The 124,163-nt window shown below is 41.6% G+C and overlaps 4 protein-coding genes across 13 annotated transcripts; 2 read left to right on the top strand and 2 right to left on the bottom strand.

Annotated features, from left to right (window-relative positions):
- Positions 1-27,935: 27,935 nt before the first annotated feature.
- On the top strand, positions 27,936-30,161 carry bsk146 (brain specific kinase 146). Of its 4 annotated transcripts, none has more exons than XM_085360370.1 (6): positions 27,936-28,107; positions 28,780-28,982; positions 29,106-29,297; positions 29,379-29,739; positions 29,818-29,941; positions 29,996-30,161. In XM_085360370.1, the coding sequence occupies exons 1-6, from the start codon at positions 27,936-27,938 to the stop codon at positions 30,159-30,161; spliced, it is 1,218 nt and encodes a 405-aa protein (XP_085216496.1). The 4 variants fall into 4 exon arrangements, with proteins under 4 accessions (XP_085216496.1, XP_085216497.1, XP_085216495.1 ...); XM_085360371.1 differs by having other exon boundaries at positions 29,379-29,763; positions 29,881-29,944; XM_085360372.1 differs by having other exon boundaries at positions 27,963-28,107; positions 29,821-29,934; positions 29,992-30,161.
- An 8,886-nt stretch (positions 30,162-39,047) lies between these two features.
- LOC146626187 (uncharacterized) lies at positions 39,048-47,900 on the bottom strand. Its single transcript, XM_085360368.1, has 6 exons — positions 47,745-47,900; positions 43,983-46,654; positions 42,190-42,283; positions 40,943-40,992; positions 40,755-40,818; positions 39,048-39,331 (listed from the first exon to the last, which is right to left on the bottom strand). The coding sequence occupies exons 2-5, from the start codon at positions 46,647-46,649 to the stop codon at positions 40,756-40,758; spliced, it is 2,874 nt and encodes a 957-aa protein (XP_085216494.1). The 5' UTR covers positions 46,650-46,654; positions 47,745-47,900; the 3' UTR covers positions 39,048-39,331; position 40,755.
- Positions 47,901-50,479: 2,579 nt separating this feature from the next.
- Positions 50,480-95,954, bottom strand: mpripb (myosin phosphatase Rho interacting protein b). Of its 6 annotated transcripts, XM_085361192.1 has the most exons (25): positions 95,003-95,954; positions 88,219-88,296; positions 87,967-88,032; positions 78,153-78,304; positions 77,961-78,045; positions 77,694-77,865; positions 76,946-77,390; positions 73,773-73,899; positions 72,567-72,671; positions 66,715-66,771; positions 66,276-66,344; positions 66,103-66,192; positions 64,907-65,016; positions 64,187-64,742; positions 63,108-63,245; positions 59,003-61,579; positions 56,047-56,194; positions 55,806-55,923; positions 54,080-54,239; positions 53,842-53,955; positions 53,599-53,685; positions 53,344-53,506; positions 53,165-53,250; positions 52,748-52,822; positions 51,373-51,434 (listed from the first exon to the last, which is right to left on the bottom strand). In XM_085361192.1, exons 1-24 carry the CDS (start codon positions 95,123-95,125, stop codon positions 52,790-52,792), a joined length of 5,859 nt encoding a protein of 1,952 aa, XP_085217318.1. In that variant the 5' UTR covers positions 95,126-95,954; the 3' UTR covers positions 51,373-51,434; positions 52,748-52,789. The 6 variants fall into 6 exon arrangements, 5 of the variants coding, with proteins under 5 accessions (XP_085217316.1, XP_085217319.1, XP_085217320.1 ...); XM_085361190.1 differs by lacking the exon at positions 52,748-52,822 and having other exon boundaries at positions 50,480-51,434; XM_085361193.1 differs by lacking the exon at positions 52,748-52,822 and having other exon boundaries at positions 50,480-51,434; positions 61,520-61,579.
- A 547-nt stretch (positions 95,955-96,501) lies between these two features.
- Positions 96,502-103,262, top strand: dhrs7cb (dehydrogenase/reductase (SDR family) member 7Cb). Of its 2 annotated transcripts, XM_085361188.1 has the most exons (8): positions 96,502-96,682; positions 98,553-98,609; positions 98,701-98,857; positions 98,942-99,054; positions 99,823-100,033; positions 100,124-100,216; positions 100,545-100,706; positions 100,826-103,262. In XM_085361188.1, the coding sequence occupies exons 3-8, from the start codon at positions 98,704-98,706 to the stop codon at positions 101,032-101,034; spliced, it is 942 nt and encodes a 313-aa protein (XP_085217314.1). In that variant the 5' UTR covers positions 96,502-96,682; positions 98,553-98,609; positions 98,701-98,703; the 3' UTR covers positions 101,035-103,262. The 2 variants fall into 2 exon arrangements, with proteins under 2 accessions (XP_085217314.1, XP_085217315.1); XM_085361189.1 differs by lacking the exon at positions 98,553-98,609.
- Positions 103,263-124,163: the final 20,901 nt, after the last annotated feature.

The following is a 124,163-nucleotide window of genomic DNA, read 5'->3' as shown; positions in this document are numbered from 1 at the left end:
AAGAGTTTCTTTTATTGAATTTCAAGGTACTTTATATGTTTACATGACGAGAAACCCATCATCCAATGTTCCCCTATAAGCAAACACTTGGTGACCATGGGGAGGAAGAACTCCCTTTTAACAAGTGACCTCAAGTGGAAGGTGAAGGACAAGAAAGGAGGATGCAAAGAGGAGCATAGTGAGGCTATGAACACCAAAGAGGATTAAACAGAAACTACAGGAGAGAGAAGACAAACCTTAATGACTCACAGTAGTATATTATATGTTTGAGGAGGGAAAAGAGGCGAGTGAAGGGTAAGTGCATCAGAATAAAACATTAATTTGTACAGCACTTTGCAAAACAGTTACAACGTGCTTAAAATAGTTCAGCCAAAAGACAGTGCTCATTGTGTCAAAATAAAGCTCAAAGATCACAACCAGACTAGGGGCATAATACTTACATAATACTTAATGTTGGACGACAGATTTCCATGTTTTTCCAAGCCACTGGCCACCTTTGGGTCAGACAAATAACTGGAGACTTGATATTTGGAATCACTGAGCTAAAAGATCTTTTGTGACACCCATCACGTAACATCAGGCAAAGTCCCCCAGCAGTCTGACCCTGTGCTAAGGGATGGTTCATGGTCACCTGATCCAGCCCAAACTCTGAGCTTTATCAAAAAGGAAAGTTTGAAGTGTAATCTTGGAAGAAAAGAGGACATCTCTGTTTCCCAAATCCAAACCGGAAGCTGGTTAGAAACTCGGAACCACAAGTAAGCCAACAGTGTGAACTTAACAGGGCGGCAACAAAGAAGCACTAATATGAGGAAAATACAACCTCTCGTTATTTGTTTCTGGTACATGTTAGTAACTGTGATTCGGCATTTTTGGCCAACTGAAGACTTTTCAAGGAACTTTTAGAACAGCCTGAATTACAGTTGGAATTACAGTAGTCCAGCCTTAAAGTAATATGGCTGCCTCTACCTAAGCCAGTTCTGGTTTTGAGCTCACCTCTCAAATTCATTCTGATATAGTTAGAAGTCTGACTAAGCCCTGATATTCTGTCTAGTTCAACCATTACTGCAAAGGGAAGCTAATGAAATCCCCGCCTGCTACGGTGGTCTTTGGACCCCCTCTTTGACAGCCACACCCTGTGTAGCTTCTGTAGGACAGTAATATCTCCAAAGCAGGACACGTATTAGGCATGTGAGGAGTGCTAGTGGAGAGATCAGAAACAGCCTGGGGAAACGGCACCTCATGATGCAACCTTATGGTAACCAGAGGGCTGTTTCCTGCAAAGAATCAGTCACGGGGAGCACTGAGGCACAAAATGTACAAAATAAATCAATAGCAGGGGGTTATTCCTGTAAAGGAGCAAAGGGGTCCTGAAATGATTTGTCTACAATCCTTTGCAGCATTTTACATTCTGTTGGAGGGCCAATAAAGTATTTTGAGTGTTGTCATTATATCGTGCAGCACAGAGCTGAATATTGTGCTGATGTTTTGTGATATGAGGCCACAGGCATGAGTCAAAAAGGAGATGACTAGCAGGTGATGTTTGTTTTCGTAAACAACACATTGATATTAGAAGTGGGACTCTTCTTGCACTGCATAGCTGCCCCCCTCTGTACTGGACTCATGCTGCATTCATGTGTAGCTTGTAAACTCAACATTCAGTTGTTTTTATGGTTGCTGTTGTAAGCTAAAGCATGGGGCATACTGCCACTTGGATCTCAGCAAAATACCATTTAGATCTGTATCAGACTCCAGACTTGTTTTTAAAGATAGAATCTGTTAGGTATTTTAGTACCATGGGAGCATTTACTGGATATTGTTTTATAGTGACATTATGCAGGAAAACTCTGTCATTCAATAAGGCCCCTTTGTTTTAGTTATTTTTCTCTTTGACCCAAGAATTGATGTGTGAGAATCACAGGCTGGTACAAGGTTGAAATACCACAGAGATCACTCCCTCAGCTACATTAGTTTCTTAATCTTTTAGGAGACGCCTGTTGAGGCCAAATGGTTTGTTTCAGATTTCACTAATGTAAGAACTCTTTGTTTTGTGCCTTGAAAATATGTCGCTGAGATAATCACAATTGTAGCTGAACTGATACACTACACAAAGGATGCTTCTTCACCCAAGGGCAGGAAGACGCTGCCTTATCTTGGTCTGTACTGGTTTAAACTGATAAATCTGCTGTCTCATGAATTTTACCCTCTATATAAACTGTTGTACTTGTGAATAAAGTTGAGTCACTTTGGGAAGACAATCTAAAGCAGTCTCTGTTTTCTTGTTCTCCCAAGCTGCTCCCGAGCTCGTACTAACACGCTGAATGGCATGCTTGAATATTGCTTGAGAATATATTTGACTGTGTTACAGACTAAGGGACATTCTCTGCTGATAGGTGAAGGTACATTCTCTGCTGATAGACGTCCACGCCTCGGAGGAAGTCGATCCACGGATTAGGCCTTGGAAACCGTTTCCTTCAATTTTGGTGTCAGAAGTGGGATCCTGACGAAGGTAGGCACTCGTCTTTTATTTTATAAGACTGTGTTATGCCTTTCTCAGTGATCCACATAGAAACGGGATACGCTGACGAGGCCTTCTTCAGTGGCCCACATAGTAACAAGTGGGATACGCTGAGGAGCCTTCGTTAGTGGCCCACATAGAAACACAGGAAGTTGCCTGTTGTTTTGTAAATTAAAGCAGAAAGGACACAGGAAGTTGCCTGGGGTCATAAAACGAGAAGTTGCTCGTTAAAAAGTGAGAAGTTGCTCACTAAAAAGATAAAATTGCTAGCAAAAAAAAAAAAAAAATCAAGTAACCTCAGGTGTGCCACAGCAAAATAAAAACTAACTTAAATCCTTCAAAGCGTCTAAACCCCTCTGGAAATCACTGACCATGGGTCAGAATAATTCAAAGACCTTAGACGGGTCCGATAAAAAATCAAAATTAACTGTAAAACCGAAAAAAATAAAATATAAAAATAGCGGCTCAGTACGACTCCCACTTCCGGTTACGTTTAACCCACGCTCGCGAATCAATGAAGACTTCCATGATTACGTATCCAGAACATGCGGAAGTGCTTACGTGACTGATTTCGTCTCGAACTTAGGAAATATCATGTGCCATACCATCCTCAGAGTTCAGGAGTTGTAAAAAGAATGAATAGGACCATAAAAAAATCGCCTGACTAAAGCAATGATAGAAACAGGAATGACCTGGATCAAACTACTTCCTCAAATCCTCTGCGAGATTAGAATGACTCCATCCGCAGCAACCAAATTATCTCCATTTGAAATAATCATGGGAAGACCGTTTCCAACACCATGGTCAGCCTCCAGAGGGGCACCGCTATTGGAAGGGGACATAGACACTGCATTGTCTGACTATGTTCATAACCTGGTAGAAACACTGAATAATAACTATCAGAAAGTTTGTCTCTCTCAGCCTCTCCCTTCCATAGATCCAACCCATCCGTGGAAACCAGGAGATGCGGTGTTGGTAAAGTCGCTAAAACCAAGGGCACTCAGGGAGGCCGCGTGTTCCAGCCCCCAGACTGTACTTGCAGTGACGAGAACCAGCATCCTAACAGACGGACAACCTCAGTGGATTCATGCCAGCAGGGTTAAGACCAGCCCCACCAAACCACCTAAGGCATTGGATCAAGTAGATGACGACTCAGGCGAGCCAACGCCCGGATCCAATACACCTACACACACACAATCACTGATTAACACACAACGCCTGAAAGAGCCAAGACTCAGAAAGCCCTTTGATCCCCCGCCTGAACAACAACAAGGTACTCGAACATCCAGCAGGAACAGAAAGCCTAGAGTACCACACAATGTCTAACCTGATAAAGATAGACTCGTTTCATCCTGATAATGGAGAAAATGAAATACCCATTGTCATCACACGACGCTTATACGGGGTCTCTCGAACCTGGGACCAGGCCAGGAGACGACTGAAGAACTGTGTTTTTTATATATTTAGGTTATTAATCATATCTACTGCATTAACCTTAGGATTTTTATTTACTATTTCGTATTGTAAACTGCAACCCTGTTCACATTTCTGCAAGCCACATTTTGCTGACAATACCTCATGCTCCACTTGGCAAGACACCCACCTAGTACACTCGTCACGTTCTCTAAAATCAGTAGAAAGCAACACAGACACCACCAATAAACCATTTTATGCACCCCCTAACCATTTTATGCACCCCCTAGAATAGGAACTAACGCCTGGTATGAAAATGCCAGAATAGCCGCTCGTGATTTAGGAAACAGTAATTGTTATGTCTGTTCAAAGGGTAATCCAGAACAGGTTATAGTGGGATATCCAATTTCAGGTTTTCCCTTAACAAAGATGCTATTCAAAAATGATAAAAAGGGGCCCTTAACAGTAACCCTGATTGAAGCGGTGCGAGTAGAACTAAGTCCTTTAGATTGTTTATTCATATACACAGGACAAGTCTCTAGTAAGGATGTTAGCATGATTGACAACCCTATCCACCCCTGCAACCCAATGAAGCGCCCCGAAGACCGCACTGAACCTCTTTCGCCCCCAACACAGGTGCGCCATCACCCAAATATCTTGATGACATGCATACACTGACCAAAACTTGAAAACATGAATTATGACGCACAAAACTATACATTCTTTTCTGACTCTCCAGGAGCACGCTGTAACGAAACATGGCTAGCAGCGAGTGTTGACAGGACACAATATAGACATATGTTTTCTTATATATATGCATATATAAGTACGCATTCAGATAACTCAACAATCCTGCATTCGCCCAACACACTAAACGACTCGTACTGGGGAGGCATATTAAAAGGCTTTACAGCTTCGCGCCTGACCAGACCAATCCCACATGCTTATTGGATGTGCAATAATACCCTTAGAGTGGCTTTACCTGTTAAATGGACCGGCACCTGTGGTCTAGTAACTTTAGCTCAAGAACTACTGATACAACAAACCTCGGATCTGCCTGTATCCAGCAGACGGACGAAACGCGCCGCTTATTCACATAACGTTTACATAGATGCTATAGGAGTTCCACGCGGGATACCAAATGAATTAAAGGCACAAGGAGAAATATCAGCAGGGTTCGCCTCAATACTACCGTGGATACAGGTAAACAAAAATGTAGGCTGGATCAATTATGTTTATTACAATCAGCAAAGACACACCAATCTGACCAATACGGCCCTAGGAGAACAGATGTCTGCTACCTCCTTAATGACCATGCAAAATAGAATGGCCTTAGATATGCTGTTAGCTGAGAAAGGAGGTGTTTGTGCTATGTTTGAAGATGTTTGCTGTACTTTCATTCCCAATAATACCGCCCCTGACGGTTCATTCACACAAGCTATGAATAAACTTGAAGCATTGCAGATAGAACTAAGAGCCAATACAGGCCACGGTCAGTGGCTAGACAAGTGGATGCAGGACACGTTTGGAAAATGGAAGGAACTAATTGTAGCCTTTGTAACAGTTGTAGCATGTATTATTTTGTTTTTGATGATTATTGCCTGTTGTGTGATACCCTGTGTACGCTCAATGATAACCCATATAGCTACCAGTACAGCTACTTCAATGTATTTGCAATTGGCACAAATTGATCCTGAGGATGTGCCAGATGTTACCAATGATGTTCCTGATGTGTATATTGAACATTAGGTTGTGAACTATTACATTTTATGATTTGCTTTTTATATTATGTTATTACATTTGTGATTTTTCCTTTCTATTTGAGTTATTATTTAAAAAAAAAAAAATAATAAAAAAAGAGTGGAACTGTTAGGTATTTTAGCACCATGGGAGCATTTACTGGATATTGTTTTATAGTGACATTATACAGGAAAACTCTGTCATTCAATAAGGCCCCTTTGTTTTAGTTATTTTTCTCTTTGACCCAAGAATTGATGTGTGAGAATCACAGGCTGGTACAAGGTTGAAATACCACAGAGATCACTCCCTCAGCTACATTAGTTTCTTAATCTTTTAGGAGACGCCTGTTGAGGCCAAATGGTTTGTTTCAGATTTCACTAATGTAAGAACTCTTTGTTTTGTGCCTTGAAAATATGTCGCTGAGATAATCACAATTGTAGCTGAACTGATACACTACACAAAGGATGCTTCTTCACCCAAGGGCAGGAAGATGCTGCCTTATCTTGGTCTGTACTGGTTTAAACTGATAAATCTGCTGTCTCATGAATTTTACCCTCTATATAAACTGTTGTACTTGTGAATAAAGTTGAGTCACTTTGGGAAGACAACCTGAAGCAGTCTCTGTTTTCTTGTTCTCCCAAGCTGCTCCCGAGCTCGTACTAACACGCTGAATGGCATGCTTGAATATTACTTGAGAATATATTTGACTGTGTTACAGACTAAGGGACATTCTCTGCTGATAGGTGAAGGTACATTCTCTGCTGATAGACGTCCACGCCTCGGAGGAAGTCGATCCACGGATTAGGCCTTGGAAACCGTTTCCTTCAGAATCCATAAGACAAATAATACTGTCACGGTTTAAGTTATATTCTTTGATTTATTGTTTTTCATGGGTTTGGTTTTCTTTATTGTTTTCTGCTTGTGTTACTTTTATAGTTTCTAGTTCACTGTATCTTCCCTCTGTTCCACGTTTACTTACTCTCGTCTCCGTGTTTCATGTTCCCTTTGTTCCCCTTATCAGTCACGTCTCCACTTCACAGTGTCTAGTCTGCGTCTTTGTGAAGGTTTCATGTTTCCTGTTTTATTTTGATAGTTCCTTGTCCTGTGTTCAGTGCATTCAGGTTTGTTTCCTCCCTGTCTTGTTATGTCAGATTAGACCTAGCTGTGTTTCCCTCCTGTTTCCCATTCCCTCGTTACTCCCTTGTGTGTTTAAGCCCTGTGTTGTCCTCTGTCCGTTGTTGCATTGTACCATCCCATGTGCTGTAAGTTTCGCTGTGCTTCTGGTTTCTATCATTCTTAGTTCTGTGCGCCTTATTTTCTAGTGATTCTAGTTTCCATGTTCAGGGTTTTGGTTTGTTTTTTGTAAAGTTACTTTATGGAGGATTTTTCTCAGCGAGTAAAGCTGCTGCTTTAAGTTTACGTTCCGTGTACGAGTCCTGCATTTGGGTCCATCCTGCCTGCCACACATGACAAATACTAAGCGGAGTTTTCTTTTATAATTTGCTGTCCACATGATGAAATTAGTCTTGGAATGAAATGCTACACATGGATAGCCACCACCATAGTAATAGCAACATATGGACCTTGGAAATTGATCACTCGAGAACAAAACAAGTATTTGCAGAATCACTAATATGTGTACAAACAAAGCTGAAGCTGCAATGGCCAGAACTAGATAGCATTATGAATTTGGTAATAAGACTGGCAAACTACAGCAGATATTTAGAAAACCCAAAAGATATAAATCTGGAATTTAAAAACTAATATCAAGCCTTATATGAGACCGACTATGATAGTGACAGTACTGAAATAAAACAATTTCTAAGTGAATTACCTCTGCCAAAGATTAGCACAACAGATAAACACATATTGGAGAAAGAAACATCAGAGGACGAGTTTCTTCTCGCTGTTAAATTGTTACAAAACAAAAAAGCCCCAGGCCCTGATAGATTTCCGACTGAATACTTCAAGACTTAACAAAAATCTACTAACCCCTCTCACAAACACGATCAAGAATACTTTTCAAAAGGCGGCACTCCCTCGGTCTTTAGTGCCTGCAACAATAATATGACTTCCCAAACCTGGGAAGGATTAACAGAGGTAATTTTAGGCCCCTCAACCTCCTCGAGTCAGACTATAAGGTATTGCCTAATTTTTATAGCATTTCAAATAGAAAAAGTTATTTCTAAAATTATTCAAGCAGACCAAACAGATTTTGTTAAAAACAGGCAAGCAGCTGATAATGTTCGGAGGCTGTTTCATATAATTGAAACTTCTAAAATGAGAGCTTCCCTTGGTGATATTATCCATGGATGCTGAGCAGGCGTTCGACAGAACTGAACCTAGCTCTCTTTTTGAGACTAAGGGTCATGAATTTTGGGGACTCCTTTATTAGATCTGTTAAAAAGCTTTTCAATGGTCCCAGATCCTGGATTTTGACTAATGGAGTTCTGTCGGACGCCTTCACATTGTCCCGTGGTTGTAGGCACGGATGTCCAAGCTCGCCTGCCTTGTTTTACATAGTTACAGAGCCATTAAAGGTGGGATTTATTTTCATCTTTAAGGCTAATATCTTATAATTAGCATCACATAACTGTGTTTTATACTTTATTGCACACAGTTAAACATTGTAGAGTAGTATTAGAAGTAGGTGGCTATACTATAGTTTAGTATAGTAGTACAGTAGAGGAGCCCCCTTCTCTAAGGAATTTGAGGAGTGAAGGCACCAGAAGGTAAACATAGTCGTAACTGTCTGCCTTTCTCTTTATGCAGGTCTGACAGGAGGGTAAGAGGTGGTTGCCATGGTGATGGTTAAAGAGGCATCTCCAAATAAGGAGATGCCAAGAAAGTTGCGGAAGAAGAAACGTGAGCCAACATCAGACCTAAGCCCACCCTAAACTGTTTTGACCAATCACCTTAGTATCCTGTTTATCACACAAAATGAAAAGTGTTTACTTCCTAGGCGTGGCAGCCTTTGTCTCTGAGCCAGAGAGAGGAGGTCCATGGTGCCATGTAAAACTAGTTTGAAATTCTAACCGTTTTGTTTATAAATTGGGAAAACTTATAATAGGAGCATATTTGTCTTCTCTCTCATAAAAAACCCTACATTAGTCATTGCTATTTGTTCAAAATTCTCCATTACAGGCTTAAAAATAGGCACGAGGAGCATAAACTGGACTTTATGCATGTTATGTTCTCTTATAACTTAACTGGTAAGTAACGACGCCTTCTTTAGTCGTAGGAATTTACTTTAATAACCAGTCTAAGGAAAACAAGGCGCAGGCATATCAATGCGCGCATACACCACACTTTGTGTTCTACACTCAATAACAGAAAGTAGTGCCACAAACTATAAACTGATTTTACTAAATACATAACAGTTCCTCCCATCCAACCTTGATGAACACAATAGGTACCAAACAATCAAAATATTTCAGATAATGTTGTAAACCAATAATTTAACTTGAACTGAAATATGACACCTACTCAGTGATTTACAACATGTAGGTGGGTTGTTTCCTTTTAAACATTTGAACTGCTTTCCTACAGAATTAACGTGAAACCTATAAGTTCAGTCTCTGAGGTGCTCTGCGATTTCTCTCAGGGTACCGTCTGCCTATTTGGTCAGACTCCATAGTGCTCTGTGTGGTAAGTTCAGGTGTGTGAGCATCGGTAGCTTCACGTAAATCCTGAACCTCAGGTGGTGGAGCGAGGGCAAACTCTTCTGAATCTTGGTGTGTAGATGTGCTCTCAGGTGGCTGTGGAACCATGTGGCTTTCTGCATCTACAATCTGATCAACATGTCTACGCCAGACTAAGTTGGCTCCAACATCTACAGTATATGTCAGTGGTCCGGTCCGTGACAGGATCGTGCCAGGCTGCCATTTCTGACTTGGGTCTCTGTAGTCCCTGGCGAGAACTTTTTGTCCGGCATTGAAGAATCTAGTTTTGTTTCTTGTTGCGTCCACCATGGAAGACTGTTTGTCTTGGACATTCTTGCGAATGTCTGGTTTCAGCAAATCTAGACGTGATCTCAGATTTCGTCCCATGAAGAGCATTGCAGGTGTGTGTCCTGTTGTTGCATGGGTGGCGTTCCTGTAAGCCAGTAAGAAATTGTCTATTTTCTGTTGTAGCGGCTTCCCCTCTGTGCGACTGGCTTTCATTGACCGCTTGAAGGACTGAATGAACCGTTCGGCTTGTCCATTTGTTGCAGGATGATGGGGAGCTGAAGTGATATGTCGTATGCCGTTACTCCGAAGGAAACACTGGAACTCCTCTCCAGTAAACTGACGACCATTGTCACTTACGAGCTGTTGTGGCAGACCTGTGCGTGCAAACAGTGACCGAAGGCTATTGATCGTGCTGGCAGCTGTTGCTTGCTTTACGGGGAAGATTTCTGGCCATTTTGAGTGAGCATCAACCACAACTAGGAACATTTGGTCCATAAATGGGCCAGCATAGTCTATATGGATGCGTTGCCATGGAGCGGATGGCCACTCCCACGCGTGTACAGGTGCTGTTTGAGGTTGACGCAGCGTCTGCTGACAACCAGTGCAGGATTTTGCCATGTTCTCTATTTCACAGTCAAGGCCTGGCCACCAAACATAGCTTCTAGCAAGAGATTTCATCTTAACCACACCTAAATGTCCAATGTGCAGTGAGTCCAGTACCGTTGTACGTAGTTTGGGTGGCAGGATGACACGAGTTCCCCACATAACACATCCTTGGCAAACGGATAGTTGGTCTTTGCGGGTGGAGTACGCAGAGAACTGAGTGTCAGTGCAGGACGGCCAACCATTCACAGTAAAATCGTATACTTTGGACAAGATTGTGTCTCGGCTCGTTTCCCTTTTCACCTGAGCACTTGTGACAGGTAGGGGTTCCATTTGTGTAACGTGAAACACAGTAGCTGGATCAGTCAGTTCTTCAGTGGGTTGCATGTGTGGAAGACGTGAAAGTCCATCTGCATTTCCATGTAACTTTGTCCCTTTGAACTCAATGGTGTAGGTGTGTGCACCTAGGAACAAGGCCCATCGCTGCAAGCGTGCCGCAGCCATGGTTGGAATACCTTTCTGAGGGTTAAAGATGGACACCAGCGGTCGGTGGTCTGTGACCAGGGTGAAGTGTCGTCCATATAAATACTGATTAAACTTCTTCACGCCCCACACTAGACTGAGTGCTTCTCTGTCCATATTTTTCTAGCCTGGCCAGGACTGCTGTTAGGTTAGCCAGATGAGTCTCCTCATCAACACCAGTGACGATTATGTCATCCAGAAAACACTGTGTTCCTGGAATGTCTTGTAGGACCTGATCCATGGCACGTTGCCATACTGCTGGGGCACTGGCAATACCAAATACCAGTCTGTTGTACTGATATAGGCCTTTGTGAGTGTTTATTACCAGATATTTTCTGGATGTCTCTTCTACTTCCATCTGGAGATAAGCCTGGGCAAGGTCAATTTTTGAAAAGTGTTTGCCACCTGCTACTGCTGTGAATATGTCTTCTATCCGTGGAAGTGGGTATTGATCTATGCGGAGAACTGGGTTCACTGAAACCTTAAAATCACCACAGATCCGCACACTGTCACTTGCTTTCTTGCTTACTGATACTATTGGTGTAGCCCAATCTGACCATTCCACCTTGGTGAGTATTCCTTGCTCTTCCAAGCGTTGAAGCTCTGCTTCAACTTTAGGGCGTAGAGCATAAGGTACAGGGCGTGCCTTGTGGAATCTTGGTTTTGCATTGTCCTCTAGTATGATCTGTGCTTTAATATTTTTCAGGGTGCCGATTCCATCTTTGAACACCTGGGCATGGTTATTAAGGATCTGTTTCAGTCTTTCATCCACAGAATTTGCACTCAGGCCTCGTTCCAGTCTCATTGACTTTATTTCTTTCCAGTTGAGGCGGATGTGTTTCAACCAGTCACGCCCAAATAATGGCACACCTCCATTTTTCAGAACATAAAGTTCCAGGTTGCATTTCTTTTTCTCATATTCCACTTTCACTTTTAGTTTTCCCAGAGGAGTTATTCTTTCACCTGTGTACGTTTTCAGTTTCACCGAGGTGTGCTTCAGTTTCAGATTGGGGAATTTGCTTCTATAATCTTCATATGAAATCAGTGAGAGGGCAGACCCGGTGTCCAGTTCCATCTGTAACTCAATCCCTTGTATTTTAGGTGTGAGCCATATTGCATCGTTATCTTTCTCTTGCATTGTGTACAGTTCCAGGCATGCCAAATCCTCCTCAGAATCAGTTGGCTCTGACTCGTTTACTTCATGCAGCTTTCTGTCTCTTTTCCACATTTTGTTTTTCTTTTTATCATACTGCTTTGATTTACACATTTTCTGTATATGCCCCTTTTTGTTACATTGCAGGCATTCTTTCTCTTTAAACCAGCAATTAGCAGCGTCATGTGACTTCTTGCCGCATCTGAAGCACATCGGTAATTTGTTATTGCGCTGCGGATATATTTTGTTTACAGAACACGGCTCCGTGCCTTTTCCCTGAAGCTCTCCGGCATCTTTTGCTGCTGTCTCCATCGATATCGCTATCTCTAATGCACGGTGCAAAGTGAGGTTATCCTCTGTGAGAAGTCGTTTCTGTGTGCCTTCATTGTTCATGCCGCAGACGAAACGGTCTCTCAGCGCATCTGACAGCCCCTCCCCGAACTGACAGTGTTCCGACAGCCGCCGGAGTTCCGCGATGTACTCCGATGTGGACTCATTCTTTAGTTGATTTCGTTTATGAAATCGGAAACGTTCGGCTATAACCAGTGGCTTCGGTTGGAAATGTTTTTGGAGCACTTCTGTGATCTCCTTGAAACTTTTGTCAGCTGGTTTGATCGGTGTGATGAGGCTGCGCAACAAGTTGTATGTTTTCGCTCCCATCACACTCAGTAACACAGCAACTTTCCTCTCGTCCTCTACTTTATTAGCTCGACAATACTGTTCAACTCTCTCTACGTATGTTGTCCAATCCTCTGTGCCATTATCGAAAACGTCCATTTGTCCAACGCCTCCTGACATTTTTCGGTATTTTTATAAGCGTCCTTCACTTAAAATAATTGATGTTACTCACGTCCTCTCTTTAGCCAGGCAGGTGAGCTAGCATCCACACGGAGGGTTAGTTGTTTTGGCCCTAACCGTTTTTCGTGTCTTTTTGGCCACTTTCACAAGGATTTCCCCCTCTCTGTCGTCCAATGCACATCGGGGATCCGTTTTAATCCTCGTCGCCAGTCTGTTATGTTCTCTTATAACTTAACTGGTAAGTAACGACGCCTTCTTTAGTCGTAGGAATTTACTTTAATAACCAGTCTAAGGAAAACAAGGCGCAGGCATATCAATGCGCGCATACACCACACTTTGTGTTCTACACTCAATAACAGAAAGTAGTGCCACAAACTATAAACTGATTTTACTAAATACATAACAATGCAGATGATCTATTAGTATTTATAGCTCAACTGAACAATTCCTTTCCATTTTTTTCTTGCACGCCTCAAATCATACAGTGCAGTTTCAGGCTCTAAAATTAATTACACTAAGAGTGAAGCATTTCCAATTAACATGACAGAACAGATCAGATACTGCCTGGGTAGTTTCAAATACCTCGGTATAACTGCTTGTTCCTCACTTGACAGAATCTACCAAGAGAATTATATGTCATTAATTCATAAATCTAAAGCAGAGCTGCAGAGGTGGCTGGATTTTCTTCTCTCCTTAATTGGTAGAGTTAACACAATTAAAATGAGTCTTTTACCTAAATGTATCCACATGTACTTTCACTGTATTCCCTTAAAGGTACCAGCCTAATTTTTTAAAGAATTAAAAAAGGCAATATTTTTATTCTTATGGCGAAAAAGGTATGTGACCAGACTTCCCCTGTGGTGTGATTATTTACATCTTTGTTTTAGACTGAAAATAATTCCACGGGGAAGCTTTCAGTTAGAAAAATGTAATAAGAAAGCAATGCTTTAAGTCCCTACAAATATTGATCAGAACAGCTCACAACCCGGGGCCCTGATCTAAGAACTGGGTTAAGGGTTTCACTAGTCAGCTGCTAAGTTCCATTCATTTTCTTCCGCTTATGTGGGGCCGGGTCGCGGGGGCAGCAGCCCAAGCAGAGAAGCCCAGACCTCCCTCTCCCCAGCCATCTCCTCCAGCTTGTCCGGGGGAATACCAAAGCGTTCCCAGGATATAATCTCTCCAGCGTTTCCTGGGTCTGTCCCGGGGCCTCCTCCCCGTGGGGCATGCCCGGAAATGTCACCCAGGAGGCGCCCAGGGGGCATCCTTGTCAGGTGCCTGAACCACCTCAGCTGGCTCCTTTCGATGTGGAGGACCAGCTGCTCTACTCTGAGCCCCTCCCGAATGGCTGAACTTCTCACCCTATCTCTAAGAGAGAGGCCAGCCACACTTTTCTGAAGCCCATTTCCGCTGCTTGTATCAGCGATCTCGTTCTTTCGGTCACTACCCACAGCTCGTGGCCATAGTTGAGAACAGGGAGGTAGATCGACCAGTAAACTGAGAGCTTCGCTTTTACACTCAGCTCTCTCTTCACCACAACACTCGCTCCCTTCTCCCGTCACTCGTGAACAAGACCCAGAGATACTTAAACTCCTCCACTCGGGGCAGGAACTCGTCCCCAACCCAGAGTGGGCACTCCACCCTTTTCCAACTGAGGACCATGGCCTCAGATTTGGAGGTGCTAATTCTCATTCCCACCGCTTCACACTAGGCTGCGAAACGTTCCAAGGCGAGCTGGAGGCCATCACCCGAAGAAGCCAACAGAACCACATCATCTGCAAAAAGCAGAGATGAAATCCTGAGACCACCGCTCACCACTAGGTTCGACTAACGGACGAACACTCCTCTCCAGCACCCTGGCATAGACTTTCCTAGGGAGGCTGAGGAGTGTGATTCCCCTGTAGTTGGAAAACACCCTTTCTTAAAGATGGGGAACACCACCCCGGCCTGCCAGTCCAGGGTTACTGCCCCTGATCTCCACGCAACATTGTAGAGACGTGTCAACCAAGACGGCCCTACAACATCCAGAGCCTTCAGGAACTCGGGGTGGACCTCGTCCTCCCCAGGGGCTCTGCCACCAAGGGGTTGTTTAACTGCCTCGGTGACCTCGCCCCCAGAGATTGGTGGGTCATCCCCTTCGTCCCCAGACTCTGCTTCCACCACGGAAGACGTGCCAGTAGCTGCTAAGTTAAATGATAAAAAGTTGTTAACACTTTACTTTTGGACACACAGAAGTCGCCTTTTAAGTCTCACAATGGAAACAAGCCTTTCTGTTTTTCTATCTGGGCAGTATCCTTTGAAGGCATTTCATACATTTTCACTGCTATGCAGATGATGCCCAGCTATATCCATGAAGCCAGATGACACAATTAATTAAACTGCAGGAATGAGACACTAAAGACCTGGATGACCTATAATTTCCTGGATCTACACTACCAGTCAAAAGTTGCACACACCTTCTCATTTAAGTTTTTCTTTATTTTCATGACTATTTACATTGTATATTTTCACTAAAGGCATCAAAACCACGAACGAACACATATGGAATAATGCAGAATTTTATATTTTAGACTCTTGAAAATAGCTGCTCTTTGCTTTGATTACTGCTTTGCACACCTTTGACATTCTCTCAATGAGCTTCATGAGGTCGTCACCTAAAATGGTTTTCCATTAGTCCTGAAGGAGTTCCCAGAGATGCTGAGGACTTGTTGGCCCTTTTGCCTTCTCTCTTCACCCCAAACCATCTCGACTGGGTTTAGGTCAGGTGACTCTGGAGGCCAGGCCATCTTGCACACCACAGTTGTGAATAAATCCCCAACAGCGTCACCACCAAAGCACCCCCACACCATCACACCTCCTCCTCCATGCTTCACAGTGGGAACCATGGATGTAGAGACCACCCGGTCACCTTTTCTGTGTCGCACAAAGACACGGCGAGTGGAACCGATGATCTCAAATTTGGATTCATCAGACCAAAGCACAGATTTCCACTGGTCTAATCTCCATTCCTTATGTTTCTTGGCCCAAACAAATCTGTTCGCTTGTTGCTTTTCCTTAGCAACAAGCAGTAGTGGTTTCTTAGCAGCTATATGACCATAAAGATCTGATTCATGCAGTCTCCTCTGAACAGTTGATGTAAAGATGTGTCTGCTACTGGAACTCTGTGTGGCATTTATCTGGTCGCTGACTTGCAATTTCTGAGGTTGGTGACTCGGATGAGTCGGATCAACAGCAGAGGTGACTCGTGGTCTTCCTTTCCTGGGGATGTCTTTATGTGAGCCAGTTTTTTGTGCACTAAAATCCCCCACAGTCCCGCGATGCATTGTCCTACAAAGCCAAGGCGAATGTTCCTCGTGTTTGAAAACAGCTGAGCAATTTCACTTCAGAGCAGGGACCACGGCAACCTGGTCCCAGGAGGACAAGAAGAAGCCTCCCATCTCCGTCTCGTCCCTCCACCAGGCTCGTCCATTCACAGCTCAGCTTGTGCTCCACCCTCGAGCTGTGCACCTCTGCCCTGCTGTCGATCACATGCGTTATTTCCCACTGTCGCCATTTCTGCTGTCAGGACTGGGTCGGCATCCTCACACGAGCCGTCTCACCTGACAATCGGGCGACAGGTCCTTCCTTCACACGCTTGGCTTCCACGCAGTCCTTCCTTTTCATATCTGGGCCTACCCTCTTCTTTATCATCAGGAAAGCTAAGGCTGCCCATCAGGAAAGCTAAGGCTGCCTATAGGAGGAGGATTGAAGATCACTTTGCTGACAACGACCCCAGAAAAATGTGGCAGGGGATCAATCACATTACCAACTACAGAAGCAATAACCAGGCAACATCTGATGCCTCACTGGCTGAGGATCTAAACCGTTTCTTCGCCCGCTTTGAGACGACCAAGCCCTCAGCTGCCACACCACTTCCACCCGCCCCCAGCACTGGCACACTAACACTTAGGGAGCACCAAGTGAGGTGTGTTCTAAGGTCAGTGAATCCCAGGAAGGCGGCAGGTCCTGATGGAATACATGGAAAGGTTCTCAGAGCATGTGCTGACGAACTGACCGGAGTCTTCACTAAAATCTTCAACCTTTCCTTGTCATCAAACACCGTCCCGCCCTGCCTCAAAACCTCCACCATCATCCCCATCGCCAAGAAGACAGCTGTGGCCAGCCCAAATGACTACAGGCCTGTTGCACTTACGCCTGTAGTGATGAAGTGCTTTGAGAGACTGGTCTGTCAGCACATCAGGGCCGGTCTGCCTCCCACTCTGGACCCCCACCAATTTGCCTACAGGACAAATCGTTCCACCGAGGACGCTATCACCATAGCGCTCCACACTGCGCTGAGTCACCTGGAGCACCGAGGAAGCTATGTGAGAATGCTCTTTCTGGACTTCAGCTCAGCATTCAATCATATCATCCCGGAGATCCTGGTCCAGAAACTGTCTCACCTGGGACTCTCCACCCCCATCTGCCTCTGGATCAAGGACTTCCTGACAAATAGACCACAGTCTGTCAGACTCGGCCCCCACCGGTCCAGCACCATCACACTCAGCACCGGATCTCCACAAGGATGTGTTTTGAGTCCCCTCCTGTTTACGCTCTACACATCCGACTGCTCCCCTACCCATCTCTCAAACACCATCATAAAGTTCGCGGATGACACCACAGTGGTTGGACTCATCTCAAGGGGAGATGAGTCGGACTACAGAGATGAGGTCAACAGACTGACTGAGTGGTGTTCAGTTAACAACCTCCAACTGAACACCACGAAAACTAAAGAACTTATCTTGGACTTCAGGAAGGGCAGAGCAGACCCGGCCCCACTTTACATTCACGGGAGCTGTGTGGAGAGGGTACACTCCATGAGGTTTCTGGGCGTGCAGATATCTGATGACCTCTCCTGGACTGCAAATACTACGGCGGTGGTTAAAAAGGCCCAGCAGCGTCTCCACTTTCTGAGAGTGCTCAGGAGGAACAACCTGGAGGAGAGGCTGCTGGTGACATTTTACAGAGCCACCATAGAGAGCATCCTAACGTACGGCATAACAACATGGTATGCAGGGTGCTCAGCTGCGGACAGGAAAGTACTGCAGAGGGTCATCAACACAGCCCAGAAGATCACTGGCTGCTCTCTGCCCAGCCTGGAGGTCACTGCAAACTCTCAGTACCTCAGCAGAGCTGGCAATATCATCAAGGACCACTCTCACCCCAGCAACCAACTGTTTGAACTATTACCGTCAGGCCGACGGTACAGGTCACATAAAACCAGGACAAACAGATTCAGGGATAGCTTCTTTCCCAGAGCTATCAGCGTAGTAAATAAGCACAAAAACAATTGAACCTATTCCATACCGTCACTGTCATTATATTATGCTGCTATTCATACTGTCATTATATTAATGCTGCTATCCTGTATATATTGTACTTACTATTGTTTGAGTACTTACGATTGTTGTTTTTTTTTTGTACTTTTTATATTTTACATTTATATTTATTATTGAAACTTGCACCAAGGGAGTGGCACTCCAATTTCGTTGTACTCTGTACAATGACAATAAAGGCTATTCTATTCTATTCTATTCTATTCTATTCTATTCTATTCTATTCTATCAAGTCCATTTGACAGCTAGTAGGCCGCAGTGGATTAAAAAAATATCATACAAAACACTAAAAATGTCCAATATAATCCAAAAAAGATCTACGCTCACAAATAATACCAGTTATAAAAGACAAATACAAATTTCCATTGTGTGATACACACTATCTCTAAAATTAGAAACATTCTGTCTCCAAGTGATTTAAATGTAACAATTTTACAATCTTTCTCCTCACATACAAAGTCTTGAATAACCAGGCCCATCTTTACCTCACAGTAACATATCACCCCAGAAGAGCAATTCACTCTCAGACTGCTCCCTTACCTTTGGTTCCTAGGGTATTTAAAAGTAGAATGGGAGGCAGAGCCTTCTGCTCTCAGGCCCCACTTCTATGAAACCAGCTCCCAGTTTGGATTCAGGAGACAGGAACCCTCTCACCCTCGCCCTACTTTTAAGATTAGGCTTAAATTTTCCATTTTGATAAAGCTTACAGTTATGGATGGATCAGGTGACCTTGAATCCTCCCTTAGTTACACATCAATAGCTCTATGCTGCTGGAGGTTTCTCATGACACACTGAATGTTTCTTTTTCACCCTTTTTACACTCGCTATGTGTTTATACATCACGCTATATTTAATTGTTAGTTTTTATTAATCTCTAGCTCTCTTGTGTCTTTTGTCCTTTCTTCTTCCTTCCACCAGAACCAGGCCGTCCCGCCCTGAGCCTGGTTCTGGTGGAGGTTGCTTCCTGTTAAAAGTGAGTTTTTCCTTCCCATTGTCACCAAGTGCTTATTCATAGGGGGTTGTGTGGGGCCACTCTCGGTACACCAGCTTCCGCTCACAGTCCAAAGACACATATGGGTTTGGGATAAAGTGTGAATTGTTGTCTGTCTTTATTTGTGGGTGCACCCTGCCTCTCGGCCGTGATAGCTGGGACAGACCACTCCATTGATTTATGTGTTTATTCTTGGCACAAAAGCCTTAATATATCTTTGTACTAACCAACACTGCCTCAAATGACATTGCCTAAAGACATTTTATAAAAACATACACAGCAAAGTCTGTTTACATAAACGTTTACGAGTCAGAATCAGAATGCTTTATTAATCCCAGAGAAAATTATGTAAAAGCAAATATAATAATAATATAACAATAATGTTTTTTTTTTAGCTATTATTAAAAATAGCCAATATCCAGTTCAAGCTATCTGTTGGTAACATATTTATTTATTTGACTGTATTTGGAAGAAGTTGGATTTCCCATCATCCCTGAATGTACCATAGTCTGTATGGAGACAGCGAGCAGCGGCGGCTCCCAGCGGAGCAGCGCTGCGATTGGCCGGGCCAGCGAGGAGGGGGAGGGCTTTGTCTCTCCTCCCCTGCCTCTGCTCTCCTCCCATCCTAGAGGACAGAGCGATGCGGAGACAATAGGACGCAGAGCCGGAGGAGGCTGCAGGATGCTCGACACCACATCCACCGACGCTGCTCGGAGGCTTCTCGCTGGACACCGATATCAGACGTTTCTCTGGGCTCACCTGGTCTTAGTATGTGCTCACATCTCCCTGTGTGTTTACCAGTAGCAGCCTGGGCCGACAGGGCGGACTTCACAGTCTCCATATGGGTATCAACTGAAAGGTGAGTAGCGAATTAAACCCGGGCTGACCGTTTATCCTCACCTGCACCCTGACCGACCAGGCTCCGTTACTGTGTGTGCCGCTATGATGTGTGCATGCAGTGCATCATTAGGCCAATGCCATACAGCAGCGTTCACACTGAAAACAAAACTGTGATTTCTTCTCTATGTTGTATGTACATTTTCTAATGTCATTGATCTCTAGCAAGCAACAATATAATTGATTGTAAGCATTTTAGGTTGTTTACAGTATCGGATTGTGTAGTGGAATTTGTATTATTGATCACAACACAACATCTAAAAGCCCTCCCTCACCCCCACTATGCATCCCGTGTTTTTGCAGGAGGAGGAAGGGGTGGAGGAGGGGGGTTGGCAGTCAGGTATCTGCAGGAGCTAATGCATGTCTGTTCCTTTCCGCTATCTAAGCTCTGTTACACTAAAGTGACAGTGGTTGTCCCTTCAGTGAGTGCTGTCTGAGCACACACACTGCAGGTGACGATGCAGACCTGCTGAAAGCTGAAGCCTTTAGTGATTGGAGGATGATACAAGACCAGAATGTTTACATTCTGACTGGTCTACCTGCTGTCTATGTTTGCTGGATTATACTGGGCAATTTTGGGGACTTGCTTAGAAAAATGAAGGGTTACGCCCTATAGCCAATCTATACAAGCCGATCTAAGCCATTATTTTGGATAAATCATGTAATCAATGCCTCAATGCTCATCCACAGTGCCTATATATTGTGTTGATGAGATGCCAGCTGAACTTGAACTAGGGGCCGGGTGGAGAGCTGAGTGAGCACATACCTTTAAGTAGACCGAATAACCCAGATGAGGAGGTGATGGGAAGGAGTTTAAATAATGATTCTAAAGAACAGGGACTGGGTTGACTGGCTTGAAGATGCGGGTAGGACGACTGATGGATAAGACTGGTGAATTTGAATTAGTTGAAGATGGAAAATAACCAGTATTACCATAAGGATTTTGAGAGGATAGATCTTCCTTATTCAATTTTGATTAAAAAATCAAATTACCAAGTTAAATTTTGTTTGCTAAATATGAAGATGAAGCCCTGAATATAGCCTAGTTAGCATAAATACTAATTAAGCTAGTTGTTGCTGCCGTCTGTTTTACGCACCAATGATATTGGTGAGGTTTTTCAGTCAAATTCATCGCATCTGCTCTGTTAAGAGTTTTCAGTGATCTCCTGTTTATTGTTGATGCTAGTTAATGCTGTACGTATATTACTGGATCTTACCACTGTGTTTGATACAGTGGACTACAACATCTTGAACACTCATTGTGTTGTTATTTGTGGGATGGCTTTGAACTGTTTTAAGTCTTATTTGAGTTGTAGGTGGTTTTCCATTAGCATTGGCAGTTATTCTTCTAAAACTACCCCCTTAACCAGTGGTGTACCTCAAGGTTCCATTCTTGGTCCACTTCAGTTGTACACACACCTTTTGGGTTTATTTTTTTTTTAAAAACCCATCATGTTCCTTACTACTTTTTTGCAGATGAAACCCAGATTTACCTCCCTCTTAAACCCGTCTCTCAACCCTGTGATGGTAAAACTGAAATTTTAGTGATTCCTGTGGCGAATAAGCAGCCAGTTACATTTTTCACTATCCCTTTAGATCTTGAGACTCATTTCTTAAACCTCAGGTTTAAAGTCTGAGTGTTATCTTTGATTCATCTCCTTAATTAGACAGATCACAGCAGTTGTTATAGCCAGCTTTCTCAAATTAAGATATTAAATATAGTTAAAAACTTCTTTCTTTTCATGATCTAGATTGGATTACTACAAGTTATTATATGTTGGGTTGAGCAAAACACTTAAAACATGTCTGCAGCTGGTTCAGACTGCAGCTGCTAGACTCCTGAAAGATACACGGAAGCTTCACCCATTCTTAAACTATTACACTGGTTTCCTGGGAAGTACAGGATTCATTTTAAAATATTGTTGCTTGCGTGTAAGTGTTTACACGGGCTCGCCTACGTTAACTATCAAATCCTTTAGTTGTCCTATGCCTCTCACTTAGGTCTGTCGATCAGCACCTTCTAGTAATTCAGAATTCCCAACTGGCTCGTACAGGCGACAGAGCTTTCTTGTCCCCCAAACTCCAAAAATAACCAGCAACATATATTTTTTTAAATTTCTCCAAGTGCATCTCTTTTACTTTTAGTATTTCAATTTGTATTATTTACTGTTCTTTTTGATCCCTTTTAAAAATATTATTATTATTTATTTATTTTATTAGTAAAATTTGCTTGATTTTGATTTCAGGCCTTTAAAACGTTCTAAATAAAATCTGTAAAATCAAACTAAGGTGTAAATATCTACTGCTGAGGAGCTGTAATATAAGTAGGTACTAGAGATTTTGGCAACCACATTCTGTTTTTGTTCACTTTCCACACACACACACACACACACACACACACACACACACACACACACACACACACACACACACACACACACACACACACACTGACTGGTGTTTTGCTGCTGGCCTCCCTCTGCTCCCTGCCAGTGCACATTTACACACAGTCACTTTGATTATGTGCGTGTGCAGCAGTCAGCAGCTTTTTTTCAATAAATAGAAGACAAATCAAACGTGTCCAGAACATTTAAAGGCTAAATATTTTTGTTGCTGCAGTTTCTCACGTGGAAGGCAGGAATGTGTTTCTTTGCAGCACATCTATCAGGAGAATAGAAACAGTCACTCAAATGCAAAAAAATTAAGCTGTTATTGTTGGAGGGCAGCGCGGCTGCATCAGTGGGGGTGGACGTGGCTGTGATCGTTGCCTTGGCTCGTCGAATGTGCTCCGGCTCGGCCCGCTGGTTGCATAAGCAGTCTGGGATTTAGTCAGCTGCGGCCCCGGGTCGCTGCTCTGTTTCCACAGAGTGTTAAACCTGGTGGCACAGAGGGTCAGTGTTGAGCGAGTGGGGAGGGCTGGGGGGATGTGGTCAGCTGAAAGGAACATGCTGTATTTTGTGTCTGTTCCCAGAACGTTGAATTTTGCAGGCTGTCGGAGAGAACAGTCTGCAGGAAAGGAGGACTAACACAAGCATCAATCTGTCAACTGACTTTTTAGGTTTAGCATAAAACTGTCCCAAACTAGAGACCAGACAATCTGAATTTACCATGACTCAGGTTAGCATCTTCACATTGTATAAAAAGAACCAGAAATATTCCTTTCATAATAATACACTGGACTCAGCGTGTGGTTCTTATTTGTGCTTGTCGAATAATTTATTAAATATTAAACAATTATAGCAATTGTTGACGATTAATTCGCTTTGAGATGAATAGATCAATGATATGCTTTGGGGAAAATGAACAATGTGTATAATAATGTGTAGTGGAGCGAATGTTGAAGATGATTACAACAAATAATTAATATGTGAAAGGCTTATTTCAACCTTAGATAACTTTGTATAAACTTACAGTATGTGGTATGCAGTTGCCCCTAACTTAATACATCTGTTTATGTATTTATACTCCTAAACACCAAAAAGTACAACAACAGTGGTGTGAGACAGAGGCTGCCATTCTCCTTCACCTCATCCTGAAAAGTTTCCCATCATTATTTGAACGTGAGCTGCAGGGAAAATACCAAATTTGAACCCTTTTGATCATCTCATTTTACCCATCCAGCTGCTCTGCAGTTGTTCCTACCAGCGATGCAAAGCACTTGCGACACGCAGCTGCTTTTGCATCGAGTTGTTTCTATTGTTAAAGGTGAGCCTATGTGATGCACTCACGCAGTGGGACTGCAGACTTCCCCTCCACACGGAGAGCCGACATTTATCCTGGCCTGATGACTCACTGAGCTACACGAGTCTTACTGCTTCTATACAAATACAGATGCAGTTTTAGCTGTGGTAAACGAAAGCACACGCATACAGCAGCAGGCCAAAAAACACACAGGTCTATAGAAGCTGGAAAAGGAAAAAAAGACCTGAAAACAGTGTGTTAGATAAAGGCAGAGTGTGATGAATGCTGGGATTGTCTGGTCTACACACACACGCACACACCATCTTGATGTGAATATTAAATATATAAAGATGCAGAATCTTCTGAACTTTGAGACTGTAGCTTGACCTACATCACAGACTTTTTTTTGCACATACTAGCTGGAAAAACTTAAGCTCTAGATCTGCTAATAAGAGCTGTGGGAACAGTTTGAAGATCACTGCTGCAACTAACCACACAAGCTGCTGTACCTTGTCAAAATTTTCCTTTTACTTTGATTTTATGAAACCAGTTTATTCTCAAAGCTGAAATTCGCTCCGTGCTCTCTCCTGGTTGTGTACACCTAATGAAATCGGGCTGGAAGTTTGGCTCCATTAAACGAATTGGTCGAGCACAGTGGAAGTGCGTTAATCCGGTTATGCTTAAAATGATTAGGGACTCAATCTAGTCAAGATCATCAGACCTAAGGCAGAAATCAATTCAGTATTAATATTGCTTTCCAGGGCGTCCTGAGTAAAGAGGTACGAAATAAGTTAAATCACATTAGCCAGTCGTTAAAGGTCTGCAGACTGTGCTGGACAACTGAACCAGTACAATGGCATTAATAGATACGGGTTCAGGAGATGATTACTGGGCCTTTTTGTCAGCCTGGGTCATATGTGCTATCTTCACAGCCACTGTAATTCCCATTTTTCTGAAGATACACTTGGTGCCAAATAGTGTGCATGTTTCCTCCTTTTTTGCAACATGTTTACTGCGTCCACAACTTTAGTTTTTTATCCATTTAGATAAAAATTTGATTCACCCATTAACTCACCATGCATGTCTGTGGGGGGAAACCAAAAAGCTCCAGAAAAGTCCAAGCTGCCCCGTGGAGTTGAACCCAGAAACGTCTTGCTGTGACGCGATGGTACAAACCACCACAGCACGTCTTTTTGCATGTTTAAATCTAGTTTGGTTTTATTCAAACAGTGGCACTTTATATTATAAAGGATAGAACTACAACAATGTGAGAAATACAATCCCTTTCCATCTTTGTGGTAGCTGTTAGCATCTTTAGGACTCATTAGCGCTTGCTAACTGGTGCTAATTAGCTCTAAGCATTGCAGAGTGTCAATATCTGTGGCTTATCTGGGTTCCTCATCTACAGAGAGATAACACTGTTAGCAACACTTAAATCACTATATCACTATTTACTCATAACTGTAATTCTTGTTGTAAAATAATTAATTAGTTATTGGAAAATCAGTTTAAACTGTTTATTCAGTTATTTAGCGCTTTTTGATGGAGCTAAATGGAAAAAAAATGGAAAAGTTCAAATTTACTGCCCCAGTTTTCACTCAAAACAGCTAGCTTGGTTGAATTTGCAGCTTTAAGTAGTTATTATTGACTGAATATACATTGTACGTTTATGAATGTTATCGTGATAACATACCAGAGCCAAACGCACACTCAGAAAAAGAACGAGGCACAATCCTGCAGTGCTACAGTAAGCACTTCTGATCCCCGGCAGAAACAAACGGTCTCTTCTGTTTACAACTCCCTCCTGTGCATGTGTGTTTTTATCACATGCACCCAAGAGCTTTTATTTAGAGGAGAGAGAGAGATACAGTACATCCTCTCTGCACTGCCATTTATCACCCAAACTGACTCATCTCTCCTCACCTGCTGCCGTCAGCCTCTCTTCCTGTCCGCTTCACACGCAAAAAAGATTACACTCCCACAGAGAACGCAGAGGTCTGTGGAGGGGCGACGGGGTACTTACAGTTTTTTCTGATTGCTTAAGCACATTTATTGTAACTATTGGCTAATTTTGCAAAACTCTTCACACAAATAAGAAAACCTGTCACCCAATAATCAAAACATTGTAGTTCTCTTGCAAAAGCAAACACAGCTAGATTAACTCTTCACACCTTCGTAAAAATGGTGTTTCCGTATCAAACAGTACACACAAGCCATCATCTACTAAGCACACAATGCGCCAACTGCACACTGATGGTATGAATACAAAACACATCTGGCTTTTGCTTCCTCTGTGCACAAGGTAGGCTATGTCAGTTTGAGCTACTTCTGTCATAGATCCATAAGCATAGAGGGATCCAAACTTCAAGTACTGGTGTTTATTCACACACATCAAAACAAACACAAGTGTTTATTTCCAAGTATAGGATTATTTGCAATCGCCATAATGACTATATGGGTTACTTGGTCTGCAGTGAACATGCTTCCTCTGCCCCAGCATCTGGTCATCTAGCAATTCTGTAAAATAACAATTTCCGTATTTTTACATCAATGGTATTGGTGTGTTTCTCATTGGCATATGGCAGTGCTACAAATCTTTGTGCGAAGTGACTGTACTAACCGATTCTCATTTCAAGATGTCCCTATGGTACTTGCTACAGTGTAGCGGCTCGAGTTAGGCTGGACCCGTTGGCCAGCTACCCTCAGGGTCATTCCACGGTTGATTACATGGTCCACTATTGTAGCTCTGATGTCATCAGCAATTCTATTTCTTACTCTTCCTACCCTTCCTCTCCCCCCTCCTCATCTTCCTCTCCCCCCTCCTCGTCAACCTCTTGCTCCTCCTTGTCCTTGTCGTCCTCTTCATCCTACTTCTTCACCTCCACGTCCTCTTCCTCGGCCTCCTCTACTTCTCACTCTTTCTGCTCCCTCCATTGTACTCCGCACACACAGCTTACCTGTATTATAGTGCTTAGGCTGATTGCAAAGTGAACTAATTATCTAAAAAAGTTTTCACATGTGAAAGTGTGCCAGACAGTTGGCAAGTTAGTGTTAATGATAGCCATACATGTGTATACTTTTGCTAGGAGTGTGTTGGAAATTTGGTAATTGAGTGTTGTGCAGTGAATTGTGCCTACAGTTTTGCAAAGTGTGTGTTACAAAATTGCAAACTGAGTGCAAAGCAGTTTTTGTGCTTTTAGTTTTGCAAACTCAGTGAGTGGTTTTGCTATAAGTCTGAATAGTTTTAGAGATTGTGCTACAGGAATCACAGTTAGGGTTTAAGCATTCAGAAAAAACTGTAAAGTAGCACATTGCTGCGTGTGTGTGTGTTTGATCACATAGTTGGCAACTTAACGTTGTGATGCATACAACTGAATGTTACTTTCTGCATCTAAAACCAGACTGTGCAATGAAATGTTATCCATCTGTGGATGTGTGCGGAGAATATGAGATATGTGAAGTACATGGAATGGCAGGCGAGTGTGTTGATGATGAGGAGGCTGCTGTAGATATAAAGCCAATCCAAGTGTCTGCTCATATAGAGTGGCTGCTTTCCAGCACCTCGGGTTGTGTAACGAGTGTGAGTGTGTGTGTGTGTGTGTGTGTGTGTGTGTGTGTGTGTGTGTGTGTGTGTGTGTGTGTGTGTGTGTGTGTGCGCGCTCCTATAGTTCCTCCACATTCGCCTGGATCAGTGAGGGTCAGTGCTTGGCAGGTCCAGCCGCTCAGGAAGAGAAAAAAGGGAAGCAATCACTAAGAATAATCACACTGCAGCAGGAATTGGATTTGCTAGAAAGGACTGTTATTGGCTGCCTGTGTGTGTGTGTGTGTGTGTGTGTGTGTGTGTGTGTGTGTGTGTGTGTGTGTGTGTGTGTGTGTGTGTGTGTGTGACTCAGCTCACAGCTCAGCTCTGGTATCCCCCTTGGCGAGCATTTAGAATTACTTAAGCCTTCACTGCAGATAATTAGCATTTTCAGCGGCTATCACACTGCAGATCAGAGCAGCACGCTGTGAGCTTCGGTGTCGACAGCGTGCTGTGCATTGCCGACCTTGGAATGCAACACAAACATCACATGCTCCTGTTTTGGTCCCACAAGAGGACGAGAGCCTGTTTTTCTCTTCGTGTGCCCGTCCTATCACAGCCAACTTGTTGTACTTGAAATGAGGAAGAGTAGAAGGATGAAGCAGTTTTCAAAATGTTTCTCCTCTCTTCTTTCTGTACAGTGACACCAGCTGTTAGCTGCTATTGCTGCTCCTGTCCTACCCGAGTCAGTTTTTTTTGCACCCTGAAGCAGTCCGCACCATGACCTCCTCTCCGCTGGTTTCTCGAGCCAACATGGACATCCTGGATGAGCTGCAGCTGATTGCTGCCCAAAATTTGGAGAGACTAGAGGTCAACAAGTACTACGAGGTGATCAGAGAGCTGGGCAAGGGAACCTATGGCAAGGTGGATCTGGTCATTCACAAGATCAGAGGTAAGGGACCACCACAGAGTACATGACGTCTTAAGTGATTGCGCTGTCACCTTTTTGTTTTGGTCTCTGCACCTTAAGTGTAATTTTGCTTTTGGCTCCTAATGAGATGTCCCTTTGTTTAGACAGAAGTGTTAATAGTTAGATTAGTGGATGGAATGCTAAATTGCAAGCTTGGTTAAATAACTGCATTCATAAATGTACAGACAGAAACCTCCTTAGTGAAAAGTTACAGACTAATAATTAAAATAGCAGAAATCTCAAGCACGGTCTTCTTGGATAGACGACAACACCCCCAACTGGTCATGGCAGATGGCTGCGCCTCCCTGAGCCTAATTCTGCTGGAGGTTTCTTCCTGTTAAAAGGGAGTTTTTCCTTTCCACTGTCACCAATTGCTTGCTTGAAGGGGGTCATCTGATTTCGGGGGTTTTCTCTGTCTTTACCTAACAATATAAAGCGTCTTAAGGCCCCTGTTGCTGTGATTTAGTGACATAAATAACGCTGAATTGAATTCAAAGAGTTTCAGTTCACTCCAATCAGCACAGGGGTTTAACTTTAAGCCTCAACAAAATCTAAATAAGTAAGTAATTTAAAATAATACCTCAGTAAAGTCGTGATACAAAAACTGGTTTTTTTGTGCATCTGTAAAAAAAACATCTGTATTTTTCCCAAAAGGTACAAAAATGGCACTGAAGTTCCTGAAGAAGAAGACAACCAAGCTGAAGTCTTTTCTACGGGAGTACAGCATCTCCCTGTACCTGTCTCCGTGCCCCTTCATCATCAACATGTTTGGCATCGCCTTCGAGACCGACGAGTACTACGTGTTTGCACAGGAGTACGCCGTGGCGGGAGACCTCTTCGATATAATTCCTCCACAGGTGCTGATTCGCAGATAACGATAGTAATACAGATGATTACTGATCCACAGTCAGAAGAAAGTTGGCTTAAAACTGTAAAATCCCCTGAATAAAATAGTGCTTTTCCTTTCTTTGGCCCTCAAGGTCGGTCTTCCTGAAACAGTAGCAAAGCGCTGTGTACACCAGGTAGCCATCGCTCTGGACTACCTGCACTGTAAGAAGCTGGTCCATCGGGACATTAAGCCTGAAAACATCCTCATCTTTGACCGAGAGTGCCGCAAGGTCAAGCTCTCTGACTTCGGAATGACTCGCCGGGCTGGCTCACCAGTGAAAAGAGTGAGTAGTGTTTGAGTTTTGTACGCTTTTATATTCGCACGTTTCCTCCAGTGACTGTAACCTGTTGGGTTTTCCCTCCAGGTGAGCGGCACCATCCCCTACACAGCTCCGGAGCTCTGCGATGTGTCCCGCCACGAGGGCTTCTGCGTGGACTACAGCACTGACGTCTGGGCCTTCGGTGTGCTGCTGTTCTGCATGCTGACTGGTAACTTCCCTTGGGAGAAGGCTCTGCCCTCTGACTCTTTCTACCAGGAGTTCATCCGTTGGCAGAGGAGGAGGACGAACACGGTGCCGTCGCAGTGGAGGCGCTTCACCGAGCAGGCCCTTCGCATGTTCCGCCGCCTGCTATCGGTGGAGCAGGACCGCCGCTGCTCCGTCAAAGAAGTGTTCGGGTACTTCAGCCACTCCTGGATGTTAGACGCGGAGAACGATAACAACAACGGCAACATGGTTGCTGGAGGTGGCGGCGAAAGAGTTAGTGGCGGAGGCGGCGGAGGCGGCGGAGGCGGCGGCGGCGGAGGAGGTGGAGGAGGAGTCCGTGGGGAGGTGGACGGCACAATCTCGTCATCATCGTCCGGGGAAGAAGACGAGGAGCATCTCGTGGAGAGGATGAAGCAGCAGACTCTGTCACCTCGCTCCCCAGTGTCGCCCCTCTCTCCCATGTTGCCAGTGGCGGTGAAGAGGGGGAGCGGAGGCAGCGGGGCCAAAGGAGGGATGATGGAACCCGGCGGGGGCCACCATTTCGTGTCCGTCTCCACCAACAGCTCCGTGTCATCCACCAACAGCTACGATCGAATGCCCCGAGAAAACGGCTCACCTGGCGGCCGCATGCTAGTGCCGACACCCATAGAAATCTGCGTCTGAGCATGTCAGGGCTCACCGGCACACACTTTTATACCTCTCATCCAACCACGTAGATGTTCATGCATGGGAAAAGAAACAAAGCGATAACAAAGCACTAACACGTCTCCTGTTTTAAACATTGTGGGAAAGGAAGAGCGCAGACACACACGCGCCGGAGGACTTCCGAGGACGTCTTTGTAGAACGCACACATTCCTCATGATTGGTCGAATGTCCTGTTTTAACACTTGGAATTCAAGGACACGTTCAAAATGCAAGTGTAGAAAAATGAAGAAAAAAACGCTACATTAGAGATTTCACCACTAAATCGATCTGACAAGAAGACCAAAATATATTCCTTAAAGCAATACTTGCAGCAAAAAAAATGAATTAAAATAACATAAAAAGATAAAAAAGTCAGCAGGAGTTGGGCAGAACTCCTCGTGATCTCTTCAACACTGATAAGAAGTTTTTTTTTAAGAAGCCAAGGGACAAAAGATTCGTGTTTTTGACCGAAACAGAGCTCAAGCTAACACCTTACAAGATAAAAAGACTGACTGAGCCGTGGTTTCAGTGTTTTACTTGTAACAAGAATATGAAAGTGTGAATGTGTCCGTGTGCGTCGCTGTGCGTTTGAATCTAAAACAAGTAGTTTAATATTTCTTTGAGAATTTTATTATTTATTTGAATCTTTAAAAAAAGAAGAAAAAAAAAAAGACTACACAATCTATTTTTTCTATTTTTTTGTAAGGTAGCTCTCTTTGTTTCCCATTCGACTCAGCATTGTGATATGGTGTTGAGGTATAGCTGTGTAACAGGTGTGGTATGCTGCTGTACATACTGAATACTTGCGCATTATGTGAGATGATCTACAGCTTTCCTTCATCTCAGACTAGATGGAGCGAATGCGTGCGATGTCTCTGCTCTTCACCATGAACATATCTACTTCACAGTTGGAAGACTTTTTTCTACTCACTCCTGAAATTCCGTTTGTATGATGTTCCTTTGAAGCGTTTTTTCCAAAAGAGAACAAGAAAAAGATCTGTCTGCTTTGCTCACGTTTTCATCCAGACCTTCACTTAAAAATGTGTTTTCTTTTAAACTTTGTCTGAAAAAGAAAAATGATCTGTTCCAATTAAGTGCAGGGGGAAAAAAGCAAACACTCAAGAGTCACTTTTTATAAACTGCATGACGAGTAATTCAAACTTCGAATCTGAACTGGCTTTAGGAGGAAAAAAAAGGTAAAATGTTGTGATGTGATTTATTTTTTTGCAGTAGCACAATTTCTTGCATCATGTCCCAGAGTGAATATTGCTGTTATGACCTCTTGTGACATCCTAGGGCTAAAAGAAAAAAAATCTGAATATACTTACTTAGTTTCTATCCAGTGTGATGTATTTGTAATGCTATTAATGTTGTGTGCTCATCTCACCACCTTCAGGAACTAAAAAAAAGCTAAGCATGAAGACAGAGCGAGAGATTTGAATTTGAATCAAATGTAGGGACTTAAATGTTTTGCTTTTGGATTTAAAAAACAACAACAAAACTAATCCATTCCTTTTTGACTTCATGAATATCAATTGAATTATTTTTCTTTGGGGGGGTGGATCATGCGTAGTGTGTGAATGGATGTTCTCTGTGTTGCTTTTCAGACATAAACTGCATGAAACTGTATGTGCTAAAGCCCTCTTGTGAAAAACTGCTCAGTGTTTATCCCGTCACAGGCTGTAGCACTCTATAGTTGTAGTTAGTGTACCGGTGACAAACAACACGTCAGTAGCCTCAGCTCGGATCTGACAGAGGACCAGCTCAGCCCCTCCGCATGATGCGTTGGATCAGCGAGAGAGTAAATAACTGCATCTTGTGACAATCTCTGACCTCATCGGCAGCCTCCTGATTCAGAACAAAGGACGGTCCTGATGCGGACACTGCTCCCCATCTGTCAACTTCAAGCAGCGCTGTGCTGTGCGGAGTAAACCGTGCGAGCCCAAGCACATCCCACACTGGCATGACCGTATGAAGCCACATTACCTCATCGCGTCATTGTTCCTTTGCAGCGTTCACTCCGAAACCATCTTTCAACATTCGCGCTCTTCCCAAATAAACGTGACGTGCTTGAAGCACCCATGGCAACGTGCAACGATAAGCAACGTGAGGATTCTTGTAAATAGAGACACGTGGGAGGTTTTATTGACAATTCTTGTTACGTAAAAAAGAGCCGACACCAAACCAGTCTCCCAGTAGTGTAGACATTATTATTGATTGGTTTGTGAATTTGTGTTTTCAGCGTCACCACTTTGCTCTTGCTTGGAAAGCAGATGTGTCAAGCCAGAGGTGGATCTGACTATGAAGCCATGTTATGCGTTTTGTCAGTCACAAGTCACTGGCCAATGAGCATGGCCTCCATAATTCGCTTTTCTGACAAAAATTTGCAAAGTGAAACGAATGATGTTTTTTTCCATTTACCACACATGGCTGGAATTCCTATTTTAGCCACAGGGATCATCGCCTGGTGGTCAGTATAAACAGTTTGGGTTTAAAGCACCTCTTTAATGGTTTCACTTTTCAGACATGGACACCATGGCCACCTTTAATACTATTTCTGTAAAAGGGCCAGTACGTAGGGCTCGGTGATATTAAATGATAAGACTGCAGATTGCCAGCAGCTCAATACAACTTCTGGTGGCTTTCACCTCATTTCAAACACAAAAAATGGCCCTAATAGAGCCTTTGTTTCTTTGGCACATTCTGGGCTACACAGGCTCTCATGCTGCTCTACAATATTTCATTTTCCTTTAAGCTAAGTTTAGATTTGCTATAACTAAAGGGGACCTATTCTGCTCCTTTCAAAGTAATTGTTATTTATTTTAAACTGAAACGAGCTACTTTAGCTCCTCCCCTCTAAGACAACTTTCTTCTGATTGGCTGCCGATTGTAAACAGAAGGTTTGAATAGCAGACAGGTGGGATGACAGTGTCTGCAGCTAAAGCTATGTTCCTGGGATGACTGTATTGAGTATATCACCTCCCTCTCGTGACATCATATTGATCCAAGGGTAGCTATCAGAACCTGAGTGTTTAAAACAAGTTTTAAGGTAGTTTTCAGCTCACAGGCATTATACATCCAAAGACCTCACTATCTAAGCATCATTAATATGAGTATCTAACACTGTAACAGTATGTTTATGACAAAGACATGAAAATGAATAAAAGGTTCCCTTTACTTTTATGCTATGTAGGCAGTTGAGTTTTGAAAATTGTGTTTAGCAAACAGGATCCGGGATTTTTTTCATCTGTGTCAAACAACCCCTGAATTCAGTGTTTTTAAGCTGTCTTAGTTTGGTGTCATTCAGCTTGATTTTTCTGAATTATTCTCTTGCATTAGTAAAGAGATCAACATTAGCTTATCATACCCCTAATGTAAGAATAGCCTGATGTTGCTTTTTACACAAGTAAATTTTTAATTATGTCGCGTATTTTGAAATTGAAATATTCAATTTTCTTCTTTAGCCTTGCTTCTTTTTTCCAAGCATGGAACCATCCGTAGCTAAATTAGCTAGCTAACATTTTGATAGTGGAGACAGAGCTATTGGTAAAGTCAGATGTTTTAGCATCGTCTTGCCAACATTCTTTAAAACAGAAAATTTGACTTTTTATCACGTTGTCTTATAAAACATTATACCCAAACCTCCAGTCTAACCTAACAATCCAAAGTAACTGCTGTTGTTAGTTATAGACAATTAGCCAACAGGATGTTATTTCTAATGAATGAATGATGATCAGTTGCAGTCCCTGTTTTATGAGTTAGCAAGCAAAACACAGAATATCAAAATACCAAAAAGTAAATCTTTATTTTGAAAGACACGCCCCGTACTGCTGTAGTTTCCTATCAGAATAATTTTAAGATAGTAAATGATTCACTAGAACTTGTGGTACAAGCACTGTGCTCAGATGAAATACCAGTGCAGTATACAGTACGCTGCAGACGAGGACACATCCGTTCACAAGCTGGGAGAGAAGATGAGTGACACAAAACTAGAAAGTGAGATGTGCATTTGTCATACGCCACCTCCCCCTTGATCCCTCCCAGCGTCTGAGTCAGCCACCGCTGCCTCCTCATCCTATTCATATTGTGACGTGCTGTAATGGCGTTCCAGTGTCTTTCTGTCCGGTGACATAGCTGTATTTCAAAGCATCATGGTTTTTGTGGAGTTTTAGTGAGTAGATGACCACAGCACTAGAACTTGTACCCGGTTCTGTCTTTGCAATACAACTGTCTTCCTGTAAGCTGAGATTTAGTCAATAAAATAAGAATTCTTGTTCGAGTGATATTTGCATTTTTCTTGTTTTTCCCCTCCCAAGAGTTCTTTGTTATGCAATTGAATTTCATACAGGTGAAATTATGTAATCGCATTCACACAAGGGAATCTTTAGGGGCACCTAATACCGTAAAGAATGTGGACAAATTTTATAACCAAGAAGAAATAAGTAACTTCAACACTCCATGGTAACCTGTGAATAGGCACTTGGTGATGGTGGGGGAAAAGAACTTCCTTTTAGCAGGAAGAGACCTCTGGCAGGAAAGGTTTAATTTTAAATTTTAATATGGGGGCTCAGGTTAATGATGTTCATATAGTGCACTGAAATTTATAAATGAATAAAACAAGAATAGTAGATAAATTACTTCTAGTATTGTATGAGTTGAAACCACAAAATATTTTGAATAAAGGTATATGCTGCTAGTAAAGTATTTTGGATATATGTTACAATGTTTCCATAGAAACGTAAATGCTGGGTGGCTGAGTACAGTGTCCAAGTATAATTCAGAAGAATAATTTCAGATTTTAGTTAATGCACCAGTTTTAAGGCGAACCCTTTAATTATCAAACGCGAGGCAAAGGTTCAATCATGTTTACCAGGATTTTTCAAAGTAAGTTAAAAAAAAATTATTTGCACCAAAGCAGATAAGAGGAGAATCATGCACAGAATTGTTTCTGCCATTTAATATGACGATCGTTAAGACATGATGGTGAATTATGCCTCTGTATATCAGGAGGAGGACTTTAAATTCAATTCTGGATTCAGGGAGCTGACACAGTAACTAACTTCTAATATTTAAGCCTAACGAGGCCATAGACGCCTGATAGCATGCAGCTAATGATGAATTAGCTTGTGACCTTCAATTTTTTACTAAAAATCACAGTAAAGAGCGTTTGTTTTATAGTTTAACCGTGTACTTTATTTTCATTTTTGATAATTGTTGTTCTTTTCCCGCCCCTCTAGGACATTGTAACTAATCAATTTTCTTGAAAATATCAAATCACTCTGATCCCAGCAAATACTTGGAATCAGACTGATACTGATACACCATTCTTTATTCAGTTATTAGTTGTTATTAATATCTGGCTCTCTTCCACAGCGTGCTTTTGCCCTGTCTTCCTTTCTCCCCCCAGCCGGTCAACCGCAGATGGCCGCCCCTCTCTGAGCCTGGTGCTGCCGGAGGTTTCTTCCTGTTAAAAAGGAGTTTTTCCTTCTCACTGGTGCCAAAGTTCTTGCTCATAGAGGGTCATATGATTGTTGGGGTTTTCTCTGTTTTCTTTGTATTACTGAAGCCTTAAAATATAAAGCACCTTGAGGCGACTGTTGTTGTGATTTGGCACTGTATAAATAAAATTGAATTGAAACTGAATAGAATGGACTTCAAAGGAAAAATGAAATAAAAAGTCAAAAGGCAGTCAAACAAGAAAACAGAGTTAAGAGAATGGCAAACTGCATTGTAGCCCTTCTTTTACACTTTGTTTTATAATAATAATGGATTGCATTTATATAGCGCTTTTCGGGACCCTCAAAGCGCTTTTACAATTCCACTATTCATTCACTCTCACATCCACACACTGGTGGAGGCTACAGTTGTAGTCACAGGGGCAGACTGACAGAAGCGAGGCTGCCATATCGCACCGTCGGCCCCTCTGGCCATCACCAGTAGGTGAAGTGTCTCGCCCAAAGACACAACGACGAGACTGTCCAAGCCGGGGCTCGAACCGGCAACCTTCCGATTACAAGACGAACTGCCAACTCTTGAGCCACGATCGCGCTTTTAAATAGTAGATTTACTCATGCATGAGTTCCACCTGTCTTTGTGTTTTTGCTAAGTGTTTGTGAGCTGTTACATTCTCATAAAGACAAAGCAGGTGAAATATGGTTATGAATTAAACAGCAAATGCATTGCTAACTAGATATTTCACATAACAGCTGTTAATGTCAAACTTAATATCATGAATTAATAAGGGAGCTTTTCTGTTGCATGAACTTTGGCGCCCTCTGCATCCCAGTAAAGTTACTGGTTATTACCAGTAAGGCTTTCAGTAGTTTTGGATCAGTGTGATTTTATAAAATGTCCTTTTGAACAACCAAGACAAAGTGGATTAAGTAAGGGCCCTGTCAAAGCTGGATAATTGTTATTCAGATTACATCTTTTAAACAACTGCGCCCAGAGCAGCATCTACGGTTTTATCCAGTTACTGGAGGTGTCCCAGGTTTAAATGCTTTCATCCCTTCCTTCTCTTTTAGGGGTGTGTGGTTGTTTTATGTATTGCATTCAACAAAAATCTGTAGATGGCTGCAGGTTTATGCTGCTGTCCCTTGTCTGCTTTCTTCCCAACCATATAAATAAAAAGACAAAAATGTCTCAACTTTGGAAAAACTGAGCCAAACTGTGGACATCACCTCAGTATGCAGGATGAAGGGATAAATGCTATAACTATATATCAATTTCACATTTATTTTTAATCATAATATATAATTTCATATTAGTCATTCTGATGCTTTGCAGTATTCTAATATGTCTATATTATGAGATAAAAACTTTACTCAAGATAAAGATAAAAAATTCTTTCAGAAAAACAGTGAACAAAATATTTATTCTTAAACAATTACATGACCTCTGGTGCTCCAACAAATGGACAAGACAATACAAAAAAAGTTACCATAAAAATAAGACGATGACAAAAGTGTGACAGTGAAGCAGTCCATGTCCTAAAACAAAACACCGCATCACTGACGGACACATGGAGGCGGCGTTGGAATGTGACGAGTAGTGTGTAACCAGGACAGAAAAAAGGCGTTACATCTGAGGAGATGAGCACTTCCTGCTACATGTGTCATTGCTCCAGTCAATGTGGGGTTGACACAACAGAAGAAAACAAACATAAAAACCCATTCGAATATCTGAGATTCAGCCCTGAGATTAACACACATACAACATAGTTTTAAAAAAATCCAAGCATTTTGCAAGACTGTAATAATAAAACATTCTCCAAAATCTCTATTTGGTACAAGTGCTTGAAACTGGAAAACGAAAAACAAAGAACTACAGGCTCAGTGACACACCTGCTTACTTAAAAATGGTTGATTAAAACATTTATTATTTCACTGCAACAAAATATAAAAACGGCAAAACAGAAAGATGGCACAAATGGAACAGACATGGTGTTTTCAGGGTAGGGAGATGTGTGTGTTTGTATCCTGCTGCTGCTGGTGAGACACTAAGCAGACGAAGCCTTCAGCTGCCTCTGTGTGGATGTCTGTTGACATCGAGTAATGGCTTAATGGGCCTCACACAGCACAGCGCTGCTCCTAATGGCGCTAAGGAGAAGTACACAGACTTTAACACCAAAACTGATCACAAAGACTTTTTCTTCTAAAACAAAAAACAGAGTCTGACGTCCTCAACAGGTACGCTGGGTTTGAGCCAGTCCCACAGAGTAGGTGAGCACCTGTGCAGTCAGAGGGTTTTACTAGGAGGCGGCCCAGCACGTATCTGGTATTACTAACAACAGAGTCTGCTGCATAAAAGTGCATGCAAGCTGCCCTCAGGAACACCGTGTGCAGTACATCCACGGATTTGTTGTTGGACCACAAGCTAGTGAAGGAACACTGAGTCCATGTAGCGCTGGTAAGTCAGATAAGGCTTCTTCAAAAGCAGCATGTAGGCCCAAGTAAAGACATCAGGAACCTTAATACTAGCGCGGCCATTCCTATTCAATTTAAGACTGATGGAACACCAGAGTAACTGTTGCCCCTCCTTGTTGGGTCTGAAGTCAAGTGAGCAGCTGAGTGGTCCTGTAGTCTAAGGGGGCTGGTTTGTTGAGATGATGAAAGGGAAATCTAACACAGGATTCCCTTTCCTTAAGGAGTGGAAGAAAATTAATTGTTTAATAATTTATAAACCCCTAACACAGCTCCTAACAATTCAGACTGAAGTTTGTAAAGATCCAAACTGATTTAAAGATCGTACAGGCAGAAATTCTCTCAGGCCGAGGTGGGAGGCAGGCAGTTGGATCTGACTATTTTAAGTTGACAAGGTGACCAATGAGCCTCAAAAGCCAGATATAAGAGCCTGAAGCCAACAACGTTTGGAGGCAGTGGTCAGCTGAAGACAGTAATACTGCAGCTGGAGCAGAGGGCCAAAGTGCTTCCTGTGAAAATACATTCAAATACATGCACGCTTTGCGGCTCGCTCAGTAACACCTGCTGGGTGAATCTGCACGGGAAACAGAAACCATAATGATCCAACAAGGTGTTGCATTAAATCTGGAACCCTGTTGTGTTGACGATAATCAGGTACCTTTACTCTGGGAGGGTACTACCTTGAACCACCAGCCCCTTCTTTCTGTCTCCATGACTGGCTGTTTAATTCAACATCAAAACTGCTTTAGCAATAACTTAAAAAACAAACAAACACAACACTCAATCCAACCTCTTTGACAATTGCTAAAGAAACCAATACAAGAATAAATAACCCAAATATAATCAAATACTTAGAAAATCTTTAAAAAAAAATTAAATATCTTTGATTGTTATTCATATTTAATTCAGAAGAAGAAGAAAAAAGAAACCAAAACATCCCATATAAATAACTACACAAATAACAAATTCAGCATGTTACTTCAAGAACGGTTCTCGTCAGTCCGCGGGTGGTGTTGGCTGATAAGTACTGTCAGACTGGACTGAGGGAGGTGACCGGGGTCCTCCAGTCCCAGTGCCTGGTGGGGGTTAACAGTGCAGTTGAAGGACAGAGGGTGAAGTTAAGGTTTGCGGGTGCTAGCTGTCAGTCAGAACAACCCTGGTCCAGTGTCGCCATGGTTACCAGCGAGGTGGTGGGAAGGCCTGCGAAAATGCTACAGGTGAATCTTCTAACAGGAGAAAAACAAAAACAAAAAAACCCCTCTCAATGCATTTCATAGAGAGCAAAAAAAGTAGCAGCAGCTGCCACTACATGAGTCATCACACCAGGGTTCGGGATCCTAACCACCAGTAGCTCGAGTGATAAGAGCAGGTCGATTTGTCTCAATGTTTCTCATTTGTTTCCCATTTCCCTTAGTAAAAACTTAACCATGCTTTGTTAAAGTAAACCCTCCGATCTAATAAAACTAGCTTATATGTTTTTAACAAATACACTATATTGCCTAAAGTAATCACTCATCTGCCTTCACATGCATATAAACTTGAGCGAACACTATTCTTAATCCATAGTGACTAATATGATGCAGGCCCACCCTTTGTAGCTGTAATAGCTTCTGTTCTTCTGGGAAGGCTTTCCACAAGTTTTAGGAGTGTTTATGGGAATTTTTGACCAGTCTTCCAGAAACACATTTGTGAGGTCAGACACTGATGTTGGATGAGAAGGCCTAGCTAGCTCAGTCTCTGCTCCAATTTATCTCAAAGGTGCTCTGTCGGGCTGAGGCAGGATTCTGTGCAAGCCAGTCAAGTTATCCACACCAAACTCTCTCGTCCATGTCGTTATGGGCTTTTCTTTATGTACTGGTGCACAGTCATGTTAAAATTGGAGCGGGTCATCTCCAAACTGTTGGGACCATGAAAGTGGCCAAAATGTTCCTTTTACTGGAACTAAGGGGCCGAGTCCAACTCATACCTCACACCATAATGCCCCCTCTACCAGACTTTACACTTAGCACAGTGTAGTCACACAAGTACCATTCTCCTGGCAACCACCAAACCCAGACTCGTCCATCGAATTGCTCAACGGAGAAGTGTGATTCGCTGCTCCAGAGAACATGTCTCCACTGCTCTGGAGTCCAGTGTCAACATGCTTTACACCCATGCATCCAACACTTTGCATTGTGGTTGATGATGTAGCTGCTCAGCCATGGAAACCCTTTCCATTAAGTTCTGTACACACTGTTCTTGAGCTAACCTGAGTTGCTGTCTTTCCCATTCACTTCCAGATTGTTATAATATCATGAACAGTTAATGGAAACAGTTAAATGAAATCACTCATTTCTGGCTGCATTTCGATGTTCTAGAGGTAACAGCACGTCTACATATGATTTGATTGTGGCTGAGGTTAAACTAAAACCATGCTCAATACTGTTTTTCAGGAAGTTGATGCCTCGTGCAAATCGGTACTGTGGGTTTAGAAAACGAGCTAAATTAAAATTAGCTTGTGTACTTTTGCCGCTCAGCAGATACCCCAAACCAAGATAACCACTATACTGGCTCACAGCTTTAAAAATACAAAAAACGCTCTCTTGTTGCCCGATATATTTCAACTGTCAGTGGTTTGATCAGCAGAAAGCAGAAAAAGTATTTACTGACCTCACGAGGTTTCTGTCCCCTTTCGTCCCATCTGCTCCCTGGAGGGGCCTTTGAATGTCTTGTTCTAAGAAGACATCACAAATCCAGAGGTTACGTTTTTAAATGATCACAAGCCAAATCTTCAATAAGAGCAAACATACATTTTAAAAGCGCACACAAATACAGTTTTAAAGAGCACTGCTGCTCACCTTGTGCTTCTTACACTTCATGGAGAAGTTTTCTTCAATGAGTACACAGTCTGCAGAACAAGAACAGAACAGGAGTTGGCAACGATGCACTGATTCATCTGCAAGGCTCAAACGCCCCCACGTGCAAGTTCAGCCTGAGCGGAAGTGATAAGAGCCAACAGCCCTTCACAAAGGAGCTATTTTCAGAACAGTGCACATGCGTGCACGCACACACTGAGCACAAAGCAACAGTCGTGGGTGTATGTGTTCAACTTTAACTTTGTACCTGTTAAAGTTTAATTTGAGACTTCAGATGTGGAGCAAAAAAAGTAAATAAGAAAGAGTAAAAACAGTAGTCAGAGGGGCAGATGGCATACATAAATCTAAAGTTACTCCATCAAAGTGTGGGTGGTGGCAAAAATTCCAATCACCAGAGGAAAACCTGCAGGGCTGCGTGCTACTGTAAGTAAATTCAACACTCAAGATAAGCCTGAAAAAATAGACTGTATATAAAAGATGAACCTGGCCACCAAGCCCTAAAACATACTTCGCTTTTTTGACTATTAGAGAAAAAAATGCTGTATTTAAGAAAACTTGGAACTACCAGTTAAGACTATAAAACACTCCGTAAAAGGTTTACGGATGTCACCTAGAGCCAGGGCCGTTTTCCCGCGGACTTCTACACAACTGAAAGCATTTTTCCCCAAACACAGGCGCCAGCAGAAAGAATCCAAGTTTGAGGCACTTCTGCATTGGCCAGAGTCAAATATGCACAAGGAGATTACTTCAGATTGTATCACTTCCCCTGCATTATCTCATTTTTATTTTGTGACAAAAGTCAAAGGAGCCTGGCTGATTGGGACCCACACCCATTTTCACACCTTGGCTCAGGTGATTAGAGGATCATCAGGGGGTCCTTTTGTCCCTCTGTGGGGGGGGGGGGATACTCCCACTGGGTTTAAATCTGGGACTCTCCGCCATTTGACCTTAGAACTGAAGAAGCTTCTCGGATGAGAGGTGAAACGTCTTCAAGCAACTTAAAGGAGTCCAGACGCTTTTCTTTGCAAGCTCCTTTGACTACGATGACCTGGATGACTGAGAACCTTCACAGACATTTCGTGACAAAAGTTTCAAACTATGACGAAAATTATTGGTCAATGAAATTAATTCGGGTCCATCTTTTACATGCAGTCTACAACTTAAGCATGCATGCAAATTTTAAAATTGCACAAGACTGGCATGATAAGAGTTTTTGCTCTGCTGCGTACCTGACTCCAGAGCACACCTGTAGTGGTACTTGTTGGGGCAGCCTTTGAAGAAACAGCCCAGCGTAGCACCTGGGTCATTGCACGCTGAACACGTCTGAAAAAACAGCAGATGAGGTTAAGAGAAGACATCGTGCACACTTCTGCAAGCTGTGATTTCCATTTTTACTACATGGGACAGGATATATAGCACTAAGGTAATTACTATATAGTTTTAATTAAAACACTGCCTTCAGCAGCAGTCGTCATAATGTACAATGGCTGATGTAAACAGTGAGGCTCTTTAACAGTCTTTCAAAATAAAGCGAAACCGAAAGGCTGCATTTACCACCAATCTGACACTGGTCTGACTCACGATGGTTTAAGATGGTTAACACCTTATCACCTTGGGAGAAATTGAAAGAACGCTGCCTTGGTGTACCCTTCATACAGGAGACACTTTGACTTTAAGATGCCAATGTTGATCTTCAGTCGTATCAGGCATCAAACTAAAAGTCCCCGAGGCATGCTCAAGCTAAAATATACTATCACCTCTATTAATTTCTATGCATAACTCCTACTCCGGTGGCTGCAGGGACATGCTGGCACTAGCTGCTCCTCCAGCTGCAGTGTCTCAAGTGTATGTGTAGAACAATGGATGAACACAAGCTAGCTCAGGTTATCTTGAGCTGTATGACCTCAACCAACAGTCAAAAGTTTGCCGTGACACATTTTGCAGGGACTGTTTTATGAAACACACATTTGATATCATCATATAAATATCGAAGGCCTTAAGTTATGCAAGATTTCTAATAATGACTTAAAAAGAGATCAATGTTTAATTTAATGATCTTATCTTAAAAAGAGGCAAATGAAACATTGGGGGAATTCTGGACTAGGTCATCTGAACTACATGCTGAATAAGGATAGTTTCAGAAACTAGAACCTTTAAATCAACTTTCGGTCATTTTCGCCTTTTCTCACAAGGTTTCTAACTGGTTATATCAAATAGGTTATAAAGAGCTAAATTAGAACCTAACTCTGACTGCACAGTGCTTGTAATTATATGGTTGTAAAGCCACTGGCACCATTTTTCTCCTTAAGAATAACGGCCTTGGAGGACCCATGTTGGAACCGGGAGTGGCGTCACTCTCGAGGTTACCAAGTCTTGGTAGCAAAGTTGGAAGATCCGGATTTCATTTGCTCCTCAGCAAGGGGGAGCGTATATATTTATTACTAATACATCACTAACAACACTCCCTATGCTTGGATTTCAGTACTTAAAAACACTGCTGCAGCACGTTCACAGACAGAACCGGGTCAGTGCATATGACTATTTTAGCCAGTAGAAAATATACAACAGTAGCTACACAGACTACAGTTAGTGAGACTGCTCCAGGTTTCCGAGTTGGACGCCTGAGTTCAGGGAGGTGTTCCAGGTGAGAAATCCTGACTGGCTATTTGCAAATTTTGACTTTTGGCCTCAAAAGAGAATGCACTGTACCCATCTTACTGTGTAGATGGTTAAAACTTTGCCAAAAAGTAAAGAGATCTCCCCAAAAATAGTGTCTCACTGTCGTTTTCCCTGCACCAATAATTTCCAGTGTTTTTCTAACTGAGCTAATAAGCTAATTATTCACATTTCCTCTTGCAGTGATTTGAAAGCATTTAAAATATATAACTCTCTTACAGGCACAGAAAACAAGCCACCTGCAGTACATTAACATCACAATGCTGCTTTCATTTCCAGCTTCATTATATCAGCTATGAGTCCATGTGCTATTGTGCAACACTCCAAATTTAAAGTGCAGATTTACCGTCTCCTGGCCTACTTTGACAGCCTCCTCCAGGCCGTACACTTTGCCCTTCACAAGGAACACGCCTGCAGACCAGATGCCGCAGTCTTCATGAAGCCAGTATTCACAAGGTTGGAGAAGCAACATAGGGGGGCTATACCAGTCCTCCACATTCGCAGAGCTAGCATCTGACCGCACGCGTTTAGCTGCAGGGCTGCCTGTGCCGATGGTGCTGATGTTCCATCGGTGGTTCTCTATTAGGCCCCTCTTCTTCAGCTGAGCTCCAGGCCTCAGGGCCCGCACAGCGGGCACAGCGGCACATTTCCTCCCCCTTCCTCTCATGCTGCAAGATGAAGAGTCCGAATCACTGTAGTCATCCTCTTTGAGGCCTAAAGTGCTGGCTGGTTTTTTGGTGCTCGGCTGGTAACCTTCAGGGAAGTAAGGGCCGTGAAGGTCCCCCAAGTCCATGGCGTTGGCTGACTGCCCACACAGGCAGCAGATAAGAGGGCGCTGATCCTGACCGTGAGTGGACACCCGGCCCAGCTGCAGACAGGAAGTGCTGGGTACGACTGCAGAAATGAAGCCGCTGGTATTAGCCTGCTGCTGCGAGCCCTTCTTGTGCTGCGCCCTTACCTCCTCTGGGTAATTGACGACAGTACACAGCGACGGAGAGGACTGCTGACGCTCCACGTGGATAAACGGAGAGAAACTGTCTGGCCTCATATCCCTTTTATCCTCCTTGTAGTTGACATACTTGAGCTTGATCTCAGGCTCTTTTGGGGAAAACATGGACGAAGACTGACCCGCTTTATGTTTCTTTCGCCTTCTTTTGGGAGTGCGAGCAGCCTTCGTCTTGGCAGTGGGTGACGCTTTGCTAGCAGGAGATCTGCTGTTGGCTTTGCCTTGGTTTTTCTTTGGAGATTTTGATGGTGGTGAAAATCTTGCCACCTGGATTTCCACTGAGGGGTCTGGCTGAGGAAGCAGTTCAGGCTCCTCCTTTGAGTTATTATGTAGAGCAAACTGAGGACTTGACTGTGGGGAGGTTTTCCTCTTTGACTTCACAGGGCTAGTTTCGGGTGGGTGCACAGGTTGGGAAACATTCACCGGTTCAGTCTTTGAACTCTCTCTCCGCGCAGCAGACCGGGGGCTTTTTGGAGGTGCGCTGCGCCGCGACTTTTTAGAATTACCGATCATTTCTGAATCAGAGGTAGAGTCTTTGCAGCTGTCAGTATTCAGGTTATTTGATTTGCCTCTTTTCAGAGGAGTTACTGCTTTCTGTTTCACTGGTTTCGCTGAGGCAGACACTTTTACTCGGCTTCTCCTTTTACCTGCTAACACAGAGTCTTTCTTCTTAGAAATAGATATAGTGGAATCGCTAGATGTTGACTGGGAAGCATTAACTTTGTTACTAGTGCGTATGCATCCTGATACTTTATACCTGCTTGAATTTATATTCATAACTATGGCCTCTAGCCGTGTCCCTCTGCTGGAACGTATTGGCAGCTTCTTTTCTTTCAAACTTCTCTCTAGTGCCTTTGCATTCCCGTTCATGTGAGGAATAACAGTCTTGTGATTGTTTTCAGGAACTTCCGCTGCACAAACATCATCTGTCAAGTCGATCAAAGGCTCCAGCGCAGCCTTTCGTCTACTGCCCGGCTGTTTATTTTCATCACTTGAATCCAACCTTGTGGTGCCATCGCTGATGCCAGAGCTTGGCTGAATGGCCCCTTCTGTATTCAAGCTATCACACGAGACCCCCTCAGTTGTCTCAAGATAAGAGTTGTCGCCGCTGGGTGAGCTCGAGGCCTGAGGCAGCACAAATACATCTTCCACATCGTCCAGTGAGGTAGCAGAGGGGGAAACAGGGTCCTCCAGAGGACTTATATACTCCCTGCTCAGTGAACAAAGGTCTCTGGCACCCGCACTGTCTGAGGCAACCACCTGCTCTGGTGTCTTAGACATGAGAAAGAGCACCTCAGCGCCTGCTTTCTCCTCGTCCTTCTCTGTGACAGGGGTGACAGTCTCTGGAGAGGATTCGGCACATGCTCCTGAACAGTTATCCAGATGTGGGCTGTCATCACCAGCAAGGCTGTGATTCTCACCGAAAGTGACTCCACTGTTACACTCATGAGAGTCCTGTGTTCTGTCCACATTGTTCTCCAGTCCCCCTTGAGCCTGAGACAATGACTGAAAAAGTTCCGTCTGTGTGGCGAGGTCCTCGGGCCCCTCAACCTGCGCCAAGTAATGCTGGTTCACTGCATAGCCGGTCTCCCCGAGCCCTTTATCTGTGTCACAAGGAGGGTGGAGGGAGAACTTGCTGATAGGCGACACACTGTACAGAGGCGAGTGTTGAGATAGGGTGTCTTGAAAAGACAAGACGTGAGACCGGCTCACGTATGAAAGGGTGACTGTAGTGCGCGAGAAGGCATTGTCTGGCTGAATTTGATCCCCTGATTGGTGTGCGATGTCTGAGGAGCTGGTCTCTGAGAATCCCTGTAATCCAGGGTTGCTGTTCCCAGAGTTTGGGAACCAGCCGGGGCTCTTGACCATCGACAAGCCATCAAAAGCCGTCGTGGAGTTGAGGACACATTCTTCCCCTTTCCTGGCCAGGTCGATCACAGTGGGGATGCAGGAAGTAGAGAGCTCTTGAGGCTGTAGATCATCTATGCTCCCTGGTGGCTGCTCCATAACAACTGCAGTAGAAAAATGAAGAAGATATTCATGTTAGCTTATAAATGGTGGCATACAGAGATCAGTTTCTGGGTTTATTTCACCACTACACAGGATAACCAGAGTGGCTTTCCTAAGACCAAATACTCTTTCCCCCCAAAAGCTCCAAATCACAGTTTTACTTTTTACCATTACATTGAGTTGACACTTTGTTACACTGTTATTCAACACACTCAAAAGTAAGCTTATTTCATTTGAAGCAAAGAACTGAACCACAACCCCGTACAAATGAAGTCATGCTATTAAAATTAGCTTGGAAACTGACGTGTGCTTGATTTTCATTAACGCTGGAGAATATGGCAAGGGTTAACTGACAATTTACGCTTTGGCTTATTTCCAAATTGTCTTAATAGTATTAAATGTTCTGAATAAAAAGTTGTTACGTTTACCCAATAATCTCTGTCCGAACGCTGGACTGACTTTTTAACTACTAGAACTAACAGGTCGAGCTTGCTAACCACACTTAGCTTAGCCACAGCTAACGCTAGCTAGGCCCGGCTCCGGTAACATTCTCTAACTGCATTAAAGATTTGAGAACTTTAAGGGCTTTTTAGTTGAAGACTGGAAACCGTATCATACAAAACGTGATTTATCAACTTCTACTTATCGACAACAGCCACTGTTCATTTCGGCGAGGTCCACTGCCCGCAAAGTGTGATTATTCCGATAAATTGACAACTTTTATAGCTCAGTGACAGACACCGTGGGTTACATCCTACTGCGGCTCTTACTAACTTTAGTGCGAAAACAGCAGCCAATGAGATTTAAAGATGTTTTATTTTGTTTAAAATTGTGGCCTTTGCTTTATTAAATGAGTTCCGAATTGAAGAGTAGATCTTAAAGATTTAGAGAAAGACATCCTGTTCGCTAGTAGAGGTCCAAACAACACGTAAACCAAGGTATTATCAAATTACGGGTTACTTTTCATGGAGTTTGGCGAGACGTTCTCTCAATTAAAGAGAACAGCAAGCATCGGGGCAAGGCCCGGCTGGATGAAACAAAGACAGAGCGGAGGTAATGCGCTGTGCTGTTCTGCTGCTGATCAAAACTTACCCGGACGGGAGAAATCGCAGCTTTTTTAAACGTCCAGTTAAGAATCCCTCCCGCCCCACATCTCCTTCAGCAACACATCTATTCTAATGAACCCCAGTAAAAATTACAAAGTGAGAAAGCCCTAAATTAAATAAAGATCCACACACTTTCCAGGAACACACTACTCTGATAGCAGCACTGTCAAGTTGTACATAATCTAAGGCTTCCGGGCACTCCTTTCACAATAAAGTAATTACCAGTAGGTTTAGTGCTATAAAATTTTAACATGTCAATAAAAAGCAAAGTCCAAATACAAAAAAGGTTTCGCGAAATGAAACTCAGTATCTATTCCAGATAAATTAATTTGCCAGTTATCCAGCGGTTGCGTGCAAGCTGTCAAAGCTTCAGAACTTGACCTTGAAGTAGGCTAGCCTACTTCAAGGTCAAGTTCTGCTGCTAGTCACTGATGATGAAAAGTTTTTTGTGTTTTCTTTTTATTCAGCATTGCCGTCATCTGATATCGGGTGCCCTGACAAGTCAAACCGAGCAATGAAACAGTTGTCACTTGGCTAAGGAACAGAAAGGCATTATGGGAGACGAGTGGTGTGATCTAATAGAAAGTACTAATCAGTGCCTTACTTTTGAGTGTTTTATGATCTTTCGTTGCTACTGATAGCAGTATTAAAGAAAGGCCAACAACAACAACTACTAATAATAATAATAGTTCAGTTTCATTATATTAGCATCAAGTCACTACACTTGAGGTGCTTCATATTGTGAGGTACTACTAATAATAACAATAACACAGAGAAAATCCCAACAATCACACGACCCCATATGAGCAAGCACTTGGCGAAGGTGGGAAGGAAAAACTCCCGTTTAACAGGAAGTAACCTCTGACAGAAGAGGCTCAGGGAGGGGACCCATGCCACACCGTGAGCCATTGGAAGTGAGGTGAGGGAGACAGGACAAAACACAAGTTGTGGAAGAGAGCCAGAGATGAATAATAAATAATGATGAAATCCAAAGTGGTAACACACTTTAGGTTCAATAGCACAGTGGTAAGACTGAGATAAGGAAGTATTCCATCAATTAGTATACCACTAACATACACATAATGCATACTGTACAACAAAAGTTACATTAAAATCACTTGGTGATGTGAATAACAGTTGTTACAATGTAATGTGTGACCGTCCAGCAAGACGGTCATGGGAGTCTGTGTGGAGTTTGCATGTTCTCTCTGGGTTCCTCCTACAGTTCAAAGACATGCATGAGGTTAGGTTACTTGGTGATCCTAAGTGGCAGTAGGTATGACTGGTTGTTGCCTTCACAAAGTATGTACTGTACTATGCAGTATGCAAAACATATGCAGTATGGCATGTACTACTTCATCATAACATCACACTTTAAACTTTGAACCTGTTTCTGTACAGGTTTTCTATAGTTGAAAATAGCTTAGCGTGCCTTAGATCTGAGTTATTTTTAATGGCCTCAAAGCAACCTGTTAATGCAGCAGAGAAATGAAAACCACAGGACTGTTCATAGGCAAGTAACAAAATTAGTTCATATACTACTGTCTAATGAATTGTTTTGCTAAAGCACAATAAACAGCTGATGACCATTATGAAGAAGGTCGTAAACAATGGCAAGAAAATAGTTTTTCAGAAATTTAAAACAGGCCTTTGTAAACATGTTCCCGGGTTTATTCAATTCCATTTTAATTATATAAGGCCAGATCACAACAGTCACCTCAACACATCTAATTATAAGTCTCATTTTGGGTTATACTAAATAAATTACTACGTCCATTTGTTAAACCATGGTCAGTAATAGAATATGCTCATTGTCACCAAAACCTTTTCACTCCAGCCTCAAAGGAATGTCACAGCAATTACTGCGTATGACTATAGCCAGACCCTTTGACACCAAGGGACAACCTTTGGAGCTGAGAAATGAAGCCAGTGTGGAAGTACAAAAAAAATAGTTCTACTGTAATTTTTTTGCACTTCCACTCGTTCACATAGGGTCATGTTCAATTTGGTCAACTTTGCAGAATGAAATATGTTTAGAGTTTGGTACAAAAAAAGGGGGTTTTGGTTTCTGTGAATAGTTTTTAAGATGAATAATGATACTGAAAATGTTAGCAGACACTTTTATTCCAAAAAATAGATTCCCTAATATTTGTTATGTGTGGAGTTGTTTATTTTCTCATTTACATTCTGCTCAAATCAACTGGTTGTTGTGTTTGTTTCATTCAAAACATGTTACAGGGGACGTTGCAGCATGCCTTCTCATGGAAAAACTATGCGTCATTAGCACTAATTAAATGGTTGTAGTGTTTCTCACGTTTTTCATGTGTCTGGAGTCATACATACAAATCAGCAAATAGCTAATATTAGGAGAGAAATCCGTATCCAAATCTGGGATGTGGTGTCTTGCTGAAAGGTGAACTTCAGTCCTTCGTCGTGACTCATTTTTGCTGTAGAGAAGCGACTTCTTACCATGATCCTACCACCACTGCGATTGTAGTAGTCAGAAGATATGTACAGCTTTGTATTTACCAGATATTCTTAATGGGGGTGGGTGTCAGTTTTAAAGTTTTATTTGATTGTGCTTTGCCCGACCCTCTTTGACTTTAAGCGTTACAATAAAATAAGTTGTGTTCAGTGTTTGTTGAGAATATTTATCCCCATAAAAAACACACCCCGAGTTCAAATGTGGTTCAAAACTTCAAAACACACAGAAAAGGGTGCAAAAATATTTATTGCTAATAAACCTGTAGTCAGTTGGTGTATATTTGCTTTATATTTACAATAATAGAGTACAGAGGAATGGGAATGTGAAAGAAAAATCCCAACCACTTAAATAAATACAAAGGGACTGCCACTGAACAAGACTACAAACATAAACCAACTCCAGCAACTCCTATACAGTTGGACCAATGATTGCAGTGAGAGAAAAAAAAAATCTATATAAACTTTCATATATATTTAAATTATAGTCAGTGAATCTTGTCCTGATGCATTCAGCTGTCGCGCACTGATTTTATCTGATTTTTTTCCCCAAGACTGCAGAAACATCTTTGATGTTAATTTCAAAGTAACACAAAGCAGCAACATGGGTGAGCACTTTTTTTCTAATGCAGACAAGCACTTTTGTTCTATAGCTTGTTTACTGAGCAACACTTCCATCTGTGCTGGAATGATAACGGAGAGGAGGAGCGTTAACGTGCAGACTGAACGCCAGACTCATTCCTACGGTTTTGTTATGCAAGTATTACTCGTCATTATGTAGTTGTAGTTTAGCCATTTAACATCACATTTATGCTTTTGGCTAGCAACAGTCTAGAGAGTTAAAACAGTAGCTTACACAGTCATAGTTCTAGTGTATGCATGAAAAATGCTCATTTAAAAACAGTATTTACAGTAAGGAAAAAAAATACAAAAAAGTCACAGTTAACTGAAGTGCATGGAATGCAAACTAAACATGAAATTCAAACTTCATAGCATGTTTTTAATAATAAATGATCTGTGTTTGGTGACCAGTGTGTAGTTGTTACTAAATAAGTCATTACAGAGCTAAAATATAGTGGGCTTCTAAACATGCAGCAAGGTAGGGGGACGTGACGTGTCACTGTCAGAACTCCTTAGTGTCTTTATTTTCAAACAGGTGGAGTCTCTGCTCCGCTGTCAGCCCTTCCTTCAGACTCTGGTGGGATGAAGAGAGAAAAAGCAGACGCTAAATAAGTTTATGATGAACCCAACTCTGGACACGTGTGCTGTTTCTGAGCAAGCAGTGTTTCTCCCAGTGTAAACCTGATGTCACCCAGTGAGTTATCCCTCTCAAATAGAGTGTTAACACACCACACTACAACTGATAGCAAACCCTTCTTTAGCATGTGTGCTATGGAGTCCCAAAACTGATAAAAGGTTGCATAAAATGGGTTTAACTCAACTGTTTTACGTCAACACTTTTCCTTCACCTCGAAGTTTCTCCATTATAACTTATACATATATAAGTTCTTTTAATGTTCAGCTAATTGCACATATTCAAAAGCAGACTCCAAACCTCTTTGTTCTCACTGTTAACTTGCATTTTATTTTGCTCTTTTCACTGTAAATCATATGTTGCTTTTTAAGCTTTTACTTTGTGCACATTGAATTAAAAGTATAACAAAATGTGCAATAAATAAAATGACCATTGTGATTGAAGTTCATATCTTGGCCAACATTTTATATTTGATTTTACATTTACCTTTGTCATGAAGTCACTCAAACTGAAAAAGCATTTTCCAAGCTAGGCAGCTTCACATCAAAGCACTGTGGCAGTTAGCAAGGCTGTGACCTCTTTACTTCCTCCCTTATTCATTCACAACTTCCCTTCATAGAGATCGTGCTGGTTAGTCGCCAACCGCATCTTTGAACTGGGAACTGATGCATTGGTGCATTAATAAAATGTGTTTAACCAACAAGAACAACAAAATATTGAGTCGACTAGATGCAGACACTTCTAGTATTATTTTACTGTGAACATTAAACTATTACTAAGACAAAAACTCTCATGTTAACAAGTCTATTTAAAGATATTCAAGCAAAATTACTTTTTGATTTTATTGAGAAAGTGAAGATGAAGGAAAAGTTTTTCCACGTTGTTCTTGTCATTTTAATCATTCACCTGCCTAACAGTGCTGATTAATTAAGAGTTCAGGTGCATCTTGACTTGTCTGACAAACAGCTTTTTATTAGGTTTGGGACTTCATTGTTTAGCACTGTGTAAGTAACCCCCTCATACAATACAGTTCATGGCTGATAAAGTGAAAGGACCCACATATTAGTAATCAAGCCCAGTGATAAGTCACATACACAGTCACTCTACCAAACCTGACATTCATTCTTCACCACCATGCAAGTGTGGAGTATTTGTGCATACTAATGTGCAGAATCTGATCTTTTGAGTGGCTTGAGAGGTGGAGGACAGGAGGGTGTGCTTATCCACCCATGGGTGCGTCTGGTTTGGTTTACCTAAAGGAGAAGGGGGAGGAAGCTTACACGTCGTCAGCAGCCCTAACTGTCCCAGGGCATGTCTCGACTCACAGACTGAAGACAGAAGGGGGAAAACACACAGGCAAGTGTGTGTAAGACTACTGCGGTGTTTCATTTGCAATACAATGCCTACAATGCAGTTCTGATGGGAGTCACGACATGGATCAGGAAATTGCAGCCGGTTTGCATGCAATGCTGCATGCAACTTAGCAGGTGACCTGTAGGTGGCAGCAAGTCACTGGAAACAACTTCTCAGGCTTTTGAAGGCTGGAGTTAACCACTTTCAATATCTGCTGTTGCTTGAGCAATGATACAATGGGTGATAGAGTTCAATGAGAAAACCTGAATTAACACATCTGATAAAACTCTTTGCATGCCCCTTCACAGGACACTCACCTTTGACCTCATGGTGCGCTCTGAGCGTTTCGCTGCAGCAGCTGCCATCTTGAGGATGTCAGGGTTGCTTTTGGACTTCATGATATCTGGAGGAAAAAAATGTGTCGGTCACAATAAGATAAGAGTCTGGGTGCGAGTCGATTCCAACATGAGGTGTGTTTTGCGGCGCGTTTTCGTACCATAGCCCCCTCGTTCCACCTCCTCCAGCGCCGGCTCCCCGAGCGCCTCATGAGCCAGCTGCAGCTGGTCTCTGAGCCGGCCCAGATCCCGCTCTGCTTTGGCCTTGACAATGCTCAGCTCTGTGTAAATGTCCTTGTACTTATCTGTTGCATATTTCTTATCCTGAAAGCACATTGTTTGGCAGTTCAGAGAAAGGATTTATCTTTAGATCTGTGATGAATTTATGAGGGGGAAAGAAAAAAACTGAAATGTACTCTTTGGGCTGCTTGCAGTTCATCTTTGAGGGAGTTGATTTCCTGCTTCAGGTACTGGACTTCAGACTCCTTCACTCGCAGCATAACCTGGAAAACAAGACGAGGAAAAAATTATGCTAAAAATATGAGCCAAGTCACCTTGAGGGTGGAAACATTTCCTGAGGAGAGGCTATTAAAACCTTACTAGCAGAGACTCGTTTTCATACGTTTCACATCCAGGAACTTATGCGACTTGAACCTTACTTCTAACTCGTAGAGCTCCTTCCCCTGTATTGTGGTATTTGTGTCTCCCACTCCATCCTCAGAGGTCATGGAGCGCATCTTAGTGATTTCTGCTGCCAGTCGGTTGTTCAGCTCCTGAAAACATCCCACAGAAGCAAATCAGAAGACTCAGAATGACAGTGCACTTTCATGCCCACTGGGGCAGTTATAACACAGTTATTTGTGCGCTCAGGTGAGCAGTGTGCGTTTCTGTCGGCACCTGGTTGTGCGCGTTGAGCTCCTGGTTCTCTCTCTGACACTGCCTGAGGGCCTGTCGCTCTGCCTCCAGTGCCTGGGCCAGGTGGGCGTTTTCCAGGCACTTCTGGGAATACTGTTCCGACAACACCTCAATCTCCCGCTGGAAGGAACACAACTCCTCCCTGAAATACAATTCAACACCGTGCTGAGAGGAAAAAAATACTTCAGGAGTGAAAAAAAACCTGAAGGTCAGGCAGTTCTTTAGCATCTGTTAGTTTGGGGTTAATGCTGAGTACTTTTATTTCAGAGCAAATAAACAGCAGCAAACTGTTCCCTGCAATAAAAAAAAAAAAAAAGAGCTTCTCCTTTTATCCGGCATCAGAGTGAAAATAGAGAATGTAAAAAAATCTAAGCCAGTTTAAATGCAGTGTGATTTATAGTCAACACCTGCACTTCCACACATGTTCCTGTGTGAAGCATCACAGGGTGTCAAGCTGCTGAACACAGTGCATGCATGCATGTCCCAACAAGTCAGCAGTGACACCTGCACAGTCAGCAGAAACCTATTAGTACAATTATCTTACACTCAGAGTCGAGCTACACGAACCATTACTTTTTTCAGTCAACTCTTAAATACATGTGGAACATTTGTACAGACAATTTTAACCTTGGGCTCAATTCCAACAGTTTTCTCCTTTTTAAGTCATCTTGCGGATTAATCTGAATTTTTCCTCCTGTCCAGTGGACTACTTAGTCAACAGGAATATTCTTTTATGTATCCATGACGAGCATGATTGTTGGGATTTTCTCTACATTAATGAATTATTAAGGTCTGTGCCTAACAATATAAAATGAACTGAATTTTATTTCTTCTACAAAAAAGCAGTCTAATGCTTTGATAGCTAGCAATAGGTGTTCAGCTCAGCTGAGATTTGAGTTGAGGACAGCTGTGGCCAGAACATAACTCACATAATATTCATCCTATAACCATTTGCATGGAAGGCTGCTTTCCTTCAATGTCAGGGACATAGACTCAAACTGTGCCAGCCAAAATCCACCACTGCATAACAGACTTCCACACTGTACGGAGTAATGGTTCAGTTTTTACCTAAAATTGTCTTTATAAGATATTTTAAGTATACAGCGGTCCCTCGTTTATCGCGGGAGTTAAGTTCTAAAAATAACCCGCGATAAGTGAAATCTGCGAAGTAGCCTACTTTATTTTTTACAGTTATTACAGATGTTTTAAGGCTGTAAAACCCCTCATTACACACTTTGTTCAGACAGGAATGAACATTTTTACACTTTTCTCTCTTGTTTAAACTCTCAAAGTTCAAACCTGCTAGAAAAATAAGACCAGTATTATAGAATGAAACCAAAGGCACCTGCAGGTGACGACGTTTCATCGACATTGTTGTGTTTGTTGGGGAGAAAACTTACAAACACGGTGCAGCACTTCAGAGTCACGCTGGTAGTGATCAAAGATTTATGTAAATTTGACAAGCTGAACGCGTTCTGTACTGTACAGGAGACACGGCACGAGATTGATTGACAGTGGTCTACAGCCAATCAGGACACAGAATACAATGCACTGTATCTTGTCAAACAACTACTTCACAGCATTTTTGACATGTCCCACCAGGCATGATCACTGGTTCAGCCAGCCTGATAGTTTGTCAGCCCTCATCAGCTGAGATGAGAGAGGGGTTACAAACACTTTGGTGCTTATGGGTATGAGAAGAACTCACTCATGCTGTCTGCGGATCTCCTCGATGTCTGCATTCTCCGTATTGCTGTTGGTTTTGCGAGCCTTTTCCAGCTCCTTCTCCAGCTCTGTACGGTGGGCGTTTTTCATTGCTTCAATAGCTGAGATAACAAACAAAAAGTTTCTTTTTAATCAAAACTTACTGTAACGCATTGTAAGCAAGTTATGATGAGCTAAAGATATAGTAGGAAAAAGATACAGTTGGTACGACTTTTTCTATTTACCTGCGATGGTGGCTGCCGTCTCCTCGGCCAGCAGCCTCTCCTTCTCCTCCTTCAGGTTCTCCAGCTCTCTCTGGTGTTTCTTCTGCAGCTCGTCGATCACTTTCTGGTGAGACTCCTCCATTGCAGCGAAACCTCTCTCACAGGTGGCCTGTGGCAAAAAGCGAGCACACTGCAGCTGTGAGTTTACAGGTCACCTGAACGTGGGACCAAAAGGTTCTCCTGATCAGGAGCTGAGCAGGAGGAAAAACCTCCTGGACCTTTATATATAATTATATGTCAGCAAAGATCATCAATTTAGTTATAGCAATTCACTTGCAAGCTTGAGCTTGTCAGCCATGAGCAAGTTGAGCCTGTGTGAGTACAAAAAGGATTAAAAGGAATGACAGGATACACAACGCACGTAAGAAAAGGGCAAAGACAATGAGAGAGATGTAAGAGAAAAAAAAGCTGCCATCTCCTGTCCACAGCACAATATCCGAGCTTCTGGAAATCCGGACTCCAAACAGCACTTGTATCCTACAGCTAACACACAAATCCTAATCTGCCTGGAGGCCAAATCTTTGGTGGAATGTGTGGTTAAGCTGACAATTATATAACTGGGTGTCTCAAACATTACATGTGTCATAGGACATCCCAATCAGCTTGCAAAACTGCCACTTCTGGATGGTGAGAATAAAGTGAGGGAGAATAATAATCCTCAATAAGAAGAGATTTCAATAGTCTTTGCACTTGCCCAACCTAAAACCTTGCCCTACTTCCGTCCTGCATTCGCTGCCACTAATCTGGGTGTTTGGTTGGTGGCTGTGCCCCGATCCAGGTCCTTCGGTTTGCCTGAAGTCAAAGAGACTATATGAGGAGCCAACACAAGTAAAACTCACTGGTGTGCTACAAAGCTGTGTGAATGATGAATTAAAATGTCATCTTCATAATGCAATCTTGCTACTATACTAGTCTGTATTGCTCTATCCAAACATACCTATTGTCATTGGGGCCGAGCAGCTCAGTTTTACTCTTGTCTGACCATATACAATGTTCTCCAGAGGCCATTTGGCTTCCAAATTTATAGCTGCAAATTTGAGTGGCGGTTGAAGGCTTTGATTTTTGAACAGGGGCTTCTTTCTTTGTTAACTCCCTCCTAGTCCGTGGCCACATAAAGCTGGCTTCACTCTGGACAGTGACAGTTAGCGGTTTCCAGCTCATGGCAGACTTGAGCCTTGCTGGTTCCTGGGCTGGTCCTCAACTTTCTGGCCAATTTCGTATCACGTGATGGTGATTCTAGGTGTTACTGGTCAATCCAAAAAATACTGGCAAAGAGAAATTACCAGCTGCAGTCAATCATGATCGCTAATAAATAACTAACAGTAATAAGCCTTGGTGTTGTCAAGTTAAAAGATATATTAGAACCTTTGTGACCACTTCTTAAAGGTTTTAATGAATATATGTTTATATTTGAGCCTTTCAGAGAAAATCCAAAATGAATTTGAAATTGTTCACCCAATTCTTGTTTATAAAGTGAATAAAGATGTATGCTATACAATCATTCCAAAAGAATTCATTATTAATAACAACACTCATATCCACGATGAGTGTAAATAAACTTTTGACCAAAGCCGTATGTCCATTCCCTCTTTTAGACATACAAAATTATAACTAGGTCCCGTTTGCCCTGTTAAAGTTGAATTGTGTTTTTCTGCAACATCTACTGAATTCATGGTGTCACAGATTTCATTATCACAGAACGTACTGTAGCTGTGATCGACAATTACTACCTCAAAACTGAAACTTAGCAGACACAACCCCAAACACTCATTCATGTAAGCATATCAAATTAAACATCCCTGCATTAAGTGCTCAGAAACTGTGTTTAATAAACAGGTATGGCTGATTGTGTTAATGTATTTGTTTGTACCTCTGATAGCAGGATGATTTATGGGGGATGGTTTTATTTACTTTTAGCTCTGGTAGTTTATAAATGGCAATGTGAGGCCTAACATAGGAACAAATAACCATTGGAAGCCTATCCTATCTGGATTCAGGAGTTTTTGGAAGCATACCTTTGCAAATTAGGGTATAATAATGGAATTTGTATTAAACCTTCTCCAATACAAATCCTACTGAAAAACTAGGAGCTGTTGTCCTTTATGTTCAAGAAAATATCAAATAATTTCAGATCAAGATATTTATTCAGTGACGTCTTGTCACTGAGGGCATTTTCCCCATTGCAGAGGTGTGCAGTTTTGGGCAGCTCTTGGAGCCGAATGGGAAACCCGCCCCCAACCCTGTATATGAGGACAAGCCTTTATTATCTTAGGAATGGCATTTAATTTTTCTGCTTGAGAAAATATTGGGTTTCATCACAAGTGCTGCCAATTAGCTGCTGACAAGTTCAAGGAAAAAAAGCTAGTACTCAGTCACAGTATGGAATAAACAGTAGAAACGGCAAAAGGAAAAGAATTAAAGTTAATATTAATCTGAAAACAGAAATGGTCTTTTTAAAATTCTTAACTCTAAAAGACTTCAAGGTGCTGCAAAGGATCAGTTATTTGCTTTGTAACTAAAACTGCCGAGATTAGATCAGTAAGCACACTCAACTACCAATAGAGGAACTCATTTCACAGAACAGTCGGGCACTGACAGATTTCTGAAGCCCAAATTCGAGAGAAGCCATCAGCTTCAAACTCCAAGTCAGAGTTTGAGGCTTCAGTCTTGTATTCATTAAGGTAACTTTGACGAAACATCAACAAAATGGGTTCCTCAATAAACAACTAAAGCAGCATCAGTGATAACATAAACCTGCAGCAGGTTAGTTTTCATGCAACACAAAAGAAAATTGGTTTACGGAACAAAGAGCGAGAGAAGGGAGTAGATGTTGGGGAAGGGAGGGGGATCTGGGAATGCCACAAAGGAAAACAAGGCATCACAGATGGAGGATGGCAAGGACAAGGAGCACTTCCACCTTCAGGTTTTCCAGGTCTTTCTCGTATTTCAGCCGCAGAATGGTTACGTCGCCCTGCTCTTCGCGCCGTCTCATCTCTTCGGTCATGACTGAGACTTGGGTCACCAGCTCTTGGATGCGCTCTTTCAGGGTCAAGGCGTGATCCAAAGGTACGTTGTCATCTGCTTCATTCCTGCCTGCAGTTGCTAGATTCATCATGCTTCGCAGCTCTTCCATTTCCCGGTCAAACCTCTCCAGGAGACGACTCATCTCCCTCTCGTGCTGCTCCTTCAAGTTCTCCATACAGTTCGTCAGCGAGTCAATCTCTTTTACATTCTCTTCTGAACGGAGACGAAGTGTCTCGTTGGCTTTTGCTATTTCCTGCCTCAACTTATCAACTTCCTGCTCGTAGCCATCTTTGACTTCTCGTAGCTCTTTCCTGTGCTCGGCTATCATATCATGAAGCTCAATGGTTTTATCGACTGAATCAATGGATTCTCCTTCAATCTGAATCAGAGTTTGAGACCCTGGGGCAGCTTTCAAATACGCCTCAGATAGTTGACTTTGAAGATCTGCCAATTTGGACTGAAGCCCACTGGCAACTTCTCTTAATTTTGGACAATTTGGACAATTTACGCCAGGCATCTTTACTTCTTCCTCTTTTTTCTTTAGCCCTTTCTCATACTGGACATTGAGCCTAATAATCAAGTAAGATATGTATGCTTCTTTGAGAGATTCACGCAGATGTTCGGAAGATTGTGTTTGTTGGCCAAAGCTTGCTAATGCCAAAGAATGGAGTTTGTCATCTTTATCAAGCTTCAAACTGGAGGCAATCTGCTTAAATCTCTGCGACTTTTCCTCCAGAATTTCTTTTAACTGTTTAAGAATCAGAGCATTTGTTTCATTATCAAGCCAGCTATACATCGATCCCAAATCTGTCACTCTGTCACTTCCAACGTCTGCCTGCGAACAAATCCTCCTAATCAAGAGCATTAAGCTCTTCTCTGCCATCATCTGTTCTTCTACCCCTCTGTCACGGCTCTGTCCGTCTTCCTTTGATTTTGCTACAGTGGTGCCCAACAGTTGGCTCCAGAACTCTCCCTTTAACACGAATGACGCATCTTTTCCACTCGGGTAAAATGTCTCTTCCTCTGAAGAGGAAAATAAAGTGCTTTTTAATTCACCAAGCATACTCTCAACATCAACATCTACCTGTTCTAACATTTCCACAACCTGATTCATCGATGCAGACCTCATCTCAAACTCTTGTACTACTTTCATTAAAAGTCCTTTATCATCCACATGCTTCTCTTCTGCCTCAACAGATTCAGCATCCTTTTCATCTGTACTCATGCTCATTACCAACTTCTCTCTTAGCACCCTTATTTCATTTTCTGCTTCTTCTAGCTTCTCTCTGCTGACCTTCTCAATTTTCTGATTTAGTTCAACTAGTTGACTGTTCCTAGTTTCTAGTTCCATACAGCGCTGCTCTGTAGTCTGAAGGCTTGACTTGGTCTCAAATAACTTTGCTTCTGAGGCTTCAAGCAGCTCTTGGAGTTGCTCTTTCTCTGGGTTTAATTCGTCATCTTCATAATCTCCCTGGAAGCCCAGACCTTTCAGTGTGGCCTCTCTTAACTGTAGCTTCTTTTCAGTGTCTTTAAGGATGCTGCCAAGCTCCTCCAATGTAACGAGCGCTTCATGGAGCCTCAAGGACTTCTCATTCAACTCCCTCTCGTAATACTCCCTGTCTATGGCATTGGCTTGGTTTTCAGCCAGTTCAGCTTTTAGTCTTTTCAGCTCCTCCAAGACAAGGTGATGCTGTTTGCCACCTTGCTGGCTGATGAGTTCAGCTTTCAGTCTGTCTATCTCTCTGTCAGCCTCAGTCAGTTGATTTATTATCTCCTGACATCGCTGTTTCAATGCTCCATTTTCACTAGTTAAAAGTTCAATCCTCTGAGACAGCATTCCAATAGTTTCATCACTCGACTCTGAGTAGTTCTCAGTTTTGGACAGAAGACTGTAGGAGCCCTTTGGGCTTTCAAAACTTTGCTTGTGAACTTTCCCCACCATGTCCTCCATGGTTAGAAGACGAGCTTCATATTTGCGGATGCTCTCTCCAGCTCTAGCTAAACTCTTTTTTATGGTTTCATTTTCTAACTCCTGCTGGTGCTTCCAGGTCTCCAGCAGCTTCTGAAGTTGATGCTTCTCTGCTGTGTCTTGATTACAGCTATGTAATTTCAACACTTTCGCCAGCTCCTTTAGAGTCAGAGGATTGTCATGCGTTAAGTCCTCTAGTTCTTGAATAGCCTCTGTGGTGTCCTGGATTAAAAAGCTAACTGGTTTTTGGACAAGTTCAGGGGGAGGGCCTTCCAGGATGGATGTTTTGTGGGATTCAGAAAAGTAAGGGTCCTTGATGGGAAGGTGAGAAAGCGAGAGGCCAAGCTGTGCCTGCATATTGCGCTTTTTCAGCTCTTGCAGCTTCAGGAGCTCTTTGGTCTCCTGGTACTTCTTTGTTAAACTCTGCGCTTGAGAACTAACCAGTTCGGGCCTCTTCATCTGGGGCGTCACATCAGCCTCCAGACCCAAAGGTTGCTCCAGCTTGGAAAAGGGGACCAGACAGTTGGTTAACACACAGCAGGGGAGACACAAAGCTTGCTTATAATTTCCAGCGCTAACTACTAATTATTTCTCTTTAAATTATTATTATTAAATTAAAAAGTGACATTACATTAAGCATTCCCACATAACAATACCAAATTATGCAAATGAACAGATTCAAAACAAATCCAAAAATTTCTTTTGGTTTAAAGGTGTAAATTAAAAGCAACTGAAAGATTTAAATAGCTGGGGTTAGTTAATACCAATAGCATGCACATTTAATGGTTAAAGGTTACTTTAAGTGGTAAGTAATGCAATATTAGTTTCAGCTGAGTGGTTTATTCAAGGATAGAAAGGCATACCAGGTCCTACAAACACACATTTCACAGGTTTCACGTCCAAGTCTGAGAGGAGATAATGAAATGCATTATGCAGCTCAAATCTAATGCTTCAAACACCCTCCCAACTTTCTCAAAATAATTCACTGTCTAGAGTAAGAGCACTATACTTGAAATCTGCCAAAAACAAAATTATATATAATTTACATATATATGTATTTAAAACATCATTCAGCCTCACTCTGTAAGAACCCATCCATACATCAAAACACAGGCAAAGAAATCGACATCATACATTTATGTCAGTACACTTCTACATATAAAATTTGTTAAAAGAATAACAAATGGATGTCTTTATAGCAGTTAATAGAAGAATCTGATGTCCATGCAAATGAGTAGAATACAGGCCAAGAGGTTATTATTCCATGTCAAGACAAACATTTCAACAAGTGAAGCAATCGTGCCAGAGACTATGCAGCAAAATGTCACTCTAAACTCAAAGACAAAATTCTCTTCATGAATTCGGCAACAAACAACTGAAAAATGAATCAAAAAGAAAACAAGTTCTACTCAAGTTTCGCTTTTTCCATTTTCTATTGCTATAAATTGAATGATGAAGTCGAAATGCAAAAGAGAAAATTACAAGGAGAAAAAAAAAATGCCATCATTTCACTTCCGCTTTTCTAATTTTGATTTCATGTTCATCTTTTTGTATTGATTCTATGAGAAAAAACTCAAATACGGTAAATGTTTAAACACACTTCAACATTATTCTTATATTTGTGTCTGTTTATCACTTTTCACATGTAATTAACACTTACAGTGAAATAACACCTCTCCAGAAACTGCAAAACTACAGTCCTTTGGTCCAAAATCAAGAAAATTACTCAAATAACTCCTTGCATGAGTCCTGATAAAGTAAAAACCTACAACACAAAGCGAGCAGATTAACTAGTATAAGCCAATTTAGTAATGAAATCTTATCGTTTTCCACATGCAATGAAGTCATGCAAAGGCGTTTATCTGTAGCCACGTTGTAGCTTCGTCAGTTTGGTTGCGATTTTCTCTCGATAAAATACAACATGCAGAAAATGTTACGAAATGAAGTAGAAACCACTGCTCAGTTAAGAATGTACTGATCGAGTTTACAACAGGACTTCCCATAAGAGCAGAATAAAGGGACAACTCACCGGAGAGATGTAACCAGATCGGTCATCCTGCTCTCTCTCCAGAGCCATTCTCAGCTGGATCTCCAGCTCCTGTTTGTGCTTATTTGAGTCCAGGAGCTGCTTGTGACAGCTCTTCAACTGTGCCTTCAGGTCCTCAATCTGTAAAAACGGCAGGAAGAATATTAGAATATAAAATATATAATGTAGTGTGTGTATATATATATATATATATCCATCCATCCATCTTCTGCTTATCCAATTCAGGGTCACAGGGGGGCTGGAGCCAATCCCAGCTGCCATAGAGTGAGAGGCAATTTTGAATCACCAATTATCATAACCTCACTAACTGCAGCAAACGCCCAGTTATTGGTGCTGTGGGAGAAGGCAGAGTACCCAGAGAGGAGGGAGGAGACCATGCCACCCCCCACAGAAAGGCCCTGACCATATGGTTATTTGAATAGGAGACTTAAAGACAACCTGAATAAATGCAAACACGCATTTTTACAATGATGACTTCATTTATTAAAGAAAAAGCTACGCAAATTTACTTGGCCCTATGTAGGAAAAGTGAATTCCCCCTAAACCTAATAACTGGTTGTGCTACCTGGGGCACCAAAAACTGCAACCAAGCATTTGCAAAAACTGCAATCAGTCTTTCACATCACTGGGGAAGAAATTTTGCCCACTCTCCTTCTTGTTTGAGGTCTTGCAAAAGCATCTCAATAGGATTTCAGTCTTTTTTGTTTTTGTTTTTAGAGCCCCACACCATCACACTACCACCACCGTGTTTGACTGTTGGTAAGATGCTGGCTTCATTGGATTCATCTTTCACTTGTTAAGCAAATACCTAAACTGTTACACTACAGAGTTATTATTCATGACTATGTTATACTGTATGCAGCAATCAATTCAATGGCAAGTTTAAATTTACTGAAGCTCTTAAACCGATTAAAACTAACCAAATAAAATCTAAAATGCATTTTCCCCCTGAAGCTTAAATACAGGCTTAGCTCTGTACTTGCTGACTGGATTCTTCACTTTGTATATTTGAATTTCACTCAAAACAACAGCAACAATCTAAATCAAACAAGGAAACATACCCCTTGCTTATAACTCTCCAGTAGCTGCTCCAGCTCTACAGTCTCTCTAGGTTGCACTGTGGTGGGCAGCGGCACCCTCCTTTCCTCCCGCATGGGCGTCTTCTCTACCTGTCGCCAGTGTTCTTCGATCACCTCCTCCACCATCTGCTGCCTCTCCAGAGATACGGGACCTAGCGAACCCAGAGGTTCGTCTCCCCTCTCATCGTCGGTCCTCCCTCCTTCTTTAACCGATGCAGGGTCTGAGCTTGTCACGTTCTCGTACCTCTTCCGTCTCTCCTCTCTTCTCCGACTGCGCTCGAGCTCCCCCATGTCTGCCTGGAGACTCTCGGCTTCCTGCGCCCGCTGTTGAGCCAGAGCCTGGGCTATGGGCCTGAACTCTGCCCAGTCAAATGTCTTAGAGCGGCCTTCTCGCCTGCGCTCGCGAGCTCGGCTCTTAATGACTCCAGAAGTGGCTTCTTTGTCTACAGATGAGGCCTCAGAAGAAGGAGAGTCCTGAGTGACATCTGGTCTGACGAGACCCTCTAAAGGAGAGAATGAGCCATGATCCTCGGTCGAGCTAAACGGCGAAAGAAAGCAAAGTAAGTTTCTGCTTTCCTGTTCTTTTTTCATCTCTAAACTTTGAAATCTATCTTTTAATGTATTAATATACATGAATATTACACGAAAGCATTGAGTTTCTTGATAACTGAGAAGCATGTTATAACTGTGACTTGTACCCACCTTGCCACATCAGGGGCAGTGGAGGGTCTGACATTCTTCATGACTGCCTGGATCCAGTTCCTACGTATGCCTGCTGTCATGGCAGACAGAGTGTGCACTCCTTCCTGCGTCTAAACATCAAAAAGCACAGTGAAGAACACACAGAGTGATGAGAAAGAGCGATATAGAGAAGAGATGTAGCAGCCAAAAAAATCCTGAATAGAAATCTCTCTTTATCGTAGCAGATTCATTAGCGCTTCTCTAGTAGCAAACCTGGAAAAGTAAGAAAACCCAAATAATCCCGCATCACTACAAATACAGTGATTTCTGTTTTTGTGCCTACAAACACAGCTGCAGCACGTTCATAGATGTCCAATGAACAACAGCAGTTCAGACTAAGTTATACACTTTCATTGTTTCGTTTTTACGTGCGCTGCTGCCATCGTTGATTGTTAAGTCAGAGTTGATGGAGCTGCCCCAACTTTCCAAGTTGGAAGCCTGACTTGAGGGGGCGTTCCAGTTAAAAAAAAAATTCCAACCAGGAAGTTGGAAATTCTGACTTAAAGTTGAACGCACCACGTGGAGACATCAGCTCATGGAGCTGTGTGGTTGCGTATAAGGAGTACTAGCAAAAGTGCCTGCAGCACTTTCCAAAGCCTTCATTCAGTATTTAGTGGCGACTCAAGGAAAATTAATATAAAACAGAGAGATGTTAGTAATGTGCGTGTGAGACAATATTCAGGGAAAGTTTCTTGCAGATTGGAGGGTACATACACACTCTCTTACATTCTGAGTCACCAAGCAGTTTTTAAATTGGATCGGTGATTTTATGACTGCATTTATAGAATAAAGCAAACAGACAGCCTCACATTACTGTTCACACATAAGGGCTTAAGATGACCACTTGGTGGCCACTTTTTTTCAATGCCTTTGAAATAAAATAAAATGCATGAAATGAAAATGTTCTTCTTGTTTAAACTAAATACTGAGTGACAAAAAACACCCAGATGATGAGACAATATGACATTTTACTGTGGATATCGAGTGGAAAATCTGGCATTTACCCCAGAAGACGAGCAAAATTACATGTTAAGTATTGCTAATGGTTAAGTGCAACAAAATCTAGAATCAAACACACGAACTGTTACAATGTCATCACACTGAAAGATTTTTCCTTGAGCAGAAAGGTTTGAGACAAAACAAGCAAAGCCTCTTACATGAATCTGAAAGCCATAGTTTCGCTGAGCCTGGTATTCAGTTACATTGTAGCAGGTGGACAGGTCAATCTCACCATCCAGGTCAGAGGCCTGAGTTACACAGAAACAAAGACGCATTTTAAAGGTAGAAGGAAATAAAAACACAAGGTGTGAAAGAGAACAAATAAGCCCACCTCCTCTGCAATTGAATCCTTGTAGTATCTCAGGCTGTGATCAGTCAGCACAAACCAGTACTTCTTCCACTTGAGAAAAAAATTTACAGTTTAAAAACAGAGCTGTGTAATACAGCAAGGTAGCATAGCAAGTCACATATCGAGTGTCCACACAGTCCTATGTGTCAGTGTAGAGTTTGTCTCTTTATATATCTTATAAACAGTATTTTAAAGCTTCCTAGCACCACCCTCGTCTTTCAAGTCCATTGAAGATGGAACATCAAAGTGTGGCCACAGGTGTGTAAAGGCCATCGAACGCTACAGACAGACAGTGACTCAGGTTTTTGAACTCTTGATTTTTTTGAAGACTCCAGCAATCATTTTCATTTAGCTTTCAATGGTTAATACCATTTTCAGTTTCCTCTTTACGTTTCTCCTAATTAGCTAATAAAAATGGTACCTGGCCTTGCTCGTCAAGTTTCACCATCCAGCCTTTCTTGAAGTTCAGCAAGTCCGGCTAAAAAATACAGAAATAAATCGATAAAGAGAGGATACAGATTCTAAGAAAACGTCACAAAGCAACATGTTTTTCATTCATTGTTCTTTATTAATGTGTTGCAGCAGCAAACTACCACCACCCATCTTCATTTTAAAAGAAAGCATCAATAAGGACTTCAACTTTTCTCACAAACAGCGCCTAAATAAAACGAGAGGTAATGCAGTGGCAGTGTGTCAAATTCAAGTTCAATACCTCACTGCTAGCATTCAAAAATCAGCAGCAGCTAAAACACATGCTCACTCAGTCGGCTGCAGGGAGAAGTTGACCCTGCCAGCGGATCAGACAAGGATGAGGATGTAAATGTGGACCGCTGACTGGGGCCAACTTCTGCCACATGTGTTGCAGGGCTGTGCTGCCCACAGAACCCAAGTGCTCAGCCTGACACACACACACACACAGACACGCACACGTGAACAGTGACCACAGGAAGCAGTAGGAAGTTGTGACGGGCTCATACACACTCAGACATAGTCTCTTTTTTCCATCTTAGATCTAGCAGAATGAATTCACGCAGCATAACAAACTGCACACAGAGAGAGCAGGATGAGAAGAATAACCTGGAGAGCAGGGGGAGAGCAGGGGGCTGCGCCGCGCCCTGCAGCACGGGGGTTACAGCACCCTTGCACCACCACAACAAGGCCAAAGGAACATTAGGAAAGAAATCACACATTGATAAAGTTTGTCAGAGGTCACAGTTGGTTTGTATCAGATATTCCATTTAAAGTCAATCTTATTTCCATCAGACTATGGCTGATGATCAATATAAAGTCAACAGAACTTGTTCCAACCTTATTTTACCAGAAAAAGGCCGATGATAATGGATTTAGCGCTACGTCGTGAGCAGCAGCACATGTGCTAATGTTGGGCCTGCTGTAGTTTTACAAACCAACACATTAGGAGCATGAGTGAAATAAACAACAACATGACAAAACCAAATGCTAACGCTCCCATCAAAGCAGCCCTCGGCTCAAAAGATGACAGTGTTGAAAAAAAGGTAAGTGGAATTCAGTAATGTGGAGAGATTTTACATATTTAAAGTCAGAAGAAGGATCTGAAACAGTGCTGTCCTTGCACAGTTGCCCGTTTACCTGCACAATAAACTGCAAGGACAGTTACTTTCTCCTGTAAAATGCTGCAGAAGGTTTTACAGGAGAAAGGTTGGATCTGAACAGCTGACTGAAGTCAGAGAAAGTTGATTCTGTTCATCTGAACGTACCATTATCTACTGGAGAAACATTTCACCACTCATCCAAGTGACTTCTTCAGTCTTCTGAAGAAACTTTATAGAAATTGTGATTTTAATCATAGACAGAAAGCAAAAAATTATTACATATTATGTTATATATTGATAGAATGAAAAAATATAAATAAAAAATCCGAACTGTGTATTAGACTGAGCCATACAGAAGAGGATTAGAGCCATTGGAAGAGGAGGGGGGGAGACCAAAATACAAATTGAGGACTTCTTTTGGACTTTTTTGAAATCTGACAATAATCTCAGAATTGTGGTTAAAAAAATAATAATAAAAAAATACTGGCCCTAATCCTCTCCCATAGTTCCAAGAGGCAAACTCTAGGGCTGAAAAATAAGTCTGCTTAAAAAATAAAAATAAAACTGCCAGTTCCTTTAAAGGTCACTTAAGATTTGCTCCAAAAACAGGTCAGTCCCCATAGACTCTCATTACATACACCATTTAGTTGGACTTTTGGGGTATTAAAAAAAAAAAAAAAGATATTTTTATTTGGTAAGATTTAAAATTAGGGGCAGGGCTAGTTTGACTACTAGTGATGCTAGTACAGCAAGCGGACAGCTATGGGCTAAGCCTCATATGTTGCTTGGTATTAACTAGCTATGTCTATGTGTTGAACATCTGCAGTTTAGCTAAAAAAGACTGCTAGCTGACAACTGAGCGTGTCATGCTCTCATTGAACACTCATCCAAATAGGATACCCAAGATAAGTGTAGCCAAATGCTGACATTTAACCTCCAATGTGGGATCTAGAAACCAGCGGGTATCTTTACGGTGGCTTTGTGCTTCTTTTATTTACAGTGTACTCTAAATGCTCAGTTTCTGACATTTCCCCCCACTTAGATCTAAATGATGCCAAAGAAAGGGAGCATCCTTCATACGGTCACTTCAGGCATACAGTGCTGGTTGTGTGCTCCATCAACCTGTTATTCAAACCTACTGTTTGTGAAGGAATGAGCAGAAAGTTTTAGATAGTGGCTGGAACTGAGGGGCTTCACAAGACCCAGTAATAAAAATCAAAGAACTATTTTGAGCTGTGAGACTACTTGTAGTGCAAAAAGAGTAATATCAAGGTGGAAAAGAACAACAAACCCGTAACGCTCCACTTGCACCATCAGTGTTAATACCCCCACTAAATCTGTCTATAGAATGTTTTCTGTGGCATACTGTTGAGTGATGTCTGCTGAGAGTTTGCTCAATGTTTAATTCTCCTAACTGTGTTACCTAAGCGAATCACGCCCCTTAGGCTCGAACAACAACAAGCCAGCGATCTCTCTCTGCTCGGCTGAAGCCCTGGCACTGCGGCTGACCTCTGATCCTCCGGCTTAACAGAACAAGAGCAGCTTTGTTTACGAGGCCACAGACAGAACGCACTGACCTTTCAGTCCTGGAGCGTTCAGGTCTGAAAATTATTAGGACAAACTTTGAACCTGCTCCTTTATTCATCACCCTATTGAACCATATTCATTACTGGTTCACCGCGGCTTTTAGCAGCAGCATGGCGTGGCTTTAGCAGAGATTACAAAACAGTGAAATAAGACACTTTACTATTTATGGATTAAATATTAATATTAATATTCAACTCCCACTTCAGCCAAACAGTCCTGATAAACTTACTGTTTGCTACCTGCACAAGCGTCAAGCAAGCTTAAAACTACCTTTGCTAAGTTGTTGAAGACAAAACAAGAGTCAAAGTAATAAACTGGATTTAGACGCGATGTGTGGAAATGTGAAACTTCATGCGTACTCTTAGTTACTGTATATGACAGTTTTCATGTTGTTCTCCAGCTTAACTATATTTTAAGTAAATTAATAAATATCTTAACATATTTATTAATATCTAATCTTTATTTAGATATTGAATAATATCTTTAATATTAAAGTTGATTCATTTTTAGGCAAAGGTTTTCCCTAAAAATAATTCAAGATTAAAGAGGACTTATTGCTACCATTTCCTGCTCCATATTTTGTATTCATGGATTTGTAGCGTTTTATGATTCACAGTGTAAAACATAGATAAAGATTCATTTAATGAGCCTTGGTTCTTCCCCTCAGTTCACACTGACTGAAACAAGTAGTGCTTTTCCAGCAGTACCTACTAGGGCTGAACGATTATGGAAAATAATCTAATTGCGATTTTTTGCCCCAATATTGCGATTGCGATGCGATATGCGATTATTTTTTAAGGTATTTGTCTTCTGTATTATTAAACAAAGACAAGCAATACATCATATAGTATGGCCAATACTATATTACATTAATTTTAAACTGTTCTTTCCTGGAAGACAGACCTCTGTTATGATGACATGAGGTGATGCATGAATTGATGACTGACATTTTTATTTAACTTCTTCAATCACAACAGTATATTTGAACATACACAATAGTTTATTTTTAGCTTACAAACATCTGAGCATAAAGTGCTGACAAGGAACCCTGGTGTAAACATTAAAATGAAAGTCAGTACAATGTGCAGATTGCAGAAATATACATAAAAAAAATCAGTGGCTTTACCACACTCAGTTTTTCGACATCTGTGAACTACTAGACAGTCATTCAATTAAAAAATAATATTAAATAAATAAAACTAATAAATAAAAAATACACACATCTTACTGATCTCTGCAGTCAGTAACATTACACATAAAGTGCAAACATAATAGCAATTGTATAAACACACACACAAACACGCCTTTAAAATTTAAAGGCGTGAAATTGGACGGTCTAGCCTTCTGAATCAGAAGGCTAGTTCTGATTAGCGTCACCGCTGTCTCGGTGGAGTTTAATAAACTCGGCCGTCTGCTTCTTGCTATCTAAAATATAACCAGACACTGGTGTAAATTCTCGACTGTCTCATACTTCTGTTTAATAAGTTTTCTGTTTGACGTTTAGTCAGCTGTGTGAAAACCAAGGAGGAACCCACCCGGGGGATTAATAAAGTTTTATTTTATCTAATCTAATAACTTTAATCTCAGCCAAACCGATTTACTCACGAACAAACAAAACACTGAAAAAAGCCCAACAATAACATTTTTAGGTTGTCTAAGTGACTTATATATTACGTTTAACCCGAGCAGCGAAACTCCGCGGTGATCTGAAAATGATGTGCCGGGAGTTGTGCCGTTCTCGGCCGCATCAGTAACCCTCGAGCTCCCGGCTAGCTGTCGAGCTGGTGGGTAGCAGACGCCTCTGAAAACGTCGAAGCACTTTTGCAAATATGGGATATCTTGATAAACCGAGCAGATATTTGATGTTTACACAACTACTTTCTCGCCTGAAAATATGTTAAAAGTTTATTTTGTGACCCAGAAAGATTAGTATGAGTAATTTTAAAACTTAGTAGCGGCCGCCATTGCTGGAAACTGGAGTTTGGCTGGGCCGCGCTATGAATTCTGGGATATGGTAGTAATTTGGACAGCCTTCGGCGCGTCGCTGTGACGTAATCGGTCTACAAATGCGGCCTCAGGAGGATGCAGCCCATGAATTGTATAATATAATCGCAGTATAATCGCAGCCTTTTCGGTTAGAAAATTGCACTTGATCATGTCGCGATATTATCGCAAATGCGATATATCGTTCAGCCCTAGTACCTACTCGGCAGGGGGTTCCAAGCAATCTGAGGTGATCCGAGAATGTGACGTTGTCAGACTGCTGACTGAACGGCTAGTCAGCAGCTTCATTCGATGAGTCATGAGAGCATCCCCTTCACGAAAATCTGAAACTGTCATTTTTGAAACCAGCAACTCGGAAAATGGAAGAAAAACAAACAACAACACGGGTGTCCCCGAGTCTGACAAAAAGCCACAGACCGAGCAACACATATACCATCGCATACAAATGACGTCGTGTGATGTTTGACCGGGTTGCTATAACTACTCCACTTAGTTAAGTGTTACTTGATGTAATGAAAAACAAGCTGTAATGAGTTGTGATGCGTCAGCTTGCGTTAAGCCAATCTGAAAAGGTACTCACAGGGTTTACTTGCGCTGACATGGTTAAGCTGTACATACTCTGATTTTACCATGTTTAACATGAGCATCCACCCACTGTCAAAGTATACGAGGAGGGAAAGTGTTTGTTTTTTTAAAGGAAACCTACCAGAGTCCCTATAAACGGGGCTCTTTTAGCCCAGTGAAACGTCGCTATGAGTGGCTTTAAATGTAAAGCCAACATTGTTCAATGAATATAAACAAATTTTTCAATCATCTTATTTATTCATTAAAAATCACAAACAGTTTTTTAGGTAACTAATGTGTGAGACAAGCGTATAACACAACAAACGAATAATGATGTAACGCGGGATGACGAACTAACAATTCCCATCAACATGCTGAGCAAACAACAGCAGCTGACTTCTTATCATCTCCGCTGCTGCAGTGACTCTTGCCAATTAGTGAGTAAGGCTGGAAAACAAACTGCTCCCTTTGAGAGGTCAATTCTCCGACAGGAACACTTGGAGTTTTAGCATGATCGCAGACTTTACAAAAACAAGAGAACACTCACCGTCATGACTGACTCAGTGGTCCTCCGGTCCAACGACTTGGCTCTTCTCAGAGGGGGCAGGGTAGAGGGAAAGTCCAGACCCTGACCCACGTCTTGCCTCTGTTCCTAAACAACACACGCATATAAACACCCTTAAAGAAGCTCTCAGCAACTTCCAAGAAACTACTGTCACTACTGACACCCACAGCCATTTAGTGAACTACAGTCAGCATTCCCATGCTCAACATCAACAATACAAGTGATGAGTAATTTATAACACTTTGCACTGCATCCTTCACATAGAAAACAGTCCATAGTACAGACGAAAAAAGGAAGCATAGATGCATGTTTGAGTTTTCTGTGAGATTTGTGTAAATTGGCTCTACCAGAATGTTTGCATAATAGTGCAAGTAATAAGTAGCGGGCAAATGTTTTTATAGAAAACACACAGAACAGGCAAGAATCACTGACCCATTCTTTTGTAATCAGGTCTGTTTGAGTGGGTATTAATGAGCTGTGGAGAAATCTCATGACAAACACTACTTTGTTGAGCCCATGTGTTTTATGAGGCCGAATTCGGCACTGAATCAAAGAGGCTGAAAACAAAAATACACACTGTTAGCATGAGGCTAAATGCGTCAGCTGGAAATGTGTGCATTGTTTCAACGCAACAATAAGGAGAACAGAGCGTTTGTGTGCAGTAAGAGACACACAAGCAGTCTTGGCTGCTTTATTTGCGTACGTGTACGCAATATTTTTATGGTGAAACAGATCCAGGGCCAAGTGGTGTCCGAGTGGGGACTCTGTGTCGGGTCACTGTCTTGCTAAACTCAGGCCCGAGTTGCTCAAACTTAGCGCAAGGGGCTAGGGTGGGAAAGGAAAATGTAATCACCAGGGGAATCCCACCACAGAGTGGAAACTGGAAATGAATACAGCAACCCCTGCTGACCTCTGACCTACAAGCAAAACAAAGACAGGACAGAGAGAGGGAGAGGACGGAGGGAAGAGGGTGAGGATAAGGGAAAAGAAAGAGGAGGAGCGGTGGGATAGCAGCGGGGCAGAGGGGGAACCAAAACTTGTCCTGGTAGGGCCACTGCTGAGAACACATCTGGCTTTCCATGTGATGTTGTTGAAAATCACTGTTTACACATATTACCATATCTATTGTGAACTGCAGCACAATATTGGCACTGTTGGACTGAACACACCCACACTCACACACGTTACCTCTCTCTGGAAGCGTCTGTGTTCACTTCGGCCTTGTCTGACTCTGCTTCTCCCCGACTCCTCCACCTCCATTTTTTCTGGATTCTCCAACTCCAAGGCCTCCAACTTCTCGATAACACCGGAGCGACTGCAAACAAATGCACACTTTGGTTAAACATGTAAGGCATTCAGTTTCTATAAATCGTCATGAATGGTAATGACACTGAAAGGCTCTCAACTGGCATGTTGACCTAACTTGTACTGTGTTAAAAAAAAACTGTTCAAGACGCTGGAATTGGGAATGAGTTAACTGGAAGAAAATTAGAGATTTTCTTCTACAGCAGCCTGACAAACATTTAGTCACTAATCAGATCAGTTGTCCTAGCTCTGGGATCATCTGCTTGTTTCTGTTCTTACAGTCTTGATGATCACAATGGACTTGTGCTGTTAAGACTGGTTGATTTACAGTACTGACTAACTCATAATAGAGTATAAATCTACAGGTCTGCTTAAAGCAACCTGTAGCATTATAGTACAAATGGATTCCTAATTCAAAAGTGCTGGGCCTCTCTGTGTGGAGACCACATGTTTGCAAAATTACCCCCCAAAAAAGCGTCATTCTCCAAATACTTAAAACCCTGGGAACTTTTTCCCTTTGGCACTGATCATCGGTGCCAGATACTGGAAGCAGAAACTTGCTTATATTTCTGACCCTGCAGTCAAACAGCAGGTAAAGTTGTTGATGCGTTTAGAAAGCTTTTGCTGCTGCAGGATTAAAGTCATTATGGGTTAATCTTCAGGTCTGTGACACTGTAGCAGCAGGTTTTTAAGTCACGCCTCCTAAGGGGAAATGAAAGCTTGCTCTGCCAGTGCTGTCAAGAAATGTTTCTTTGGGCGAAGGAAAAAAAAATGCAAATACTTCAAATGTAAATGTAAAGAGTTGAGATGTTCCCAGTAAATAGTCATGGGTCTTTGATGTAGTGGACAGGCTGATCATCTGCAACAGATTACGCTAAAGAAACTCATTCACAGAACGATCTCTCAAGGGTAAAATGAGTGCTGGATCACAGATCTGAGAACAGCCTACGCTCGCTCAAGTCCATCTGCAACCTTCCTCAGTCTGTGACACACAACACCGCCTGCTCTGACACATTCCCACACAGGCCTTTTGTTCAATAACAGAAATCTGCATTACAGAGAGGAAGAGGGCAAGAAGCAGTGGGAAATATTATATTACTCTTTTGCTTAAATGCTGCCCTTATTTGGGGACACTTCTGCTACAGTCGCTGCCCTTAAAAGGGAATAAAGCAGAGGGGAGGAGGATGAGGACAGTGTGGAGGCCACCGTTTGCCCCAGTCAGGCTCACATGAAGTTGTCAGAAATACACATCAGATGAGGAACAGACAAGGACCAGGAGTGCACATGCACTTTCTGGCTAAGTGCTGTTGCTTCTGTTACTTCATTTCAGTTAGGAAAAAGAAAAGCACCACTTGGCACGTGCTGTCTTTTTAAAGGGAATTTCCTTGAACTTTAAAATATTATTCAAATTAAAACCAAATGACTGAATGTGAAACGGGGCGAAATGACAAAGGTTCATCTGTTAGGCAGGCAGGCCTGGACCATGTAAGCCCATCATGCAAGGACAAAAGCTCGTGCCTTTTGATAAACCTGCACGAGGTAGCCAGTGTGAATGATGGAGACTCAAAACTAGCAGAAAACTAACACAGTAGTGCCATGCTGCCAACACTGGGCCATGCAGTCAGCTGTAGAAAACCCTTTATGATCCTTCCACAAGTTTACCTTGTTGCGACATCTACTTCTAGATGGATCTTGCTGACCAGAGGCTTTGCTTCGATCATCTCATCCTGAGCTGAACTAACAAACTCGGCAGTGAATAAGTATGAACTTTCAGGAAAGGGATTTCAGTCGTAACGGGATTTAATGACATTTCTCAGTCAGGGACCACATCTTCGAGTTGTTGTGTCTATTTTCCATCCTTGGCCCCACACTGCAATGTCAAAAAATATAAAGCTGGCTGCTGTTGCTATGCAGATGCCTGCTGTGTTAATGTGCCATTTACATAATGGCACATTAACATTGGTAAGTGTTGGAAAGCGGCTCCTAGGCTGCTCCCCTGGTTGCTGTACAGACAGATGTGTGTTCACTTGAACATGAACTGGTTCAGGACACTAATAATGTTCAAGGGCCACTTTCCTCCACCTCCTTTTCCCTTTGGGCCTGGCAGGCATGGAGCTATCTGAATGGCACAGGAAGCTGGCTCTGGGAGGAAAAAGATGACCCCGCTACCCCTGTAACAACCTCACCTACTAGGTTTGTTTGAAGTGTTGCCCTCACTGGTGTCTGTGTGTGCGAGAGAGACCTTTCACAAACATAACCAGTCGTGGAGAGTCAGATTGCTGAACGGAAAGTACAAAACCTGCACTGTGTGCTTTTTTAAAAGGAGGAAAAAGTTGAAAGGCAGGGGTGATTGTTAAGGAACACATTTTCCCATAAAAACATGGGTAAAAAACTGATGCTATCCAATATAACGCAGAGAGCTGAGATTCTAAGAAAGCATTCCACTGACCTGGTTCATCAGGTTTAATCAGATGCTGATTAAACTGCTAGTTCGCAGCAGGATCTTATCACCTTTGCTTATCAACATGCTACCTGCATGCTCACATGTAGTACTTTTTTCAATCAAGTCCATCTGAGCACAAAAAATACAACTAAGACAGAGCTAGAGTTCATAGTTTGTGTATTATATTTAAATGTCTGTGGACAAATGACAACGCTGTGTGACTTAACCTAATCGTGATCAACTCCCAGAGAGCTTTATTGACAGTCAGGGTGGCTATCGACCGTAGCTACAACCTAGAAGAGGTAGTGTAATTTATTTTCTGAGATATTGGGAAGATGAGACAAGATGGATCCAAAAGACGGCACAATAACTGTACAAGGCTGCACAATTCACCATTTCCACTGATCAGTCTGACTGAATTTGTGACAAAATCAGTCAGATTGCATTAACAGCTGTTTGCATACAAAGAGAGACGTCTTGCGAATATCTGTGAAATCAGATTATCATTAATGTAAAATGAAAACAGCTCAGCTTCCAAATGCTTCACTTGTTGCTGTTTTGCTGGATGATTTGTATAACATAAGAGAAAGTTTAGAAGTCAGTGAACACTGACCTCCTCTCGGGGCTGAAGACGGCCTCTCTCTCCTGCCTGTCTGGGCTCCTGAACCGGCTCCTCTTCTCAGCCTTTCTAGCCTCAGCCTCCAACCGCCGAGACCGCGGCGTGTCGTGGTGGCTGTAGGAGTGACCGCTCCTCTGGGTGGCCGGGTGGCTGTCTGTGCTCGTCACCGTGCTGCCGCTGGCATCCGAGTCGAGAGAGCTGACTGAGCCGCTGATGTGAGAGCCGTTGGAGAGCAGGGAGCTGCCGGAGGGGAAGGGGTCGCTGGGAGCTGGTGAGAGGCAGCGCGGAATGCCTCCCAGGCTGGAGCAGGAGCCGGTCGGGGACAGCAGGTCGCTGGGAGGCTGGGGGGTGGAGCCGTGCAACGGCAGGCCGCCCCGGTCCACTTCATCACCGTTCACTGAGCCTGCATCAGAAGCCTGGGCCGCAGATGCAGAGTCCCCTACAGATGAGGAACAGAAGATGCCATGATGCCATATATTTATTTAAAATAAGATTAATTGAATACATTTGACTTAAAAAAACAAAAACCCATTTGATTAGACTCTCTACCTTGGAAACATGTATTTTTATGTCATTTTAAATTGCTTTAATTTCTTCTTCAATAATAAACAACCCATTATCTAGAAAACAACTGGCTGGGTAAAGCCTAATGAAAAACTTAAATGTGGTGTCTTTTTCACTTGGTTACATCCTTTTTGAATATCACCTTTGACCTTATTTATAATGTGTTATTTCTCCTTACCTGTAGGGGGCAGTGGTGATCCTGAAGGTAGCTCAGCAGCAGTCCAGACTGCTGCCCCTTCAGCCTCCCTCTGGTTCAGTTCTTCCTGCCAGATGATGGAGCTTGAATCTGGAACTTTTTCCGCTTCTGGGATACCAGACCCAGTTACTGCTACCTTGGCTGGACCCGGCTCCTGGATGTGAACGCACAATGAAGTCAAAAATGACGGCCTAAAGAAGGTGGCGCATGATCCTGACCTTTGAACGTTTGTGTTGTGAGGAGGATTACCTGGGAGGTGGCAGGCTCAACTTTGCGTTTCTTCTTCTGGTTCTGTTTGTTGGTTCGGGGGTAGACAATCAGCTGTTCACTCCACCTGCAGGTGTGTGCGTGCACAAACACACATGCCCAAAGATTTCTGAATATCAGACATCAGCATCCACCCTGTGACAACCCATCAGTAATCATATCTGGACAAATTACCCATTGATGATCTCCTTATTCTCTCCTCTGATGTAGTACTCCTGGTCAGGTGTGATGATGCACAGTGAGTTCTTCTGGCCCGTCTTGGGCTCTGCATCAATGACGTCTGTACACAGGTTCATGTTGACTGTGCCCTGAGGGAGCGTGCTTGGCTAGAAAAGACACAATATGAAAAAATGAGCAGAGACGTATCCAAATATTTGGATATTTATACACTGTGTAGGTAATCCAGTTTTCACTTTGGAGATATGGGTAACTGTTTTACTTTTTTTTTTTTTTTTTTTGCATGTGACATGTGAAAGATCTCTACTATCTCCCTCATGGCCAATCATTATGTTTAACATGCATGTATGGTACTCAGCACAGACCTACAAATTAGCCTCCATATTTGCTTGTGCGTCACATAGCTAAGCGGAGGGAAGTGTTAGGTTAGAGACCTAAGACCTGTTCATTTTAAAAACAGAGCGAGAACAAATGTGTGGTGTGCTCGCCCAGCTAAATACTCATATCACGTTCCAAAGGAAAACATGCTTCAGATCTCTCTGTCATACTGTACGAACCCTCGGCTGCTATCGTCACGTCACTATGGTAACGAGTTGAGTCCTCTGTTATAGCACACTGAGTGAAAAGTGAAGGTAACAGCATGCTCAGTGAAGAACAGAGCTGTTTGTAGCATGGAGACTGATAGCTTTCAGCGTCATGGTTGATCCACAAAGCACAAACCACAGTCAAAGCTCTGACTAGGGCCATATTATACTGTTCACAGTAATACCAGTATAACGTTTGTGTTGTTTGTGTTGTCGGGCAACGATAAGAAAATGAAATATTGCGATAGAATATGGGTAAAACGCGCATGCGCAGTGCCTTTGTTTACATACGCACATGGCGGCGACGCAGAACGAGAAGGGCGAAAGCGGATCGTTGAATGAAACAGATGAATCAGAATTGGTTTGTAAAAATGCTGCAACTTCAGTGGTGTGGAACTGGTTTGGCTTTCGTCCATCAGATACACAACAAAGCACTATTTTTGGTAGAGCATGCTAGCGGGCTGTCGTTATTACCGTGTTGTTTGGAAAATACGGCACACTTAAAATCAATCCTTTGATTTTTCTGAAAGTCGACAGTGCCCCTTATAATCCCGTGTGCCTTATGTATGAATTCTGGTTGTGTTTACCGACCTCGAAACGATTTTATGTACACGGCGCTCGAAACTCTGTCAAATGTTTTTGCTAAGCTACGAACCCGCACCGCTTGATGGATTGTCGGAGCATTATGGCTATCGTAGGCAGGAGCCTGGCGGAGTGATACGTACTGTGCTTCAACATAATATTACCGTATCGTGTGTGTATAACCTCTTTTTAAGTTTTGTGGATATTATACATGGTTATGCTGAGGATATGTCGGCCAATTTCCACTGGAAATGCCTTTTGGTTAAACTGTCAGCGAGGAATTTGCATTTGTACTGTTAAATTTTTATATAACTTTAATGCACATAAAAAACAGCTGCTTGTTTAAGTGAAAATACATTGATGGGTTTTTGGTTTTTTTGCATTAATAAAGTTGTGGAGTTGTAAAGTATTTTGTCTAGTGTCAATTATATTGTCAGTTATATTGTTATTGCAAATTTTCAAATGTATATCGTGATAAATATTTTTGGTCATATCGCCCTGCCCTAGCTCTGACGTCACTTCCCTGTATGTTTTGTGTGGTCCGACTGCCATTTGAACCTGTACAGTCTCGTTAATGTCGAGAAAACCCTCCAAACTTCCTCTCCGACCTTCTCAGAATCCTGCCGCTCTGTTATCAGCCTTTGCTGCACTGTGCCTGCTACAGATGTAAAACAGGTGCTGGGTCTTTTTCCAGCTCCTTTTAAGGCCACTGAACACAGATCCAGCTTTATTAAGATCTATCTGTAAAGCCCTAGGGCCTGCCAAATATGGCAATTACATGGCGTCGTACCTCAGAACTGAGACGCTGTGGAAGAATTTCCTCTAGTAGAAAGAAAAATGATCATGTGTGAAAATAAGGACCAAATGGCTGACAACTATGTGCAAGCCCACAGGGTTGCAAGACTAATGCCACATTAATAAATCGAACGATATTTGCTGTGATCAGAGAAGCTGAAGCCCAGCAGCGCTTTAAGAAGTGGAAAACAATTCTGAGTCGGTGTACTCTAGTAATCTCTTCTCAGCATCAGTACTTTCTGACTCAACTTTTCTACGAAACAAACAACTAAGCTCAGGAAACCTATCCCAGCTGTCTTAGGGCGAGAGGCAGGGTACACCCTGGACAGGCCAGTCTGTCACAGGGCTAACACAGAGAGACAACCATTCACGCCCACATTCGTACCTATGGGCAATTTTGTGTTTCCAATTAACCTATCACCACTAACTGCATGCCTTTGGACTGTGGGAGGAAGCCGAAGTACCCGGGGAACCCACGCAAACACGGGAAGAACATGCAAACTCTGCACAGAAAGACCCAGAAACGCCAGATTCTCAGATTAAAGCTCACAAAACCATTTCAACAACAACCAAACAGCAAATGAGAGCAGGTACACGGATAGTTTTAAGAATGAATGTTTTATCTCTGCTTTAAGGCTGAGGAACAGAAATATTGTCCCTTTAATGGGTGGAGACTTATGGGTCTGCACCAAAAAGAACACGGTCTTTCTGGTGCAGCACAACACACGAAACACATAAATGTAATGTTGCTCAGTTTGAACATTTTTACTCATTCAGCATGCAATTATTGACATTTATGGCCTTTATACTGCCAGGTCACTGAGTTTCATACTCGTCCTATACACCTGTGGCCATTAAAGTGATTCAAACACCTGATTTTAATGATCTGAATGAAGGAATGAAACATAAAAAAAATGCTCCACCCACACACCCAATAGTAACTAGGCCACAACCTAGTAGCTGAGGCCTAGCAGACTCTGATCAGCTCTAGCAGCCTGCATCTCTGCTATATTTTAATGTTATAAAATTTGGGAGTTTAGCATGGAAAACTCCTGGATTTTACCCTCTGTTGGATCCAGCCTCAATCAGCGCTATTTTATGCAATGAAATCATCTCTCTTTGCCCAAACACATCCAAACTGTTTACTACATACGTAAGTGCACCACACCGCAAACATAACTACGCTTCTTGCCGAAGCATGACTAGGAATCATCAGCAGCATGTCTGCAGGAAAAAAATGTTTGATGGGTGCGACGGAGTACTTCATATTAGAAGTTAGTGATTTGTTGGTGTGATACGCATGTAGTAACCTGTTATGCAGGAAACTTTGTGTTGTGTTGGGAAAAAAGAGAACATTTTATAAAATAGCGCTGATTGCATCATGCGAAGATCTGCTTTGCTGGCTGATTGCACGACTCGCTACACCCGGCCTGGTGAGGTAAAGCTGGAGTGTGAACTCCAGCTTGTCGGTCTGGTGACTTAAACAGGGTCTCCTCTATACAGATCTCATTCATAAAGTGCTTTACAAACCTGAACATTACAGATAACAGCTGGATTTTCCCGTTTGAGTGCAGCTAGCCAAAATCCGTAGAGCCACTTACGTCTAAAGAGACAGTGAAAGTGGACAGTATATCCTCAGCTTTAACATAAAACTCATTGCTGCAGCCTGGGGCAGCACAAAAGTGATCCATTTAAACTGATTTTTAGTTATAGTCTCCTTATCTTCCTCTGAGTTATCAATTCTTTCACTGGTTAGCTAACATAAGCTAATGTCTATTTGCTGCAACCAACTAAACCACATGACAACATCAGTTCAGTACTGACAGCAGATGGCACTAAACATGCTTTTGAAACTTTAACATTAAGCACTTATTTCTTAAATCCAGCTTCACAGACAGAGTTGATGATGATGTAAATTAGCCTTTGTGTTAGCCCTGCGACAGACTGGCGATCTGTCCAGGGTGTACCCCGCCTCTCGCCCTTTGACAGCTGGGGTAGGCTCCAGCACCCCCTGCGACCATGAAAAGGATAAGCAGAAGCGAATGGATGGATAGATGTTTAGTGCTTCATGTCCTCCTTAAGAGGCTCAAAATTAGACGATGACTCCTGAAGGTTTTCCTGCCTGCTAGAAAATCCCTTGAAAATTCTGAAATACAGTGGCCTTACTGTTTTCCTATGCAAATACTGACTGTAAAATATTTTATTGAACAAAGTCCTCAGCAGCCTTACTATTTTTAATGTGTTCAGCATGTGGACTTTTAGGAAAAGCAAACTTGTTAAAACTGGATTTCTTGTAATATATTTACTGGTGTTTGATCCAGTAAGTAAGATTGATTTCGCTGTTCACTGTGCCCAAAGGTGGCTTTACTGTATTTTGTTGCTGCTAGGTGGAGCATGAACTACTGCAGTCCAGCTGATGCTGACAGCATAAAGGCAACTTGTTGCTTAGAAACTGCCCTCGGCTACTGGCACCAAAACAAAGGAGATGTATCTGCCAAGGCTACTATTCAAAAACAAATGAATTGTCCTGGGTTTGATTTTTACAAAACCAGGCCAATTCCATATCCTCCAATTGTGTCCGTCTTCCATGTGGTGACTAATTTTAGCTTGGCTATGGGGTATTATTAAAAGAAACGACTTTCTCATACAGTCCTCTCGAGATCTCTGGCTGACACGACACAAGAAACAACAACACTGAGAGAAAACGGCACTCAAACAATACAACCCACACGAGACTGACAATTAAAATGCTTCATGCTAAGAAAATGGACTTTTAGGTAAAATCTGTATTTAAAAAAAAAAACATTTTATGTTACAGCCCCAGCCCAACAGTAAACTTTCCAGAAAACTGTTAAAACGGCATGAAAAAATAAGTGGGCCAGCTGTAGAATTGAGTGGAGTACACCCACTCCATAAATGACAAATCCTCCAGGAGGCTTTTTACAGGCAGAGCCAAAGGCAAATCCGCCACAGCAGGCTCTGGAGAGAGACTGCTGTTTTATGTGCTGCTTGTTCCTCGATACAGTTCCCCATCATCAAAACCTTTAACACAGAGAAGCCTAAATGTTAAAACAACCATGAACTGATTGAGATGTGCTAGAGTGGGTTATTCTAGCAGCACTGGTGACAGAAATCCCAGTTTCCCTTTCTAAAACATGATGTAAAACAGAAGCAGCTCTGGATTAAAGCGGTCACCTCCTGACCTCTTCTTCAGCGTGTTCTCATGGTCATTGACCTTTTAACCTAAAAGCTTTCAGGGTGGTCCCACTCTGTGTTAGATCTTCATGAAAAATGTCTCCCTTTCCATTCATTTACTTGTTTAAGAGTGACGTTCAAGTATGGGAAGCATTATGATGGGCCAGCATCAGCGGAGCAGGGTGCTTACTGTGGCAGGCTGTGTGTGAGGAATGTCTGGGTCTGGGGCATATCTGACGTTTCCTCTGTGGGTTTTTTTCCCTTTTTTTTTTTTTTAGGGGCTAGTGCTCCTTTTCTCTTTCTCTGTATGGTCCCGGAGCTGCAAGTACACTGCAGTTCACCAAATAAGGGCATTAAAGGAGGAATGCTGCATTAGACAGAAAAGCATCTTTCCCTCTTTTCATGGAGAAAATAGTTCAGCATTAAGGGTGTACTGCTTCAGATAGACCGCTGCCTAGATGGCGAAAAATATCAGACGACGTCATTGCTCCAAGTTAAACGATCTTGGGATTCAAGGAAACCCATCATTTTCCCTCTTACTTTATCTTATGTACAGTATATACACTGTTCCAGTGGCAGACGCTCATATTAAACGCAGCCAAAGAGTTAAGTCCAATTAATCCTTTTAATCCCTGAGATTTCAGTGAAAGGGGATACTCTTAGTGGCCGTCTCCAACACGCAGTTCTGGCAGTGAGCACAGAAACCTGCCTGTGTTACCTGTTGTTTGTGTGGAGAAGCCAATCAGAACAAAGCTTGCTTATATGTGGGTGTCTGTAAAGCAAGAGGAACTAAACAGTCGAGCAGAGCATGATTTCTGAATATTAAAATAGCCAGAACATTAAAAAAAACTATATATTTTGTTACTAATTCTTGTCTAAAATATTAATTAACATTAGTTATTATTATTCTGCCCTTGAAGGGAAGGAGTGTGTAATCGATTCTGTCTGTTTGCTAGCAGTCTAGTGTCCGCAGTTTTCTAGATATCATTTTCATATTTTGTGTGACGGTAGATACCAATAAGAGCTAGTCCTGATTTTATCAGTGTGAACAGTGGGTCAAGGTCACGCCGAACGTGAAAAATCAGCAGAACCTTAAGAGATAATATACTAGGCCTGGGAGGACATGAATACCTAGGTTGGCTTAGTATTTGACCTTGACCTTCATTGTCAGCGCCCAAAGTTCACCTTGAAAAAATTTCAAGAAACCATATTGAGTAATATATCATACGAAAGGGCACGGAGAGCACACTTTACGCTCTACGACATCATAATGACAGCATAACGACAGCATAACAGGATGTCATCATATTGTACTAAAAACAAAACATGAAAGGTTAGTCTATCCTTTGCCCTTTGGGGCGAGTTTCACTCTGCGTGGTCTTGTTTTTTGTTCTTTTTTTTAATTTTACCGGCGTGTGGTAGGATTTTAGTCAGGTTTCCAGTCACTCCAAATGTTTACTTGTCCTTCCCAACTAAACAGCTTGTTTCAGACATTGGAGGAACTGTGGCAATTCCAAGGATTTTTTTCTAGTCATACTGCTGAGCTCTACAGTGACGGAGAGAGACAGCGCTGTATTCTATAGTCTTTACGCACATGTTCAGCACTTTGGCTAGTGGCTGCTGTTTGAAGTGCTTTATAAATACATTTGGCTTGGCTTTGCAAGTGTGTGTGTGTCAAAAATCTGTCTTGTCTGTTTAGCAGAGAAGCAGCAACAAGGAAGAATAAAGAAGAGGAAGGGTTAGCATTCTGCATTCTGCTGCTCAAATGCAACAAGTGGTCTACAGTTTAGAAAGTATTATTTATAGTCGAGAATGCCATATAGTACCCTGTGACTACACAGTGCAAATTATTGGTCAATAGTTTTACAAAATGTAAAACCTTACACAGCATCTCCACCTGACTGAATGAGTGTGAACCATAATTATAATCAAAACTATTGTTTTAGTCTTAGTCAGTAAAAAGAAACAAACACTGAACCCTTCTGAAGCATCTTGATAGCAAAGCTATAAAATAAGGTTCCAAATGTGTCGTTTTCCCTTCATGCGACAATAAAAGTGTAGAGAATGCCATCAAAACAGTTAAAGACAAAGAGCGAGTAGGAGTGGCTCATCTAAATCTCTGATACAACAAGGCCAGAGAAAGTCAGAGAAACAGGAATAAATGTCAACCTCAATCACATCATTTCAACCCTCCATTGGTGGCTTGAGCTACTCTGTAAACAACCATGAGCCTGATGAGTTTGAAAACCGTAACGGTTGTCATAAGCTCCGAGGGCTTGGAGAGTTCCTATCTTCAGGGGTCTAGAGCACAAAGCGGCCACTTCCCTGACCCACTTTTCCTGCCTTGTGGAGCAGATGAAAAGACCAAAAGACAATGAGGCAGACAGTTTTGGAATCCCTGTTACAATGAGAGGAAAACAACTGCACACCAGCCTGGGTGTCGCTGGAAACACATTACACAGTGGAAACGTGCACACGCACGCTCACAAGCACCACATTTCCTCCCATTGTCATCACTGGCAACAGAAAAGAGATTCACCATGTGCTGATGTAAAGTCAGCTCATCTCCCTCCCCCTCACTGTCCTGCTCACTCACAAAAAGAAAGATGAAAGGCAAAGGTAAACACTCGTGTGACCTATGATTTCTACAGGATACATGAGAAAGTCACTCTCTGTGTTTCCGGCAGGCTGGTTGGTAGTGTGCGGCCCCCAGTGTTTACTCACAAGCAGCCTAATCTCCAGCCTGATCGGCTGGTATGGGTTTGGTCACCCGTGTCGCATTCCCCTGGCGCTACACTAGCACAAGGCGCAGGCTCAGAGCGGGCAGGAGACACTTCCCAGCCTTTTACTCTCTATAGCTTGGAAAAAAGCTATAGAGAGTAAATGTTTAACTCAAAGTCTCCACAACATTAAACATGCACCTTTACTTATTTCAATGAAATGATTCAGTTCTATTCGCTCCTCTGTGAACTAGTGAGGAAAGTTTCTAATGCGGTTTGAGATTTTCAGCACTGCTAAGTGTTTTTAATCAACCTTCAGTATCAAGACCACATTCCCAGACAGAACTGAGAACACGCTACAAACAATAAAACACTAAATGTTTCTGCTGCACAGCAGAAGCAAGCGAAGCAAGCAAACTTCCTAGGAGAACGTCTAAAATTGGAAATGTGGGAGTCAGAAATCATTAAGCCACATCACATGATTTTAGTAGCTGCATTACTTTTGACTACGCAGCAACAAACCATATGAAGTGCTTACTAACTGCATGCTTTATCCACAACATGCATCAGAGTCATTATACACACACAAGCAAGCATGGGGTCTAAACTGAGCACAATTTATTGGATGAAGTGAAAAACCATCCATACAAATATTGACTGATTGATTTAAGAATCTTTTAGAGTTTTCCATTGTTCCTGTAAATGATTAGAACTCTTTCTGCTTGCATTTAAATGTTTCACGCTTTAACATTTCTCAACTGCTAACCAATAACAAGTTGCCTTTGCAGCTGTGTTAAAATCAGCTGGTCTGTGGGTAGCTTATGTTTGTTGTATGCACTGCTGTTGCTTTTTGCTTCGTGGTGCAATTATAATATATAATTCCTCCAAGTTTCTAAGTAAAAAACAAAGTTGTTTTTTTTAGCTTGGTGAGGGGAAACAGTTTTAAAAACGTTCCCCTACAGCCACCATCTGTGCTTTTATGCTGCTTCCCCCCCACCTGTTTCCTCATCAACGTGAGCTCCACTCTTACTCTCCATCCTGTTCAAGCCAACTTTTCACCTTACTGTTATCCCGGTCAGGTTGCATACCCCAAAATCTTTTACGCTGTGCAGCCAAATACCCAGGTAAACTGACAAACACAATACCAAATTTGGCTCAAGTGCCTTTATTTTAGCCAGTCTTGTAGCTTAGTAGAGGAGAAGCACAGTTTTTCATTTTCTGTGGCATCAAACACTGTGCACAACATCTGAATAACTGTTATACTGAATCTCGGGTCTGTCTAGACAGTTTATGGTTGATTTCAGTAACATAATCACTGTTGCCAGCCGCAGCTTCCCACACAGTTGCAGCAGAGACAGTGTCATCCACAAATGCCAACAAAGTCATCTTCTAGCTAGCACATCACCTTCACATCTGCACCACTTTCTACATAGCTCACGTCGGTCTTTATAAACTTTTTTATGTCCTGACATATAATCAGGTTAAATGTCACATGTCTCTTAAGTATACTGATATAGGAGGGTTGTTTTTAACCATATTGCAAAGCCTTAATGAGCAGTTTCCAAAACATCTGTATAGACATCACACAAGAGTATAATCAAGTAAGATCAACAGTTATTGTAGGAAATGCTCCTCTAAAGAAAGAGAGTGACAGTGTTAGTGAAAGCCCTGATGGGTCGAGTGAAACTCAGTGAAAACTGATTCAGCAGCAAAGCCTCAGTCACAGCAAGCTGACTTTTTCAGTGTCTTTTGAAGTAGGAATCACACATACCAAGAAATTGCACTACACCTAAACTGTACAACTACAACACGCAGACATGGACACCTGCTATGCCCTGAACTTTAAGATCTAAAACAATTTTGATTTTCACCTTCACAGCCTGGCTTCCACGCCCATACAGAACGGAATGCAGAAAAAAAACATCCTTTACTCACCGATTCGTCCAGGGCAAAGCGCAGACAGCCATGTTCGTACAGCACAAAAAATCTCCGTTGCCATTTCTGTGAGAAGAAATTAGGTATTAGTGGCTAGCCTCAATTGTATCGACTTAGAGGCATCATACTCAGTACTCCTCTTTCAGGGCATTTTTGGTAACTGGAAGTAGATATGCAAGCATTAATGTCCATACAGTACATTGTACGAACATTTTATAGAGCAACATGCAGGACTACAACAAATGCCCTTACCCGAGATCTCTGCATAGGATTGTCAAAGTCAGTTCCTTCAGGAGCCAAGCACAGCCATCCACCATAAATAGGTTTGGCCTGTAAAAAGAAAGAGGAAGAAAAAAACAAAACAGCAATTAAGGTAATCATTAAAACTGGAAAAGAGTGGGAAATAAAGGCGATGGGAAGGAGAGGGAGAAGGTTTTTTGGGGTTTTTTGGATGTTGCCTCTCTTCATGCATTGCATTTTATACACAAAACCGCTTTGCGTGTCTTTTAATGTAATCAGCTCAATATGATGACATGCTTCAGTGCCTCTTTAAACCCATGTGACCACAGTAGATGAGATTCATATGACAAACTGACTGATGGCGTGTTTGACTGAAAAGTACCTCAATGAAAAAGATGGACAGAACTTCCATATAAACACCAAATGTGATCGCAGTTTTTTGTCTGCTAGTAGCAACAACTAAACTGAGATGAAGCTGGATGTGAAGCCAGCTTTATCACCTGTCGTTTTATGCATTTGAATACTGAAAAAAATTATTTGTGTATCGTGTATGTAAAGCCCAACTAAGGATAAGGGTTGGGAATTCGCATCAGCTACAATCTGATGAAACACCTGGCGACGCATAGCGTTTTTTTTAAAAGCCGAGAAATGCGCCGTATTTGATAGCTTGCTGCGAGACCTCACACTGTGCACATCTACTGCGGGTGTGGTGCCTGTTATCGGACCCGGAGTTTGCAACATCCCCTAAAAACCCGAAGAGGAGAGTCCTGGCCCCTAGCCCTGCCGGTGTAGCAGAAATGATGAGGATGATGATGGCAGCAGCAGCCGTTCTTCTCTGTGTGAGTAGCTTCATGTTGTTCGTGTGTAATTTACGTTGAGTAGGCTAACCACGTTATTACATTAATGCATGTAAGGTGAACTAGCAAACATCATCATAGCTACATGCGGCTGTCTTCTTGTTTGATGGCAGATACTCCCTTCACCCTGGCCAAAAAGGCTAAAATGACCAAAGAAAAAGTGGAAAACAATTAAACATGAGAGGTTTTTGGACAAAGTTTGTGTTTTTTCCAGTGTTTAAGCACTGCTTCCAGCCAAGAATGATACCATATATGCCCCATAGCTGCAGAAAAGGCTAACATTGTTATCTTTTTACCAAAAAACAAAACAAAACAGCTGAACATGAGTTTTTGGCCCAATTTTGTGTTCTCCATTCTTTAAGCACCGGTTTGAGCACCGTTTAAGCACCGGCACCGTTTCAAAAGTACCGGTTTGGCACCGGTATCGGATAAAACCTAAACGATACCCATCCCTACTTGTGTATATTGGGTGCAACCAACAAGTTGTGGAACAACATTAAACTTATTATCAACGACACCACTAGCTGCATTCCTCAGAATTTCATCATCAGAAGAATTTGGTTCATTCTAGTTGGCTCGGAGTCTGCCACTATGATTTCAGTACAAAAAATTTAAATGATTTAATATGCTGCAACTATTAGCTTTCTACGTGTAATACTATTTTCATGTTGACTAAAAAGGCATGGAGCGTGAACTGTAGCAGATTTAGTTCACCCAGAGAAAAGGTGCGGCTCTTACACCCCTCCGTCCTGCAACCAATCGATTGGCTGAAGAGCAGATCAAGACCATCTCTGGTTCGCCACACTCCGGGCCAAAAGTGACATCATAAATGCTGGCTCAAGCGCAGCAATGACAAGCATAAACTCTGTGTCACACGGTCTCTGTGCTTTACACGTTATTCATTAACAAGCGTCTCGCATACAAGCACTCACTCTCCCACCTCCTCAAAAGAACCCAACCTAAAAAGATTTTTCTGGAAAGTAAATGCATCCAACTGCTAGTGTGTTATTCCAATTCTCCTCCATGTCACTGCATGCCTACCATAAATCCATACGTGCCTCGTTCAACTTGCCTTGGCATGCCACTTAGTTGAGTTTTGGTGGGCTGAACCCAGTATAAAGGATATTTAGCATGGGTAGGTGTGATACAGGTCAAATCTGGGGTCAAGAGCTCAGATCTTCATACAGTTAGACACTCCTAATGTGGTTCTATTCATTCACGTGACCAGCGTTGATTTGTTTGCACATACAGACATGTACACAAGGAGATCGCAAAATTCTTGTCATGCAACAACACGGATGTGGAAAGTGTAAACATTGCATTTGTAGCAGTGCATTGAGGGTTTAAGGCACAGCTATGGTCACGAAGCATGCCTCTCATGGAGTACTTGTCACTACCCCCTTAGACTGCAGTGGTTGTCCAGATACTACATGAGGATAGGAACTTCAGTTTATCTTTGGACTGGTGACAACACAGGGAATCCAGCTCTCACCTACAGAATAAAACCCACGTGGTAGCCGTCTGCAGCTGTAAATCCAGCTTAACTTAGGCTTTAGTCTCTGTGATCACTTACTTTTAACACACAACAGAGGTGCTGACATCTTTTCCTGCTGTGCAACTATTCATTCTGTTCTCTGCTCAGAACTGCTGTCTAACAGGACCTAAAAGTACTTCCTGGACAAACCTTTAATCATTTCTATAATTGTGCCACCGCTTGGCAGCATAAACATAATTATATCACTGACTGCACAGTGTTGTGTGATGAGTTTCACTGACATGCAAAATGAGCAATCACTGACACAGATGACAGAATGTTGGCTTCACCATCACTGTTGCACAAAGGTACATGGGTTATCGTTAAAAAGCTCTCTAAATGTTTCTTCGAGCACTGCTTCCCCACAGAAGACACTATATATATATATATATATATATATATATATACATACATATATACATACACATACACATATATATGTGTTATATTTTAACAAAGCAAAAAGGCTTCGACTGCATATCACAGTACTGATTTTTTCTGATTAGGGTGTTGAGAAAAATAAATTTAAAAAAACATAAGAGAGATGCATTGGTGGTTGCCAACTAGTTTTAGTTCGTTTATTTTAGTCTAAAGCTAGACAAACAGACTCCAAACTCCACAAAGTCTGACGACAGGGATTAAAAAAAATGGATGAGAGGAAAACATATCATTGCCATTTGAGCGTCCTTTTTAGGTTATTGAGACAGCTAACAGCTAACAGTAGTTTACATTTACTTAAAGCTTGTAACTTTCAGGGCTCAACATATTGCATTGGTCCAATGGCCTGGAGCAAGTTAAATAAAACAAAAAGAAAAAAGTCAATTCACTTTATTTTATTATTATTTTTGCTTCATTCTTAACACAGCAACAGCATAATTTAAAGACGAGGAAAAGTAAAAATTTACAAAGCAGTAACCATTGTTAAAAAATGAAAACTTTTTCCTGGTGCTGATACCGGGCACAGGTCAACTTAAGCCTGGCCTGACAAACAGGTGGAAATCATGGTTTATCCACCAAAAGACCCAGGAACTGTCATTTTACAGTAACTGTTATTCAGGAAGTACCCCACTTTCCCAGTTCGTCGAACAGAATCAAGATTAAGCAAACACACCCTCCACATGCCATCCTTTGCAATACAGGACAATTGGACTTTGTCAGTCATCGCTCAGAAAATCTCGTGGTCTGCTCCGACGTAATTTCGAGAAATGTTTGCAGCGGCTGGTTTTGAGGAATGCCAAGTAACAGAAGCTACCAAAATGCATATCATACTCTAATGATCGGCACATCCTGTTCTCTAAAAGCTGCTGCAGCTTTAGAGAACACTAAGCATCTTGCTGAATTTGAACTGAGGCAGTGTGTCCTCCAACTGAAATGCAGATAGAGGAATCGAGTGGTAGTTCTAACTGATACTCTGAGAAGTACGTTTATTTAGCCGGGGGTGCTGTTTTCACTGTCCCAGCTTGTTGGTGACAAAAACAAACGCAGCTGGGTGCGACACCAGGGGACCCATGTGAAAGCCATCCCACTATCACAGCAGTGATCCTCCACACAAAAGACTGGAACAGAACTGACAGGCACAGAGCCGTGGATATGATCTCTAGCCCGTTGGGTGTGTAGTGCAGCCTGCAGTCAGTAACTGCGTTGGAACATTTGGTACATGTTAAACCTATAGGCTGGCTCATAAGCTCAAATAGTGGGATGTTGAGCAGCTGCCGGTGGGGAGCTCTACTCTATTTCCCAACCCCGCACTTCCTTTCTCTCCCTGTGACTCCTGCTCCCACTCCTCAAGTCCCAACACACCCCAGCTCGTCTTTCTCCGGGTCTCCCACGTGTGTGTAAACCTTCGCCTGACTGCATGCTCCATCACTGTCTTGCCTCCCACCAACTCTCCCTGAAAACACGATCAGTTTTCTCCAATGGGAAGAGACCGCCAGCTCCAGTCTGCGAGCACAAAGTCACAGATTGAATGCTGTGACAAAAGACGGGGACCTTGTCGGGGCACACAAACTCCTTTGGTGCATGCCGACTGTAACAAAAGAATTTGAGGCAAACTCCTCCCCCAACCCACCTTTTATTCCAACAGCGCTGAACCGAGTGATTGTTTATACTGGACACTATCCTTCAGACATTCGGCTCTCATCTCTTTGCATAACTTTTCAATGCGGGCTGCGTGTTTCAAAGCTGAATCTGCAATCTTCAGCTGCTTTTGAGCTCTGAATAACTTTATTTAATTTAGGACTGAAATTCACTTAGCCAAATCAGCTGGTCACGGTGTTTTAACAGCATCACGCAGCTTTAGTGGAGCCTCCTTTTCTCTGGGTTGTTGAGTTCATCCCCTCAGTCTCTGCCTGGATCAGTGTCTCAACACTGGGAACAATTTTATAACTCCTAACCCTCATCTTGGACCTGCTGAACAAGACTCAGAAGTTTAACACTGATTAAATGGTGTTACATAACACAGCTTTAGGCCAGTAATGACCTGGTGTCTGGTGCGGAGGGCTAACTGGTTGTAAGAATGTCCAGAAAGCATCCTCACAAACCTTACTAATGCAACTGAGCTCTCTGTAAACTGTTTGAATAGCTGAGACATTGTCCCAGTCGCCCATAAGCGACTGGGACAACAGAGATGAGCAAAGACTGATTTCTAGAATGCCAGAGAAGTAAGACTCTCTGGTTCCTGTGGGAGAGAGTGCGGGCCAGGTCACAGGGAGATTAAAGGAAGTGATGTAACCATTACTCAAACCATCCAGACTTGGGGGTGTAAGAGTTAACATCCAAAAAACTCTTTTTTAAAAAAAAGAAAACAAGTGCATGCCCCCCACACACTCGCACAGAAGATGCTGACGTTGCTGTTACAGCTCTTAAGCCACGTTCACGGGCCCATCTGGGCCTCATCATCTGGGATCAATTACAGGATACAACAGAGACTAAACTGATCTGAGCGCGAGGGACTGAAAAAACTCGCTCATGACATGATCTCAACTGAATGCAGCCTCACTTCACAATCCCATTCAATGATACCCATGTGGGGCTGTGAAGCTGTAATGTTTAAGTATCGTACAAGCAACAAGTGAATATAGGAGTTGTTTTTTGTTGTTGTTGATTTTTTGGCATTTCTGTAGTTTTATTCCACTGTGGTGTGAACTGTATCATTGTTTCCACAGGACGTTAATCTAGGTAGTGGGTTCACCACAGTGGACCCAAAGAGAAGAGAGAGAAAAAAATCAATGTAAAATGCTTCTGTTCACTTCTGTCCACTATGATTCTCTTCTTGTGAAAATTAAGAGCTTGTTTTAACTAAACCTAACAATCAGTCCTCAAACACATCCTGGTCCTGGAACGTGACAAATGCAGAACTTGCACTTCACTAAGGCTGAGCCATCGGTCAAATGCTTGGTTAACCTGAGATTTCGACTTCCAAAGATGATAAATCTGCGTAATCAGGACAGAACTACATTTTTGGGGCTTTTATGATTTTCAAGAGGCATGCAGCCAAGGCTTGGTGAGACTGGCTAAATTGGCAAATACACCAATTATTTTCTTAACTTACTTCCTTTTCATTTGAATTGGGCTGTACTTGAAGTTTAAGGTCATCGCAGTTGAATAAATGCTTTACTAATGTTTACCACAAAGGCGGTAAATGTTAAAAGTACAATCACTGACCAAAATAATTGTGATTATGGTTTTTGAAATAACTGAGCAACACTACTGCTCACAACCACCGTGGAAAAGAGGTGTTAGTCCCAGTGTAGGCACCGATTCTCCAAGTCTCTGGTCAAACACAATTTTTCCAATACACATTCCTTCAAATAGTCTTTTAATAAAGGTCATGGCTGTCTAACACTTTTTTCCCCTAATTTTTTCATTTCAGAGATGTACTCGAGATAGCACAAATGAAGCATTTTCATACTCATACTATTCTTGTAACAGTGACAATAAAAATCTATTCAGTGACTCCTGGCGCCCCTCGGATAGGTGACCGTTAAAAAAAATCTTTTTTTCCCCTTTAGATTTTCACCTGTCTGTATATTAAGGAAGTAAAGAAATCCTAAGAGTTCTTATGATTCAGCCAAAATAAACCTCCTTGACTTTCTCTACGCAGACACTGCAATGCTGTCTCGCAAGTCTTTCGGAGACTGGTTGCATCACAAGCCAAGAAAACTGTTTCTTTATTGACGTGATCGTTAATCAGCTCGACTCATCAAGAGGGCTGTGCCAACCTTTTGTCGTTTAAATATAACACATAACAGCTTTATAGCAACAAGCCTGTCACCGCCAACCTCAATTCTTCAAAGCTTGATTAGCGACCAGTAAAATCTCTCTTTTAAAAAAATTTTTTTAGTTATTTTAACACTTTGACAGAAAAAGCTTTTAAATCATTAAGCCTTCTGATCTTTTTTCTTACCTGGGTCAAATCCTGGTCTGTCAGTAGGTGCAGCTCCCGGGGTTTGAAGCAGTTCTGACATTTACTTTTGTTGAAGAAGTTTGCTTGGAATTTCCTACAGGGATTTTCTTTAGCGATAGACATTATATTTCACCTCTTAATAATTATAATATTTTAAAAAATGAATAATTTCCGTGGGGAAACGCAGAAGGTGGAATCTCGCTGTTTTCTTGTGCGTCTCTTCTTATCCTAACTTGAAAAAAGCCCCAGCACACCGATGCATTGTCAAGCTAAAAAAAAGAAAGACCAAACCAAGAGTTTAACAGTTCTGGGACGACGTTCAAAGCTTCTTTTATCGCTTTAGCTGTATCCAATTGCTGCCTCCCAATAAATAATTAGCTGCCATCAAGCCAGCCTTCTCATCCTTCAGTGATGAATGCCTTTCAGTCCATGGCCTGCAACCACAAAGCGTAGCGGCAAGAAGGTGGCTAATATCCTGTTAGCTTTCCAATGGGTATCCAGATCAATAACGTGATGGTGTGAGCCGCAAAAGCAACATTTGTACACAGTTATGGCCTTCGAGCTCCGGGAAAACAGTGTCATTTAAGTAACAACGCACTCCCATATGAAAGACTCAATCCAAAAGGCGGCTCACAGTCAGACAGGAGGCTACTATCCCGTTCGCAGCACTCAGTCCATGCGAAGTTCATCCAGTGCTCCTTGCTAAGCTAGCCCAGTTAGCTCGCACACAGATAGGCTAGCTAATGAAATCCTTCCCTTGCTGGCGTATTCAACTTTTTAAAGAAAAAGACTCGATCAAAAAAATCAAAAAGCTTCATGTGCTTTCCTCCCAGGTGGGAACACAGTATGCAGGGCGAGCACCTCTTGGGCAGTCACAGATGCCAAAACGAGTACTTAGGGCTTGGTTCCATAACTAGCCTGGTTAGCAGCACTGGGTTTATTTTCTTCTTTCCCAACGGAGCAAGGGGGGAGAAGACAGAAGAGAGAGCGCAAATACACACAAGCGCCTGGAATTCTACGTGCTCTCGCGATAACTGCTCACTGCCGCCACCCACCGAAAGAAGACAGTAAATGAAACGTTTTAGTTATACTTGGGGGCGCAGGCATAGTCATGCTTATGTTATTGAATGTCAAATGTGATCCTTTATTAAAAATAGAATTAATACCACTATTAATACCACTTTAAAACAAATGAGAAAACCCCGTTTTCTTTTCTTGATTTGTGTAAATTGTGTACAAATTTTGCCAGCTCAACACAACAACAACACACAGTTCAAAATATGTATTGATAGATGTTTTTGTTTTCCCCTATTTGAAAAAATTGACAACAGAATAATATATAATTTGGGAAAATGTGTTTCCTCGAAACAGCAGTACAATGCAAACTCTCTGAAGACCAAGTGCAAGTCACACTCACTTATCGTCCATCCCCTCAGGCTGGCAACAAGGAAACATGCCTTAGATGCTGCGCGCCACATATGTGTGTATTAATGGCTGACTCAAGCAGAGGCTATTATAAGCAGTAGGTTCCAGTGGACAGCAGCAAGTCAGACACACAGAGAACAGAGCTGTGTGAATGGACAAGGGACACTGAGGGAGGAGAAAGGCCTCGGTTACCTAACTAAACCCTGAAAACATCAACGGCCAGTCTTGCTGAAGGATTAGCTCCTGGTCAGCGCTGTAAGTGAACCAATAATAACACAGATTATAGGTTTGTGCATGCCTGTTGTGTGGTTGCTATAGATATGCACTTCACAAGCTGACTTAACCTCCAATTGTGTGTCAGTCCAAACATGGGGCTAAGCTGGGAATTGGATCTCTGGATCATCAGTATTAATATGGCTTAGGGGTTTCCTTAATGTGTTTTCCTCAAGTAAAGCAGGAAAAGTAAGGTTATTTAATTTATTTATAAATTATATTACATTATAAATGTGAGGCTCCCTGGCTGCCCCCCTTAGGGTATCCTATGACACTATCCTGGAGGTGACATAGTGCAAGAAAATTCTGTGGCGGCATCACGGCCAGAATATATTTAGCTGTTCTCCATAAACTCACTTTACATGGCAAGTGTGTAGCAAGGCCTCCAAATGCAATCTGTTACCCCAGGACAGTTAACACAGTTATAACAGAAGAACACATTCAAAGCAAATGTGCCTACTATATTGGTCTCAAAGTGTCTTTCAATATAGGGAAGGTACAAGTCAAGTCAAGTCAAGTTTATTTATAGAGCACATTTAAAAACAACCAAGGCTGACCAAAGTGCTGTACAGTAAATACAGATAAAAATACAATAGAACACAATTTCGTAATAACACCTCGCTGATAAAAATAAAATAAAAATATATAAAACAAATAAATTAAACCTTTCTAAAAGCCAATGAAAAGAGGTGAGTTTTAAGAGCGGTTTTAAAAGTTTCTAGGCTTTTGGAGAGTCTGACGTGAGGAGGTAAACTGTTCCACAGTCTGGGTGCAGCCACAGCAAACGCCCTCTCTCCCTTTGTCTTTAATTTATACCTGGGAACATCTAAAAGCATCAGGTCGGCTGACCTCAAAGATCTCCTGGGGCGATAAGTACTAAGGAGTTCTGACAGGTAAGAAGGTGCAGTGCCATTTAAAACCTTAAAAGCCAGCAATAAGATTTTAAAATCAATCCTAAAGGCAACTGGGAGCCAGTGGAGAGAGCAGAGAACCGGAGTGATGTGGTCTCTTTTTTTTGAACCGGTCAACAGGCGAGCGGCAGCGTTCTGCACCAGTTGAAGGCGATGTAGACAGGAACGATCTAGGCCAACATAGAGGGAATTGCAGTAGTCTAGCCGTGAAGTAATAAAAGCATGGACCACTCTTTCTAGATCGTTCCTGCAAAGGTAAGACTTGACTTTGGCTAAAATCCGCAAATGATAAAAAGATCCCTTAACTACAGAGCTAATTTGTTTATCAAGTTTAAAAGCATTGTCAAAAATAACACCAAGACTCTTAATGGAAGAAGTGCAATCGGAGGTTAGGGGTCCCAAAAAGTCAAGAGAGAAGTTGGGATCTTTAGGAAGCCCAAACACAATGACTTCAGTTTTGCTTTCATTAAGGTGTAAGAAGTTAAGAGTCATCCAAGTCTTAATGTCAGACAAGCAGGAGAGTAGCGGCTGCAAAGAAATTTGTCATTATAGGGTATATACTGATCTGCTTTTCAGCTACAGTTTAGAAGAGACTGCTAACACCACCCTCACATGTGTGCAAAATTATAAGTTGGATCAACAGCTGATTATCTCAGCTTAGTACTAAGACTGGAAGCAGGGTGAAACAGCAAGCTTAGCCCGTCTAAAGGTAGAAATTTAACCTACAAATACGAATGTACAACATTTCTATTTAACATATTAGTTTGTATGTAAAATAACAACAGCAAAATAAATAAATAAAATGAAATAAAATAAAGAGAAAAGAAAATATATGTGGTTTTTCACTTAGTTACTCCAGATATGCTGTTAGGCTTTAACTATTTTTTCAGTGTTTATGGATAATGGTTATCACATTTACGTAACATGTGAAAAATTTCCAGTTGGAGATCAGGAGGGGGTACATACTTCTGGGAAGGTTTCATCAGAAAGGACATCTGGTATATTTTGAAACCATATATTATACGATATTATATTATAGTTTTTATGAGTACTCTCCCCACACTGACCGGTCTTTTTTCTCTGCTACAGAACATGGGCCTCCCCTTGGTGATAGTGCTGCCCCTGCTGATCGTTGTGGCAGCAGGCGTGTACTACATCTACAATGAGATTTTGCACTTCATGTCCAAGTCCTTAGTACGAAACAAAGTGGTGGTGATCACTGATGCTGTGTCTGGGGTGGGGACCGGTAAGGGATCCAACTTGTGTTTTTATTTTTTAATTTTACTTTGATCTGAACTCAACATTTAATGAACATAATCTTCTTTTCCAGAGTGTGCCCGTCTCTTCCACAAGGGTGGGGCCAGACTGATCCTTTGTGGGACTGGCTGGGATAAGCTGGAGTCTCTGTATGACTCTTTGACAACTGATGCTGACCCCAGAGAGGTGAGGAATTTATCAGTTAACTTTTAATATGGCTGTTTCAGTAAAATTAATGTCTGTTATTATGTGCAGGAAGCTTTTGCAATAAGGTGATAACCCTTAGCACACAGCAAAGCCTTCTCCTACTATACCAAAACAAATTACCAAAATAACTGACAGGAATTGACATGTGACACCAACTTGGCTTTTCAAGTTTTACAGTTTTCTTAATTAGCAGAATATCAGGTTTTGTCCTTGTCTTTACCGTAATCCTGCTCACTCACCACCTCACAGGTCACCACTTCCTCTGGAGAACACAATAGCAGGATATCATGTCAGACAGCAAGTAGTGCACCACATGCCTTCTATGTACAAGCCCAAGCACATGGATGTTTATGGGATGAAATCTAGTATATGTATGACACAAAGCTGAAACCTTTCTGCTTAGAGTTATGGTTGCTATCCTTGGAATATCCTTTCTTTTATTAAGGACTGTGTTCTTGATCTTTGAAGACAGAATGGTGACAGAATTACTCAAAAAGCTCAGTTAACCCTCATAACCTCTTTCTAATGCTTTTTAATTTGATATGAAGCCAAGAATAGAATACTAAATTTTGTTAAGTGAAAATGGAGCTAAAAGAAAATCTTAACGCTAATATGAAGCTCGTGATTAGCTTAGCTTAGTAGCCTGTAAACCTCCAAGCAGGAGGAAAACAGCTTCAGTCTATCTAAACATAGCTGTCCATCAGTTACACACGTGTTCAAATTAAACTAACCCTTGTTTATCGACAGACATTTGCCCCAAAGTTGGTAATTCTGGACTTCAGTGATATGGACAGTATGGAGGACGTGATTGCTGAGGTGGTTGAATGTTATGGTTGTGTGGACGTGCTGATCTGCAATAGCAGTATGAAGCTGAAGGCGCCGGTTCAGAGTATCTCCTTGGAACAGGACAGAAATATCATGGATGTTAACTACTTCGGCCCAAGCACTCTAGCCAAAGGTGGGGTTGGCATTCTTAGAAATCCAGTAGCATTTCTTTGAGTTTGTTATTATTAAGATCTTATGAATGATATTTTTAAAAATGCGGCAGGTGTTCTTCCAATGATGATTTCAAGACGATCAGGCCACATTGTGCTGGTCAACAGCATCCAGGGCAGACTGGCTGTTCCATTCAGAAGTTCATGTGAGTTCCCGGCAAAGGTCACTACAACTCTTTAGAAGTACACTTAGCACTGAATAAAAACAAGAGCAGTGAGCAAGATCTTTGCAAGTAATACATTTTTACTTTTTATATGTGATTCCATTTTAAATCATCTTTACCTAATTATTTAAACATATATGGAATTGCTAGTTAATGGTTAGGTATGCCTAGGTACAACCTATGGCATCAAAGGACAAAACAGGCAACAATTGAACAAAGTATGCTGTATGGTATGTGTGGATTTCTTCCGTGCTTGCCACACTTCTTTTGTGAGTGTATCATTATGCGTGTTTGTGTTCATACCTGTCAGATGCCGCGTCTAAGCATGCGGCGCAGGCCTTCTTTGACTGTCTGCGAGCTGAAGTGGAAGAGTATGGAATAATTGTCAGCACCATCAGTCATACCTTCATCAATGCTTCTGAACCGCCGCCTGTAGAGGAACCTGTTCCCAAACCAAACCCCGTAGCTGAATGTGAGTAAAACAGTAGCAATGAAGCATTAAGGTGACTGAATGGTTCATGGAATGAATGCATGAAATGTTCCTGTTATTGTGGTGCATAGGCAAAACTAAACAAATCTGTCCTCTCGCAGTTATTGCCAGACAGCTCACCCACGGTGTGCGCCCGTCGGTCCTGGCCAATGAAATAATGCAAACCGTGAACAGGAAGAGGAAGGAGGTTCTGCTGGTCCACCCCATCCCCAGGGTGGCTCTCCATCTGCGCTCCCTCTTCCCCCCCTTCCTCTTCGCTGTGCTGGCTGCTGGAGTGAAAGAGTCAGTGTTGGCTGAGCAGATGCAGTAGAAGAAAGGCTAGTGTGTGCGAGAAAGAGATGAGCAGTAAAGCTCACTTATTTTTTTTGGGGGGGGATATGCCAATTAAGTAAATGTATTAAGGACTATATCCTGAGGATTCCAGATGGGTTTGTAATAATAATGCTGAACAGATTGTTAATAATGACCAGTAAAGCACCTTAAGATGCAACGATAGGGGCCTTAAAGGTGCTTTTTGGAATTACCCTCTGCAGAAATGAATGACTATCACCAGGGGGCAGTGTTTTACCTGTGGCTGTATAGAGATACGTGCTGCTGTTTAACCTTTTAAAGTATGAACCTTGAAACAATTACCAGAAAATTCTCGTTTTTGGGGGGGAAATGGAGTTTTTATTGGAGCTCCTGACATATAAGTTTTAATTTGTATCATATTTGCTACATACAACATTTTTTTGTCATAATTTATTGCTTAAAAACATATTGTGCAATTTATTGTTTAAGTTTTTCAGAGGAGTGGTGTCATCACACTGATGATGAAGAAGTTTAAAAAACTCACAAAACCTCTTGTACTAAATATGATACCTTAGGAGCTAAAGGGTTAACTTGTAATATTTCTTTTTTGCTGCCACTTTAATTCTTTGTCCTATAAATAATGGCTACATTAACTTACTGCACCATCTAGTGGTACAACTGATCTTACACAAAAGTACTACAAGCCCCTTCAGTTTCAAATGATAATGCTCAACACAACTCATCAATCCATTTTTGTTTTTAACTTTCTGAAAAATAGGAATTTCTAAATGAATGAATTCATAATAGTTGCTTTTAGACACAGGATGTTTTTGCCCATTTGTGGCAGAGGAAACAAGGTGTGAACCCATTAATCTCATAAAGCTTGAAAGGCTAACATGATAGCATTTAATTAGAAAGCCAACAAGCTGATTTTTGATAAGATATAGTCTCTCTCGCATCTCCACCAGCAAGCATCCAGCTCTTTGTCTTCACTGCTCAACAGCTTGTGATGAAAATGAAATTATATCAAATCAAATCACTGACCTGGGATGACCTCAAATGTTCCTCATTTATTGTAATTATACGGGTTGTGCTTTTTCACCGTATCTTATGTTGCCTGCCTGTTTATTCCTCTTAATTTAGACATTAAATTTCATGTATAGATTAGATTAGAGTGAAACTGTACTGATGCCTGCAGGGAAATGGATCTGATTAAGTGCAAGTCAAGCAGGAAGCGCTTTTGATGATTACAAAACCAAGAGAAAATGGAATAATTGCAATAAATATTAGTCTTAGCTCACCATGTTTCCTGTCTTGTATCTTGCACATTGGCTATCTCATCCTATTAGCAGATAAGCCCTTCTCCAGAAATGAGTCTTCCCATAAGAAAATATAATGCATGATGGTGGTGTTCATGAGCTACACACACAAAATTCATGAAATGATAGAAGAGTAAAGCGATTTTCATCATATAACCTATTTCATTTTATTATTTTTCTTTTTCATGCAGTCATGGTAACAGGTAATTACACTGATCATTAATATATCTTTAGAAAATGCCACCAGACCGTATTCTCATGGAAGGGCTGGTCCTTGGGCCTGACTTTTGTTTCCTTCTTTCAGGTCCTAATTCAGTGCTCCTCCCATTTCCTAAAGGAAATGAGTTCACTTTGTTGGGAGTCTAAATAAACTGTTTTCCTCCCAACATCTCTCTCTCTTTCTCTCTCTTTCTCTCTTTTTTGAGGTGCTATCAGTACAAGTGGACTTAGTTGAATTATTATTTTGTCGATCTCTCTGCTTGTTGTGTTGTGAATGAACTGGGAATAATAAATGGGAGCTGATATACACTTTTTGGTAAAATATTATCATGTTTATAGCTACAAATCAAATCTGGGAGACTCCGCGTTGCTGCAAGAAAGATGTGCATCCAAGAAGAACTGAGCGGGTTATTAATGCATTATATGGGTCTAAGGATGATTGTTGCCAGTTAGCTTTTTGATTCATGATATATAGAAGTGGTCTGGACCCACAAGCCCATAATGCCGATTCTGCTAACTTCAATACACAGACCTGCCAGAACCTAACAGTAAGTAATGTTTTGTGTTCTTCTGCACACTGTTCAGGTCAGGTTTACATGGAGTAATAGTTTGATGTAAAGTGGCTGTAAATTTAAGAGTAACTTTATATGTTCTTCAGTTCAGTCTGTCATTTGATTACTTTGACACCCCCCTCCAAAAAATCTTTAATTCCTGGACTTTGTTTAAATATTACCTTTAAAATTCTTGTTATTACTGATATTTTGTTCCTAATTATTTGTACCTGCTTGGTATTCTTTCTTATTTGAATTTAATGTGAACTGGTGTTGTGCTGCTGGAATCATAATTTCCCTGAGGGACCCTCCCCAAAGGATTAATAAAGTTCTATTCTATTCTATTCTATTCTATTCTATTCTATTCTATTCTATTCTATTCTATTCTATTCGTCTTTGAAAATGCACATCTGACACCTGGCCCCTTCAACAATGTCTTTACAACATAACTATAACATTTACTTATGAGTCATGGAAGCATTACGTTATATGAGAAAGATGCGTAAGTGGGCACATGTATGTAAAAGTCAAACTATAAATGAATGTATTTCCCTGTGCATCCTCCAGGTGGCAGCAGCTCATAGTTATTATGAAACCACCACATGACTGGCGATGAGCCTCCTTTCATAGTTCTTATCCAAGGGAAAAATCGCCCCAGCATTTATTCTGATGAAATATTAACTCCCTCTGTTAATTTCTGACTTATGAAATGTATAATGTATAATAAATAGACACAAATTCATAAGCTGTGACCTATTTTTCATCAATTTTGTTTTTTGTCACATCTCACTATGCCACCTCTCCTCCACTGTTGCAACAACTGTTTTTGCTGTGCAATAGAAAATAAGAAAACCAAAACCAAACAAAAAATCCCACAAAAAACAAGAAACCATATGAATTCCAGTTTGTTAATAACACTGGTTATTCCCTTTAAAAACTGCTGCATGACAAAGACCTTTTTCATGATGTTTACACAGATGTCTTACGTCTAATTACATGCCGCTCTTGGATTTATTGCTCTCATCATTTCAGGGCTGCAGGACACGAGCTGCTAGAATGCTTTGGGATCAATATTCACCCATGTGCTTGGAACATTTGGCACATTATATCAGAGACAACACGTCATACAGGATGTCCAGTTCTTCTTGTTACAACCGTGACGTTAATGAGGAGTAAATCCAGCAGATCTGGTCGAAGCAATGTGTGTGTGGGAGGAAGGGAGAGAATATGTGCACCAAGTCCAGCTGGTATGCGTGAGTCTGTCCTCCAGGTCACTCTCCTCTGGGGAGTTCCACATTTTTTTGTCTCCGGGGCCTCTGGACAGGAATGCCCCTTCAGTGTTCACATGAATAAATGCAGCCCTGACACATTTCCACATGTCACACAGGAAGGATTTCTTTAAGGCACTCAGCTGGAGTCACCAAATTGGCATTTGGATCAGACACATTTACATACGTCACATATGTCATGTATGTTGCATTGAGTGCAAAAGAGGCCAGCTCTTACATATGAATAATTGTTTAACAAGAGTTTCCTGGGAAGACTGCGAGCACGCTGCATTATATCAGCCATAAAATTGTCACATTCATTTCTGCTTAAAGGTTGCTCAAATGGAAAAGCATCAAGGTGCACGGGGCTATCTGTGAATGATCTAAGCCTAATAGTTTCTCTCAATCATCTGTCTGGGCTGGGTGAGCAATATGTTGATAAGACCCAAACAACACGGCGGGGATGATTGACCTGAAGCGATATTCAGAGAGATGCATCCTGTATGCAAGCCATGACTTATATATGAGAATCACCTCACAATGACGTCTGCTGCTCAGAAATGCTCTTTCCATGAGCGGGGTGATCACCCTTATCAATTTTTTAAAGCCCGGGTTATTGACACTGTCCTGACTTATGGAGGTTATGCAGAGGCCATGGTAATGATTCCCTAAGCTTCCACATACAACACCAGAGGGGCTGGCTCTTACTCTAAAATATTGGATGATAGCAGATTTTACTGGGCCATTGAGCATTACTGTAATGTCTTCTTTGTCCATCTGGATATTTATATTCTCCTCTGTGACATGCAAAACAAGACATATTGCAGAAAAAGGGTCAAAAATGACCAGTGAGCGTGCATGCTTTTCAATATCGATTCAGTATTATTATTTACAGGATGCTGAACGGGTTTTCCTCAGCTGAAGTAAAAGCTGCACAAAGAAGACTCAGACACCACAATCAACTAGCTTTTTATTTGGCTTTGCATTTACTTGGATAGTTTTAATCTTTCATTAATGACGAACTTTACAAATAATGGCGTAAGTCCAGCTGTGACAGCCATACATCAATTAGTGTAACATACATCTGCACAAAAAGCTGTTAATGAATTGCTAGTTTGCAGCATCAGTTCTTTGCAAGCACTCATTTCTCCTAAACACCCCTGGAGTTGACCCACCACCAAGAGAAGATATTAGCTCTTAAGGGAATGTGAACAGCCATCAGTCTGAATAGATTATCTATAGGAGGCAGTTAATGTTAATATGGTATAATAGAGTGGCAACACTACTACCACAAATGTGCAGGTGTCATAGGCGTGTATACTGGAAGTAGATTGTCAAAAATCCATCCGCTTATCCTTTTCAGGGTTGCTGGAGCCTATCGCAGCTGTCTTAGAGGCAGGGGTACACCCTGGCCAGTCTGTCGCAGGGCTAACACATAGACAACCAATTTAGAGTTTCCAATTAACTTATTTTCCCACTAAGTGCATGTCTTTGGGAGGAAGCCAGAGCTCCCGGAGAGAACCCACACAAACTCCACACAGAAAGATCCCAGCCTGATGGTGGAATTGAACTCAGGACCTTCTTGCTATGAGGCAACAGTGCTAACCACCGTGTTATCAAAAACAACAAAAAGCAATTATGACAGTCAGCTCACACAGAGGCTATTTTGAGCAGATGTATATAGTGAAGTTTGGCATGTGACATCACGTCCAACAACTTATGTTGTTTAAAGGAAATTATCGCTGCTGTTTCTTTCCTCACAGTGCCTATATTCTGCTGTTGGGTGCAGCAATCACCCCCAACTATTTATCTGATACAGCAGCATCAAATAAATAGTAGGGAGATAAATAGTTGTATTAGCTATAAGTAATTAGAATTTTTAAAGTCACCAGTATCTATTTCAAACATTTGATCATTTTACATTTTTTATATTTATAGTTTTATTTTCACTACTCTCCTCATATCCATCTCATCCTTTTCCTCTTCACCTAAAACCCTCTCTCCTGAAGTTTGGATTTTAACTAATCCTACAGAAAGACGATTATTTATTCTTGATATTCTCACAATTCGTTATTGACAGCAGATAAGAAATATTCTACCCACTGTGGACAGCTGACAAGAGCGGCAAAACAAGATAACATTATAAGCTAACAGAATGCCAGCTAATTTTAGACTGCAGTGTCCTAAAGGGCCAAGTTACTTTCAGGAAATCATATTTATTTATTTGTATATCTACTAATCTAATAATGTAATAAAATAATCCTCATGTAAAAAAAATAAGTAATTCAAATACTGGTTAAGTATTTGAATTGTGAAAATCTATTGTGAAAATCTATTGTAATCAAAAGATAGACTGCTAAGCTAGCGTAGTTAGGCTTTGGGTAGCTAAGAAAGACTAGAACGAAAACTGGGGGGAAAATCTACTCTTTGATTTATTCAATATAATAAACTCCTCTATAAAGATAAAGAGATAAGCATTCAAACAGATGTTTACATTTTGTCAAACAAGAAAAAAAATAGTAAAATAGCTTTAGCTACACTTTTGAAGTCTCAGCAATAACTAGCTAAGCTAATGTGCAGATGCTACATTTAGGTTTAGAAACAGTAGCTGGTGAAAATCTTTGTAAAATGGATTTTTACAGCCTACTTAAAACATGTTTTAACTAACTGCAAACAACTAATTATGTAATCTGTTTGTTCCAAACATTTTAGATAAAAAATAACAGCTGTATAGCCAGATGATTCAGAATATAACATAATGTGTTGATTTATAATTATTTAATTTTTTTTGTCACTTTGTTTTGTTTATACATGCAGTTGCCATTAGGCCTATTATAATTCAGGGGCATTTGCAGGACTTTTTTTTTTTTTTAACATTGGCTGGTACCAAGAGAGAAGCATTAACATATTAGGGGCCAACAAGAAATGAGAAATAATTACAGAGTGCAACACATTTTACTGCGCAAGAGTTTAAACTTTAATCTGTATTCGTTTCAAGTGTGTTTACAATGCAGGTTTTGGTTTAAGTACTCCATAATGCATCGAAGCAAAAAAAACGACTATTTTTTCAAAAGACAGTGAAAAGCAGTAGGACAATTAAAACTACAACGCAGGGTGGCAATTTCAGAATATAAATACACTAAATAGCATCTGCTGAAAAATAAATAAAGCTACACCTATAACCTTCAAAGACTTCAAAGAAAAGATGAATTTACCAACCAACTAACAAACTCTATTTATTGTTTAAACCTGATTGAGCTCTAATAAACATCTGTTTGTGTAATATTTGGTTCCAAATGGAGAATTAAATTCACACAAAGGGGAAGACTTTGGACAGAAGCAACCAGTCATCCTAAGCAAACTACACAGGATTAAACTATTCTTTCAAGGCATTATCACAGCATCACGTCATGTTGATAAGGGATTTCTTTAGTCATAGAAGTCTTCCTAATCCCTCAGTCTTGTTTGGTTTAAAGATTACACATATTTAATCTTAAAGCGAAAGTTTGCCTTAATCTCCCATAAATCCCAGCAAGCGCTACTTCCCACATATCCGTGCACTTCAGAAACAAGTTTCTCACAGACGCAGGGTTTTTTGCAAGAATACGGCCAAGCTGCTAGTTACAGATTAGGGATTTTTAATGTTTAATCCTTCGATTTTCTTGCTTTTGAGACAGAAAAGTATTATAATGTTTCTCATGACCCTCAAATCAAGAGGGAGCGCAGATATAATTATGTTACCAGAGAGATTTGAATCAGCATTACAGCTGGCCAGGCGAAAGCCTTCAGTCCTAATCCAGAGTCTTTGTTCTGAAAATAGATTTGGATTAATTTGACAAGTGCAGAGTTTATGGTTTCTTTTTAAAGTTTAATTGTGACCATCGGTAACAGTTCTCTTAACGATCCCACTCAAAACTAACTGAAGATGTTAATAAAGTTCGAGTGTCTCTATTGATTGTCTGTCTATTATCAGTCAATGTATTGGGTAGTAACTCAATGTTCAATGTCAGGCGCTGCCACTGCCTTGGCTTTATTGCTGTCCTTGTAAATAATCTACTCTTTTCGATTGCACGGACAAAAAAATGGACTGTGTTTGTAACCTAAGCCCGTTAGTCTTTATCAGTGTGCAGGGCTCATGAAAAAAGTATTTGAAAAGGTGCTACAGGGGTAAGATTAGAGTAGGAATGGCTGTCTCAAGACTGAAGAGTTCATGCAAGACTGTAAATTAAAAGTTTGAGGAATTTGAAATGAAAAATTTCTTACATATAACAAAGAATTCTTTCAGATTCTATTTCTACTTTTGAACAGATTACTGTTCATGGAAATGATGCAGGAATGACGCTCCTCATTCTAGGCAATCAGAATGTAATATCTGTCATGATGAGAGGGTAGGGACTTTAAATGTAGGGAATTTGGCTGATAAAAGGTGAGAGCTGGTTGATATGATGAGAAGACGCTGAGATTTTTGTTGGAAGTGACCAGTAGGGACAAGTAACAGAGGTAAGACTGAGAGGGTTTGTGTGCAGAGGAGGGATTGTGGATGCAATGGACAAAGGATGTTGAATAGAGAGCTGCCAGGCAGGAGGAAAAGAAGAAGACCTCAGGGAGTAATCATGGATGTAGTGAGAGAGGACATGCAGAGGGTTGGTGTGGCAGAAGAGGATGTTAGGGATAGGCTGAGATGGAGACAGATGATCCTCTGTGGCGAACCCTCAAAGGACAAGCCAAAAGAAGCGTTGGCGTCTTAGGCCTGTGAATAGGGTCTGAGGTGATAACTGGTTTCTGCAAAAATATCCCTTGTACGGTGGTTCAATTCAATTTCACATCAACAGTCACATAAAGGTGCGTATATTATAAGGATGAGACAAAAGGCACAGTTTTAGAGATCCAGACATTAATAACAGCGTATGGTTAACTGCAGAGTACAAACACAGTGAAGAATCCTCCAGCAGCCTAGACCTATTGCTCCATAACTAAGGGAGGATTCAGGGTCACCTGATCCAGCCTAATGCTTTATCAAAAATAACAGTTTTAAGCCTAATCTTAAAAAGAGAGAGGGGGTGTCTGTTTTCTACAAGCAAACTGAAAACTGGTTTCACAGAAGAGGGTGTTTTATTATCCTAGGAACCACAAGTAGGCCCACAGAGAGTGAAGTGCTCTTTTAGGGTGATATGGTTATATGAGGTCTTTAAGAACAGATGGCGTCTGATTATTCAAGACCTTATATGAAGGATTTTACATTTGTTTCTGGATTCAATCAAGAGAAGCCAATATGGGAGAAATATGCTGTCTTATTCTAGTATTTTGCAGTATTTTGGACTATATGAAGGAGTTTTTAGGACAGCCTGTTAATGAATTACAATAGTCCAACCTAGAAATAATAAATGCAGGAAATAGTTTGTCAGCATCACTTTGAGATACTGAAGTTTAAAAACAGGGGTGCCTCTAGAAATAAATATAATTTAACGCACTGCACAAGTAAAGATTTTCACCAAAGCTGCAGTCTGCAACATGATATCGGCCAACTTGCTGAGCGGCAGCGTATTTGGTTCTGATGAGCCATCCATCTTTGTGCATATTGTATGAGAGCTATGGGAATCTAAATGCAACAATATTGACACTGTGCAATTAGAGTGGGGTCATTAGGGCTGCTTGCTGTTCACAGGGAGAAAAGCAAGAGCTGCATCACAGGAATCCTGTCAGGATGGGAGATGGAAAACACAAACACACACCAAAAAACTTGGACACACACACACACAAACAAACAGTCCTAACTCTACCCGCCCCCACCATCACACACACACATGCACCCTCACCCGCTTGTCCGCTCGTCATCTAAATTAGAGTGGGGTGATGATGGGAGGAGGTGGTGGCTAATGAAACAGAAGGGGCATCGGGCAAGCAGGACTTCTAAAGTCTGTCATCTCTGGATGCTTTGACCCCGGCTCAGCGCTTCATCTTTCCAGCCTCACTGGGCCACCAAAATCTGACCCAGCAAGACATGGAGAGAGCCACAAGCTTTTCAAAGGACCTGATTGGAGAGAGCGGGAGAAAAACAAAAGCTTGTGTGCGTGCTGCAGCGTAGCGATCACCATCCAGAGGATTATATCTATGTTCCTCTTGAATCACTTACAATAACCCTACATAAGCTATGTTAGAGGAGAAGACACACTTGTGCACACACATCCTTACTTTAATTTCAACATGTGGTGTTCGGTCTCAAGCTCTACATGCACTTTAATCCCCCTTTAGTCTGTTGTCATGTGTGCTGTTTTCACATGGTAATCATTTACTATGAAAATCACTCCTTTTCATCAAACACTTAGAAGCCTAGCATACAGCTATCAGCTATAGCTTATTTATATATATATATATATATATATATATATATATATATATATATATAAAATACATTTATTAAAAAGGGGAAAATCCCTTACAGAGACCTAAACATTTGTATAACAGGCTGAAAGTAAAGCTGGTCATTTTAACTTGAGAATTCATAGAGATTCACTCACTTTTGGTGTCGGCCTCAAGGGATTATCCAAGGACTGCAGTTTTTGGGATTTTGCAGTTTCAATTTTTACTATAAAATTAATCCTTCCGCCAGCCTAGTGCAATGCTAGAGCTTAATATTAGCAGTAAAGCAAAATAACATTGTATAACAAGTCGTTACCCCCGTGTTGTTCGAACAGATGAGGACAGGGCTTTATGGCATTTGACATATTTGTATTGCCTTTAGCCACATTACATTCCCTCACTGGTCTTTGTTTAAACTTTTCTGGTCTCTTTTTCATTTCCCTTTGCTTTGGTGTTAGCAGAAACTGACAGCCTAAACAGGCCTAAAGGATGGTCAGTCTAGGGGTTGAAAAGAGAGACACTGACAGAAAGAGGGGGACCGGAGTGAAAATAGGGATAATGTGGGAGAAAGAGTGAAGGCATGCATGGATGCAGACAAAAACAGCAGGAAAAATCCTAATTGTCTGTTAAGAAGACTTTTGTTCCGTTATGTGGGGCTGACAGCATTTTCTTTATGTACCCAGTAAAAGGTCCAGTGTGAATGTGTGTGGAGAGAGCGAGAGAGGGTGTGTGTGTGGCTTTTACATGGCTGCTAACAAGTCTCGGATCACTGGTTATGAAAAGAGCTGCTGGTACCCGTTGTGTTTCTGCCGATGGAACTCTACCCCTTGATTGGCTGGCGGGAGCTATGCTGCTGCTGCAGGCAGGAAGGGTTATTTTGAATTAGTGAATGAAGGCCATGCGAGCTGTTGGGTAATCTTTGTGGTGAGCTACTGGGTGCCGGTGGAGCAAAGAACATGACTTTCTTCAGTGTATATGTGTTTCATTACTCTATTATAATTAATATATGTTATCTCAAAATAAATTAATCCAGGTTAAGATGGGGGACAGAGCTTCATTGTAAAATTAGAATACAAACTGCAGTAGATACATTATTGACATTAGGTTCACTAAGTTATATCAGGCATCTTTATGTGCTTCAAGCAAAACTCGTTGACCTGTTGGAGCTAATGTTTGTTGAATAAAGTTACAACAAAGTAAGATGGGTGAACTGACAGATTTGGGATTGGAAGAAAAACAGTGAAAACAAGTAAATGGCAGATGCTACATTAGTGGATTACTGGCTGCTGTGTTAGCATTAGGAGATAGAGTTACAACTTGTTAGAGTACATATTACATTTTCTTTTTAGAGGAAATATCTTTGTGCAAACCATTATGCTGCAATCATATCAGTTTGCATTTTTACTGGTCATGCTGCTGTCAAGCAGAACAATCAGTTGTTTTTCACAGTTAGATTTCTGCTATCAGATCACTATTTGGCTGATCACTGATCAAGACTGGTTAACTGATTTCTGTCTCTGACGTACTGATTCGTTCATCTTTTATAAATGTTACTCAACCAAATACATCAAGTCCTGGAAATTTCTTGGTGATAAGGAATTGCCCCCCACAAAAACAACTAATTGCATCTATGCAAAATTAGCAATGATCTTCAAATCAGTTTGGTGTTTAACGTATAACACAACTCACAGATTTACTTCCCTACAAGTTCCTTCAGTTCCCCAAACTCCCACTGGTGGTCAGACACATTGTACATGAGTCAATGTGCATGGCAGAAGCATGAGCACAGGGGACAGAGAAGGACTTGTACTCAATGAAAATTGAACCAAATTTAAATCTCTCTTGTTTGTTTTTGAAGAGGACATTCCTTTTTGAACTTTTTTATTTGATTACACTTTTGTTATGAAACAGGAGAAATCAGAATTCCATTAGATTTTAAAATTCCATTCAAGTGACATCCCTTTAACACATGGATCAAATTACACTAAGCCAGTTTGAAACCTAAAAAGCCTTTGTGGACATTTCAACATAGCAGTGGAAGATGGAAGTGGAAGAACTCATTTCTTTAAATAAAATATATCCATAATTATGATTACAGTCCATAATTATTTTAATATTGTCACATGTGCCCCTATGTCATTTGGGGGCATTGTGGATCTCAGAGAGGAGCCGGTTGCAGAGAGGCAGCAGCACTGAAGATTTTGTCCCTGAAAGACTGTATTGTGGTGTGAGGGATGAAGAGCAAGCCTTTGTCTGCAAGTCTGGGATGGGGTGTAGGTTTAAGGAGAAGAACAGATAGCAAGCTGAAAGATTTTATAGATGTGGGACTTCATTATGCGTTATTGGAAGCAGAGAAGGTGGGGGTGATGGGTTGCCAGGACTTAGTGCGGCTATGAATTCTGACAGCTGAGTTCTGAACATAGTTCAGCACATCCAAGGCTTTGATACTGAGACCAAATAGGAATGCATTTATAGAGGTCAAGTAGGAGGTGATGAGGGCATGCAGGGTGTCCACTGCAGAGTCTGAGGGCACTGGCTAGAATATGTGATGAGAATGAGAGGATGAACAAGTGTTGCAGATGGGAAATTTTCATGCAAATGATGAAAAGAAGAGGCCCCAGCAGAGATACTTGAGGGACTTCTTGTTTGACTGGAGCAGAGGAAGAACACGAGTCTCAGCAGGTGACAGTGTGTCCTGCCACTAAGGCAAGACTAAGACTGAAAGGACGCTACACCAGTGAGACCAACTTAGTTAGATAAACCCTCAAGAATGATGGAATGAGTGACAAAAGCTGCTGAAAGGTACAAGAGAACAAAAATGCTGACGTGGGAAGAGTCCGCAGCAATGAGGAGGTCATTTGTGCTCTTGATAAGAACATTCCAGGTTCTGTGATGTAGTCTGAAACAAGCTCCGAAAAGTTCATGGATAGACATATGGTGCTGGAGTTGGGCAGCGACTGCTCTTTCCTATTTACTGATGAATGAAAGGTTTTTGTTTTTTGTTTTAGATCTGAGGGTACGAGTCTGATTTCTAAGGCTTTGTTGATGATGTCAACTATGATGGTACACTGGTTAGGTAGGCAAGAACTGATGAAGGTTGCCAGCGTGCGATTCAGAGGACAGCTGGAGATCTTAGCTTTCACTGAGCTTTCCAAGGTGTCCAGTGGAGAGGGAATGAAGTGAGTAGGAAAGCATTCTGAGAATGGCAGAGAGTTTAATGCACTGGTGAACCAGGGCACAAGACAAAGGATGAAACCATAGAGTCAAATCATTGAGACAGCACACTACTGTAATACGCCACTTTGCCATCCGCTTTGTGGTTGGGAGTGTCAGAGGTCAAGTAAATCCCAGTGATGCTGGCTAGATCTGATGTATTAACAGACTTGATGTTCCTGTATGTGATGTATACCTGACACTGCCTGGGAAAGGAGGACAGAAGCAGAGAAAAGAATGATGTGGTAATCAGAGACAGCGATTTTAATACACTGTGGGCCAGTGGGGGTTGTACCAGTGGAAAACACTAAGTCTGGTGCATAACCTTTGACATGAGTGGGGTCTTTTACATGCTGTAGCAGTCTAAGAGTGACATAAATTCTGCAGGACAGGGGCTGTTATAAGGATGGACATTGACGTCCCCAAGGAGGTAACGAAGATAAGCAGCTCAGGCAGCCCAAAACTGAAGACAGTGTAAGCTTCTGGCAGGTGCTAAACCAGAATCACCTACACCTGCTTAAAACCAGCCAATGTAAAAAAAAAAAAAAACTCTTTCAAAAGAGGTGACAGAAGGTACAGACAGCTCTTAAACCACAATGTCAGGATGATATGTAACAGCAAGCTCACCACCACACAGCAGTGTCCAAGCCACACTAGTGTAAGTCCTAAAATTTTGCCATATCTAAGTAAAGAACTTAAAATTAATATTCCTGCCAGTGATGATGTCATGTACAAGTAATGCTTTGTTAACGATAGAATGGTAGTGAAACACGTGGAATTAACAATACCACCAACACAGACCAGTCGCCTCAGGATGCCGGGCAACAATGTGGTTTGTTGTGATGACGCCAGTGCCTGTCACAGAGAAGAGCTGGGGTGGGATGCAGTGTAAACAAACCTCCGTTGGGAACCCCAGTGTACATAACAGTGCAGATGTAGAAGTTGGAGTGACACTGAGTTATTCAGGAGTAAGTTGACAGCAAAGACTCAGATGTTCAGATTTTGAATATTTTAATGGTTTTATGTTGGTAAAGCATGAAAACTGGCAGGTAGTGACTTGGACCACCTTAAACATGCTGTTGAAGGTAATGCAGAGTATCCAAAGGTGACCCACAGTCAAACTGTTATCAGAGAGCTGATACACTTTGAAGCAGTAATGCATCACAGTTAGTTCACAAGAGCACGGTATGACATGAGTATGCAGGAGCAAATGAGTAGTGTATCAGCAAAATGAATAATTTTTATAGTCAAATTTGCAGAAAAATATTTTAAGCATAAATCCAAAAATGAGATTTCCTCACTTTAAACTTTAAATGGGTATTTTCTCTGTTTTGCTTTTGCAGGGCAGTATACACAGTTCAACTGCATAAACACATTACCATTTGATGGATTGAGAATTGTTATCAGTTCTGATGGAGGCCCCACTTTAGTCATTACCACAGGGACATTGGTAGAAGCTTTGCTGGACTCATGGGACTCTGAGGATAGATGGATAGACTGGTAGTTGTGATCTCCTCTGCTCAGCTGAAATAGGCAAACAGCTCTGGTCTCTGTGGGAGTATTAGAGTATGTAGATGATAGCAAGGCTGCTTTGGAGAAGCTTAGATGAGCCTTGGCAGAAAAAAACAACAGCACTTAAAAAAATGGCAATACACAAAGCCATTACAGCATAGATATTTCTAAATATACAGTCTATTAAATGAAGCTTTTATGTCTAAGACAATGCTTCCATTAGAATTCAATGATGTTTACTCTTTCACTCAACAGAGAAGAAGACAGATATTGGCAGACTGGGATTTTAGCCCCTAGCAACATTTCTCTGGGGCTTTGCGGGCAGGAATAATATTGGTTGATGTAAATTATAAATCCAGTTTTATTTGTTAGTCCCAAATCACAACAGCACTCGGCGACCGTGGGAAGGAAAAACTCCCTTTTAACAGGACGAAACTTCCAGCAGGCTCCAGGCTCAGGGAGGGGCAGCAACTAACGGCAAATGCTCCGCAAAAGAAAGCAGAAAAAGTCTGTGAACAAAACAAACTTTTTTCTTATGGAGAAACTGGAGTGAAATATTTCTGAATACTTTTTAATGCAATTTCAGATTATCTCATATGTATTTCTGTATTATAATATTTATATTTCAATATTTATATTGAAGTTAAATGATAGTGTTGGCCAAATGGTGCCAAGTGGAAGGATTCATTTGTTTAGCTATGTCTGAGTGTCAAAAGAAGAAGCTGGTAATATTGTGTATATTAATTTATTTTAAAAAATGTTACACTGTTGTTAATTCTGTGGTTACATTTTTAAGGTCAGAATTTGTTTAGTTGTAACTAATAATTACTAAGAAACACTTGCAGTATGGGTCTTTGCTTTAATGTTAGGTCATGATCTGTACAGTGGTAAATTTATACAAAATGCTGATTGTAATAATATAACAAATTTGTTATATGTGATATTTTGTGAGCAGCCTGTTGAGATTTAATACCCAAGGGCTGCTTCATTCAGTGTCCCATACTGTTGCTCTGCTGTGCTATTTTCTAGACTTCAGCTTTTTTATTTATTATTGATCAAGTTATCTAAATAAGCCATATTTATCGATAATCAGTAGCTGCTTAGCTGCACTGGGAAGATTAAAAATTTGTGCTGCCTGTTAAATTTCCTTGCTTTTTAAATAGAGCACAAAATCACAACAACAGTTGCCTCAAGGCACTTAGTTTTGTAAGGTAAAGAGCCTACAATAACACAGTAAAACCTCATCAGACGACCAACTTTGAGCAAGCACTTGGGGACAGTGGGAAGGAAAAACTCTCTTTTAACATGAAGAAACCTCTGGCATACCGAGGCTAAGGGAGGGGCAGCATCTGCTGCGACTGCTTGGAGGGGAGGGACCAGTCCACTCACCTAGAAGATGATAGAGAACATACAAACAGACATACACTACGGTTATTATACTATGATTCTATAAACCTTACCCTGACAGCAATAATAAACAATCCCCCTCCCCCCGCCAATCATTTAAATAGTTGGAATTTAAATTCAAATTTAAAAATTTGTAAACAAAGTGTGGTGTGGAGCGAATATTACATTGAGAGCAGCTGTGGTCCATATATATTTACGGTGTGGTGTCCTCAATAACCTTCTGCCACTGTAGATATTCCTTGATAAAGACAATAGTCTTGTCATCCCAAGAGTCATGCTGTGTGTGTTAGTCTGTTTATTGTGTAAACACAATACAAAGTGATTGTGTGGGCCCATTAGGTAAAAGCGACATATGTCAGAGCTCAGTCACATGGGCTTCTTTCTCTGTGGGAATACAGACAATACACAGCTGGCAATCACAGGACACACAATACCACTCAGATATGTGTGGACAGCACGAGGAAAAGATATGTAAAGCTGGCCTACATGCTTAATCTGGTTGCAAGATGTGATTGTTTTCACTGTATAATTAGGAGTAATAGGATGTTGGGTAGAACCGTTTTTTTTTTAGATACAACAGAAAATAATTTTGTGCTGTTTAGATTCACCATATCCAGCAGAAATACAAATATTCTTAACAACCTCGCTTTATAAAAAATGTGTTTTGATAGAATTTTTTGCATTTGTGTAGAAGATAGATGGAAGCAGCAGAAGATATAAAGACCATAAACCAGCATGTATGTTAAACTTTTCTGGTGAAGATGACTTTTTACCATTTATTTTTAAATGGAGTTTAAAGTTTATAGCTTTTCTCTTTTGCAACTTGCAGCTTTTTCTGAATTCAATCAAACTTTGGGAATGCAGACTCACAAATGGATCTAAAATTGATTGTGTTATTGTTTATGCCTCTATGTACTTTCAATCAACATTTTGGTATTGAAAAATAAATACATTTTGCCATGGTCCTGGGTCAGTGACCCAGTGTTTTGAATTTATTAATAGGCTTTTATTTCATAATTTAGTCTCTAGGTTGTGTTTCTGTGCTCCTCCTATGTTCCATGTTTCCTGTGTGTCCTCAGTCAGTGTCGAGTCTGTGTCCTTGTAGATGTCTTTGGTGTTTTCTTTTTTTACATTGATAGCCTCGTTTTGAGTTTTGCTGTCTGATTAGTCCCAGCTGTGTTTCCACCTGTTCTCCATCCTCTCCTTATCCTGCTTGTGTATTTTAGTCTTCAGTCTTCTCGTTTGTTGTTGTGTCATACTAACACTGCATGTACTGTGTGTTTCCTCTATGCTCTTCGTCACTCTTGCTTCTAGTTTATAGTTTATGGTTTCTCGGTGTCTTAGTTCCTCGTCCTTAGTTTCTAGTTCTCTGGTCTTCGATTTTCGTTTACTGTGTATTTTTTGCTACAGCACAATAAAGTTCAACCTTCTCTTTCCGTAAGTTCTGCTTTTGGGTCCTTCATCCTGCCTGCTATAGCACCAAATCGTGACACATTCCATGCAATAAATTGTTTGTAGATAATGTCACCTTTATAGAGTATCATGTGTAAAATTATACCCATCAACAAACACATTTTTAACAAGCTTAGAACTTGACAATTACTTGAAAGCTAGCTAACTTTACATTTACTTTACATTGAATGGCATATAAGAAGATTAAATCAACCTTATTGAGCATATGGCTGAGTGCAGGGAGAGCAGGCAGACTAGCACCGAAATGTTCTGGTAAAGTTAGCAGCTAGCAACAGTGTTTTACCAGGTAACCAATGTTTTTAAACTCACCTTTAACACTAGAACCAGTGTCATTTTTATCCCTTGGCATTTTAAAAACCACGTAACTCTGTTTAATTAAATGTAGTGCTGTCAGCATTAATCTCGTTAAAATGACGTTAAAGCCATAACCGCATTAATGCGGCAAATCTCTGTTAGCGAGTTAGCGCGTGTTGCCCCAATGTGTTAGCGCCGTTAGCTCCTTAACGTGTTGGCGCCGTGCAGCCCCATGCATGGGGTGATTCGCTCTAACACGCTAACGGAGATTTGCCACGTTAATGAGGTTATGGCGTTAACATCATTTTAACGAGATTAACGCTGACAGCACTAATTAAAACCCATGATCTCATATTTCATGATGTTTTCTAAAATTAGTTTATTTATCATAGAGTGAATTTTGGGGTGAGTTGGCAAAAAAAAAAATTAATTACGACAAATATCTAAAACTGCTGAGGACGTCATTTTTTGTAAAACAACATTTGCCCATGCTTGGTTGCCTAGCAACAGTCATTGTTTATACATATTTAGATATTAAGAATACCGTAACATCAGCCAGATGTGACTGATAGATAAATATATACAGGGCTGTAATTAGATCAAAGATGAGCAATTATTGCAGGGCTGAATGGGTTGCAGATGGGAGCTGGAGCTGGGTCAGAGTGTGTGATTGAACTCATGGAGAACCTGGCTGTGTGGAGCAGTGGGAGAGTTGTAGCTGAACTGAGCAGAGGAGAGAGTTTTAATTTGAGCGGACACTCAGTAAAATCAGAAAACAGAGCAGCCAAATCAGAAAGGTTTTGCAGGCAGCGTGGATGATGTCATAAACGTTTGATTTTCTAACCCTACTTAATTTAGCAAAATGAGATTCTTATTTTGCCAGCTGTGTGGTCAGTTCAGCCTATTTCACAGTTAGCCCTTTGTTTTTAATACCTTCTTTATTTTAGCGTAACTATCTTCTTTCATCCATAATTGGTTCTTTTCTTATATTTATAACGTACGCATAATTTATAAATGCAAATTTAACTTCTCTGACACAGTCTTACTTCTACTAAAGACTAAAGTTACGTTGAAACCAAGCACACCATTGTTTTTCTTGTGACATTACCAATAAGTTTGATGTGTCACATGGCCCTCTTCCTATTGAAAAAACAAAAGTTGTATCCCAGATGGCCGACTTCTAAATGGCCACCGTGGTCACCACCCATCTTGAGGAGTTTGCCCCCTCACATATACTAATGTGCCACAAACAGGACTTTAGTATCACCAACCATTCCCATTTTATTACGGTGTATCCATATAAATGGCCCACCCTGTGTGTATATATGTGTGTGTGTGTATATATATATATATATATATATATATATATATATATATATATATATATATATATATATATATATATATATATATATATATATATATAAATAATATGGACGGTGCAATTCTATCTATCTATCTATCTATAATATGGACGGTGCAATTCTATCTATCTATCTATCTATCTATCTATCTATCTATCTATCTATCTATCTATCTATCTATCTATCTATCTATCTATCTATCATAATATTCTATAATCATTGCATTATTATTTGTGCTAGCTCTTGTGTCGCTTGTTGAATGTGAGATGTATTTCTACTATTAAATCTGTATCAGGTTTCTGGCCAGTTCTGTACAAACATTTTCTTTTTTTTCAGGCTCACATAATTTCACTGCCTGCATTTGCTATCCAAGCTAGATTTTTAGATATTCAGACCCGAATAAACAAACTTGACCAATCAGACCACTGCATTCATGATACAGCTTCAACTCCTTCAGTAAGAATTCGTGAGGATTGAATAAACCCAGGTCATCCATTCTTTCCTTTTCTTTGTTAGAAAGACGAGCTCATCATTGGTTGGTGCTGATTTCGTTTCGCTCACAGTGCATTTTTGAGGACAAATCTTCAGTGAATGAATGTATGTACGTTACACGGCATGTTTGGATCCAGGAAATTCAGTAATGGCCTTTATTCTTAATTAAATACATAGACACATACACACTCACACAAACACACTGGGGCCTTGATCTTATTGGAACTTGCCAATGAGATGGAGGCCCCCAAGGAACCAACTAAATGAACAAGGTAATCAGTCCACGGCTAGTTGCTGCCTTCAGGACCAGACTTGGGGGAAGGAAGCGGGGGAAGGGATGGACAGTATTTGTATGTAAGTATGGAAATGGGGATGACATTGAATGGGTACTATTGAGTATTGAATAATGCCTGAAGCTATAATGACATTTGAAAACCAGAACATTAAACTCAGGAAGCTGACGCTGGTGAAAAGTAACTTAGCTGTCAAACTGCGACAAATCTGAGACAAGCACCTGCTTTGTCCTACAAATTAATCATCTGATATCTGGTCATGATTGCAAAGTTTCTGTGAATCAACACTTAAACTGACGAAAGGCTGGTAACTACACTAAGCATCTAATCCCGATTGAAATCAGAGGTTAAAGGTAGCACTAATCTAGTGGTATGAAATGCAAGAGGGAAAAAGTTAATCCCTTTTTCAGCCGTGCATGATTACTTTTTCCTCAACATACCCTGCTTTGGTGATCCAGCACTTAAATAGGGATATATATATATATATATATATATATATATATATATATATATATATATATATATATATATATATGCAGGCAAGGCATACATGGAACGCCATAACCAAGTGGCCGGCATAGTGTACAGGAACATCTGTGCCGAGTATAACCTAGAAGTCCCGAGGTCAAAATGGGAGATGCCCCCAAGGGTGGTGGAGAATGACCGAGCTAAGATCCTGTGGGACTTCCAGATACAGACGGACAAAATGGTGGTGGCTAACCAACCGGACATAGTGGTGGTAGACAAACAGAAGAAGACGGCCGTAGTGATCGATGTAGCGGTTCCGAATGACAGCAATATCAGGAAGAAGGAACACGAGAAGCTGGAGAAATACCAAGGGCTCAGAGAAGAGCTCGAGAGGATGTGGAGGGTGAAGGTAACGGTGGTCCCCGTGGTAATCGGAGCACTAGGTGCGGTGACTCCCAAGCTAGGCGAGTGGCTCCAGCAGATCCCGGGAATAACATCGGAGATCTCTGTCCAGAAGAGCGCAGTCCTGGGAACAGCTAAGATACTGCGCAGGACCCTCAAGCTCCCAGGCCTCTGGTAGAGGACCCGAGCTTGAAGGATAAACCGCCCGCAGGGGCGTGCTGGGTGTTATATATATATATATATATATATATATATATATATATATATATATATATATATATATATACAGCACCTTCCATTTATTGTATGAGAAAAACACTGTCAGATGGATAGCTAATGGGTCAAATAAACAAATGATAATGAATATGAATAAAAAGCCCTATTGTTTAAATTGGACACAATCCTGAAACGGTGCAAAACTGCAAATCACTTTATAGCCATGAAAATGTTCTTTCTTATTGTAATCAAGCAAAAGCCTGAAGTTGGACAGAATGCATAATTATTCGGGCAAATCCATATGAGCAATGCTTTGGATTCATTTTCTTTCATTGTAAGCCGTGGAATGAAAAAACGAAACAGCTTTCACAACAATGATTCGTCCATTAGTTGCAGAGGCCGTCTCTGAGCCTCAAAATGAGCTTGTAAATCATATAAAAACACACTTGCGGAAACAATTTTGTGAAGAGAAGTCCTTTTGATGACAGCAGGTTTTATAAAAGGTGAAAGAGAAAACTGGATGGGATTACTCTCATATTGCTATGCTTTCTCTCTGTCTTTAATCCCCTTGCAGAGAGTATCCCTGCACAAACCCTGGATAACAGATTTATCTGGGATAACGTCCATGTCGTTACACTGTCTCCCCTCCTCTCAGAGGCAAAGGGGAGCAATAATCCGTCTCTCTTTACAATGGGATGTTAAACAATGCTAGCAGATGTGTCTGAAAGCCTGCGGAAATGAGGACAGGCTTTCCAGGTAGTCTTAATCTCTTTTTTCTCCCCGTATCTGTCTCTCTCTTACGCACTCGTACACTTTATCTCTGCACTCAGCCCTGCTGAGTGCCGGGACATTAACCTGTTGTCTCTAGCGGTTAGAGTCAGGTGGTTTGGCTGAGTGAGGTTGGATCCTGTCAATGTGTGTTATGAGTATTCATCCGTGGCCTATGTAATAATACATTTTAATGGCAGAAAACTGCGAGAAAAATACATCACACCACTGGTTCTCCTTGTAAAAGGCAAATCAATATGGAATGCAAGGTCTTCATGCTTCAGCGCAGACGGGTCAATACTAAAAATGCATCAAGACCCAGAGAGAGGCTCTTTGCAATTACAATTCATTATTATTCCATTAGGATCCATAAAGGAACACTTCTGTCGATACACACAGAGTCTTGCAGCACCTGTGGGCTCATTCCAGCTTCTGAACTAACTCTAAATGTTGTCCGTCCCTCCATGTGGAAAAACCTTCATCCCTTCAGCTGTGCTAATCTTTTAACTTAGGGCTTAAAGGGTGTGGCTCTGCTGATTAGCCTGACTGTGAGGACACGTGGCTATGCTGATAGCCATGTTGGCACCTGAATCAGGGCATTAGGGCAGATTAAGGCTGGCCTAGCAAGCCCATTATACCCCCCTCCCCCCCGGAGAAGTTCTTGAGATCTAGAGAAGTCACAACCTAACCCAACTGCTGAACAAGACTTTAGTCAGGTAAGACACTGAAAGCAAAATATATCAGTGTAAATACCCCATTTACATCTAATATGACCCAACAAGTCCTCACTTTTACCTCTTACAACTTTAAACACAAGTTCACGCTCCCAGTTCTGTCCTGTATAAAGGTTAGTAAATGTTGGTAAACTAACACATAGTTCACAAGCACTTTCTAGCACAGCTACTAAAGGGCCAATGAGTTTAAAATGTGAATAAAAGGTAATTGTAATCAGAATCATCAGAATCAGAATACTTTATTGATCCGTAGGGGAAATTATTTTGGTTACAGTGCTCCAGATTACAGTAAGGAAAAAAAAGAATAAGTAAGGAAAGTAAGGAAACAAGGACAAACAAGGTTGTTGTTCTGGGAAAAGGTAGTGTCTGTGTTGTGTCTACGTTATGATCTGTAGATTATTTGGATAATGACTGCAGTAATGCATGAACTAATCTTGTAACCACATATTTTAATCAAGTTAATGCCACAATTTGACTTTTACACATCTACCTCTTCCATAAAGCCTAAAAAGATGAACTGAGATTAATTTAGCTAAAGCTAATGTACTCTTCTTTTCTAAAGTGGTTTCTCCTGTAGTTTAAATGCTTCATTAACATGCAGAGCAGTGTCTGTTGCCATGGGTTACCTGACCGTTGCCATGGGTTAACTGTCCGTTGCCATGCGTTTACATGTGTTGTTATGGGTTAACTGTCCGTTGCCATGCGTTTACATGCGTTGTTATGGGTTAACTGTCCGTTGCCATGGGTTAACTGTCCGTTGCCATGCGTTAACTGTCCGTTGCCATGCGTTTACAT

This window comes from Diplotaxodon limnothrissa, linkage group LG8 (genome assembly GCF_057381915.1).
Source record: "Diplotaxodon limnothrissa isolate DT_005_m linkage group LG8, D_limnothrissa_male_GT1.1, whole genome shotgun sequence".
NCBI lineage: Eukaryota > Metazoa > Chordata > Actinopteri > Cichliformes > Cichlidae > Diplotaxodon > Diplotaxodon limnothrissa.
The sequence above is the reverse complement of the archived record's forward strand: the minus strand, read 5'-3'. Positions and strand labels throughout refer to the sequence as shown.

Excerpts from the sequence above, each read along its gene's own strand:
- bsk146 (XM_085360369.1), top strand. The coding sequence starts at position 27,936 with ATGACCTCCTCTCCGCTGGTTTCTCGAGCCAACATGGACATCCTGGAT. Across the intron at positions 28,108-28,779 it reads GGTCATTCACAAGATCAGAG|GTACAAAAATGGCACTGAAG; the intron begins GTAAGGGACCAC and ends TTTTCCCAAAAG. Across the intron at positions 29,298-29,378 it reads CTGGCTCACCAGTGAAAAGA|GTGAGCGGCACCATCCCCTA; the intron begins GTGAGTAGTGTT and ends TTTTCCCTCCAG.
- LOC146626187 (XM_085360368.1), bottom strand. The coding sequence starts at position 46,649 with ATGGAGCAGCCACCAGGGAGCATAGATGATCTACAGCCTCAAGAGCTC. Across the intron at positions 42,284-43,982 it reads TCAAAGTAGGCCAGGAGACG|ACGTGTTCAGCGTGCAATGA; the intron begins GTAAATCTGCAC and ends CTGTTTTTTCAG. Across the intron at positions 40,819-40,942 it reads TGAAGTGTAAGAAGCACAAG|AACAAGACATTCAAAGGCCC; the intron begins GTGAGCAGCAGT and ends ATGTCTTCTTAG.
- mpripb (XM_085361190.1), bottom strand. The coding sequence starts at position 95,125 with ATGTCTATCGCTAAAGAAAATCCCTGTAGGAAATTCCAAGCAAACTTC. Across the intron at positions 63,246-64,186 it reads TGGAGAGTTATAAGCAAGGG|ATTGAGGACCTGAAGGCACA; the intron begins GTATGTTTCCTT and ends CCGTTTTTACAG. Across the intron at positions 53,507-53,598 it reads AACTGCAAGCAGCCCAAAGA|GATAAGAAATATGCAACAGA; the intron begins GTACATTTCAGT and ends ATGTGCTTTCAG.
- dhrs7cb (XM_085361189.1), top strand. The coding sequence starts at position 98,704 with ATGGGCCTCCCCTTGGTGATAGTGCTGCCCCTGCTGATCGTTGTGGCA. Across the intron at positions 99,055-99,822 it reads CTGATGCTGACCCCAGAGAG|ACATTTGCCCCAAAGTTGGT; the intron begins GTGAGGAATTTA and ends GTTTATCGACAG. Across the intron at positions 100,217-100,544 it reads TGTTCCATTCAGAAGTTCAT|ATGCCGCGTCTAAGCATGCG; the intron begins GTGAGTTCCCGG and ends CATACCTGTCAG.